Below are 144,179 nucleotides of genomic sequence, written 5' to 3'. Positions count from 1 at the left end.
CATCATTTTGGCATAATGGTGTGATTAAGCAGCCTCAGAGGCATCCATGCATACTGCCCCTGCTGTTTCCTGTCCATTTCCATGGTGTTTACATCATTTTCTGAGGTTTCCAGGTGTTTGGCCAAGCTTCCCTGTGCAGACCCTTGGTCCCCTTGAAAAATGCTCGAGTCTCCCATTGACTTCAATGGGGTTTGTAATTTGAGTCGAGCACTCGAGCAGGGGCGAACTGGGAATTTAAAATGGCCCTAAAAAAACTGTAAAAGCGGACCCATTTTATGGGCGGAGTCAAGACAAGTGGGTGTGGTCGGACAATGTGGGTGGAGTTATCATCGACAAATTGATGGTACATATAGAATAACTCATTTAATCCTGCCTTCTATATACAAAATAAAACTACTAAAATACTTTCTCTCATATACAAGCTAACTTCTATAATCCTACCCCCTACAGGAATATAGATACTATAATACTGCCTCCTATGTACCAGAATATAACTACTATAATACTGCCCCCTATGTACAAGAATATAACTACTATCATACTGCCCCCTATGTACAAGAATATAACTACTATCATACTGCCCCCTGTGTACAAGAATATAACTACTATAATACTGCCCCCTATGTACAAGAATATAACTACTATAATACTGCCCCCTGTGTACAAGAATATAACTACTATAATACTGCCCCCTATGTACAAGAATATAACTACTATAATACTGCCCCTTGTGTACAAGAATATAACTACTATAATACTGCCCCCTGTGTACAAGAATATAACTACTATAATACTGCCCCCTGTGTACAAGAATATAACTACTATAATACTGCCCGCTGTGTACATGAATATAATTACTATAATACTGCCCCCTGTGTATAGGAATATAACTACTATAATACTGCCCCCTATGTACAAGAATATAACTACTGTAATACTGCCCCCTTTGTACAGGAATATAGCTACTATCATACTGCCCCCTATGTACAAGAATATAGATACTATAATACTGCCTCCTATGTACCAGAATATAACTACTATAATACTGCCCCCTATGTACAAGAATATAACTACTATCATACTGCCCCCTATGTACAAGAATATAACTACTATAATACTGCCCCTTATGTACAAGAATATAACTACTATAATACTGCCCCCTATGTACAAGAATATAACTACTATAATACTGCCCCCTGTGTACAAGAATATAACTACTATAATACTGCCCCCTGTGTACAAGAATATAACTACTATAATACTGCCCCCTATGTACAAGAATATAACTACTATAATACTGCCCCCTGTTTACAAGAATATAACTACTATAATACTGCCCCCTGTGTACAAGAAGATAACTACTATAATACTGCCCCCTGTGTACAAGAATATAACTACTATAATACTGCCCCCTATGTACAAGAATATAACTACTACAATACTGCCCCCTGTGTACAAGAATATAACTACTATAATACTGCCCCCTATGTACAAGAATATAACTACTATAATACTGCCCCCTATGTACAAGAATATAACTACTATAATACTTCCCCCTGTGTACAAGAATATAACTACTATAATACTGCCCCCTGTGTACAAGAATATAACTACTATAATACTGCCCCCTATGTACAAGAATATAACTACTATCATACTGCCCCCTGTTTACAAGAATATAACTACTATAATACTGCCCCCTGTGTACAAGAAGATAACTACTATAATACTGCCCCCTGTGTACAAGAATATAACTACTATAATACTGCCCCCTATGTACAAGAATATAAACTACTACAATACTGCCCCCTGTGTACAAGAATATAACTACTATAATACTGCCCCCTATGTACAAGAATACAACTATTATAATACTGCCCCCTATGTACAAGAATATAACTACTATAATACTGCCCCCTGTGTACAAGAATATAACTACTATAATACTGCCCCCTGTGTACGAGAATATAACTACTATAATCCTGCCCCATATGTACAAGATAATAACTACTATAATACTGCCCCCTATGTACAAGAATATAACTACAATAATCCTGCCCCCTATGTACAAGAATATAACTACTATAATACTGCCCCTATGTATAGGAATATAACTACTATAATACTGCCCCCTATGTACAGGAATATAACTACCATAATACTGCCCCCTATGTACAGGAATACAACTACTATAATACTGCCCCCTATGTACAGGAATATAACTACTATAATACTGCCCCCTATGTACAAGAATATAATTACTATAATACCACCCCCTATGTACAGGAATATAACTACTATAATACTGCCCCTATGTACAGGAATATAACTACTATCATACTGCCCCCTATGTACAAGAATATAACTTCTATAATACTACATATATACACAGAAGCGAAAATGAAAAAAATCTGTATTTATCATATACAGCTACAGAAAACACATGAGATCCTCACCTATTGCATCCAGTGACATCAGGTGACGTCTCCTCGGATTGTTCTCGTTCCTCATCTTCTCCATTAGTTCCACCATCACCTTGTCGCTTCCTCCAGGTACACAGCGTTCTTGCAGAGTTTATCACACAGACGTCTTATGTTCTGCACTTTCCTATTGTCCCTTAACTGTCCCTTCTTCGGCTACCACCAATACTGTGCCCCAAATAACGTAATAGAGCCCCCTGATATATTGCTCCATAATGTAAGATACTGTAATGGTAATGGCCCCTGCCCACCTCGGACATGCAATTAGTAGACCCAGCCCGCCCCGGACATGCAATTAGTAGCCCCAGCCCGCCACGGACATGTAATTAGTAGCCCCAGCCCGCCCCGGACATGCAATTAATAGCCCCAGCCCGCCCCGGACATGCAATTAATAGCCCCAGCCCGCCCCGGACATGCAATTAATAGCCCAAGCCCGCCCCGGACATGCAATTAATAGCCCCAGCCCGCCCGGACATACAATTAATAGCCCCAGCCCGCCCTAGATATACAATTAATAGCCCAAGCCCGCCCCAGATATACAATTAATAGCCCCAGTCCGCCCCAGATATACAATTAATAGCTCCAGCCCGTCCTAGCAATAAAATGAATGCCCACAGTCATGAAGTGAATGCCCCTAGCCTGCCCAGATATAGAAATAATGTCCCCAGCTTGTCTTGTTTATATAATCACTTCCCCATTTATACAATGAATGCCTCCAGCCTATAATTTAAAAAAAATCATAATACTCACCTCCTGTTCTTCGGAGGAGGCTTCTTCCTGTCCCCGGTCTTCGATGGCTTGGTGTAGAGGCGCAGGATAGTGACGTTACTATCCTGCGCCTCTTATAACCAGCAAGCCGCGGAGCTGCAGGTGGCCGGGGGAGCTGACGGCTGACACAGTACGTGTCAGCGCTCCTCCCTGCTACACAGGTCGCGCAATGACGTCAGTTGCGTGACCTATGTAGCTGCATACAGGTAACACACAGACGCAGAAGCAGCGGTGCTGCGCTGCGTCTGTGTACTAATCAATAGTACCTGCATCTTATGATCGTATGATGCAGGCACAATAGATTATGTTCAAATCTGTAGGGAGGGAGTGCGGACCGGCCCCAGACCGGCCCAGGACCAACCGGCCCACCGGGAAAATTCCCGGTGGGTACAATGGCCAGTCCGCCCCTGCACTCGAGCATCGGGAAAAGTTCGTCCCGAATAACGAGCACCCGAGCATTTTAGTGATCGCACATCTCTAGTTATAAATAAACATTAATACAACCACCATTAGTATCATTTATGCTAAACTGTGACAATAAAATGAACCATATAAAAAAGGGGAGGGGGAGAAAAGGGAAAGGGGTGCGGCCAGTGAGGGAGTGTTCAAGAATGGAAGGTATAAATAACCACAATATAAATGAAAATAGATGTACCAGAGTATTAGTACATAAGATATAAATCACTGAATTTTGAAATAACGCACAAATTGACACAACTAATTGTGTAGGGGTCAAGATACATATACGTCCACATAGGACATACCTGGGAAAACGTCCGATGGTTGCGTTCAAGTTGGATTTGTGTAGGATTAAGTGAATATATAATCCATAACTATCATATGGGTCCTGTCCTGTATAAAGTCTGTATTGGTAGCTGGTTAGAAATAATACCTGTCAAGAAATTAAAACATAAGTTAAAAGCCAAATTAAACTATACGAAAAGTATGAATGATATCGGAGGCCAAAAAGAATGGCCCCATGAATGACGCAAAGATAGCAATGCGGGAAAACAGCATGACACAGAGAATGAATAAAATCACAGGTATGAAGAGAAACTCAAGTGTTCGTTTAAACCCTTCGGCTGCAGGGTGTCTAGAACCTATATCCATCGAGCTTCATATTGTGCGAGGATCTGCATCATGTTGCTCTCTAAAGTGTTGTGCAACATGCACTTATTAACCCCTTAATGACCGCCCCAACCGGGATTCTACGTCGGTCATTAAGGGTACTTCTTCTGACGCGACGTCTTTCTACGGCGCCGCGTCAGAAGAAGATTTCGGGACATCGGGTCAGTATAGTGCCGGTGTCGGGCTGTGATATCACAGCCCAGACCCGGCACTAACACCCGGGAGCGGAAAAACTCTGATCCCGGGTGTTTAACCCCCTATCGGGATTCTACGTCGGTCATTAAGGGTACTTCTTCTGACGCGACGCCTTTCTACGGCGCCGTGTCAGAAGAAGATTTCGGGACATCGGGTCAGTATAGTGCCGGTGTCGGGTGTTTAACCCCTTACACGCAAGCAAGTGTGTCCCCCGTGGATCGGACCCCCCCCCCGGTGTGCTTACCGGGGGATCCGATCCCTCCTGCCGCTGCCCCGGGTCCCGACGAGTGACCCGAGGCTGTCGGCTCCTCTTCTCGCCGGGTCCTGCCTTCCATGCTCAGTTACTTACACTATACACTGCAATACAAGTGTATTGCAGTGTAAAGGCTTGAATAAGCGATCGGATGATCGCTTATTCAAGCCAAAAAGTAGAAAATGTAAAAAAGTTAAAAAAAAAAAATTAAATCTTTTTATAATATAATTAAATAAATAAATAAAATAAAAGTCCCATAATCTCCCCAGTTACACATAAAATGCAAATACGGTAAATAAAACACAAAAACATACATATTTGGTATCACCGCGTCCGTATTAATCTGTACAATAAATCTAAATCAATATTGAACCCGCTCGGTGAACGATGAAAAAAAAAACTACGAAAAACTTCCTGTAATATACAATTTTTCAAACACCATCACAAAAAATGTTCTAAAAAGTGATCAAAAAAAGCTACGTTCCCTAATATGATACGACTGAAAAGAACAACTCTTTTCGCAAAAATTAAGCCCTCAACCAGGTCTGACAACATAAAAATACAGAAGTTATGGCAATAAAAATTGTCAATAGTAAAAACAATGCGATATTCTCCAATATTGGTTTTGCTCAGGAAAATTGAGCAAAGATAAGAAAAACTATATAAATGAGGTATCACCGCAATCGTAGTGAACGAGAGAATAAAGATTAAATATAATTTTTACATTACGGTGAGCGGGGGGAAAAAAATGCTAAAAATCCAAAATAAAAATTGATGATTTTGTTTGTGTCCCCCTTGAATAAGCTATAGACCCCCCTAAATGAATTATCTATACATTGTATCTCATTCCGTAAAAAATAAGCCCTCATATGTTTGCATTACCAAAAAAAATAAAAATGTAAAGGTAGTACAATATGACAATACAAATCTGCAGTGAATGGAGCCTCCATTCATTCTATACTTGGCCGTGCGCCTGTACAGAAGTTTACCACCACATAGGTGGTATCAGTACACTCTGGAGGAATTGGGCATCAAACGTTGCAGTGCGTTTCATCATTTAATTTATTCTGAAACTGTCAGTTTGGCCTAAATGAATGTATTTTCCAAAAAAATTCCATAGTTTCTAAATCGCAGGTCCATATTGTTTTAACCCATGTGAAACACTTAAAGGGTTAATGGACTTAATAGAAGTTGTTTTACATACGTTGAGGGGTGAAGTTTCTATAGTGGGGTAATTTATGGGGTTTTACTATTATTTAGGCCTTACAAAGTCACTTGGAAGCTGAGTTTTCCCTCAAAATGTGAGTTTTGGCAATTTTCATGAAAATGAGAAAAATTGCACCTAAAGTTCTGCACCTCATAACATCCTAGAAAAGTGAGAGGATGCATAAAATATCATCCCAACATAAAGCAGACATTCCGTAAATGTAATTTATCAAGCTTTTTGGGTAGTTTTACTTCCTATCTGGAAAGCAGAACATTTCAAACTTGAAAAATGAAGAATTTTTACAAACTTTTGCCAAATTTTCACTTTTTTTCAGAACGAATCGCAAAACGTATCACTTAAATTTTATAACTAACACGAAGTACAATGTGTCACGAGAAAACATTCTCAAAATCACCGGGATATATTAAAGCGTTCCGAAGTTATAACCAATTATCGTGAGACATGTCAGATTTGAAAAATCGAGTCTGGTCATTGAGCTGAAAACTAGTGTCGGTGATAAGGGGTTAAAGAACTAAGCCAATTTAAACATACCAATAGGTAAAATAAATTGTATTTTTATTGAAATCACATACAAACAAAAATACAAAAAATAGATCAGCAGGTTCACATGGGAATGGTAGTAGGATCCATCACATAGGAATATTACATTTTCCCTGGGCAATTTAATATAGGGGCTAGGGGCAGGTGAATCTCAAGTGTGAAATCACAAAATATGTATAAAAATTAACTGCCAGAATACATTAAATTCTTATGCACAGTTTTGAATACAGCAACAAATTACACTGGGAAATAATATAAAGAGCCTGTGCAGTGATAGTCTGTTCAAACCATCAACCAGAGTACATAAAGTGCTGGTGCATATTATATGCAGACGATGTTGATATACCTAGATAATGGTGGGGAAGGTATAATAGAGATTATTACATTAATAAAAAATATGGTAATTTATCAGGCATTTGTATTAACTGGAGCAAATCTGCGTGTCTTTCTCTGAACTCAGTCAGCTCACTCGGCAAAACGATAGACCAACTCCCTGTAGTCGAGAACATGAGGTATCTGGGGGTAATAGTAAGTAAAAACCTAGATGACTACATCTCTCTTAATATCAATCCCTTGATCCATAAAATAAGACAGAAAGTACTAGTATGGAGAAAAATGAATTTACCCATGGCAGCCAGATTAGTTTTATTTAAGATGATTATTTTGCGCCAAATCCTTTTTAAGTACCAAAATAGTCCAGTAGTCATACCAAATAGTAAATAATGAATGCATTGTTAAGGGAACTTTTATGGGATGGGAACAGAGCACGTATAGCTTTAGAGAAATTATATTCACAAACAGATAAAGGAGGACTTGCTCTTCTGGACCTATCATCTTATTTTATAGCAGCACAGTGGCAAAATTTATTAGATAACAATATTTACTTGATAAAACACATAATAGTGAAGAATCACCAAATTTTGGAGATTTACGATATAAGGTCACTGTTAGAAACGGGTTTTTTTTGGAATAAAGAACTTAAATCACTATATCCTATGTTTAGGTTAATACAATGGGTATGGGAAAGAACTAAGGATAAGATGCACTATAAGGGTTATTTGGACATATCACCTCTGTGGGGTTTCACAAATAGAAATTTAAAACCAGAAGAGTATGCCAAGTTTTGGATTGGGAAAGGGGTATGGTTCCATAGTCAAGTACTGAAGCAAAGAGTATTAAAATCTTTTGAAGACCTGGCTGTAGAGTTTAATCTAAATACAAGGGATTGGTATGCTTACACACAACTTAGAAGTGCATACAAAGAATTTGTTAAAAGGGAAAAATTTACCTTAGAAGATCACCCATTAAAGTCCCTCTTAAATTGCGAAGTAACTAGAAAAGGTTTAATGGCACGTGTATACAAATTACTTGTGGAAAATCGAGCATCGCCCCCGGTCAAAGAGAGATATACACAATGGAAAAAAGAGATCCCAGAGTTATCTATAGAAACATGGGTTGACGCTCTTGCAATGGTTAAATGCAGCACTAAAAATATGTCTCATATAATTTCCCAGTTATTCATATTACATGGTGTCCATTACACGCCGAAACGGCTGAATCAATTAAAAAAAAATAAAGATTGATTGATGCAGATTTGATACATATGCTCTGGCGTTGCCCAAAGTTACATATATATTGGGGTGAAGTTATAAGGAGGTTAGAGATAACATTTAATTGTAACATCCCAATAATCGAAAGTGTCTGTATCTTGGGATCAAAAATGGGAGTGATAGGCTCCTCGGACGCGGTGATGTACGTAATGAAGGGCTTATTACTAGCAAGAAACGTAATTCTATTCAAATGGAAAGGCAAAGGAGCTCTGAAACTGCAGGAGTGGGAAGGTAGAATGGACTTATTACTATATGCAGAACAACAGGAGGGAATAGGTAAAGGCATTGAGGCCGAAAAGATAAGGAAAGTCTGGTTTGAAAGACCAGGTCCAAAATAAAATAATTGAAAATAATGTTTGTGTTATAAGAAATGGCAAAATCTAGGGTTTAGAAGTATATTAACCATTATACTGAAGATTCTTAATTTTACATGTTCCTTCCAGGCAGCTCATCGTCAACCGCTTGGGGTTGGGGAGGATAGGGGCGGGTATTTATAAAGAAAAATATTAAGCTACTCATGATTGCAACTGTAAATTACGTAAATTGTTAACCATGTAAATGGCGACCTTTTTGTATGTGATTGCATATTGTATGTGAAGATATCTATGTAAAATAAAAAAAAATAAAAAAAATAAATAAAAATTATACTGGGAAATAATATAAAGAGCCTGTGCAGTGATAGTCTGTTCAAACCATCAACCAGAGTACATAAAGTGCTGGTGCATAAAAACAAATTCATCACATCCCTCCTTAATGCAGCATTTTTCATGACAATTCATAAGTACATCACTTACCCCTAATAGTTTGTAGTACCCTTAGTGCACCACGGACAGAAACTCCCCAACATGCGTTTCACTGCTAGCCTTCGTCTGGGGGGATGTGTCTACCAGGCAGGATTGGGTTTATATGTAACCTGTGACCAATAGCTTACATGGACGCTCACCTGTTGTATATATTTAAAGTGGTCCTCACGGCAATATCAGGCGTACGCCGCATAGAAGGCCGCCACCTACCACCCGAGGTCTGTCCCCCCTCACATGTACCCGCCATGTGACGCTGACCTCACTGCAGGATAGCGAGCTGGGACGGACTGTCAGGTCGGAGGCAGGCGTGCCCAACCACACGCGTGCGTACACCCCAAGAGAGGGCATATCGCTGGTGAATAGGGCACCAGAAGGTCACCAGAAGTTAAAGGAAACCTACCAGTTCAAATTGCCGGTGTAAGCTGTAAATACCGAGCACCAGCTCAGTGTGAGCTGGTGCCGGAGCTTACTTTCGTTATAAACCGCTGCATCCTGGTTTAAACACTTTTTAATGCTTATAGCTGAAGCTGCTTCGGCGCTTGGAGTGCCGAAGCAGCTTCAGCTATAAACATTAAAAAGTGTTTAAAACAGGATGCAGCGGTTTATAACACTAACGAAAGTAAGCACCGGCAGCAGCTCACCCTGAGCTGGTGCTCGGTATTAACAGCTTACACCGGCAATTTGAACTGGTAGGTTTCCTTTAAGGACTATATCTAAAATTTTCATTTTTTGGTACATATAAATATTTATGTATCTCCGAGACCATCAAACCAAAGAAAGATGCTAAACAAAGAGATTACTATACAGATGCAGTTATTACAGTACGGATGGTATGTCTATTGCATTACCAACTATCCTAATAACATTGATCAATATAAATGTAACATCAGATGTTCTTGATGACATTAATCGTTGTAAATGTAACATATTATACCCACGATGATCAATGCTAGTAAATGGTATGGGGTTGGTGATTCATCTTTATGTTACTAAGTAGCTACCTAGTGTTGACTGTCTTCCTATCACTCCGACTAGCTAAAACCATTTTCAATGTAGTTATCAAAATTTCCTAATGTCCTATACATTTATAACATTATGTCAAAAATTCAAAGTTACAAACCAAATATCAATCAGTTCCTTATCTTATCATCCAAATCTTTTCTCATATACCCTGAGTATATACTATTATAACTATTACATATTCTATAAATTATATATTAAAGTGCAAAAGTGCCCATTTGTAAACACATCTATAGTTATAAATATGATGTGCTCGTTTAATATATTAATTTCTCTGTACGTGTACAACCATGTGTACATGGTGTGAATATGTGTTAGTGTTAATATGTGTTGGTGTATGCATATATTAATTTTTACGACCATACACTGGTCAGTACTAAGTGATGTAAACAATCGTTATTCAAACTCACTCTCCATCCATGTATATAAACTTACCCTGAATAAAGTGCAAACATTAGCCCATAAGGAGCTGTATTAGGAACTAATATACAAAAATCACAAAAATGTGTACACCTATAAAATTTAGCAAAAATGAAACTCTCAACTGACAATTATAATTACTCTATTTGTGACATAATGCATTTTAAATTATAATACATCATAACCATATACAAGATACTTTAGACATGGGTTCAGTTCTCTTAACTGGTATCAGCCATAAGGAGTAGATTGTATACTTTTTTTCATTATATAGTTACAGTATTCTCTTCAAAGTAAATAGTCCAAAAAGTACATTGATAGTGGTCTTCATAAAATATCACTGCCCGCTACAACATTCATTAGGAGAATCTAAAGAACATAAATACAAACAAAAACACAGAGTAAAAATAAAAATGAAGTTAAATCATTGTATTAAAAATATTAAAAACCCAGTCATACCCGGGTGCAGAGGTCAGAGGAATGGTACATAACTCAGAGTCTCGTTGAGTCCAAGTGGACTCAGCATCTGTAGGGTCCATATCCATTTAGTCTCGCATTGTGCCAGTTTCTGTGCTACTGGTCCTCCTCTGATCTCACTGATGATATGGTCAATGCCGCATACACATAAGGACTTAGTTTTACACTCATGAAAATTTTGTGTGTCGAGCAACAGGTAGGCCCTCAGTATTAAATTTTTGATCTTTTGCCTCTCGTATGTCTCGGACGTGTTCAAAAACCCTTGAGACTTTTTTCGGATGCATTGAGGAACTCTTTCTAATGCTCTTCTTGAAGTTCCTCCAGAATTCTCACAGCATCTACTACTTCAGTGGTATCAAAAATTTTATTAGGGTCTACAGTGTGAAATAATTTTTAGAAAATCAGATCCCTCCCAAAGAGATGAATGTCCTTGATGGCCATGAATCAACTTTACTGCACAGGGAAAAAGTTAAACCCCTCTCTAATACACTTATGTCACGGGTGGACCCGCGACCCACATCGCGGGTTGCGGGCTCACCCGTGCCTCTCGCTCCCCGCAGGCGCCGCGCCAGCGTGTCTCACCTCTCCCCACTCCCGAGTCCCGGCCTCGCTCCGTGTGCGCGCGGTCATGCGCCTTAGGTCCCGCGGCACTTCTAGGAAATTTAAAGGGCCAGCGCGTCATTGATTGGCGCTGGTCATTTCCCATGAGGCTATTTATATCTGCCTCTCCTAACTAACCCTGCCGGATCTTTGTGCCTCACAGCCTTAGAGAAAGCTCTGTTGTGATTTGCCTGTGTTCCAGTGTCTCCTGCGTTCCAGTGTCTCCTGCGTGCCTGACTCCCTCCGTGTTCCTGTGTTGCCTGACAACCTCCGTGTTCCCGTGTTCCAGTGTCCCTCCAAATTGCTGTCGTGAGTTCTGTGTTCCCGTACCCTTCTGCTTGGACCTCCTGTTGCTGACCCCGGTTTGGATTCTGACGTTGCATCTCTGCCGCCTGCCCTGGCCCGGTGCCTGGACTGTGACCACGAGCTTGACTGCTGTTTCTGTACCTCAACCATGGCGGCCACTGCAGACAAGTCACGCCTGAGGAACGACCTGGTGGTACCACGCCGCAGCTTGTCTAACCCGCTTTGCGGCGGGCTCTGGTGAAAACCGGGTACCACTTAGACTCCGGTCCCGGGTAGTGGCTTGAGTCATCGTCTGCAGTGGTCCAGCGGATCCACATCCCGCGAGCCTGACAGTAAGATCCGGCCATGGATCCCGCCGAGGTTCCGTCTCCTAGCAAGCCTGACCTCGCTACTATTGTGATCCATCAATCCCGGCAGATTGCTGCGCAGCGTGATCAGGTCACCGCCATGTTGCAGCAACTATTAGCCAACCAACAACCGCAACAGGTTCCGGAAGCTGCTCTAGCGACTTCTACAGCTCCGACTCCTCTCCCAGCTGTTGAACACAGGATGTGCTTGTCCATGCCCAGCAAATACGATGGTGATCCTAAGATGTGCAGAAGTTTTTTAACTCAGTGCTCCCTGCATATTGAGCTTATGCCAACCCAGTTTATTTCGGAACGATCGAAGGTGGCATTTTTAATCAGCCTACTCTCTGGGAAAGCTCTGGCCTGGGCTACACCCCTGTGGGACAGAAGCGACCCGGTTACGGCTTCTCTCACAGCCTTTGTGTCCGAATTTAGGGCCGTGTTTGAGGAACCAGCTCGGGCCTCCTCCGCCGAGTCTGCCTTATTGAACTTGCGCCAGGGAAATTCCTCCGTGGGAGAGTATGCGGTCCAGTTCCGTACTTTGGCGTCAGAACTTGCCTGGAATGACGCCGCCTTGTCTGCCGCTTTCAAGAAGGGTCTTGCCTCTCATGTGAAAGACGCTCTTGCCGCTCGTGATCTGCCGTCTACTCTGAGTGGTTTCATGGCCTTGGCCACCCGGATAGACGTGCGATTTAGAGAGTGTGCTGAGGAATCACGCTTCGAGCAACCTCAAGTCCGTCCTCGACGCCTTCCCCGCCTGGCCCCGGTCTTCCAAAGACCACTCCAGCCTCAGGTCATACCACCCGCAGAGGAGCCTATGGAGGTGGACAGAGCTAGACTCTCCTCCCAGGAACGCATCAGAAGGCGCCAGGGTAACCTTTGCCTTTATTGTGCTAGTCGAGAGCACTTCATCGGGTCCTGTCCTATCCGTCCTCAGCGTCCGGGAAGCGCCAGCACCTAGGGTTCTTGGGAGAAGCGTCCATAGGTGTCTGCCAAGCTTCTCCACGTCTGTTGATTCCGGTGCTTCTCAGCGTTGGCGCCAGTCCCCAGATCCAAGTCTCTGCGTTCTTGGACTCCGGCTCTGCAGGGAATTTCGTGGATGCTGCTCTGGTCTCCCAGCATCACATCCCAGTGGTTCGCCTTGAGAAGCCGTTGGTCATCTCATCCGTAAGTGGCCAGATCCTCTCTGACCCGGTCCTGTACCGCACCAAGCCTCTGTCCTTGCAAGTCGGAGTGTTGCACAAGGAGAAACTGTCCTTTTACGTGCTACCTCGCTCCACGTCCTCTATCCTGTTGGGTCTTCAGTGGCTGCAGCTCCATGCTCCTGTTCTCAATTGGATGACAGGGGAGATCCTTCATTGGGGTCCTGAGTGCCGGCCCTGCTGTATGGGGGCTTCCTTGCCTGTACCTGTATTGGCCTTCTCTCTGTCTACGAAGCCTTTGGAGGGTTTACCCACGTGCTACCAGGACTTCTCTGACGTCTTCTCTAATAAGCAGGCTGAGACTTTGCCACCGCATCGACCCTACGATTGCCCTATTGAGTTATTGCCGGGCACTTCTCCTCCCAGAGGCCGGGTGTATCCACTCTCCGTTCCTGAGACCACAGCCATGTCAGAGTATATCCAGGAGAACTTGCAAAGAGGTTTCATACGGATGTCCTCCTCTCCTGCGGGTGCAGGATTCTTCTTTGTTACTAAGAAGGACGGCTCCTTGCGTCCTTGTATTGATTATCGTGGACTTAATAAAATCACGGTTAAAAACCGCTACCCTCTGCCACTGATCACAGAACTGTTTGATCGCCTGCGGGGTTCCAAGATTTTCTCTAAGTTGGATCTTCGCGGGGCCTACAACCTTATTCGTATCCGCAAGGGAGACGAATGGAAGACAGCATTTAACACCCGAGATGGTCACTTCGAATACCTTGTGATGCCTTTTGGATTATGCAATGCTCCAGCTTTCTTCCAGGAGTTTGTCAATGACATCTTCAGGGACCATCTGTATACGTGTGTAGTGGTCTACCTAGATGACATCTTGGTGTTCTCTCCAGATCTCAAGACTCATCAATCTCATGTACAGCAAGTCCTAGGCCGCCTTCAAGCCAATTGTCTCTACGCTAAGCTCAAGAAATGTCTCTTCCATCAACGGAGTCTACCTTTTCTTGGTTACATCATCTCCTACAGGGGTCTCCAGATGGATCCTACCAAGCTGTCTGCCGTTCTTCAGTGGCCACGTCCAGAGGGTTTTCGCGCCATTCAGAGATTCCTGGGCTTCGCAAACTACTACCGTCAGTTCATTCCTCATTTCTCTACTCTTGTTGCTCCCATCGTGGCACTCACCAGGTAGGGCGCTAATCCACGCCTTTGGCCTTCAGCAGCTGAAGAGGCCTTTGCAAAGTTAAAATCCGCCTTTGCTAAAGCTCCGATCCTTTCTAGACCTGATACTGAGAAGCCTTTTATCTTGGAGGTGGACGCATCTTCTGTCGGTGCAGGGGCTGTGCTTACCCAGAAGGGACCCAGGGGCCGAACTCTTACGTGCGGTTTCTTTTCTAAAACTTTTTCTCCTGCAGAGAAGAACTACTCTATTGGTGACAAGGAACTTTTGGCAATCAAACTTGCCCTGGAAGAATGGCGTTATCTTTTGGAGGGTGCTCGCTATCCAGTCTGTGTTTACACGGATCATAAGAACCTTTCGTACCTCCAGACAGCCCAACGTCTTAATCCCAGGCAAGCCCATTGGTCACTATTCTTCTCCCGCTTCAATTTGATGATCCACTTCCGACCAGCAGAGAAGAATATCAAGGCTGATGCCCTTTCCCGTGCCTCAGATGTTGTTCCTCAGTATATCATCTCTCCGGAACAGTTGGTTGCAGCCGCTCCTGTGGATCTTCGGCAGCTTTCCCCTGGCAAGACGTATGTCCGACCTGCTCTGCGGAAGAGGATTTTGTTTTGGGGACATTCTTCCCGCCTGGCTGGGCACCCTGGGGTGCAACGCTCCGTGGCCCTCATCTCCCGCTACTACTGGTGGCCTGACTTGGTCAAAGATGTTCGGGACTTTGTGGGATCCTGCACCTCCTGTGCTCGAAATAAGCCTTCTCGTCTAAAACCGGCTGGTCTCTTGCTTCCGTTGCCGATACCCAATCGCCCGTGGTCACACGTGGCTATGGACTTTGTCACGGATCTTCCATCTTCTTCGGGCAATACTGTCATCTGGGTGGTGACAGACCGGTTTTCGAAGATGTCTCATTTCGTTCCTCTTCCAGGTCTACCGTCTGCTCCACGTGTTGCCAGTCTTTTCTTCCAACATATATTCCGGCTACATGGGCTTCCTCTGCACATTGTCTCTGATCGTGGAGTTCAATTTGTCTCCCGCTTCTGGCGCTCACTCTGCAGCCAACTGCAGATGAAGTTGGACTTTTCTTCAGCCTACCACCCTCAGTCCAATGGTCAAGTGGAGAGAGTCAACCAGAGTCTGGGCTGCTACCTGCGTCATTTTGTCTCTGCCTTTGTTGCCCTGGGCAGAGTTCTCCTACAACTCTCTGGATTCTGAGTCTGCTGGTGCAGCTCCATTCTTTGTTGTCTATGGAAGAATTCCACGCCCACCACTCCCTCTCTCAGTTTCCTCGGATGTTCCTGCGGTGGAAGAATTGGTGCAGGACCTCAGCTCTGTCTGGAGACAGACTCATTTATCTCTACTTCGGGCGTCTGCTCGCACTAAAATCCAGGCCGACAAGAAACGCAGACCTCCTCCCATCTTCTCTCCTGGGGACAAGGTCTGGTTATCTTCCAGGTACATCCGGCTGAAGATACCTGGGTACAAGCTCGGTCCTCGTTTCTTGGGTCCTTTTGAGGTCCTGACCCGTATCAATCCTGTATCCTACAAGTTGCGCCTTCCTCCCACCATGCGCATCCCTGACTCCCTCCGTGTTCCTGTGTTGCCTGACCACCTCCGTGTTCCCGTGTTCCAGTGTCCCTCCGTATTGCTGTTGTGAGTTCTGTGTTCCCGTACCCTTCCGCTTGGACCTCCTGTTGCTGACCCCGGTTTGGATTCGGACGTTGCATCTCTGCCGCCTGCCCTGACCCTGTGCCTGGACTGTGACCTCGAGCTTGACTGCTGTTTCTGTACCTCAACCTTGGCCGCCACTGCAGACAAGTCACGCCTGAGGAACGACCTGGTGGTACCTCGCCGCAGCTTGTCTAACCCGCTTTGCGGCGGGCTCTGGTGAAAACCGGATCCACTGGCAGTGGTCCAACGGATCCACATCCCGCAAGCCTGACAACTTATTTCATTCGGTGTAAGAATATGATCAGAAAGATTGATTTCCTTGGTTGTAATTGGTTTTCGCTCATTTTACTTATGGTGTCCGGGCGACGTTTGTTGATTGTTTGTGGATGGACTTGTTTATGTTTGGTTCCTTGATTATTGGGATTCCTTGAGTTCTCATCATAATTCCCCCAATGACACACTGGAAGATATTGATGAAGAACGACTTCGTGTACATCTGTACTAAAGGTTGTTCCCCGGACGTCTCCATCTATAGACTCCATCTATAGAAATCGTTACATTTCTTAGTTTTTATGTCACATATTTTTCTTTCCCATTAAGTGTAGTCTAATTCCATGGGCTGTCCAAAAGTTCTTTGAGTCTCTTCGGTGGAGACCGAATTTAATGCTGTGCATGCTTCCTCTATTTCCTTATCAATTTGATCAATTTTGGTTAGCATTTGTATAAATTTAAATGAACAATTTGAACAAACTTCTTCCCATTGTGTAATAAATGTCTCGTCATCCATATTGAAAGTGGGAAACACTTGTACCCTCAAGCCTCTGGGTTTTAGCTTAAAGGAAACCTACCACTTGAAGTGGCAGGTATAAGGGGAACTACAGAGCACCAGCTCAGGGTGAGCTGGTGCCGGAGCTTAGTTTTGTTAGTGTTTTAAACCGCAGTATCGCGGTTTAAAACATTTTTTAAACTTTATGGCCGAAGCTGCTTCTGCGCAGGGAGGTACGCGTTTGGCGCACCATGCGCGCGACCGTGCACGCGGCTACATAGGAAGTGAATGAGAGCCGCGGGCACGGTCGCGCGTACCTCCCTGCACCGAAGCAGCTTTGGCCATGAAGTTTAAAAAGTGTTTTAAACCGCGATACTGCGGTTTATAACACTAACAAAACTAAGCTCCGGCACCAGCTCACCCTGAGCTGGTGCTCGGTAGTTCCCCCTTATACCTGCCACTTCAAGTGGTAGGTTTCCTTTAAGTTCTAAGTACAGGCGGTCCCCTACTTAAGAACACCTGACTTACAGATGACCCCTAATTATAAACGGACCCCTCGATATTAGTAATTTACTGTACTTTAGCCCTAGGCTACAATAAACAGCTATTAAAGGTGTCTGTAATGAATCTTTATTGTTAATTCTGGTTCTTATGACAACCCAACATTTTTAAAATCCAATTGTCACAGAGACCAAAAAAATTCTGTCTGAGGCTACAATTATAAAATATACAGTCCCGACTTACATACAAATCCAACTTAAGAACAAACCTACAGAACGTATCTTGTACGTAACCCGGGGACTGCCTGTATTTCTCTCAAAAGCTGCGGAAATATGGACAAATTAAGATGAGCCAATGGAAATAAAGTGTAGTAGCTAGAGGCTACTCCCTCCCTAAGGTGGATAAAAATTCTGTAGCTAATAATAAAGTAAAGATCTTACTTGGATACCGATTATGTCTGTGTGACTCTTTCTGTGCACATAATACAGTTCATTAGTATCCATGACCTATCACTATACTGCATAACAGGCTGGTGGCAGCTTGTGGTCCTCAATCCTCTTCACTGGTTCTCTTTAAAGGGATTTTGCAGGATAAGGATAAAACTATGAATGGTTTAAGTATTGTTTATGCAGGATTTTTGCAATGTATATTCAGAGTCCTAGGGAGTTTTGAAACAAACTTAAGTTTTAACTTGTACAGATATGAAACAGGTCAATCACTAGGTGGCGCTTTGACACTGTGGACAAACAATCAACTGATGCTTTCTCCATTATTTTACATGACTATTTTTCAGTATATCCATTTAGGACATATGCATTTTCATTGTCTTTTGCAAAGAATGGCTACAATTCTGGTGGACCGAAAGACTGTCATAGCTCTGATAAAACTAAAATGTCCTTTTTGGGTAACACCATATTGTAGCCAGACAACAACTGCTAAAATGTAAAAATATATATATATATATTTTTTACAATTTTTCATTTTTGAGGTGTCACAAATTTATTGCACATAAATTATTTTTTTATGATCTTGCATTTCTCCAGAAAGAAAAGCACATGACTGGCCGATAAATATAAAAAATGTTATAGCTTGAGCCATTAAAAGAACATGCAAAAAACTGACAAAATAGTGGAGATTCATTATGCATTCTCCATCAGTTTTCTGGCAGAGAAAACACATGAACATGCTAGTTTTCGGGCTTTTCTGACCTGCACACCACCATGAGCACTGGACCAACAGCAGGGGGAACTTCAAGACTAGCATTCAAAATGTCAGTTTTAATGAATTCCCCCCCATTGTGTCTGATCCAGAGTACGGCCGTATTCACACTGCCATATTGGGGACGTATATACGCCGATGTACACTCACCGGCCACTTTATTAGGTACACCTGTCCAACTGCTCGTTAACACTTAATTTCTAATCAGCCAATCACATGGCGGCAACTCAGTGCATTTAGGAATGTAGACATGGTCAAGACAATCTCCTGCAGTTCAAACCGAGCATCAGTATGGGGAAGATAGGTGATTTGAGTGCCTTGAACGTGGCATGGTTGTTGGTGCCAGAAGGGCTGGTCTGAGTATTTCAGAAACTGCTGATCTATTGGGATTTTCACGCACAACCATCTCTAGGGTTTACAGAGAATGGTCCGAAAAAGAAAAAACATCCAGTGAGCGGCAGTTCTGTGGGCAGAAATGCCTTGTTGATGCCAGAGGTCAGAGGAGAATGATCAGACTGGTTCGAACTGATAGAAAGGCAACAGAGACTCAAATCGCCACCCGTTACAACCAAGGTAGGCAGAAGAGCATCTCTGAGCGCACAGTACGTTGAACTTTGAGGCAGATGGGCTACAGCAGCAGAAGACCACACCGGGTGCCACTCCTTTCAGCTAAGAACAGGAAACTGAGGCTACAAATTTGCACAAGCTCATCGAAATTGGACAGTAGAAGATTGGAAAAACGTTGCCTGCTCTGATGAGTCTCGATTTCTGCTGCAACATTCAGATGGTAGGGTCAGAATTTGGTGTTAACAACATGAAAGCATGGATCCATTCTGCCTTGTATCAATGGTTCAGGCTGGTGGTGGTGGTGTCATGGTGTGGGGAATATTTTCTTGGCACTCTTTGGGCCCCTTGGTACCAATTGAGCATCGTTGCAACGCCACAGCCTACCTGAGTATTGTTGCTGACCATGTCCATCGCTTTATGACCACAATGTACCCAACATCTGATAGCTACTTTCAGCAGGATAATGCGCCATGTCATAAAGCTGGAATCATCTCAGACTGGTTTCTTGAACATGACAATGAGTTCATGTACTCAAATGGCCTCCACAGTCACCAGATCTCAATCCAATAGAGCATCTTTGGGATGTGGTGGAACGGGAGATTCGCATCATGGATGTGCAGCCGACAAATCTGCGGCAACTGTGTGATGCCATCATGTCAATATGGACCAAAATCTCTGAGGAATGCTTCCAGCACCTTGCTGAATCTATGCCACGAAGAATTGAGGCAGTTCTGAAGGCAAAAGGGGGTCCAACCCGTTACTAGCATGGTGTACCTAATAAAGTGGCCGGTGAGTGTATATATGGTATATATACGTCCCCCATAGATGGCAATGGGCACACAGTGCCGGGAGAAAGATAGGACATGTCCGCCATAGGCCATATATCACTAAGGAGAGGGGCAGGGGTGAGCAGCACTCACGCCCTCTTCATCTTCCCGGCGCCAATGTGTGCCCACCTTACCACGGTACGGCGGGCACACGTTAATGTGAAAGTAGCCTAAGTGAGTATACTAGGTTTATTATTTTCATAGTCCCTAGGGCCCATAGTTAAATAAAAGGATTAATCCCAGGAAAGCTGGCAATTGCATGTGATGCCACTATGAGGCACTATTGTACTTCCAAAAGCTAAACATGTGCTATAGGGATTGGCTTCAGCATGATTGCACTTAGTTAGACTTCCAGACTTTTTTTTAGTATGAAAAAGGAACATAAAACAGAGGGAAAAAATATCTTTATTTTATGGGCTCTCAGGTTCCCTTTTATTTGGTTCCCTCAGATTCCCTTCACCTGCATTTGTTTGATATCTCACTATACCGTCACCCACAAGTGCCAACAATATACTGCACATTAAAGCCTAAACTCTTTTGGATAAATTTTAGCTTTATCACACACATATCCATTCTCCCCAATATTTTATTTATTTATATTTACTTGGTTTTATTGTATTGGCTGATACCAAATTATGACTGTAGTCCAGATCAGCATTACTCCCAGCCCTCCATCCTATGTATTGGGTTAGTGGGGCTCTTAGTAAACAGTAGCTTCTCTAAACAGTGGGATTTGTTATGCTCACCGCAGGGTCAGGGCTGATGTGAAGAGGAAGGTAGAGTTGTAGTCCCAGCAGGGGTAGGAGGATGCCCTGCTGAGAGGACACAGGTACAGAACAAACAGGGAAGCCACAGGAAGACACAGACAGATCCCTGCTGTGACCAGGGATCTCACCCTGCCATGGGAAATGCATGTCATCACTGCTTCAAAGGCTTCAGAGCACCCATATCTGGTAGAAACTAACTAAAAGTAATTTTTCTCTTGATGAGAGGAGGTCATCATGTGTTTTAATTACATGGTATTGCTTAAAATTATGCTTTTTTCTGCTTCTTCCATTTATTTTCAATTCTCTCGCCTACATATTATCTCTAAATGTCATCCAGATACACATGGAGACAGGACCATCTAGATCAAAATATCTGTCACCTCTAATGTCCTAGGCAGTCAACATAGTTTGTAACCATGTAATAAAGTAAAATATATAATAACGCATGTACTTTTATCAGAATATGGTCCAAAAAAATGTCCTGTATTATGCAATGGTGTAGAAGTAAGTGGTGTGGGCACACATTTATACAACATTTTAGTAATATGGCTGCTATATATCATCTTATCAAGACAAAGTGTTGTATAAACCCATGGATACACTACTCAATTGATTCCCCAGAAGATCCTCCAAGTTTTCATAAACAAGACCCTTGAGTTATAATAGACCTACCTACAAACAGCAACAGTTTGGCAGGGGTGACAGGGGAGACACGTTTTGAGAGGTAGTAAATAGGGCAGCAATTTTAAGTCCTTTGATATCCTCATAAATGTCTAATTGACTTTAATACATTTACAGACCTGTCAGAGAGGTGCTACTTTAGCACTTGGCTCTTTAATTCTTTTTATATCTGCCATGATATTAGAAGAAGTTATTAAAACCTTAATCTTAACTGACTTTTGGATGTTCTAGCGTAAATTTCCTAAGGATATTCCCATGGCCTGCAATTCTCTTCTTGTGCCTGTGAATGGTGTTGTACAACTAGCCGGATCATGTCTTTCAGCAACTTCTGGATCCTGAATTTTAGCTATTTTAACCATCCTTTAGCATGTTTCTTCCTGTCTGTGCGATGACACCATTGATAAGAAACTATTGTCACCTTACCAACCTCAATGTCTCCTTCAGGCCTCCCCAGTGTGCAGCACCCGGGGTTTATGACACGTTGATGCCATACTTGATACTGCATCAAACAAGGCCCCACAACAGCAGGACACTGCAAGGAGAACCAAACCTCCATATCCCAACTTCTAAGAGTAGAGTGCAAGTGAAAATAGAAAGTGTCACCTCTGACGAGTCAGACTCCGAAACACAGATGGAAGTCCATTTAATGAAAGTCTTTTTGGAAAAGTTAGTTTTTAAAAGGGTTACTTACTCTATTAATACTTTCATTATTAGATTTTGGGGTCATGTTGACCCTTGGAGTCTATAAGACTTGTGAAAGCACTGTAGCTCCTACAATGTTTAAATGGTTAATGCTTGCAAATAGTCAACTTTCAGTAGCACAAGTGTTAGGTCCTGCAACACTGTCCCATGAAAATTAACAAAACAATACTGCAATGCTGTGCTCTTCTGTAACAAAATATGAGCCAGCCTTCTACAGGTTTTCACAGTGTCACATAAACCTATGATAATAAAGAGTCTTTAGTTAAATAGAACAATGAGATATTTCCCCGGGGGGGGGGGGGGGGGGGGACAGTATACAGACAAATTAGGCTGATAATTGAATGTATTCAGATGGACACAAAGCTCAAGTGCAAAATCTTGGATCAGCATGTACCAGCAGAATACCTACCATCAGGTGAATCACCTACCTGTCTCAGGCCCGTTTCCAGCCAGCCTCTTTTATTATCTTAAAACAACAGATTTTTGTCAAAATTCTAATTTTAACAATATGCAAATCAGCTCTGCAGAGCACCTCGAGGCTCTGCCACAAACTAAATTAGGTGTGCCTTGGTGCCTCCTCTCACCGCTTATGGACTGATATAACGGTTGCTGACGTCACCAGCTCTCTCTCAAAACCTTACAACACCTCTTGACAGATGAGAACTGCACCTGCACAAGGGGTCAGAGGAGGAAAAAGAGCCAGCCGCAGTTCTCATTAGTTGGCAGCGAAAGGAGAGCGCAAGATTCTGAGAGAGAGCTAGTGACGTCAGCAGCTCTCATAGCGGTCTGTAGGTGGCGCCAGGAGATACCAAACCGTGCATAATTTAATTTGCGGTGGAGCTCTGCAGAGCACCTCGAGCTGATTTGCATATTGTTAAAACTATAATTTTGGCAAAAATTAGCAGTTTTAAGATATAATAAAAGAAGCTTGCTGGAAATGGACAAAGGACAGAGTGGTGAGTGATATACATCTACCATCAGGTAATCTGATGCTAGATGTCCTTTAAAATATCATTTATACTTGTGGTCATTTTACAAGGGGTAGAGGAACTTTTGAACCCCCTCTGGTGCTGGGATACGCATGCAACAGTTACAAAAACAATGTTATGTATATTAATCATACTGCATATGCAGGGCCTGGACAAGGCATTGTGGTGCCCTAGGCAGACACAATGTGCACAAGATTGTAGCAAAAATGAAGCAGAATCAAGGCCAATCCTAAGGAGGGGGTGGAATAAATTCTCCCCACTCCACATTAAAAATCATAAGAATTAAATCTAAGAGGCCAACTACTATGGGAACATTTAAAATGAGGCCTACCAGCAGTAAATATAGCACAAATAGAAATATATGTCCCTTCAACAAAATGCTACACATATTTGTTTATATACCCCAGATATAAATATATACCTGCAATAAATATATAAAACACATGGATACCAATGACTACACCGCACATATAAATATTTACCAGCAATTAATAAACAGCACACATAAAAATATCTTACACATATATACCAGCAATAAATGTACTGCACAACCACACTGCCTTCAGATATCTCTTACTGTTTGAATTACCATATATACTGGAGTATAAGCCTTGTTTTTCAGCATAAAAAAATGTGCTGAAAACTCAAACTCGGCTTATACTAGGTTTTACCAGGTTTTTGTGGTAAAATTTGGGGCCTCGGCGGTTCATGTTGGCGTGGTCCATCCCAACTTCTCCTAGGCATGACTTATCACTGCAGAATTTGCCACCCTGGTGACTGGAGAACCCAGAGAACATATACACACCCAGAAAACATCTCCACATTCAAAATCAAAGTTAATATAATGTCCCAGCTATGTTCTCCTCACAATTACCACAATGTGCCCACTCAATATATTATAATAGACACTATGGGGCATATTTGGGGCCCATTATGGGGCTCTGAAATAGTTGCAAATGCTAGCCTATTGCTAGCACTTGCGGCTATTTAGCACTCTCCGCCACCTTCACCCCAGTGAAGACGTCAGTGTATGATAAATGTTCCCCTATGTATACTATGTATTATAATATATACTACCATATAGTTTCCCTCATTAATTCATAATTAACACCAGCACCTCCTCAATAATTTAAGTAGCACAGCATCTTCAGTATATATGTAGCCCAGCACATGCCCCCTGTATATAGGTAGCCCATCACAAGCCCTCCTATATATAGGTAGCCCCACCACATGCCCTTGTATATAGGAAGCCTAGGCACATGCCCCCTTTATATAGGTAGCACAGGAAAATGCTCCATGTATATAGGTAGCACAGGCACATATCTCCCTGTACATAAATATCCAGTACATTATCCCCTGTATATGGGTAGCCCAGGCACATGCCCCCTTTGTATATAGGTAGCCTAGCCATATGACCCCTCTATATAGGTATCCCATGCAATGCTTCTTGGTATATAGGTAGCCAAGGCACATGCTCCCTGTATGTAGGTAGCCCAGGTACATGCCCCCTGTATATAGGTAGCCCAGGCACATGCTCTCTGTATATAGGTAGCCCATGCACATTACCTTCTGTACATAGGTAGGCCAGCACATGCCCCCTGTATATAGTTATCCCAGGATATCCCCCCTATATAGGTAGCCTATGCACATGCCCCCTGTTTATAGGTAGCTCAGGCACATGCACCCTTTATATATGCAGCACAGCAAAAAATGAAAATAAATTATTAGCTACCTGGGATTTCTGCAGCTGCCTCCTCCTCACTCCTGTGTGCTTCACTTCCTGGGATTTGGCGAATTTCGTCTTCCTCTCAATGACTCAAACAGTACTGTGGCCTTAGCAACAACGTTGTTGGTGCCACCTGGGTCACACAGAGGGAGCAGGCAGTGGTGACAGCTCTGATTGCTATTGAGGACTAGGTTGGTGCCCCCAAACCTCTCACCTACCACTTGTTCGGGCCTCGCATATATGTATGTAAGTAAATCTTCAGCATAGAATCAGTTTTCCAGCTGTCCTTTATTTCCCAATTTTCTGATTGTCAATCTCAAACCAGCCTGACATTACAAGCACAATTCATCCTTAAAGTTGTAAAGTTATGGTCTAGAGGCCCCTATGCACCATTTTACATAAATGTTATATTGTAAGATTTGTGAGCATTAGAAAATAAAGTTCTAAAGGCTAATAGAAAATTGGTAGTATGTATTTTATCTAATATTAGAAAAGTAAAATTACTCAATTACTGGAATAATTAATTTGTAAAACACTGATCCAACTAAAATGCCAATATCAATTCATATATGAAGTTCGTTGTACTTTCTACACATGGATTCAACAATAGCTTTTTGGGCACACAAAGGAGATTTCGTTTCTTCTAGCTAAATGCTATTGTTGACAAAAGGCATCCAAAGATAGTCATAAAATATCACCTCTGTTGGCACTGAAGAGGTTAACCCTTTGATCTGTCCTGTGACTTACTGTGTGACATATGGGTATCAGTCTAAATTCCTACTATACATTTCCTGACTGCATTGACCTGGGGCAGATTTGAAAACAAGGGGCAATAAAGTTCCTCCTTCATTATTGGGATTTACAGTTAATGATAGAGCGTACAGATGGGAAGAGAACAGACCGGAGTCAGACAATGGCGGACAGGATGCAACCAAACGTCATAAAAATGTCACATTGTTTCCTCTCGGTGATGGATATTATCTTTTATTACAACGTATATCTAGAGCCGTGAGACTTCTGGAGCTGTTAAGGCTACAGATTTTCAAGGAAGACACTGGGCCTTTTATTTATAAGTTACTTTATTGTCTTTAATATCCTCTACTTTCTATATATCTTAATGCAGCTATAAATGATTTAGTTGTACTAGAGCTGCACCCTACTTTAACCACCACTGGAACTTAGAAGAAGGCCAAAGTCAAACTCTATAACAGCCAATGATAGCTTCATGCATTACCATTTCTAGGACTAGTCACATCACATATACTGATGACAAAAACCACAAATGTTATTTGTAGTGGCCACATAGAAATGAAAGAAACATGGGTCAGGTCAGGTCTCAAAATAAGCTTATAGAACTGAAACTTAAAATGAATTGTGTTCATGTTTTGTAAGAATCTAATGTTTCATAATCGTGCTGTAGGTACAAAAAAAATACCACGTTGTCCCTACAAATTATGGGAAATGATTAACAGTACAACACATTACATGCAATCAAAAATGTGAACATTTGACAAAGATATGATAAATGTCTAAGAAAACATTCCCCCCACCACCACCATATTGCTGTAGTCTACTATCTGCGACAGACACATAAACTTCAGAATTCTCATCCACAATGAAGTAAGGAGGAATGTAAGGCATGGACTAGAGCTTCTAATTGCAGATTTTAATGGACATTAAATGGAACATTAAAGAAAATCTACCCTCAAAGTCAATTACTAATAGATCCAGGCACAATGACTGTGGTAATCTTCTTATATTTGTTATCCATGGCCATCTTCCTTCTAAACTTTTATAATTATGGTAATGAGTCTTAAGGCTCTGGGGGCATTACCAGAGCCCCTCAGTGCTGTATCTTCACATGCTGTTACAATGAGCAGAACATGTCTTGCAGAAAATGCAGGGGGAGGAGGGGAAACCTGCTCTGCTCATTGTAACAACCAGTGAAAGGATATCATGGAGGGGCTCATTAGCATCATTTTAAAAGTTGAATTAGAAGGTAGGATAACAAATATAAGAAGTCACTGTGCCTGTATCTATAAATAAGTGTCCTTGGTTTATCATGCATCATTTTACTAATTTTTTGTAGATTTTCAAGTGGGCTTTGTCAATTTGAGTGAATTTGAGTTTCCTATCTGTTTAATGAAGATACACATAAGGAGCTAGTTACTGCTCTCAGGTAGGTGGGAAAAGACAAAAGAGAAATACATCCCTATATGAGATATGGTGACAGACAATACAGTAGATGCCCTCACTTGGTGCAAGAGTGAATGCATATTAAAAGAAAAATTCTTGCTTTAGCAGCCGAAATCTTTCGGGTCACTCCCCAGAGTATTCAAAGTGTATAAAGATACACTATCTAGAATAATTCCAGATAGATGAGGATTTTGGTGCTTGGTGTTCGGGAATAAGTGATGAATACAGTGTATAAGGAGAAAAGAAATTAGAATTTTATTTTCTACATGTTTCAGCCTGGTACACACACCCTTGTTTGGCATCATAAAGACCAAGGTACCAGGCTGAAATGTTTAGCAATGAGTATACCAGTGTATTCATCACTTATCAATGAGTGCCGAGCACCTTAATGCTCATCTATCTGTAATTAAACCCATGGCCTAATATGTCTGTATTTGGTTTACCAGTGACACTTTTAAGATCTAGTAGTACTTTATGTTATGGTGAGTTTCCATTGGAAGTCATAATTATTTGATTCGCTTACATTCACCTGTTCGACAGTCACTCTTTCCGACTGTTGCAACCTTGGAAGACCTATTTCGTTGACTTAAATTGTCACGTCTGTCCAGTGTCTGGGAGAGTAAAGACCCTACAATGCTCCCAGGTTGAATTGTTATGCACATCAGGGTGTATTGAATTTGAGGGGTGGTTCCTCTTCCTTCATTGTAAAGCCCATAGAAGCCCTGTTTCCTCTCTTGGGTCGCCACAAGGTCATGACTGGTCTGAGAAGGTTATAGGAAGGCCTGCTACAGCTATAGTTTAATTACCCCTCTTTCACCAGCCTGGCTGGCTACACTGCAGACTACTACAAAACTAAAGACTGGCAGGGGGCAATGAAGGAATCCATTGCAATGGTGGCAGCGTGTCTTTGAAGTGGATTACCCTCAAACAACTCTGTGACCTTGAAAAAACACTTTTCTCTGGCAGACCCCAATGAACCTAGAGCATAATTAAAATGTTATAGCTTCTAATAATGTATGATAATGATTGCTGATATTAATGGGCAGACGCCTATTATTATCATTAGCTCTACTTAGATATCTTCAGAGAAGAAGGAGAAGATGGTGTTGCACATTCTTACACAATTTCTATGTACCCTTAATATTCAAATGATTTAATTGATCACATCAATGGAGTTAGATTGCACTTTTTCTTACGATATATGGTCATCGTAAGAGAAATTTTAGGATACCCTCTATGGGCTGCAACCATCCTTGCTTTACATAGAAAGTCCTTTATATGCACAAATATCTCTCTAGTCTTAAACTGTAAAGTAATTGTTTTCCCAAAAATTAAATACACAGAAAAGTAATGAGGGCTATTCAAAAAGTAATGTGGGCTGATAATTTTTCACAGATCCTCATAATGTATAGTATATGAGTGATCTTTTTAAAATGCTTTGGAATAGGAAACCCTCAACTTGTAACTGGATTGGTCGCATGGTTCATTTAAATAACATTCAGGGTCTAAGTATTGCATTTAGTGTAGCTGTGTGCTGTTCAAAAAACAGACATAACATAACTGATTTTACCGGTCATGGTCATCTGTCCTAAGACCAAGAGAGGCCTTTTACCCTCTCCATGTAGAGAGCACATGCGCACTTAGCTTACTGTCCATGTGCCATTAACTGAAAGCAGTTTGTGATCACTTAAAGGAATAGTGTCATCCAGTTTTCATCCAAACCATTTCAAGCATTACATCAATAGGGAGGTTATATTTATTTTCCAATGTAAAATACTAAAATGAGAGAGTGTGACCAGATTATTTCTTGCATATATGACACATGCTGTGATATTAGCTTAGTTCATAAGGTTTCCATATACAAGAAAAAGTATGAAAAACCTTTGCATTTTTCATTGATGTTGTAATGAACAGTACCATTTGTTTAGTAATTTAAGAAATTATTTCAGGATTTGTAATGATTCATTGGACACCTACTATTGTCACAAATGCAATGTATATGCAGACCCTAAATAATGTGGTAGTGAGGTGTGTTCACAGATACAGATGTTTGTTTCTTCTGTATTCAATAATCTGAAGGTATTACAGGACAATGTTCTCAAGAACTTAGAAGGACCATCAGGTTGTGGTGACCACACAAAGAGTAGACTTCAAGGCAGCCAACCATGTTTTGTTTGTTGACCTGCTGCTTGTAATCTGTAGAAATGGTACAAACGCAAATCAGATAACAAGTATAAACATTCTAGAACATTTCCTAAATGCTTACCATATGTGTAGCCTTTAATACATGTTACCGAGTCACTGTCACTTAAGATATGCTATTGAACAAAGTAAAATCATACATTGTAAAACTGGATGGTTGAGACATTGCTTTTTTCCTTAGTCTGCTGCAGAAATTTAATACTTTTAGCTTTGTGTTGCAAAGGGTGGAATCCAAATTAAAAAACTTCAACACATCTAATTCACTGTGATATCAGTAGATCACCCACTGGCAAGAACATTTTGCGGGCACCATTCTATAAACTAGAATGGAGGATGATTCCCTTTACCTGCATTCAATCTGTGGTTTCAGGACCTCTGTAGGACATTTAAAGGTCTTGAAATGCTCTTGTGTATATGTAACGTCTGTGCCTGAACGTCGATCTATCCGCAGTTGGCGGAATACATGGCGTTTATTTGTGTGTGTGAACTGTGGCTTAATTCTTGTGTTTGGATTGACTGAGCCACACACTGCTCTCTTGCTGTGTTTCTATCTCTCTTGTATATCTGATTTCTGGTTTCTGAATTCTTGCCTGTTTATTGACTAGTCTAATTTGGATTGTGATTTGGTTGTTGTTATTTCCCACTGTTGCCGACCCGGATTGTTTACCTCACCTTATTGTGTTTGTTTGTCTGTATTGTTACATGTTCACACCTTACCCAGGGAGGGAACGCCGCCCAGTTATTGGCCTCTGTTTAGGGGGGACCCAATAAGTAGGTAGGGACAGATTTGGGGTCTCAGTGTCAGGGCTCACTGTCCTTGTTTGTGTCCTGCCATTACAGTACATGTGTATTTGAGCAAGAACAGGTGTACAGGGATGTCATGGATTAAGGTCCTTCTGAGTATAATATTTGGTGGGTTGTTTAAGTGGCCATGGACCCCTAGATGGCTTGGGCCCTGGGTTACTGCCCCCACCTCCTATATTATAATCCACTATTGAACCTAGTACCCAGTGCTGTAAGGCAACAAGGGACATAGACTCAAACTGTCTATATCAATAAGTATCCAGTAGTATCAATTAATGAAGACTGTATCAAAAATTAAGTTATAATTAAACCTCCCAACTTATCCCAACAGAAAACATTAGACAATATATTTCTGTCAGGCTCAGGGGTAGTGGATCCTCTGAACCACTGCGGACGATGACACAAGCCACTACCTGGGAGCGGAGTCTAAGTGCCACCCGGTTTTCACCAGAGCCCGCCGCAAAGCAGGTTGGACATGTAGCGGCGTGGTACCACCAGGTCGTCCACAGTGGCAGCCAAGGTCGAGGTACAGAAACAATACAATTTCCTCGATGGATGCCCAAAGGAACAAAAGGACTTACCGCGGTGCAAACCGAAGAGTTAAAGCTGTATAGCTCAAAAATTATTACTTTTAATGATGCGACTGAAGTTAAAAGGCATATAAAAAGTAGATTATAAAATGATAAAACAGGACAATGCGTTTCATGCCAGCTACTGGGCGCTTCATCAGGTCACTGCACAGAATAACCATTTGTATTGGTTTTATAGTAAATATCAGGAAGTGACATCATAATTCTCAGGGGAAAAAAATAACTTAATTTATGAACATACAATAAACACTGACACCAATACATGCCCCCTTACTAGTTCACAAGTTCCTATGAATTCGTTATCCCCGCAAGCAATAAAAACTAGGAAAATTGATTCTTTTTTCCAGCCATCACACCAACAAAGAAAAAGAAAAAAAACAAACGGGGAACACGAGGGGGAATAAGAAAAAGAAGCCCATTAGAAATATCATCCAGGCTGAAACCCCTGAACAAAATAGTACAGTGAAAATCTTTAATCTAACCAATTACAAACTAACACCTGACAAGATATCATTATTATCTAAGTGATTATCCTTCTTTCCAAATAGATTGCCAAACGGTTTTGAGCTATTTCTGGATATCAACTTATTCATTAGAAAGTTGACCATCAAACGTCATTTTGCTTTTATTTATCCAGTTTCCTATTATGTTTTACTTTTATTTTCTTATAAAACTACACAAGAATGAGGAAAAACCGCCCGGTCTCCCAATTATATCAGCTATCGGTTCCATCACCACTAATATATCTCACTATGTGGATTTATATTTACAATCGTATGTCATAAAACTCCCGAGCTTCCTTAAAGACTCAGATCAGTTATTAGTCTGAATAGTCTATATCTCCCCACCTCATATTCCTTCTTGACACTAGTTGTGAACACGCTTTACTCGAATATACAGCATGAAAGGGTATTGGAATGCGTTAATGATTATTACTTTAAGAATACGATGACATGTCAATCCAGTTATATCACATATCTGATCAAGTGCCCCTGTGGCCTACAGTATATCAATAGGAACAAAAAGCAATTGCATGAACGAATTACAGGCCATAGAGGGAACATTAAGAAAAGGCTACCTAAAGCATGGACTCTCTAAGCATTTTGCCTTTAAACATCAAAAGAATGAAAAACTTATGATGATTAGGCCAATAGATCAGATCAACTAAACTATCACCAATAGATATCAGACCCTATGTAGAAGAGAGGTGTACTGAATCTATAAATTAAATATTGTATATACTTGAGTATAAGCTGACCCGAGTATAAGCCGAGACCCCTAATTTTACCACCAAAAACTGGGAAAACCTATTGACTCGAGTATAAGCCGAGGGTGTAGTATACAGCCAGCCCCAAGTGGTATACAGCCTGCCCCCTCATGTATACAGCCAGCCTGCCCCCCTCATGTATACAGCCAGCCTGCCCCCTCATGTATACAGCCAGCCTGCCCCTTACGTATACAGCCAGCCTGCCCCTTACGTATACAGCCAGCCTGCCCCTCATGTATACAGCCAGCCTGCCCCTCATGTATACAGCCAGCCTTCCCCTCATGTATACAGCCAGCCTGCCCCTCATGTATACAGCCAGCCTGCCCCTCTGCGGTGAGAGGTGTCTCTCGATCCCCGGCAGCGTCTTCTGTCTTCTCTTGCCGGCGGAGGCGCATCCATGCGATCTCCCCTGCGGCGCTCACTATGATGCGGCGGTGTCGCCGCTGATGACGTCACACCGCCGCATCATAGTAAGCGCCGGCGGGGAGATCGCATGGACGCGACTCCGCCGGCAAAAGAAGAGAGAAGACAGCCGCAGCCGTGGATCGAGAGCCACCAACGAGGATCGGAAGCCGGCGCCGTGGATCGGTGGTGAGTATCGCCGGAAGGTGAGAACTAAGTTTATTTATTTAATGTGCTGAACTTCGGGAGCCGCCGCGGGGTATCGGGAGCCGCCGCCGGTGGATCCGGGCACCGGAGGGTGAGTATTAAATTTTTTTTTTTAATTGACTTGTGTATAAGCCGATGTGAGGTTTTTCAGCACATTTTTTGTGCTGAAAAACTCGGCTTATACATGAGTATATACGGTACCCTTAGTCTGGAAGGCCTTAATGAGGCATCGGAAGTGGTAGTATAAGTTCAATCTCCTGTTCATGGTCCAGCGAATGTAGATCCACCTCGTGATGCTATGGCATTCACAGCCTTATGTCCAGTCTCATCCACCCCACCAGCGTGCCATTCACTACTTCTTTTCACGATCATGTCCTGATAGCTGCAGTAGCGATCTGCGTACTTCAGCAGTAAAGAGATACTTCAATAATTTAATATGATGTATATTTTTACTCTATATGTATTGGTTAATATATTAAAAATATCTATTATACTAATGATCTAGAATTCATCCGTTGATGTGAATTTTGTTTTTATTGTCTTTTGTTTTTTGTATGTTCCACAATTAAGTTATTGAAACTTTTTTTGTGTGTTTATTGTATGTTCATCAATTAAGTTATTGAAACTTTTTTTTGTGCTGATTGCATGTTCATCAATGAAGTTATTGAAACTTTTTTCGTGTGTTTATTGTATGTTCATCAATTAAGTTATTGAAACTTTTTTTCCCCCTGAGAATTATGACGTCACTTCCTGTTATTTACAATAAAACAATACAAATGTTTGTTCTGTGCAGTGACCTGATGAAGCACCCAGTAGCTGGCGAGAAACGCATTGTCCTGTTTTATAATTTTATTATCTACTTTTTATGTGCCTTTTAACTTCAGTCGCATCATTAAAAGTAATAATTTGTGAGCTATACAACTTCAACTCTTCGGTTTGCGCCGCGGCAAGTCCCTTAGTTCCTTTTGGCATCAATCGAGGAAATTGTATTCCACTATCTTTGGGTCCATTCCTTGCTAATTTTTTCACAACTTGAAATATTTCACCGGCAAGGACAAGGCAGCATCCCATACACGATCCAACAGTTTTGTGCCTGCCCGCACAACTACGGAAGGTGAGCAGAATATGCAAATAATATGCAATTATTTTAAAAACCACATTTATTTGCAATAGGAAGCGCCTGTGTCTTTTTTTAATTTTGCTCCCGAGGTACAGAAACGGCAGGCAATCTCGTAGTCGGGACAGGCAGGAGTTCAGCACGGGCTGCACAGGATCAAAGGCCGAGACGTAGCAACAGGTCAGGGCATTCGGCAAAGGAGCGAAGACAGAAACGGAACCGTGGTCACAACAGAAAATGACAGAAATAGCGCAAGGCATCAAACACAGCTTTCTCTATGGCACGAAGATCTGGCAGGGCTTGCAGGAAGAGCCAAATCTAAATAGTTTTCCAGGAATTGGTCAGTGCCAATTAACAGTGCACTGGCCCTTTAAATTTTCTGAAGCCGGCGTGCACGCATTCTCAGAAGATTTGAAGAGCCAGTTCACCGTTAATTGGCGCTGGCCATTTCCTGGAAAACTATTTAAATTTGCTTCTTCCTGCAAGCCCTACCGGATCTTCGTGCCTTGTGCCTTAGAGAAAGTTAGAGAAAGAGGAGCCGAGAACGCGCACACACGGACAAGGAGGATGGAGCCGGAAACGGTAAGAAGCCCTGGCGCCGCGCTAACGGGGGGAGAGGAGCACGGGTGAGCCTGCGACGGGAGCACCCGTGACAATTTCCATCAGTCTTCCAGCAAATTACCCTCTTGCTCCGTGGGTTATCATGTACATTTTCCCTTCATACTGTATAATTATGATTTGTTCAATTACATAACCAATATTTATAGATGGGTTTAAAAATTATTCCAGCCCTTAAGTCAACAGAAAATGGCAGGACCAGTCTGTCAGATCATATGTACAAAAAAACAAAAGCAATGAAAACAGATACGTGTAAATGCAGGAAAATACTAAAAGAAAAACCATTGATCTGTTCTTGGAATTTGGAAACATTTGACACCTTGGTATATTATGTTTACAATTCATTGTTCTGTGTCTTCTAGTAAACCCATGGGACATTCACTTGGAAGTGACAGAATAAACACTTTCTCAGGGAAAACTCCTATGTCCTCCAATAAAAGAAATGTAAAAGGGTTCTCAAAAAAACATTACTTCCAAAAATTACATAGAAACTGTGTAAGTTTCTCTCCAAATACATAGTACTTGAGAAATACAGCCCAGGGCGTGTTTAATTTACAGGGATCTTTACTGTGCAGAATCTGCTTCATTTTGGTGGAAGTTAAGGTTTAACTTTGATTTTATGGTTTTCAATTAATTGAATTTAACACCAATTAATTAAAATGAATCAGAATTTATTGCACATGGAATATATATGTGAACTGTTGTAAGTGTCCATTGTCATACCGTTAATACAGGACATGAATGGGTAAAATCCGCCTGCACGAACGTTTAACCCTGTTTTCTCGATAGGATGAAATAAACCTTTAAGTCCACATTTGGGCCTTACAGCCAAGCTATCAAAAAGGGTGAAACTATGTTTGACTGTACAAATATTTGTTATTTTTGTATACAGTAGGTTCCAATTGACTTAAATGGAACCTATCAGTGTGATTTGGACCAATGGTCTAGTGTCCCAAATGACCCTATATTATCTCTCTAAATGACCGCAATAAAGAAAGAAACATTTACACTTACCTTGGTCCGGAGGTCTCTCTCTGTACCTGTGCGGTTGTTCAGTGAAGCCATTATGGTAAGCCCTGGCTTCACTGTACATGTGCCAAAATATGCCCCGGCCTCACTATGCTTGATGCTTCATCTGTAAAAAATATATATATTTTTTTTAAGTGATAAAAATAAACCATATCAATACGGATATGGTATTGTTGTAAAATACTAAATGTTGTGCAAAAAACAAGCTCTCAACCAGCTCTACAGACCAAAATTAAAAGAGTTATTCCACTTTGAAAATGGACATGCAAAAATGATAGATTATTCTCACCACATTAGGTTTTATCCTACAAAATAAGTAAAACCTAAGTAAAAATATAGAAATATGGTATCACCATAATTGTACTGACCCATAGATTAAAGAGGTTATCTGTTAACAGGTATAATGGTAGACACCAAAAAAAAAAAAGAGGAAAAATCAATTACAGAATTTCATCAATAAGGCTTAGCCACTCCAAAATTTTATCACCGAAAAATGCATCTAATCCTGCAAAAAATAAGCCATCAAATGGCAACATTGACAAAAAATAATATTTTATAGTAAAAGTGTGCATATAACAAAAAACCCCCACTAAATTATGTAAGGAAAACTGGCTAAGGCATAACCCTCCTTCCTGTATGTGCCTTGCTGTGCACCCATACAAGTGACATCCACATGTGGGTGTCTCCGTACTTGGGAGAAATTGCATAAGAACATTTAAGATGGGTTTTCTCTTTTTATATTTTGTGAATGTGTAAATTTAGGGCTAAATGAAAGTATTACAGACAAAACCAGATCTAATTCTTACCTCCATTTTGTTTTAATTACCATGAAGATCTCAAAGGGTTAACAATCTTTCTAATAGTTCGAAGGGTGCCGATTTGCAAACATATGGTAACTGTTAGTTAGTAACTAATTTGGGTTGTAAAACTATCTGTCTGAAAACTGTCAGGCTTGCGGGTAGTGGATCCACTGGACCACTGCAGACGATGACTCAAGCCACTACCTGGGACCGGAGTCTAAGTGGTACCCGGTTTTCACCAGAGCCCGCCACAAAGCAGGTTAGACAAGCTGCGGCGTGGTACCACCAGGTCATTCCTCAGGCGTGACTTGTCTGCAGTGGCGGCCAAGGTTGAGGTACAAGAACGGCAATCAATCTCGTGGTCAAAGTCCAGGCACAGGGTCAGGGCAGGCGGCAGAGATGCAATGTCAGAATCCAAACCGGGGTCAGCAACAGGAGGTCCAAGCAGAAGGGTACGGGAACACAGAACTCATGACAGCAATACGGAGGGACAGTGGTACACGGGAACACGGAGGTAGTCAGGCAACACAGGAACACGGAGGGAGTCAGGCACGCAGGAGACACAGGAACACAGGAGACACTGGAACGCAAGAGACACTGGAACGCAGGCAAATCGCAACAGCGCTTTCTCTAAGGCTGTGAGGCACAAAGATCCGGCAAGAGTGTGAGGAAGGTGCAGGGTTTTTAAAGGGGAAGTGATCAGCCAGTGCACCAATTAGCGGTGCACTGGCCCTTTAAATTTCCGGAACCTGGCAGCGATTCCGGAGCGGGGAGAGGTGAGTCGCGCCGGCACCGTGCCTGCGAGGCTCGGGGGGCACGGGTGAGCCTGCGACCCGCGATATGGGTCGCGGGACCACCCGTGACAGTACCCCCCCCCCTTCGGCCTCCCCCTCTTCTTGGGTTGTAAAAATCTCTGTAGTAAATCATGGTCCAGGATGTTGTCTTCAGGCTCCCAAGATCTCTCCTCAGGCCCGAACCCCTTCCAGTCAACCAAGAAGAACCGCTTACCCTTTACGGTCTTCATGACGTGGATCTCCTTTACCACATAAATATCTGAGGAGTCAGCCACCGGAGCAGGAGGAGGTACTTGCCGGGAGAAGCGGTTCAGAATAACAGGCTTGAGTAGAGAGACATGGAAGGAGTTCGGGATGCGCATGGTGGAAGGAAGTCCATGCAGCCGAAAGATGTGGGAGAAGAACAGGCTGGCAAGACGGGGAGCAGATGGCAAACCTGGCAAGGAGACAAAATGGGACATTTTCGAGAACCGGTCGGTTACCACCCAGATGACAGTATTCCCCAAGGATGATGGCAGGTCAGTGACGAAGTCCATGGCCACATAAGTCCACGGGCGGCTGGGTATCGGCAACGGCATCAGGAGACCGGCAGGTTTGAGGCGTGATGATGTGTTTCGGGCACAGGAGATGCAGGAACCCACAAAATCCCGCACATCTTTGGCCAGGTCTGACCACCAATAATAACGGGAAATAAGGGCTATGGAACGCTGCACTCCAGGGTGTCCAGCCACACGAGAGCAATGTCCCCATATCAGGATCCTCTTACGAAGGGCAGGTCTGAACTACATCTTGCCTGGTGGAAGCTGCCTAAGGTCCACTGGAGCTGCAAGGACCAGACGTTCTGGAGGCACAATATGACTGGGCACAGGGTCTTCTCCAACCACATCCGAAGCACGGGAGAGAGCATCTGCCTACACGTTCTTCTCCGCAGGACGGAAATGGATTAAGAAATCAAATCGGGAGAAGAAAAGAGACCAACGGGCTTGACGAGGATTCAGTCGCTGAGCGGTCTGGAGGTACAGGAGGTTCTTGTGGTCAGTATAAATGTGAACCGGGTGACGAGCCCCCTCCAGGAGATAGTGCCACTCCTCCAAAGCCAGCTTTATGGCCAACAGTTCCCGATCTCCAATGGAATAATTCTTCTCGGCAGGAGAGAATGTCTTCGAGAAGAACCCGCAGGTGAAGGTACGACCCTTGGGCCCCTTCTGGGTAAGAACTGCACCAGCACCGACGGATGAAGCATCAACCTCCAACTGAAAAGGTTTCTCCGTATCTGGTCTTGTAAGTACTGCGCAGAGGCAAAGGCAGATTTTAACTTAGTAAAGGCTTCCTCAGGAGCTGGAGACCATTGTCTAGGATTGGCATTCTTCTTAGTCAATGCCACAATAGGAACCACAAGTGAAGAGAAGTGTGGAATAAACTGTCTATAGTAATTGGCGAAGCCCAGAAATCTCTGAACAGCACGCAGTCCCACTGGGCGAGGCCACTGAAGTACGGCTGCCAATTTAGAAGGATCCATCTGGAGTCCCTGGCCAGAAATGACGTATCCCAAAAACGGAAGACTGCTCTGGTGGAATTGACACTTCTCGAGTTTGGGTATAAATGATTAGTCCTTAAGCGTCTGAGAACCTGCCGGACGTGGTTTTGGTGAGAGGGAAGATCTGAAGCATACACCAAAATGTCGTCCAAGTAGACTATAACACAGGAGTAGAGCAGGTCTCTAAAAATATCATTAACAAACTCCTGGAATACCGCTGGAGCATTGCAGAGACCAAAGGGCATTACCAAATACTCAAAATGCCCGTCTCGAGTATTGAAAGCTGTCTTACACTCATCGCCCTCCCGAATTCGGATGAGGTTATATGCTCCACGCAGATCCAGCTTGGTAAACACTTTGGCACCTCGTAGACGGTCAAAGAGTTCGGTGATGAGAGGCAAAGGATAGCGGTTCTTCACCGTAACCTTGTTGAGACCGCGATAGTCTATGCAGGGTCGGAGGGAACCATCCTTTTTAGAGACAAAGAAAAATCCAGCTCCAGCGGGGGAGGAAGACTTGCGGATGAACCCCTTTTGCAAATTTTCCTTTATGTAAGCGGACATGGCTTCAGTCTCGGGCACGGATAACGGATAAACCCGACCTTGTGGAGGAGACGTACACGGCAGCAAATCAATGGGACAGTCATAGGGGCGATGAGGAGGCAGAACCTCTGCTTGCTTCTCAGAGAAAACGTCAGCGAAGTCTCGGTAGCAAACCGGAAGGTCCTTGGCAACTACGGAAGTTAGCATGAGAGGCACAGGGTGAAGAGCATCCAAGCAACGAGAATGGCAGTCAGGACCCCAAAGTAGAACCTCCCCCATCCTTCAATCAAGGACTCGTGAATGGAACTGCAACCACGGAAGACCTAGCAGGAGGGGCGAGGTTGAGCGTGGCAGAACCAGGAAGGACAGAGTCTCCTTATGCAGAGCACCAACTTGCTTGATTATCGGCTCCGTGCGGTACCGTACTGGGTCCGAGAGAATTTGTCCACCCGAAGAAATAACAAGCGGTTTGTCAAGAAGAATCACTGGAATGTGGTACTGGGAAACCAATGCAGCATCCATGAAGTTCCCAGTGGAGCCGGAGTCCAGGAAGGCAGATACTTGGGTTTGATTGCCGGAACCAACGCTGAGCAGCACCGGAATCAACAGGCGTGGAGAAGCACTGTTCACACCTAGGGACGCTTCTCCCAATAACCCTAGGTGCTGGCGTTTCCCGGGAGTTGGGGTCGGATAGGACAAGATGCAAGGAAATGCTCAGGACTACCGCAATAGAGGCAAAGGTTTCCTTGGCGTCTTCTGATACACTCCTGAGGAGACAATTTTGCTCTATCCACCTCCATAGACTCCTCTGCAGGTGGTACGACTGGAGACTGGAACGGTCTTTGGAAGACAGGAGCTAGTCGAGGAAGGCGTCGTGGTCGGACTGGATTCTGCTCGAAACGTGACTCTTCGGCACGCTCCCTGAAGCGCACATCAATCCGGGTGGCAACGGAGATGAGCCCACTCAGAGAAGATGGTAGGTCATGAGCAACCGAGAGCGTCATTAACCTGTGAGGACAGACCTTTCTTAAAAGCTGCAGACAAGGCCGCGTCGTTCCAGGAAAGTTCCAACGCTAAAGTACGGAACTGGACCGCATACTCTCCCACGGAGCAATTCCCCTGACGTAAATTCAATAAAGCTGACTCTGCGGAGGAGGCCCGAGCCGGTTCTTCAAATACTGACCGGAATTCAGACAAAAAGGCTGCAAGAGAAGCCGTAACTGGGTCATTCCTATCCCAAAGGGGAGTAGCCCAGGCTAAGGCTTTCCCCGAGAGAAGGCTGACTATAAATGCCACCTTAGATCGCTCCGTGATGAATTGGGTCGGCATAAGTTCTATGTGCAGGGAGCATTGGGTAATAAAACTCCGGCACATCTTGGGATCGCCGTCGTACTTGCTAGGCATAGACAACCGCATTCTAGGTTCAAGAGCAGGCAGACTAGTCGGAGCAGTAGGGGTCACAAGAGCAGCCTCAGGTACCTGTTGCTGTTGCTGGTTAGCTAACAGTTGCTGAAGCATGGCGGTGACTTGCTCCAGTTGATCTCGCTGAGCAGCAATCTGCCGAGACTGGTGGATCACAATAGTGGCAAGATCTGGCTTGCTGGGAGACGGAACCTCGGCGGGATCCATGGCCGGATCTTACTGTCAGGCTTGCGGGTAGTGGATCCACTGGACCACTGCAGACGATGACTCAAGCCACTACCTGGGACCGGAGTCTAAGTGGTACCCGGTTTTCACCAGAGCCCGCCACAAAGCGGGTTAGACAAGCTGCGGCGTGGTACCACCAGGCCGTTCCTCAGGCGTGACTTGTCTGCAGTGGCGGCCAAGGTTGAGGTACAAGAACGGCAATCAATCTCGTGGTCAAAGTCCAGGCACAGGGTCAGGGCAGACGGCAGAGATGCAATGTCAAAATCCAAACCGGGGTCAGCAACAGGAGGTCCAAGCAGAAGGGTACGGGAATACAGAACTCACGACAGCAATACGGAGGGACACTGGTACACGGGAACACGGAGGTAGTCAGGCAACACAGGAACACGGAGGGAGTCAGGCACGAAGGAGACACAGGAACGCAGGAGACACTGGAACACAGGCAAATCGCAACAGAGCTTTCTCTAAGGCAGTGAGGCACAAAGATCCGGCAAGAGTGTGAGGAAGGTGCAGGGATTTTAAAGGGGAAGTGATCAGCCAGTGCACCAATTAGCGGTGCACTGGCCTTTTAAATTTCCTGAAGATACCGCGCGCGCGCCCTAGGAGGCGGGGACACGTGCGGCCGGAACCTGGCAGCGATTCCGGAGCGGGGAGAGGTGAGTCACGCCGGCACCGCACCTGCAAGGCTCGGGGGGCACGGGTGAGCCTGCGACCCGCGATATGGGTCGCGGGACCACCCGAGACAAAAACTAGATAATTTCTCATTTCAAAAATGGTGAATTTTCATGTGACGAAAAACAATCTCCAAATCACTTAAAGTTATGACCATATGTAGAGACGCACGTCAGATTACAAAAAAATGGGGCCATGCCTTAAGTAAATGGCTGGGGAAAGTTGGGGAAGGTCTAATAGCCTGAAAATTACTCAAGATAGACCACAAAATACATACTGTTGGATGGAATATGGGTTTTATTTCACATACATCTATATAGATGGTTTGAATAAACAGCAAGACATATAAAGCATGTAGTATAAATGCGCAGATCACAGACGACTCCATCCTTACAACAATTTGTGGTGGTCTAACGTACCATTACCTCCCATTCTCTGTAAACATAGTGGATCCCTGTCATTACATGTAATCCGTTTATACTATAAACGACACCATGATCACTTTAAGAGCATTAGGCCTATGTGGTATACAGACTGCGGAGAGGCATGAGTCAGGAAGGGTGCCCCTAGGAAGTAGTAGGCAGGTGGGTTGCTACTGATATGAAACACAATACAGTATTGGTGTCACTTCCTGTTTGTTTGTGGAAGGTCTATAAACTTGCCCCTCAGCCTAAGGCCAAAGGTTGTCTTATTTTGTGATGGTCTCACCTTCCAGCAGTCGGCAAGACTGCTTCTAACTGTTCTCAAACTTTTTTTTTAGCCCTGGCCTTTTATGACAGCAGGACACTGAAAGGTGCCATTAACATAACAACATGGAGAAGAAGACATCTTTTGAAATCCAAATGATAGTGTGAATGGGGTGATAGTTTGAGGAGGGACAGAGGAAGAGGAGGGAGTGTACTGCAGATGAGGTGGCTGCCTGTCTGGCTGGGTAATCATGTATCTTTGTGTAAGTAGATGGATTTATTCTGAAAGTGACTGGACTTTCCAGTCCTTTATCTGATGTGCTGGTGCTTTGATCTCAGTGGGGACTAACTGCTAGCTACACAAAGTATCACAATTAAAGACAGATAAATCTACACAAACCCTGCTTGAAAAACAAACTAAAAACATTCAAATTGCAAAGATCAAGCAACAGGACCTTGAAGGAGTAAACTGAGGAATGAACATACAGGGGCAAATTTACTTACCCGGTCCATTCGCGTTCCAGCGGCGGCTTCTCCGCTCTGGATTCGGGTCCGGCCGGGATTTAATAAGGTAGTTCTTCCGCCGTCCACCAGGTGGCGCTGCTGCGCTGAAAGTAAACTCATCGCGCCGGAATGCACCGAGCTGGACCAGGTGAAGGTAAGCGGTCCTTATGCGACACATTTTCGGTTTTTAAATGCGGCGGTTTTTCCGAATACGTCGGGTTTTCGTTCGGCCACGCCCCCCGATTTCCGTCGCGCGCATGCCAGCGCCGATGCGCCACAATCCGATCGCGTGCGCCAAAATCCCGGGGCAATTTAAGTACAAGCGGCGCAAAACGGAAATATTCGGGTAACACGTCGGGAAAACGCGAATCGGGCCCTTAATAAATGACCCCCACAGAATCAGGGACGGACTATGTCCACACTTGCCATTTTATTCCTCCCCTCAAGTATCATCTAAAACTCTATAATAAAAGTTCTTCATACCATTGTACCATTATAAAAGTTATTATGTATAGAATTATTTCTGATGTAAACAACACCAATACAAAAAACATTTTCAGAATATGTAAATGTATGTTGGACCAACTATAACTATGGATTGAGACACCACTGTTTTTTTAACATTAGTTTTTATTAATTTTTGTACAAGAATAAAATGAAATTCCAGAATTAAAGTTACATGTCAATTAAACCAAAACGGTCTGATCATTGTCTTCATTGTAGGTAATAGGAATTAGGGAAAAGGATAATGGGAAGTGGGGGGACATGAGGTAAGAGGAGGTTGGGGTAAGGAAGTGGGGGGGAGCAGGGCGTGACTTTAGGGGGTGCAGAGGTTGCGATCGCACCTGGGCCCAAGAGGTTTAGGGGGCCCTTATGGTGTCACTTTTCCATACCAGTTATATCCATAACAATAGAAATGAAACCTTTTGCTTCCTGGTTGTTCTTTGGATTACATGTTTCTGTTGTAGTTGTTTTAATATCTGAATTGTCATTTTTCTCCAAATAACAAAAAAAAAACATGATCCTAACAAACAGTAGGACTTGTTTCCAACCACTTACCAAAAGGTAAGTACTTTCTGCAAGCCAGAAAACCATCTATTGCCAAGACTTATGGCTGGACCATTATACAATCTCTTATACCTCTTGTGTCGCTCCCTCATCCTCATAGACTGTGACCTTTTGGGGGCAGGGCCCTCGTTCCTTTTGTTTCACATGACTGTTGTTACTCTGTAATGTCTTATTTTATTGCATGTTCCCCAAAATGTGTAAATCGCTACGGAATTTGATGGTGCTATATAAATAAATATTATTATTTCTTAGGGTGGCTGTGTTTGTGTCATTTTAATTGCCAAGTGCAGGTTCTTAACTATAGCGGAAAATGCCATTAGGACCCCCTGTAGGGTCTTCTCTCACTTCCTTTCCTTTTCTCTTTGTACTGCTTCCTCCTCTTCCTTCCCCATTATTCTACCACACAGAAGGGCTGACACTGCTCGGCTGGCCTATAGTGGTGACATCATTTTTCAAAAGTTGTTTCTGCTGCTACGATTTTTGAGGGCAGATTTACTCATTGAAACCCCAAAAGATTCTGGTGATTTGGGAAAAAGACCGGTGTATGTACATCCAGTGGCGTAACTAGGAGAAGCGGGGCCCCACAGCAGTCTTCTCCATGGGGGCCCCCTTCCCACTTAAAAAATATACATATTTGGATACTAACCCCTGCAAGTTACAATGACACTTTATACACTCAAGCACACACATATAAAGAATATACACACAAATACAGTACCATATACAAACATACAACATCTGTACACACACACATATAGTATATACAGACACCATACACTGTATACACATACAGCAAATATACATGACAGATACAGCATCCAAACATCACATATATGTTATATACATATTATGCTGTACAGGCGGTCCCCTACTTAAGGACACCCGACTTACAGACAACCCATAGTTACAGACGGACCTCTCTGCCTACTGTGACTTCTGGTGAAGCTCTCTGGATGCTTTACTATAGTCCCAGACTGCAATAATCAGCTGTAAGATGTCTGTAATGAAGCTTTATTGATAATCCTTGGTCCAATTACAGCAAAAAATTTGAAACTCCAATTGTCGCTGGGACAAAAGAAAAAAATTTGTCTAGAACTTCCATTATAAAATATACAGTTTCAACTTACATACAAATTCAACTTAAGAACAAACCTCCAGACCCTATCTTGTACGTAACCCGGGGACTGCCTGTATAGGGTGCAGCGTAATATGAATATAATTGTGCACATCCTCCACTCTTTAGTGTGTCGTCAGATGATGGGGCCCCTTGACACTGCAGGCCCCATAGCGGCTGCTATGGCTGCTGCCACTGTAGTTACGCCCCTGCGTACATCTGCATTTTATTTGCCATGTGTAGATGTCTATGGGAGTCTCAAACAAGCGCAGGAATAGGACCTGCTCTGAGTTTTCTACAGGTTCCACACAGCTCCATAAAAATACCTTCATGTGCATGGGCCCATTGGAATAAATGTGTCAGTGTGCCATCAGTTAAAAAGACAGATGAAACACAGATGAAAACACTGTTTGTGTGCATGTAGCCTAAGGACTGTCTATGGTCAAAAAATAAAGACAAAAATAATTAACGTAGACCAGTGCATTTTGTACTAAACAAGGTTTCTCTACAACAGATACAAAAAAGCAGATGAAAGAAGACCTTTGACTATGCTACACCTGTAGGTATTGTACAAACAAGTGCAACAAAAATAATGTTCAGGGCGTTAATGTGTTAATATGGACTATACAATCCTTAAAGTGTTTGCACTTAAATTTATGTGACCAATAAAAGTGTAACAGTGCCCCTTGTCTCTTCTAGTGTACTGACTGCTTGTTAACAAGGGCAGATGTGTTTCTGCCATTCCACTGCCCACTGGGAATTGATGTGGAATTTTATGACTTCCAGTAATAATGATAAGACATGACACACGCGCTGCTCATCTGTGGACAGGACAAGCGCAGAAGGACAACCATTAACAGCTATTCAGCAATTAAACTGTGAAGTAGGAGATTTTATGTGCTAATGGATTGCATGGTAAAAAAAAAGATTACTCACTGTAACACTGAGCCACATGAAAGACCCAAGGGAGCAGTCCCAGTTAACCAAGGCAGAACCGGTATTAGAAATGATTGGCTTGTCTCCAGCTGATTAGCTAATAAAAAGGGAAAGCATGTGCTGGCTTTGTAGGGATTCCAGAGAAAAAGAAAGTATGAGACTGGATAATAATAATAATAATTCTTTATTTATATACTGCACACAGATTACACAGATTACACAGCGCTGCACAGAGACTGCCAAATCGGTCCCTGTCCCCATGAGGCTCACAATCTAATCACCCTACCAGTATGTTTTGGAGTCTGGGAGGAAACCCCCGCAAACACAGAGAGAACATACAAACTCTTTGCAGATGTTGACCCTAGGACTTGAGCCCAGGTCCCCAGTGCTGCAGGGCTGTAGTGCTAACCACTAGGCCACCGTGCCCCCCCCCCTGTATGAAAATAAAACCTATACAGTCCACCCTGATTGGACAATTTAAAGAAAGTTTACCATCAAAATCCATCATGATAAACCAGGGACATTTACTGATAGATCCAGGCAATTTGACAGTTGTAATTTTCTTATATGTTATCCATAACCTCTTTCCCTCTAAAATCAACTTTTAAAATTATGCTAATAAGTCAGAAGGGCTCCTGGGGGCATTACCAGTGATGTCTTTACACTCGTTGTTACAATGAACAGGACCCTCCCACTGGTGTGTGCTTCCTCATTGTGTAGCGGGAGCAGCCAGTACAGAGGGAGGGGAGACTTGCCCTGCTCATTGAAACTGCATGTGAAAGTACGGCAGTGAGGGGCTCTGGAAACACCCACCAAAGCCCTTCTGGCTCATTAGCATAATTTAAGAAGTTAAATTTAGAAGGAAGGAGGCCATTGAAAACAAATATGAGTAATTGCCCCTGGGTTTTCATACATGATTTTGATGGTAGATTTCTTTTACGTCCCCCTCAACTGGTAACAGCCATTTGGCATTTTACTTTTAAATTTCTGGGAGAAACAACATAGAGTTATAAGGGAAGTTCATGCAGAATATTAATATACAAGGACAAGTGTCATACTTTTTCTTTGTAACGGATAGCTCACTAACTGTTAATGTCCATCTTTCACAGGTAAGAATTAGCTTGGGTGTGGGCATTTAGCCTTAAATGTTTGTACTGAAAGTGGGCCACCAACTTAAACCAACTACAATTCCATATGGACCTGTTGTTTAGGGTCCCAAATTGATCTTTTTGAAGTTTTCACATAGAAAAACTTTTTAAAAATGAACTTTTATATTAAACTAGGTATATTAATATCAGAAGATGCGCGCCTCATCTCAAGAAGCAGGAAGTGAATTGGGTACAATATCCAGGCTTCACTGCACATGCACTGTATCTAGAGAGCTTGCACAGTGAAGCCAGGGTGTACTATGAGGGATTGGGGACCAGGTGAGTATCAAGTTTGTTTTTTTGCCCCAACATTCACAAAGGGCAATTTGGGACACTAAACCACTGGTCCATGAGGACCTGTGGGTGGTTTAGTGTCCCAAATGGCCACGACAGGTTCCCTTTAAATTGTGAAGACACTAATTTGTACAACACTACAGAATATTTTTGTACAATATAAGAATTTTTTAAATTTAAAAAAATTATCAATATAGACCATGGAGATGTTAGTACCTACTGTAAGTTTACTTTTCAAAGGAGCAAGTTTGATCCAGTTTTGATCCAGATAAATTTCTTTGGCCAGAAATCAATATAAAATATAGTTGTGTAAAACACTGCTGGTAGCATTCCATGGGGTTTCATTAGCAGGTGTAAGCGTAACAGGATTAAATGTTGTTCCATTAATGCAGTTAATTGGCTCTTTCACCTCCATAAAGTACAGCTAATTCCTTACTACACCTTTATTAGGGGAAGGTGAGAGTACAGCACATCATTAGCATTTAGTTTGCAAGTCATTATCACTAAACGCATGTTGATACAACAGACTATTTGACCTTAGGTGTGTGTGATGACTTAAATAAGATGTTAGCTATAATTCCTCTTAAAGAGAACCTGTCAGGTCTATTTGAGACTCTAAACCAACTGCAGGTCTATATGGACCTGTCGTCTAGGGTCCCAAATCGACCTGTATGACAGCTGTCTGTGGGCGCAATGTAATAAAAACAAACATTTATACTCATACTCATGTGAGTCCAGTGAAGCACATCACACATCTGAAGATCTTGGTGCTGACGCCTCGTCTCACGGTGCTTCAATGAAGCCCAGTGTCATTGTGCCATTTCGATTGCACTTGAGCAGTGAAGCCGGGGTGTACTAGACTGGATAAACTCGCCACAATGCGCAGGTGCAGAGAGCTCCGAAATGAGGTAAGTATAAATATTTGTTTTTATGTAACAAGTGAGAACACTCATATAAGGCGATTTGAAATACTAAACAACCCATGACCTGTGGGTGGTTTAGTGTCCCAAATCAACAGGATCTTTGATCCTGCATTCACCCTTAGTACCTGGACTCCAACTCTCATTTACATAGATTTATAGATACATAACATTATTTCCACTCATTCTTGGTGACCAAAACCACAGATATGAACTCGAGGATATTTTCTATTCTTCTTCTCAGAAGGCTGCTACATGTCACCTTCATTCTGACAAATCTATTTGTTATGTATGACTATAGTGGCAGACACTTATGTTTCTACTGTATCTATTTGTTTCCATTTTTGGATAAAGAAAGATTTATATATTAAATATATTTAAATACATCCTCAGGGCAATCCACTATTCAGCATACATTTAAAATCTGATTAATCCACTGAAATATAATATACAGTATACATGTTAAAGAAGAAAATATGGTAAATCATGCATTAATGTGGAATATCTAAATAACTGCTCCTTTTTAAATAATTTTACCTCTTTTCATCTAGATGCAATACTGCACATGTCCACTAGGTGGAAATCTTGCTCATCTCCAGTGATCAGCAAGAGCCCATAACAGCTTACAGAGTCATTCAAGTCATAGGGATCTCGGACCATAAAGTAAAATAATTCTGTCAAATCAAAGTAACCTGAGATATTTAAGCAGTTTAGGTTGCAGCCAATTATGTCTCTCAGAACACAGCGATTTGTTACATTCTAAAAAGCATTTTCCTTGTGGTAGCTTGTCGAGGCCTTGTTTTTTGCAAGATGAGATGTATATGTACGGTGTCATTTTGGGATGTCTGTTACTTGTTTACAGTATTGTATTGAAGATATTTTAAAGATGTATTACCAGTTTTGTTGCACTCCAAGCAACAAGAAAAAAAATGTTACACTCTAACTGTAGTGGAATAAAACAGGAATGATATACTTTTGGTTTCTTGTTTTGCTAACTTTTTTAAACAAATTATTAGTTTAATATCACCATCTTCCAGCTTTTTAAAATCTTCCATCATTATTGTTAGTTGCATGCAGGATGAGCTTTTCTTTTTCATTAGTACTGTTTTCTAGAACATTTTTATAGATTTTTATTTCATTTTTTGAAGTCTAGAAAATATATAACAGCATTTATGTCATTATATACTTGGGTCTAACGTCTATTGCCCACAACCTAGCCAATGCAATTTACTCGCATTACACTAGTATCGTAAGGTTGCCTGAATGTCTGTCCCAAGCAGTTACAGGAGCGTTCGGGATGGATGATGGGGCAAGCTTAAGATGCGAGAGCGATGCAAGTAAATTGCATCATAGTTGCTTGTGTTTAGTAGGCCTAACAGATAGAAACCTCTTAGAAGTTTCTAAGCGATTGAACAGTACAATGTAACTGTATGTTTTAGGGAACGTAGTAACTATACAGAACAATATACAGGTATGTTCTAGAATTTGTACACTATCAGTGTGTTCAGCTCCCAACGTATATAATAAACATGTCCAAAAACATATACTGGGAGTAGGAGGCCTCTTTTTTTTACTCTGTCTATACATTGCGTCCAACAGGAAACACTGGAGGAAAAAGTATTGAGGTCTCCTCCTATTTTTCATCCTGCTTCTGTCAGAGAATTGTATACGCTCAACAGAGGACATACTAGTCTATGGGGACTGACGGTATAATGTGGGTGTTGCTCCAATGACATAGCTGTCTAGATATGGAACCTGCCTACTGCCGATGTTCACTTCTCCTCCTGGTTTCAGGTAGGAGTAGCTGTACTGGAGGATGTATCCCCCCGTATGAGCATACAGTAGGATAAGGAGGATTCTTCCTGATTAGGGAAAAATTAGATATGAACATAGCCTATGTAAATCCATTGCCATAGATAATTGGTTGTTTGAAGAGTCATTGGATCATATAAACCTATGGAAAACCTGTTAGTTGTCTGCCAGAAACAGGACCACTTATGTCCACTGGATCCTTAAGTTTTAATACACCTGAAATCAATATAGAACATAAGCTATTGACTCATGGGGAGCTGTTTCTTAAAATAAAGCAGCCATGTTTGTCTTGTTACAATTTAATTAGCTTATTATTGGACAAAAATGGATCTTCAGGATAGGGCAATGTGCTGACCTTTATCATACATGTCACACTGCAATTGACGCCAAATATTTGTGAATGTTGCGGCGCATTAATTGAGAAAGGATTTGTACCGACTGGTCACAACAATTGCCATTACATTCATCATTTGACATGTAGTAGTAGTGCAATCTGATGATCTCATAGTATGCAAGTACATGCTGCTGTGTAGCTATGGCCTTGCATTTAAGAAAAGCCTCCTGGGAGTCAGGGCAGGTGTAGGCTGGCAGTGGCATCAGAGGTGCTGGTGCTTATGAATTCATAAATAAATTGGAAGTATAAACTCACATCATCACGAGTGTGGGATTAATTATTATTAATCATATGACTAATAATGAGGACCATGTGGGCTTAATTCTAACTTATCTCTACTTTTCAGAATACAGTATGTCCACAATCTCTTACACCATGTACAGGCATACTGATTGTTTCCACTGCAATGCAGGGCATCAGACAGGGGCATTGCTAGGGGGATAGATCCAGTAATGGCTCTTACAGTAATGCCCCCTCCTGTACATAACTCCCTCACATGTGGTTGAGCCAATAACAACGGTCTATACAGCTACAGAAACCACAGGAAAAATTCCTACTTTTTCCCTCCAGGGACATGTCCTCCATCTTCTTCATTAGGCCCAGCATCACCACATCTTATGTTCCTCATTGTCCCTAAATCTTGGTTCCCTGGCAGTTTTATCCTGCTGCTGCCCCTAACAAACTCCCCCAAATACTGTAAGTCTGTGTTCACACGTTTGTCTTGTACTTAAACAGCACCAGGTGCTTGTTACCGATCACATGTGCCCATTACCCCCAGTAATGTCCCCCACACAGCCCCCCAGTAAGTAATGTGCCCACACAGCCCCCCCCCCCAGTAGGTAATGTGCCAAGCAGCCCCCCAGTAAGTAACGTCCTCACACAGCCCCCCGAGTAAGTAATGTGCCCACACAACCCCCCAGTAAGAAATGTGCCCACACAGCCCTCCAGTAAGCAATGTGCCCACACAGCCCCCCAGTAAGTAATGTGCCAACACAGCCAGCCAGTAAGTAATGTCCTCACACAGCCCCCTATGCTGTGTGCACTGCTTTCCCCGGCAGGTCATGTGACCATGACATCATCAAAGGTCCTTAAGCCTCTGGAAGTATTTATTCTCCCAGAGGCTGCAGCCACTGCTGGGGAAAGTAATGCACTCTTCCCGTCACGATCTGTGTCCTGAGGACACAGATCGTGATGAGAGAAGGGAGGATGCCTGGGCACCGGCCAAAAGCGACGCCCCTGGCATCAGCAAAGGTCACTTTGGGGAAATTTAGGTAGAGAGAAATTTCATAGCCTGGTAGCCAGCACTGCAGGTTTAACCCTTTCAGGACCTGGCCCTTTTTTGTTTTTTCATTTTCATTTTTTACTCCCCATGATCAAAAATCCATAACTTTTTTATTTTTCCATGTACAGAGCTGTGTGACAGCTTATTTTCTGCGTGACAAATTGCACTTCGTAGTGATGGTATTGAATATTCCATGCCGTGTACTAGGAAGCGGGAAAAAAATTCCAAATGCAGTGAAATTGGTAAAAAAACGCATTTGTGCCGTCTTCTTGTGGGCTTGGATCTTACGGATTTCACTGTGCGCCCCAAATGACATGTCTACTTTATTCTTTGGGTCTGTGCGATTAGGGGGATACCAAATTTGTATAGGTTTTATAATGTTTTCATACATTTAAAAAAATTAAAACCTCCTGTACAAAAATGTTTGGGGGGATTTTGCCATCTTCTGGCGCTAATAACTTTTTTATACTTTGGTGTACTGAGCTGTGGGTGGTGTAGTTTTTGCGGATTTTGATGACGTTTACAATGTTATCAATTTTAGGACAGTTCGACCTTGTGATCACTTTTTATAGAATTTTTAAATTTTTTTAAATGACAAAAAAAGTGCCATTTTCGACTTTAGGCGCGATTTTCCGTTACGGTATTAAACGCACTGAAAAACCGTTATCATATTTTGATAGATCGGGCATTTTCGGACGCGGCGATACCTAATGTGTTTATGATTTTTACTGTTAATTTATATTTATATCAGTTCTAGGGAAAGGGGGGTGATTTGAGTTTTTAGGGTTTTTTATTATAATTTTTTTTTTAGTACTTTTCAGACTCCCTAGGGTACTTTAACCCTAGGGTGTCTGCACGATCCCATCATATACTGCCATACTACGGTATGGCAGTATATGGGGATTTTACTACTCATACATTACAATGTGCTGATTGTAATGCACATTGTAATGCATGGGTTAACTCGAAGTAGCCTCGGGTCTTTGTGAGACCCGAGGTTACCATGGCGACGGATCGCCGCTCCCCGATGACGTCACGGGGAGCGGCGATCCTCGAAAAGATGGCGGCGCCCGCACGCCGCCATCCTTTTGAAGCCGCCGGCAGCATTGCCGGCGGCGATCGAGGTGAAAACACCCGCGGTGTTACCGGTAAGCCTTTGCTGCAATATATAATTTTTTATAACTTGGATTTATGATTTTTATAATTACGTATAATAAAACTAAGTTAGAAATAAAAAAATCTAACATAGTGCCTCAATTGTTTGTACAGCCCCTTATAATTTATTAAAGTGGTTGTCTATGTTATATAGTAGTCCATAGCAGTCTCATGCTGAATCATGGCTCCCATCAGTACTGCCAGTAATAACTGCAGTAACTGCAGTCACGGATGTCACATGGTGTAGACACAGACAAAAATTTGCTACACAGACGTATACACACAGCACCATACTCATGTACTATATATAAAGATACACTATTTATGTATATATGTACTGTCCAGCAGCCTTCCCTCACTAATTTAATGTCCAGCAACCTCCCTTATTAATTAAATATCCAACAGCCTCTCCTCATTCAGGAAATGTCCAGTAGTCCCTCATTGATAAAATGCCCAGCAGCCTCCTCTTATTAATGAATGTCTATCAGTCTCTCTTTATTTATGAAATGTCCAGCAGCCTTCTCTTATTAATTAAATGTCCAGCACTTTCCTTGCATTAATTAAATTCAGCAGCTAATTAAATGATCAGCAGTAGCCTATCTTCAGTAATGAAATGTCCAGGAGCCTTCCCTCAGTCATGACATGTGCAGCAACCTCCCCTCAATCGTGAAATGTCCAGGAGCCTCCCCTCAACCATGAAATGTGTAGCAGCAACAAGGCAAAAATGCAAAAAATTGCTTGATAATTAAAGCAATTGGTGTTGTCCCAAGGATTTTAGTTATCCCATATTTACAGGACTGGGGACTATCAGTGGTTTGGGTCTGACTGCTGGGAGCACCACAATCACAAGAATGTAACCCCCATTCTCATTAATGGGTGCAGTGGAAGAACAATCATGTGCCCTGCCACTCCATTCAATTTCATGGAATGACCGAAATAGCCAAGCACTGTGCTAGACTATCGCCAGCACTCACATGGTCTGTGAATGGAGTCGCAGGGCATATGCCCATACTGCCACTCCACTCGTTAGCTGGAGAGCTGGGGTCCCATTCTTGTGATAATGGGAGTCCCAGAAGCTCTCCGGCTAATTATCGGCTTTCCTGTTGACAGCGGTAACTTAATTATTTGTGACATTCCCTTTAAGACAGAAAATAGTCTATCATTAAAGAGATCTGGTACATTAGTTGTAACAATAAGTCGGTGTACTTGAAGCCTTCATCAGTCGTCACTCGCTACTCCTGTGTTAGTCCACTATCCTAGTAGTGTCAAATGTTGCACCTTCTAAGTCATCACTTCTTAACATACACATTATGTCATGGAATTCACACTTCCTTTGTACTACAGAAGTAGATCAGTCACCATGTGGTATGATGGTTAACATTCCTTTCTTCAAAAGTTGCTACACAGGGCATACAAGCTTGTCTATACAAAGACCACCTGTAATGAATGGGCTAGAACTTACATAGACTGTATTCTCTGCACAGATGTTTAAGGGGTAGATAAGTGTGTCTGCATTTAGATTTTTGTCAAAAACTGTTGTCCACAGGCTCTGCTTGGTATTGCAGCACAACACAGTCAAAATGAAAAGGAATGAATTTGTCTTCTGGTTATTTCTCAAACAAAATGTCTTCTACTCATCATCAAAGAATACTTACCATCAGGATCAAGGATTGCAAATCAAGCACACTGACATACTAGTGTGTGCCCCCTCTTTCCCTCTTATGCCCTTGTTTTTTAAGAGAAAAAAGGCTTTAAAAATTATGCAAATCAGTCTGAGGAACTCCAGTCTCCAATAACAGCTATGGAGCCCGGAGCAACTCAGACTCGTTTGCATAATTTTAGATATTTTGGTAAAAATCAGGGCATAAGAAGATGAAGATCCTGCCAGATAAGGCACATAAGGATTGTGTGCTTGGCCTACAATCCTTCATCCTGGTGGTTCTTTAAAGGGTGGTGGCCCATGTTTAAATGTTTTTTCCTATCCACTTGAATACCCAGAAATGGGTCCTATTGCCGTGAATGGAGTTATGGGTCACATAGACATATTGCTGCTATATCACTTTTATCACTATATAGGACTGCCAAAAATCCCTTTCAAACTTGGATGGATCCCATTCTGTGTTGCTGTCAGAGGCCTCCATTTGTACAACCTATAGGGGTTTGGACATCAGACAGTTCAGGACCCTTCACAACTCTTACACATAAACTCAAAAATGCATCTGCCTCGGCCATGGAGAAAAAAGGAGCAGGTGCCGATTCACTGGAGAAGTGGTTATAATTGATGTAGATTTACTGTATCACCACTGTAGACGCTGTGGATGATAAAACACTTGGATAACACTATGGGGCACATTTACTTACCCAGGCCAGTCGCGATCCCGCGGCGCGTTGGCGATTCGGGTCTGCCAGGATTCACTAAGGTCGTGCGCCCGGTATCCAGCAGGTGTTGCTGCTGCACTGAGGCCCGCTGGAGTTCACCTTCTTCTTCCTGCTGCATGTAAGTTTTTTAAATTCCGCGGTTTTTCCGAATTCGTCGGGTTGTCCGACGGCCAAGCCCCCCGATTTCTGTCGCATGACAGCCGGCGCCCCACAATCCGATTGCGTGCGCCAAAATCCTGGGGCAATTCGGCGCAAAACGGAAATATTCGGGAAATCCGACGAAAGTGCAGCGCTCGGACCCTTATCAGCCCCTATCTATATGTCTTTCTTGGGTAAATAGTACACAGGGGAGTAACCGTGGGATTTTAGGTGCAGAATGTATTCTCATAGAGCAATGGTGGCGAACCTTTAGTATGGGTGCCAGAGGTGGCACTCAGAGCCCTCTCTGTGGGCACCCAAACCATTACCGAGCTGCTCTCAGTGCTACACATAATTGTCTACTTGGGACTGCAGGAATAGTGAGAGCTGTGTAAAGGGCTGCATTACTTTTGGAGGTCCTAGTGCTGGCCCCATATTTCTTCTTTGTACAGGGGGACCCTGAAGAGAAGCTACAATGATAGTCCAAATTTGCCTTTCTTCTTTCAACTGTATTGGTGTCGTCAAGAGGCCGAAACGATTGAAATTTGTGGCAGAACAGCTCGTGATAACTTATTTCTCAAACTTTTTTGATGGCACTTTGTGATAAATAATTGGTTGAAATTAGGGCACTCGGTCTATAGAAGGTTCGCCGTCTGTACTACCTCAAAAATCAATAACATTGACGCCTTTATAGTGACACAAGCGTGCTGTGCTGCACCACTCTGCAGGTGGTGTCTCTGCCAGTGGGAGAAGAGTAGGGAGCAGCAGATGAACGCCCGTGAGGGAGCACAAAGGTGAGTACAAGATTTTTTTTTGGGGAGGGTGTCATGGCTGTGTTTACAGGGGAGGATGTGTATACAAGAAGGAGGCTGTGTATATACTGGAGGAAGGCTGTATTTACATTGGGGGCCTGTGTACTACTGGGGGAGGCTGTGTATACAGGGGAGGCTGTGTATACTGGGGGAGGTTGTGTATACTGGGGGAGGTTGTGTATACTGGGGGAGGTTGTGTACTACTGGGGGGAGGCTGTGTATACAGGGGGAGACTTTGTTTACAGGAGGAGGCTGTGTACTACTGGAGGAGGATATGTACCAGTGGCGGGGCTGTTTAGTAGTGAGGGAGGCTGTGTATTAGGATAATATATGAGGATAATATATATTAGGAACACACTCCATTATACTGTAAGTGACTGTAGTATTTTTAAGGGCGCAGCGTGGAGTTGTGCTGCATAGAGCGGAAGACGTTTGACTCTGAATTCAGTACAGAAATACCATGGCCTAGAGAGATTGTAAAGAAATCCTCTTCCTGATGGAGCGTAGCAGGGGAGTCGCTAGGTCAAGAGATCCGGGGCCCGTGCCCCGGATCTTTTAACCTGTGCCCCGAATGCCCCAGGCAATTTTCCTCACTATCATCGCTATCTATGTCCTCAGGACATAGATAGCGATGAGGAGTGAAGAGCGTATGAACGGAGCCGGCGGCACCGATGAGCACTGTAGTGGGAGTCACACAGCGTCTCCTGCTCCAAGCAGCTCACTAAAGACGCCGGGTGATGACGTCACCGCGCCTCATCGCTACAGTGAAAGGTGAGAAGCCGGAAGAGAGACTGAGGTGAGAATAAGTGTTTTTTTTTATTATTATGCAAGGGGGAGGGGGTACATTTAGGGGACTTGTCATTACAGATGGCTATGGGAAACATAACATTACAGGGGGCTTTGTTGGATATTACTGGGGGCTGTGGAGACATTACTGGGGGCTGTGGGGAATATTACAGGGAGTTGTGGGCACATTACTTGGAGCAGTAAAGACATTGGGGGTGTGCAGTAGAGGACATTGCAGGGGGCTATAAAGACATTGGAGGGAGCTGTGGGGGACATTTTACAGGGGACTCTAGGGGACATTATAGGGGGCTGTGAAGACATTGAGGGTGGCTGTTGGAGATCATTACTGGGGGCTGTGGGGGATTTCTTAGTGGGGCGTTGAGGATGTTGGGGGGGCTGTGAGGGACATTACTGGGGCTGTAGGGGACTTCTAGGTGGGGCTGTGACAACACTGGGGGGCTGTAGGGGATTTTACTGGGGCTGTAGGGGACTTCTAGGTGGGGCTGTGACAACATTGGGGGGCTGTAGGGGATATTACTGGGGATGTAGAGGACTTCTAGGTGGGGCTGTGACAACACTGGGGGTCTGTAGGGGATATTACTGGGGATGTAGGGGACTTCTAGGTGGGGCTGTGACAACATTGGGGGGCTGTAGGGGATATTACTGGGGCTGTAGGGGACTTCTAGGTGGGGCTGTGACAACATTGGGGGGCTGTAGGGGATATTACTGGGGCTGTAGGGGACTTTTTTTTAGTGTGGCTGTGGGGGACATTGGGGCTGTGACAACATTGGGGGGCTGTGGGGGATTTTGCTGGGGCTGTAGGGGACTTTTCAGTGGGGCTGTGGGGGGCATTAGGGGCTGCGACAACTATTAGGTGAGTTGATTCTTTATGTGGGCACGATTAGGCTCGGCATTATTTAGTTTAGGGTCACATTGAAAGCTTATTAGTGGGGGGCCAAAGTTATTAAGTGTAGATTGCATTCTTACTTGTTAGTTCACGATTAGGGAACATTATTAGGTGGGCTGGCACAATGAGGAGGTGTAATGTAATTTATGGGGCTTTATTATAAAACCAGATTGTATGTATGTGTATATATATGTGTTTATATATGATTTATAGGTAATATAGGTTTTAATATGTTATGTTAGGAAGCATTTATTATTTTTGTATTAACAGTATTTTCAGGAGGACTTTCTGTGTATCTTTATTAGGGTCCCTTTCATATGGTCGTCCATATGCTATCTGTACAAACAGCGGCTAGCATACGGAACGGCCCTGCTGCAGGACTTCTTATGAAGAGGGGAGGAGTGAAGAGCTGTCACCCTTCCAACTCCCCAGTCAAGCAGTCCTGGCCTACGAAAGGGGCCTTACAGTAGAGGTAGCAGAGTGTTAGGGGTAGCAGCAGGATAACACCATTAGGGGACCAAGATGATGGGGACAATAAAGAACATAAGATGTCTGTTTGGTGAACTCCACAGGGAGGACTCGTGGCTGAAGAGGAGACGTGGTGGTGCTGGGCCTAACAGAGAAGATAGAGGACAACTACACTTCACCTCCTGACACCTCCTGATCTGTATGTGTTGTGTATAGGTTGTGTAAAGTCTGATACATATGCATTGGGGCCCGTGCCCCGGATCTTTTTCCACCCTAGCAACGCCCCTGGAGCGTAGCATCAACTGTAACGTACTACATTCTAGATGTCACTAATGTCTGTGTCACTGACTACAAATGTGTAAGGTAGCATCACCGGACGCATGGGGGGGGAGCAAAGGCTTGAATTGAATTGAGTGTATGGAATACTATTTTGTTTGTTTTGTTTTTTTTTTTGGCTAAAAAGAAAATCAAGAAAAGAGTGGTGTTAATAGTGATTTCTGGCAACGTGAACCCTGCCAATGCAAGAAGGATTCTTTCATAACTTCATGACACACTACTATGAAATCCTTGTATCAAGTTAGATACAAGATTGTTTATTGGTGCCACAAATCTACATGTTTTGAGACTGTGCTACTTTTTCATCAGGATACACTCTTTTTGTCTGCTATAATGCACAATAATCCTAGTTATAGGGTGAAATAGAAATATACCTTGATTTCTTGTTTATATTTATATACAGATAGATACAGATAGAAAGGATGTGGAAACTCCTGGTTTGATTATACAAAGGGGTGAGTCTAAATATCAATCTCTTATGAACTGAACTTCCTGTCCTCTATGTGGTGTTGCTAATACAAGTGGTACTGGTTCTATGTTTTGCCAGTACCAATCAATATACAGTGTCCCACCCTGTAATTTTATGCAGTACAGATCTGCTAAGCAACAATAAGCCTAATTATACCTTTTCCTAGACAGAGCTGCTTATTGCTATATGCAGAATTGCCCCTGGGATTGTCATCATTGCCATCGCCTGGCCACTATTTTCTAAGGTATGAGGCAACCCTGGTTCTTTTTTTATATTTTATTTGCTTATTGTTGATAACCACATTTGGCTGGGGAGTCGGACCTTCATGTATTTCGTTCAATGTTATTGAAAAAATTTACCTGCGTGAAAAAAATTCTTTAAATGTAGCTGTAAAGAACCTGAAACCTGTAGCTGTAAGACTGGGTAAGTGGTTGCGAACTCATCCATATGATGTCTATGTGTCTCTGCTGCAAATAAGACCCACTATCAGGAACCTAATTAATGGTCCCTGAGTGACCCTACTAGATGACAAGGAAGACGTCTGACAGCTGGATGGTGGAGCGGTCAGGTAACAGGAATAATGTTCACACTAGTCTGCAGAAAAGTGCCAAGCAAGAACCAAACAAACCTGGGATAGGGGAAGCAGGGGAAAACACAGATACAGACGAATACGCGAGTCAGACAGAACCAAGATGGAGGTACAGAATCATATAGCAATATAATGGTTGGTAAGTGTAGCAAAGGTCAAATACACAAAATAGCAAACTACAGAATAGCAAAAGCACTAAAGCAGAGATAAGACTGAATAACCAGGTGGTCTGATGGGAGTAGGCAGGTATATGAGGCAGATCCAGGAAATGCCTCCAGCAGCAGCCGTCCATCAGTAACCTTTGCAGGACAAGGTTGCACTGCAGAGAGCAGCTGCTCAATAAATCCTAACAAAGGAGAAACCTAAACCACAGTTCACACATAAGAAATACAAACAAATTAACGCCACCTATTCCACCAACTGCGAATAGAGGGGCGTTTTGGCACCGACTTTACAGTAGACATGTTGTCCCTTAGAAACAAAATAGTTATCCTTGGATACGACCACCCCACACTGGCAACAGTGGTCAGGCATTCTCTATTGAGGCCAATCTGACCATCTTGATTCAGCTTTCATTACCATGGAACGGCTGTGGGAGTAGCAGTAGCTCCTGGGCATTTCATATGCAAAAAATATTTGTTTATTTGTGCAAAAAAAATACAAAATATGTTCCTGTATCCAAGGATAGCTGTCCCTTGTTACTAAGGGAACATATGGACACATTTATGAACATCCAGTTGAAAAAATGTATGTATATGGTAGATGAATTAAATCAAATGTCAATGCCTGGATGAGAATAACCCTTTAAGTGTATGTCAGTGGAATGTACACAAGGAAAACACTGTTTCTTTCATCATATGATCTATAATTAAAATTTTTCGAAAGCACACATCAGCAATCAGCATCCATATTTTAGAGTTACTGTGTAATTTGACGTTTCAGTCTCTGTCTTTCAAGCAAAAGGGAATTCAGCAGCAATTTTCAAATTCAAAGTAAGAGTAGATAAAGAAGGAAGAAGACCGATAATATGCAAAAAATGTGAACAAGCAGACACTCTGCTCTGCTCTATATTACTAAGTTTTATTCATGCAATTTTTATTTACTGAGGGTCCTAGGACGCACTTTCGTCGGGAATATTTAACAGGGGATTGTGTCTCACGCGATTGGATTGTGGCACAGCTGGACTGGCTTTCATGTGACAAAAATCGGAGCCTTGCCATGGGACGATTCAACCGATTTGGAATGAGCGTGGGATTTACCTTTCAAATCGTGTTGAAAGATTAAGCACTTACATGCATCAGGAAGAAGAAGGTGAACCCTGTCGGACCTGAATGGGGAAGTGACACTTGCAGGATATCGGGCTCACAATCTTAGTGAATTGCGGCACAGTGCAAGATCGTGCGCACAATATCATGAATGTGTCGGTTCCCCGCTCGGGTCCAAGAGAGTTCACCATCTTTTTAGTGGTGCATCTAAGTTCTTGGGCTTGCGACCCAAATTGAAAGTAAAATCCCACGCTCAGTCTGAATCAGTCGGACTGTCTGACGAAACTCCCCCTAAATTGTGTCACATGGAAGCCAGCACCAAAAAAAAGGGTTGCGTGCAAAACAATTGCAATGCACCCGCTACTTATATATCTGTGCAAGCCATTAGGGCACAATCCGAAAAAAGTGAGTCGCAAAGCGGCACAGAGCCTAAATAAATGTGCCCCAAATTTTAATTTGTAATAAAGTTGTTAGTTAGTTGTACTTTTTTAAAATTTTTGTTGCACCACAAATGGTAAGTATGAAGGTATGCCACGAACTCTGGTATTTGCTTGCTGATCACTAGAGATGGGCGATTTTTGCACCCCCCAGAAAACTACAGGCTTGTGCTGAACCAAGGTGAATAGTTCCAAAAAAGGCAGTACCAGCCCTTCACAAATATGTAGAACAGAAGGTGGGCCAGTCCTTGAACGTATCCGTGCATGGCAGCACGGACGTGTGGAGCTGTAACTGTGGTCAGGGCCAGTACATGTCCTTAACGGCCCACTGGGTGAATGTGCTTCCCGCCCAGCCACACCAACAACTTGAACAGGAGACGCCGCTTTTTCCTCCACGTTGTCAAACTGCTGCTCCTGCGCCAATGTCCTCCTCCTTCACCACCTTAGCCTACGCAAGTCTAAATGCTGCTCCATCATACCACATGTGCAGGGCACAGCGGTGTCACTCAGTTCTACACCTGGTTTGCCTGGGAAAACAAAGTCACACAGGGGAGGAACTGTTCCGCGTCATGCAAGAAGAAATCAATGTGTGGCTTTCTCTGCGACAACTGCAAATCAGAACCATGGTGACAGACAATGGGAGGAACATGGTATTCGCGCTGCACCGAGGACGCGTGGTCCATGCGCCCTGCATGGTGCATGTTTTCAATCTGGTTGTCAACAGGTTCCTAAAGTCTCCTACCCATCTGCAAGACATTCTAAAAATGGCCAGTAAACTGTGCACACACTTCAGACATTCTTACAAAGCCAAGCACACCCTCCTCGAGCAGCAGCAGCAGAACCGCCTCCCCCAACATAGGCTGATATGCGATGTTTCCACCCATTGGAATTCCAGCCTCCATATGTTAGACAGCCAGTATCACCTGTGTAACTTTGATGTCAGGCACTGGCAGCTCATGCGTGACGTCTGCCGTTTGCTCAGGCCCTTTGAAGAGGCCACGTTATTTGTCAGTTGCCAGGACTACGGGATGAATAACATCATTCCACTGCTTCATGTCCTAGAACTGATGCTGCAAAGTCTGTCTGGTCAGGGCACTGGAGGAGTGGCGACTACATGTTATGGCCACATAGAAGACGAGGCAGATGACCCAGAAGCACAGTGTATACAGTGAAGATGGAGGCCGGGAGTCCCTCAGAGTCACTTTGCGCAGATGGCCTCAGCATGCTGCTTTGCCTTACTAGTGACAGCCGAATAGTCAACATCGGCATAGGGAAGACTTTTGGCTCTCCACCCTCTTAAGCCCTCGCTACTGGTCCAAAATGGGTGACTTTTTTCCAGCTGCCGAGAGGGAGGAACAACTGGCGTACTATAGAGAAATACTGAGCAGACAGTTAGCTGCTGCCTATGTGCGCCATTGTCCATCCTCTGTCAGGTCTGACCAGGGGATTCCTGGCAGTCATCGCTCACGTACTACTGCCAAAGCTGCTGTGGGGAGATGGGGGGGGGGGGGTAGGTATAGTAGCAGCTCCATCAGCAGCAGCTTAAGTCTGGAGTCCTTAATGAGCAGCTTCCTTCACCCACCTAGTGAGGAGGGTAGCTGACAGCAGCAGGACATGGAGCAGATCTTGCACCAGCAGGTGGTGGCCTACTCGGACAGCACTCTACAACCCCAGGTAGAGGATCCCCTGAACTACTGGGCAGCCAAACTTATTGCGTGGCCGCAACTTGCAGAGTGTTCGGTGCAGTGGGGGCAATCGTTACCCCAAGTAGAACCCGCTTGTCCACCTGTAATGTCAAGAGACTGACCTTTGTCAAGATGAATCAGGCATGAATCGGCCAGGATATCAACACAGCAATGCCATCAGATTAGCTCAGCCATGACGCCTCTACCAAACATTGAGAAATGAGTCTGGATTCTAATTACCTGCCTCAGCCACTATTCTGATACTGCCACCCACCTAATGTCACACATCTGCTGCCAGTTGCTCCATCTTTACCAGGGTCTTGAATTGTCATTCATCTCCACTTCACATTGTGCCACTTTCTGACCTCCTTTCTACTTGCACCTTCACACTTTGTCATTGTGCCACTATGTGGCCTCATGCTGCTGCTGCTCCTGCTGCCACCTCCAGAATATGTCATTGTGCCACTCTCTGACCTCATGCTGCTGCTGCCACCTCCACACTTTGTCATTATCATAGTATCATAGTATATAAGGCTGGAAGGAGACGCAAGTCCATCAAGTCCAACCTTTAAGAATTAAATAAATGTTTTATCCCCATAACCCGTGATATTTTTTCTCTCCAGAAAGTCATCCAGGCCTCTCTTGAACATGTACATAGAGTCCGCCATAACAACCTCCTGCGGCAGAGAGTTCCACAGTCTCACTGCTCTTACAGTAAAGAACCTTTGTCTATGTTGATGGTAAAATCGCCTCTCCTCTAGGCGTAGAGGATGCCCCCTTGACCTGGTCACAGGCCGAGGTATAAAAAGATCTTTGGAGAGATCCTTGCACTGTCCGTTCAGGTATTTGTACATTGTAATGAGGTCTCCCCTCAGTCGTCTTTTTTCTAAACTGAATAATCCCAAATTTTTAAATCTGTCAGTGTATTCTAGTTCCCCCATTCCCCTAATAATCCTGGTTGCTCTCCTCTGCACCCGTTCCAGCTCTACTATATCCTTTTTATACACTGGTGCCCAAAACTGTACACAATATTCCATGTGTGGTCTGACCAGGGATTTGTATAAGGGCAAAACTATGTCTTTATCATGAGAATCTATTCCTCTCTTGATACATCCCATTATTTTATTTGCTTTAGCAGCAGCCGCCTGGCTCTGGTCACTAAAATTAAGCTTACCATCCACCAATACCCCCAAGTCCTTTTCAGCTTCAGTTTTACTAAGTAATTGACCGTTAAGAACATAATTATACTATTTGTTTCCATGGCCCAAGTGCATAACTTTACATTTATCCACATTAAACCTCATCAACCATTTCTCTGCCCATCCCTTCGAGCTTCCACAAATCCCTCTGAAATGCTAAACTATCGACCTCAGTATTTATTACTTTACACAGCTTAGTATCATCTGCAAATATTGAAACTTGACTGTGTAAACCCACTACAAGGTCATTAATAAAAATATTAAAAAGAAGTGGCCCCAATACTGACCCCTGTGGCACTCCACTGGTAACATCAACCCAATCTGAGAATGTGCCATTAATGACGACCCTCTGTTTTCTATCACTAAGCCAATTACTTACCCAAATACACAGATTTTCTCCTATTCCCAGCAGTCTCATTTTATATACCAACCTTTTATGTGGCACGGTGTCAAATGCTATTGAAAAGTCCAGATATACAACATCTACAGCGTCCCCCAGATTCAGTCTTGAGCTTACCTCCTCGTAGAAACCAATCAGATTAGTCTGACAGGACCGATCTCTCATAAACCCATGCTGACGCTGGGTTATAAGGTTGTTCACAGTGAGATACTCCAGGATAGCATCTCTAATAAACCCCTCAAATATTTTCCCCACCACAGCAGTTAGACTCACAGGTCTGTAGTTTCCAGGATCGCTATTTGATCCTTTTTTGTATATTGGTACCACATTTGCTATGCGCCATTCCTGTAGAACATAACCAGTCCTCAGTGAATCTTCAAATATTAAAAATAACGGTTTGTCTATCACCGTACATAATTCATGCAGAAACCGGGGGTGTATGCCATCTGGCCCAGGTGATTTATCTATCTTAGTGGTTGCGAGGCGGCGCCGTACCTCTTCCTGGGTTAAACTGTTGACATTATAAAAAGAATTAACATTATTCCTCATTGTGTCTTCCACCAGGGGATTTTCCTGGGTAAAGACAGTTGAGAAGGCGACATTCAGTAGATTGGCCCTTTCCTCTTCCTCATTGTGCCACTATGTGGCCTCATGCTGCTGCTTCCACCTCCACCTATCATTATGCCACTCTGTGGCTTACCATGTTGCTGCCACCTAAAAAAATTCATCATTGTGCCACTCCCAGACCTGATGCTGCTGCTGCTGCCACCTTTGCAGTTCTTTTTTGGCAAACACATAATATTTTCAGGGAAATTGTAATGAAGGATGCATGTGGCATCTCTAATCTTCGAATTCAAATTAAAAATTTGAAAATTCTAATTAATTTCAAACGTTGTCATTGTGTCACACTGTGGCCTACCATGTTGCTGCCACCTAAAGAATTTGTCATCGTGTCACTCTCTGACCTAATGCTGCTGCTGCCACCTCCACTCTTTATCACTGTGCCACTCTATGGCCTACCAGGTTGCTGCCACCTCCACACTCTGTCATTGTGACACTCTGTGGCCTCCTGCTTCTGCTGCCACCTCCATAATTTGTCATTGTGCCAGTCTGCAGCCTACTCATGCTGCTGCCAACTGACCGCTTCTCCCTAGAACGGCCTGTCATTTCCATAATGCTGTTTTCACCCTCCACCACTCTATGACGTTGCCACTATATTTGGTTTATCTCTTCATTTCATCTGTCAGAAAGAATGAAAAGCTTCAGGATTGATAGCCAAAAGCAGGAGTGGATACAGAACACAGAGGACATGCAAATATCCAATTTACTGGTCATCTCTGTTTTGGATCAATTCGTGTTTGTTTTTATCTTCAGCAATACTGATGGTTTATTGACCGATTGAAAGCGGACACGGATGGATGAAAAGAAGGACAAAATGAAGGCAATCAGTGACGTCAATTCAAAATTTCTACCGACACCCTCTCCACTCTTTTGGGGGGTTTCTACATGTATCCGCGATTAACAGAACAGGTTCTGTCATAATCTAAGGAATCATCTGATGTCAGTGTAAAAAGAGTGCACTCTTTGATATTATAGTGGGATCTTGGCCCTCAGCTCGGTCCTTTCTAGCTGGCATAGACATTAACTTGTCGGGCTGCGCTCCCGCTTCACTTATTTGGTCAAATTGGCCTCTGTAAGTGCCTCTGTAAGTTCTGTCAGGTGCATGTCATACTAAAACACAGCATTGTTTGAAGACCAAACCACGCTCCCTATGCATATTTAAGCACGGCACAATATTCTACAACACCCTACAGGGTCTCTGCAGTCAGGAAATACCTGTTTTATTTAACGTGATTCAACATGATTCGATTCGGGCCGAATTTAATTTTTTCGAAAAATTCGGCGAACCTGGTTGAGTCGAATTTTGACAAATTCGTCCATCTCTACTGATTACCTATTCATGTCCCCCACCCCCTATGTATAAGGATGACAACAGGACCTGTTTATTCCATCTTAAGATGCATTAATGAAATATATTTGAAAAGCGAGAAGCATGTGTAGGTTTACACCACCCATAAAGGAAAGTAATGGGTTTAACCTGTCTAGCACCCTCTATGCTCATATTGGTGTCACTATTAAATTCAACTAAAACAGTGGATGAGGTAGACATCACCTTCAGTAAGATCCGAATGTATAATCCATGAATCACCTAAATTTATGACTTCCAGTGCTGAATGTCTATTCATCTGTTTACATTTTGACTGTTTCTAGGGCAACAGGTATTATATTATAAATCTGGATGACACAATACAATTGCAGTGGCGCCTCCTAAATATCGCCATTACTACATATTTAATGATGTTAAGGAAAATGGCACAGATCATATTGTCTATAATGCGGTTATAATAGAAGTCAGGATTTTCCTTTACACCTGAGAGTAACGCTGCCTGTCTCTGTATCGTGCAATGCCTTTTTTTCCTACTATTAACAAGCAGATACATGATGAAGGCAGGATAAGATATTACATAATTCTTATGGTATTAAAGGCTATGTTGTATCCATCCTTGTCTCCAATTTCAGTTTGAGCTCCTTGATGTTTTAAGGTACATCTTTTTTGATATAATAAGAAATACTGGGTGAATGGGTAAATAGAAGCTGGGCGAGGGGTGGGGGGTATTGTTAAGGTGAATACAACTTTTTTTTAATGTTTTATACCATTCTAAATCATACAATTTAATTGTTTTGGCTTGAGAATCTCTGTAATACCACTTCTATATCTTCCTTAAAGAAACAAATGGACTGTTGAGTTTCTGCAGTGTTGCGTATATGGTAGAGATGAGGTTCAGACTTAGGCTGCATTCACACACATGTATGGGGGGCGTATATACGGCCGATATACGTCCCCCATATACTTCTATGGGCTCACGGCATGGTACGGTGCAGCACCGTACCGCTCCGTAGCCCGGGAAAAGATAGGACATGTCCTATCTTTTCCCGTATTACGGTGCCGTGGCCTATATATTCCTATGGAGAGGGGCGGTGGTGAGCAGAGCTCACCTCCTCCTCCTCCTCTCCCTGCGCGCTGCGTGTGCCCGCCGTGCTACGGTGCGGCGGGCAATGGCAGTGTGCATGTAGCCTTATGCTAAGTTTACGTCACGTTTTTTGTATATACTCCTCGTATATCAGGAAAGCACCTAATGTATACATAGACATACACAGATGGTGGGATGCTTTTTGTCTTCATCTACTCAGCATACTCTGTATACTCTGGAAAGCACAGAAAAGAAAAATGCTACAAACTACATCTTTACATCCTGCTCCCTTTCGCAGAGCAATGTATATGTTAAGCGGAGGCCATTGGTCTCCCTTGAGCATACCCTCAGGTGGGTCCCCGATGTCGACACTGAGGGAAACACCCTGAACATCGGCAGCAGTCAATCACTGACTGCTGCTGATATGACCTCTTCCTCCATGAAGGGGAGGAGCAGGACAAAGTATCCCATTGTGTGTGCATACAGTACAGAGATTCTGTGCCCTCTGTTGTAAGTACAAGCCTGAAATCTGTCCAATGTATCCTTACAACGGAGGATAAAAATATGTTGTGAACCTCTCTGACTTTCTCTCAATGTAACACTTTCATTCAAGCTGTAGTGATAAATTGCTTTAAATTTCAGTCTTACACATTTAAAGAATGAATAACAATGCACTCTATTCAATTTGGTTGCATTCTGTGCCAATCCAGTAAGGTGTTATGGCATCTTGGCACTGCAGCCATCGTTGTGGACTTTGCACCAGCACAATAATATTGCCACTATCACTGAAAGTTGTCAAACGTGTTCTTATGAGTAATTGCTTTAGTAGGTTTCTTGAGCAAGTTAATATACACTGGAGATCTAAATTAGAGAATAATACACAATTTCGTGAATGGTAGGACATCTACCATCAGGCTGAAGGACTGGATGCAAATGAGCCTGAGGGGCTCCAGGCTCCACTAACACCTATGGAGCCGAGGGCCTCTCAGGCTCATTTTCATACACTCTTTCATCTTGGTGGTAGATGTCCTTTAAGGTCATTGTGTAGTGCAATGTTAATATATTTACAGTTAAAGTTAAATAGCAGTATTTTATTCTAATTGTATAAAAATGATAAATAGATAATTGTTAAAGAAAACTGATCAAAATTTTAGAACACTTTTAGATACAGTACATGCAAGTTATTGGTGTTAATTTTCTATTGGTGTTAATGGGCAGCCTACATTTCCGGTTTGCAATGATTTGTGTAAGGCCAAAGGAGTGACCCTATCAGCCATGGCAAGAGAAGTTGGTTGTTCCATGTCTGCAATTTCTTATAATATAGCATATTTACATCACAAACTCATTCAAGAAAGCAGGTCGCCTTCGAAAAGACAGATGCAAGAAAGGACAGAATCCCCATGGGATATTGTTTCTATACAGATTCTCGATTGGATTCAGGTCTGGACTGTGACCTGGCCATGCTAACTCCTCGATATGTTTATTTGTAAATCTTCCATTGTATATTTTGCTTTATGTTTGGGATCATTGTCTTGTTAGGAGATAAATCTCTGTACCAGTCTCAGGTCTTTTGTAGACTCCAATGGGTATTTTTCCTGAATAGTCCTGTATTTGGCTCCATCCATCTTCTCATCAATTTTAACCAACTTCCCTGTCCCTGCTGAAGAAAAGCCCAAACCATGATGCTGCCACCCCCATGTATGACAGTGGGGATGGTGTGCTCTGGGTGATGACCTGTGTTTCTTTTACGCCAAACATATTGTTTGGCATTGTGGACAAAAGATTTTCGATTTTGGTTTCATCTGACCACCGGTTTGTGGCAAACTGTAAATGAGATGTTTTATGGATATCTTTGAGAATTGGCTTTCTTCTTACCACTCTTCCATAAAGGCCAGATTTGTGCAGTGTATGACTGATTGTTGTCTTATGGACAGACTCTCCCACCTCAGCTGTACAGTCATGGCCATAAGTTTTGAGAATGACACAAATATTATATTTTCACATGATCTGTTGCCCTCTGGTTTTTATGTGCGTTTGTCAGATATTTTTATCACATACAGAAATACAAGTGCAATCATATTATGAGTAACAAAAGCTTTTATTGACAGAATGAGTTAATGCAGCAAGTCAATATTTGCAAAGTTGACCCTTCTTCTTCAGGACCTCTGCAATTCTCCCTGGCGGCTCTCAATCAACTTCTGGACCAAATCCTGACTGATAGCAGTCCATTCTTGCAAAATCAATGCTTGCCTTTGGACCCAAAAATCTCTATTTTTTTGTTCCCTCAGCCATTTAGTTATCACCTTTGCTTTATGGCAAGGTGCTCCATCATGCTGGAAAAGGCATTGTTGATCACCAAACTGCTCTTGGACGGTTGGGAGAAGTTGCTCTTGGAGGACATTCTGGTACCATTCTTTATTCATGGATGTGTTTTTAGGTAAGACTGTGAGAGAGCGATTCCCTTGGCTGAGAAGCAACCCCACACATGAATGGTTGCAGGATGCTTTACAGTTGGCATGAGACAAGACTGATGGTATCGCTCACCTTGTCTTCTCCGAACAAGCTGTTTTCCAGATGTTCCAAACAATCAGAAACGGGATTCATCAGAGAAAATGACTTTACCCCAGTCCTCAGCAGTCCACTCCCTGTACCTTTTGCAGAATATCAGTCCCTTCTTGACACTAGGCCTTGCTCGAAGAGTCTCTGCCTCACAGTGCGTGCAGATGCACTCACACCTGCCTGATGCCATTCCTGAGCAAGCTCTGCACTGCTGGTAACCTAATCCCGAAGCTGAAACACTTTTAAGAGATGGTCCTGGCATTTGCTGGTCCTTCTTGGGTGCCCTGGAGCCTTTTTGGCAACAATGGAACCTCTCTTCTTGAATTCCTTGATGATGCGATAGATTGTTGACTAAGGTGCAATCTTTCTAGCTGCGATACTCTTCCCTGTTAGGCCAGTTTTGTGCAGTGCAATGATGACTTTAGAGATAACCATGGTTAACAGAAGAGAAACACTGATGCCAAGCATCAGCCTCTTATAGGGTCCACTGGTGTGATTCTTACTTAATCATGACAGATTGATCTCCATCCCTGTCCTCATCAACACCCACACCTGTGTTAATGGAGCAATCACTGAAATGATATTAGCTGCTCCTTTTAACGCAGACCTGCAATTAAGTTGAAATGTGTTTTGGGGGAAAAGGTTCATTTTCCAGGCAAATATTGACTTTGCAATTAATTGCTGTTAAGCTGATCACTTTTTATAACATTCTGGAGTACATGCAAATTGCCATTGTAAAACCTGATGCAGTAGGATTTGTAAACATTAACATTTGTATCATTCTCAAAACTTTTGGCCATGACTGTAGATCGCTGCAGTTCATCATGAGCCGCTTGGCTGCTTCTCTGACCAGTCTTCTCTTTGTTTGATCTGGGTCCAACGGTAGGTGCTCTCCTTATGGAGAGATTGACAATTAAGGCCACCTTAACCCCTTCCCGTCGCAGCCCTTTTTCATTTTTGCGTTTTCATTTTTCACTCCCCACATTAAAAAATCTGTAACTTTTTTATTTTTCCATGTACAGAGCTGTGTGACGGCTTATTTTCTGCGTAACAAATTACACTTCAAAATGGTGGTATTTAATATTCCATGCCATGTACTGGGAAGCGGGAAAAAAATTCCAAATGCAGTGAAATTGGTAAAAAAAAACGCATTTGTGCCGTATTCTTGTGGGCTTGGATTTTACGGATTTCACTGTGCACCCCAAATGACATGTCTACTTTATTCTTTGGGTCGGTACGATTCCGCGGATACCAAATTTGTATAGGTTTTATAATGTTTTCATACATTTAAAAAAATTAAAACCTCCTGTACAAAATTTTTTGGGGGGGATTTTGCCATCTTCTGGCGCTAATAACTTTTTCATACTTTGGTGTATGGAGCTGTGGGTGGTGCCGTTTTTTTGCGGATTTTGATGACGTTTGCAATGTTATCATTTTTAGGACTGTACGACCTTTTGATCACTTTTTATAGAATGTACCGGGACCCGACATGTGACGTACTATTATGTCACATGTCGGGAAGGGGTTAAGGGGGTGTGGAGACTTAAAGCCATAGATGATCCACTAGGGAATTCTGGGAAGTATGCAAATACGTTTTCCAAGGTGTTAAATGGAAAACAATGCCTCCTTTTGCCACCTTGAAAGGCAGCCCACTTAACACCATGTATGACCTACAAGAAGTCTAAAAACATGATGTGGGATTAAGCCAATCAAGTATATCTATTCCAGAAGGAACAGGCTCCCAACTGTACAGAGACTTGATTAAAACCAGGTGGATTATAAGTATCAGCGTCGGTCATTTAGGAAAACATTAGATCATTCAGAGATCCTCACTGAACTTCTAGAGTGAGTTTGCTGCACTGAAAGTATAGGGGCCGATTAATATTGCGCGCCTCACTTTTCAGTTTATAATTTTTCACAAAAACTTAAAATATCCAATAAATTTCATTCCACAATTGTCTCTCACTTGTTGATTATTCACCAAAAAATACAACTTTATATATTTATGCTTGAAGCCTGACACATGACCGCGGTATGTCTGCGGGGAACATGCTGCTTACCGGGTGATCTGATCCTCTTCGGGGCAGCCTGAGGTCTAGACAATTGTAAAAGTTGGTTCCTAAGGTGAGAGAGATTCAATGGAGGAGCAATTAGACAGAGCATACTCTCACCTGTGCTCACAAATACATACAAAAAAGGGAAAAGTCAAATGCTTCACTCCTCATTGGAAAGATACAGTTCCGTCCTGTTATAAGTCTCTCTCACCACTCCACCATAGTCAGGAATAGAAAACCCTTAGCAATCCATCAATGATAGTCCTCCCCACACAACCTCTGTGTCAAAAACCATTCATGAATCCTACAGGGAAAAGGATGTACACCTTCATGCAGATAACCCATAGGTATAAAATGTTTTTTTAATGGTAAACTAGTTTAAAACTGAGCATATGAGTTTTAAAGTCTATAAAAACATCAAGACACCTCGCCGACTTCAGGTTTCGCCTCTTGAGGCTTCTTCCGGGCCCAGAGGTCTGCCAAGTGCCCATGGCTGCCCGATGAATGCAGCAGTCAAACCCCTTCTGGGTCTGATTGTAAACTCTCTTTTTAAAGTTAAAAAAAAAAAAAAGTTTAAAACATTAAGATAAAAAATAAATACATAAAATATGAGCCCCTAAAATAACAAATTCTTATACCAACACTTAATAAAGTATAAAAACCACATACAAAAAAACACCCACATATTTGGCATTGTTGCGTCCTTAACAATCTGTATAATAAAACAGTATCGTTATTGGACCCACACGGTGAAAGCTGTAAGAAAAACGTTTAGAAAAAAGATACTTTATATTAATACCCTTAAAAAATTATAACATGATAAAAAAAAAAAGTTACGTGCTCCAAAATACGACCGCTAAAAAGAACAAAAAAACCCTTAACCAGATTTGCCTTTCGAATAAAAAAAGCCTCTGAAATGGTGGTGATGCTAAAATTAACAGTATTTTCTCCAAATTAGTTTTAATTTAGTAAAATTGGGAAAAAAAAAATATATATATATATATCTCTTAACACTGTACTAATTTTCCGATGCACCCCCAACCCCAAACCCCCCGCAGGTCCTCTTCTTGCTTTGGGGGCTCTGGGTCTGTCTTCGGGTCCCCTAGTTCCTCTTCGGTGTGTCTGGCTCATTTTAGGGTTCCTCCGGTTCCTCTTCAGGTCCCTACGCGATGGCAGTGGCGCACACAAGAAGGTCAGCAATCATCTGACATCATTGTGTGTGGTGGGTGCAACCCAAAGAGGAGTCGGAGGAATCCGAAGAGGAGCCGGAGGAACCCGAAGACTAGCTAGAAGAGAACCTCCGGGGCGACGGAAAGGCGTTTTATAACGGACTGCTTAGGGTGATGGCACACGTTCAGTTTTTCAGATGCAGTTTTTGAAGCCAAAAGCAGGTGTGGATCATAATGGGTGAGACAAATAATAGAAAGGTGCTGCTCCTTCTCCTACTTTTACTTCATTCCTGGTTTGGGCATCAAAAACTGCATCTGAAAATCTGAACGTGTGACATCACCCTAAAAAACGAGCCAAAAATGCGTTCAAAACGCCACGTGTCCAATTACCCTTAGATACATTTCCAGAGGTAATTGAGGTCTTGTGTAGATGTGTTATATACAGCATATTCATACTAATACATAATAAGGCTCTTTCTGTAATCTATGTGCTAGGTATGAACTGTGTCTGAGACAAGAAGAGGAACAGTGGCTCATAACATCCAACCAGAATCTACCTACAATTACCTACTGTTGTGTGAAATATGAAATGAGTGCGGTGATTGGCTACTCTGCACAGGTGTATGTATTGTACAGCGCACAGGTACAGTCCATAGACTACACATGAGGTAGTGAGTGGGGAGGACGCCATTGCTGTGTCAGTGCAGCTCCGTGTATCCAGCATAGCTGAGGCTTCTCCTGTGTCAGGTTACTGCCCCCTCCCTCCTTCCCTCAGTGTGAGTCACTTCCCCCTCCACCCAGGTGAGACTCACGGAACTTTCCCGGCTGCAGCAGATGTCGCACCAGGTGAGCTCTCTATTATATGTGGCGGCCCCGGCTGTGAGGGGCAATGCTGTGACACCCACTACTGGGGGCATAGCGGGAGGTCTACCCCACAGCACACAGGAAGCGGAGGCACTACAGTCTAGGTGTGGTCATGGGGCCCTGCCATGCTGTGACCTGTAGTCCCCCTGCATAGCTGCACTTCTATATGTGTGTGATTAATCTATACTTATTACCTGCCATAATGGGGTTATCACCGCACCCACACATATGGTCTGATAGGTGTATGAGGACAGGTTCCCCCAGTACTGTGCAAACAGTGATCTTTCTATTTCCTAACATAAGACTGGGACGTGTACAGACAACAATTTAGAAACCCAACACAAACCCAGCGGGTTTATATGCAACATGTGAAAAGTACATGCCCCTCTCTTTTTAGTTTAGTTGCATTTAAAAATGTGTAAACGCAGCGGAAGCTTCTCCCAATCGCAGATGCTTTTAGACCTAAGTGCTTGCAATGTGTTTGACTACTTCCCAAACGCAAACATTTAGGTCTAAAGGCATCCGTGATCGAGAGAGGCTCCTCCCCTTACGGCACTTGAATTGCGTTTCAGTCATTATGAGTCTTTAGGCCGGTTACGCAGGAGCAAAGCTCATGCCACGTCCCACAGTTACTAAGGACGTGTGTGCTTACATTGCGTTTTGAAATGCAATGCAACAGAGTGAGGAAATTTGCATAATTACATTGTGTTATTTACAGTAATGTTGATGCATGTGCTAACAATGCGTTAACAAAATGGACTTGTTAACACAACATTCATGTTGTGTTATGTAAATGCAAATGTTAACAGCAATTTAACCCCTTCCCTTTCTGCGTCCGATATATCGGATGCTGAGTGCAGTGACTTAGGGCTCAGCATCCGATATATCGGACGCAGAGCCGATGCCGGTTCAGCTCAAGATCTGAGCCGAACCGCCATCGGGACACACTGGGTGCCGGTTGTAACATGTAGCCGGCACCCCAGTGTAACACTCGCGATCAGAGTGGGCTCCGATCGGGGGTGCTTAACCCGTTAAATGCCGCTGTCAGCGCCACCATGGCATCTATCATGCCTCTAGGGGATCTTTCCCCCACGATCGGCCCCCCAAACCGATCTGGACCCCAGTGTTGCCTGAAAGAACTGCCGGTAAGATGGCGTCTATGATGTCATGTTACTGGCACAGTGCCAGCCTATGCATGTGCATAGGCTGACACTGCTAATACCCTGCAATACATAAGTATTGCAGAGTATTATCATGAACAAGCAATCAGATGATTGCTTGTTCATGTCCCATGCTGGAAAAAGTGAAAAAGTAAAAAAAATAAGTTATTCAATAAAAAATAAGTAATAAATCAATAAAAATGCACAAAAGCCCCAAAACATATAAAGAGACATATAACGCAAAAAAAAGTCTAAATCATAACACAAACCCCACATATATAGTATCACCGCGTCCGTAACAACCCGTAGAATAACAGTAAATAACTATTAAACCCACACGATAACGCCGTAAAATATATAAAACTGCAAATAAATTATCCAGACATTTAAAAAATTATGAAAATGTAAAATAGGCAAATGGGAAATGTTGTTCAGCAACTTATTTAGGCGGTAAATCTATCTGCCTGAAAACTCAATGATTTTGAATTTCGAAAATGGCAAATTTTTCAAAACATTCACAATTTTTTCTTGTTTTTTTGTAAATAAATGCAAAATTTATCAGCCAAAATTTACCACTAAAATGAAGTACAACATGTGGGGAAAAAACTTTCTCAGAATCGCATAGATAAGTGACAGAGTTCAAAAGTTATAACCATATAAAGCGACGCAAGTCAGAATCCAAAAAATCGGGCTGAGCCTTAAGCTACAAAATGGCTGCATCCTTTAGGGGTTAATTAGGCAAATCTCCACCCCATAGCTGTTGTATTGCGTTTCAATGCCGTATGTGAACCCAGCCTCAGGTACATTTGCCAAAAATAATAAGTTGTTTTTAAAAGCTTCTGGCTGTATGGTTTCCAAGGCTCAAAAAGCTCAATATCTTTTTGCATGTTAAAAGAAGAAGAAATTGAAGTAGAAAAATACTGTGAGCATCAATTTATAGAAAGACAAGAGGAAAAAAAAGCAACAGTGAACAGTTAGGCTGCATTCACGATTTGCGTTTACATTGCATTTTGAAACCCATTGCAACAGCTGAGGAGAGATGATTTGCCTAATTGCATTACTGTTAACATTTGTATTTACAAATGCATGCATTAAAGTTGAGTTAATGAAACATGTAAACATACCATTAACAATTGTGTTTACATTGCGTTTTGTTAACACAAACGTTAATAGTAATGTAATTACTGCTCACCCCCTCCTCCTCTCTTATGCGTAGATTTTTGCACAGAATTCATAGGAAGAGAGCAGTTATGTGCAAAGAGCTTACATTGTACCTGTACCAAGTCTGGGTATATTGCTGCAGATTTTAATGTCCGTTTATGTGCTGGAGCTTTCTGCTACGTGTTCACAGTAACTTTATACTTGTACTGGCACATTTTTATAATTTCTGGTGTGTGGTCCTTTTACAATGAAGCAAATGAAGTCATACTAATTTTAAAATTGTCTTAAAACAGTCTATATATAAATCTTATTAATTGTGTCAATTATAATAGACTTCTGTCGTAAGTGATTGATAAGTGTGCCCCGACTGTGAGATCTATCATGCTATGAGTTGTTTATGTTGGCATTTGTCTATTTCTGTAGAACTAAGTTTATTGTGACTCTTAGAAGTGTGCACATCCAGTAAATCTGACATGTGGCCTGTGATTTTATTTTTATACCTGTTCTTGTTGTGCAACACTTGCCTGAAACTCTTATGAAGGTCACGTGTTTCCCGCCTGGCACACCCAGTACTCTAGCACTTTTCTAAAAGCAAAGGTGATGAGACATCATTGAGACGTACCCTCTGTATACCAGGGTCTGTTTCTAGGGTCTGCTGAGAATTGTATTTCTGAATAGCCACATAATGTGGAACGCTGTGAGATCGGACTGAAAGGCCCACACGTATGGTAGGTGTATTATGGTTTCATATAACTCAGATTTTGGTTTTGTAGATTAATAAATATCTTTGGGAGTAAAAGCTGTAGGAAAGCTGGATATTGGAATTTGTGGGAGAATGTTAGATTTAGTAAAAAGCCTGGACGAGTGCCCAAATTACAACCAAACCCACTTATTTAATTGCAAAGTGCCAATATGGCAGCTTTTAATTGTATCTGTGTCTTAAGGACACCAATACAGTTGAACAAAATAGGACAAATTCCGATTATCATTGTAGCTTCCTTCCAGGGGCCCCTGAACAGGAAGAATTTTGGGGTCCAGAGCAGGAGCTCTTGCAGGAAGAGCAGGAGCTCCAATAATAACCCAGCCTTGTCTGCACCTCTTGCTCCTCCACTAGTCCCAGGCAGCTAAGGATCTGTAGCTTTAAAATAGCACTGATCACAGTGCATCCTGGGTGGCTAGGGACAGCAGGAGGAGGTGCTGGGGTGATGGTCTGGGTGTCCCCACTGAGTGCTTTGAGTGCCATAGGTTCGCCACCACTGCTCTATTAGAAGTCTAATTTACTGGTCTGTAAGGGGGTGGTTTAGTGACCCAAAAAAGTATGTTACTAAGTAGACAATATGCAGCAAGATGATTTTAACCTGTTGCTTACAAGCTAGTTTGGTCTGACAACTGTGCTACATACGTTTGCGGAGCTTACCATACCTAACCTAGAATCGCTGAACTAATATGCTGAGTACAGTAAACGTGTGAAGGACCGATATCCAGGCAGATGTCGATCCCCATGTAAGCCTATGGCGTTCAACCGCAGTATGGTGAGCACTATGGGTGTCGCCACACTATACCGCCCACAGGAAAAAGATAGAGCTTGCTATATCTTTTCCCGTGTTTACGGCCGGTAACAATGCCTTGATATGAAGAGAGGAGGGGTGAGCAACCCAGCTGAGCCAACCGGAGTAGGGGAGGGGATTTTCCTTATCCAATGACATGGTTGTGATGGGTCATAAACCCCACATTTTCTGCCTGTAAATAATGTACGTGGTGCTTGTTACTGATCACCTGCATTTCATTTGAAACGCAAATCCGCATTTACGCATTTGAGTCCTGATTATTGTGTTTGTCATATATGAAGCACAGTCCAAGGATTTTCTTTTCCATGTAATGACTCCACATGAAAAGCACTTGGCAGCAATTCCTATAAATGTAGTGTTCTTTTATCTCCGTCAACCTAATGCTGACAGATTTAGAGCTGGCACTTAGCAATTATTGGATTATTTGCAGTGTTTACACCTCTGCGACAAGTTTTGCAGCAAGTGCACAGTACGCAGCGTAGGCTTACACTATAAGAGGAATATATATACATTTGTACAGATTGGCGTGTAAGCTATTGCCAGGGCGTAGTGCATGGAACTATTTTTAATTTGTCTTCCTTCCAATAATGTGTTTTTGGTGTGTCCTTCAAACCCTTCATTTCCAGAGAAAAACAAACTGTTCCAACTTGCAGGTACCGTGCAGGTATTCATGGATTTGTATCACACACGTCGTAAATCCGTCATCTTATCCTGGAGATTGTCTGTCTGAGATTCTCTCTCTTTTTTTTCTTCTTCTTCCAAGAACAACTGACTAATATAATAAAGCTTACATCGTAATTAATTGGTCATAATTAAACTTGCTGCATTTTTGGCTTCAGCCAGACAATGCAGCAAATGAACATGGCCTCATCTGTTTAGAAATTAATGGAGCTTAGGTGCAAAACCACACACTGCCCATGGTCAGATGTGATGCTGTTTCTGAAAGAAAGCAGCAACCATGTTTCTCAAAACATCGGACAGCCCCTTTAATTCACCTCTCAGTTTTTGAAGCAGTATCCCCTTTTTTAATGGCTGCAGGAACCCCCCTACATTCGGTTTTTTTTCTACGGTTGAAAACCTAGGGTACATTCACGCGCGGTTTTTTACAAACGTCCTACACGACACAGGCGTCGGGGATCGGCTCCTTTGATCTGTATACATACTTTCATACTACACTCTTGCTCAGCCCTGTTTGACTTTGTCTATCTAGTAGCATTTCTGCTGATATATGCTAGGGCAGTGGCGGCGAACCTATGGCACGGGTGCCAGAGGTGGCACTCAGAGGCATTTCTGTCAGCATTCAGACCATCGCCCCAGGACAGAGTTCACCACATAGGACCAAATCCACCAAATGTTCCTGTAGTCCCAGGCAAGAGATGCTGCTCTCAACGCTATTTTAAAGCTGTTTGGAGTCTGAATTTGTTCTTCTTTTTTCAATTGTATTGGTTTCCTCAGGGGGCTCATACGATTGAAAGATTGGAAGAACAGGTAGCAATAAGTTGCTGCTTAAAGTGTCTGTTGGCACTTCACAGTAAATACGGTAAGTGGATTTGTGTTGCAGTTTGGGTACTCTGTCACCAAAAGATTCGCCATCACTGTGCTACGGGATCTGGCTTTTCTTCTATTGGCTTTTTCTGTACATTTATGCAGGTATGATGAAAAGTACGGTACCTACCTTTTCATGAATTAGGGCAGAAGGTCAGATATTTGCACAGTTCTGTATGTATGAAGGAATGTTTAAAGCCATAGGGCGTTATAGTTTATCAATAAGCTCACAGTTTAGCATTGCATAACATGTTCATCAATGTAAATCTTGCTGTCTTGTTGGATGTTACCTTCAAATTAAAAAGCCTTATTAAAATATTATCTTGCATTCATTTCAAGTGTTACCTAGAACACTTGCTACGTGTGTGGTGTCATGCATTATCGTTAGATGTAATAGAATAGATGTTCATGGGTACAAATTTTGGTTTAACCAAGAGTTTCTCGTCTCCCATCATGGGCAGATTCAGATGACCATAGTTGGTGTGTGTATCATAGATCTTGCAGTGTCCTCTTACACGGACTGACAACAGTGCAGAGGACATGCTGCGGCTACAATCATCATTACAGGTCATAGCTGCTGTTCCTTTAGAGAAGAAGGGACTTGCTGTATCATGTATGACACTATGATGCATTACATTGTGATCAGGCCGTGAAACAAGATACCAGATGGTCCATGATTCACTGATCAACCATGGCTGTCTGAATGAGACATAGACAGTATTACCTGAACCCTGGACAACCCCTTTAATCACCAACCATAGGCTGCTCCAGCCAAGTTATGCCACATGCACAATGGGATGTACTTTTTTTTTTTTTTTTTTGGGCACGTGATTATTGTCATCCTATATACAGTCGGTCCACATTTTCACCTGTACAGTGAAATAAATCCTTTGCCCGCAAAAGGGATATAACCCACTCTGCACAGACGAGTTCTAATGTGTCAGCCTAAAGGTAAAACTTGGCACAAGATCCTTTAATATTCAGTGGCTGATAGCATGTAATGATCTTGTGATATTGTTATAGAACTCTGAAGAAATAACTCTGACACCATTAGGGCATTATAAGTGGTCGCCCAGGGCATGCTGCTCATGCTGGGCCCATGGCCGCCCATACTCTTCCAGTCTGCCAGCGTTCCGTTAGAAGCCGTCCATTTGTAAACTGTGGAGGGGGAAGGAAGCAGACACAAGTGTTGCCCTGTGACCTCTCTCATATGTATGTGTATGTACGCATATAGTACAGTATACCTTTTATAATGAGGTGTAATTATGTGTTTGTGTGAACATAGGAGTAACTGTTCCCCGAACACATATTCATTACCAGTACGCTTAGGATCAGGAATATTCAACACAGGTTTTGCATTGTTTACAAGCAAAACGCATCTGGAGTTGCGGGATGTCAGCGGTTATCTACCGCTGACATCCCCGGTTAACACCCGTGGTCGGAGTGGGCTCCGATCACGGGTGTTTAACCTGTTAAATGCCGCGGTCAGTGCGACCGCTGCATTTAACATGCCTTTAGGGGTCTTTCCCCCATCGTTGCTATGGCATCTCTGGGGTCTGATCCGGAGTGATGCCTGAAGGCAGTGCCATTAAGATGGTGTCTTTTTGGGCACTCGGCCGCTAAAAGGTTCGCCGCCACTGCTGTAGGGGACCATGCGATGGCCGCATTTCAAGGCCCAAACACTTTGTCATGCAGGGAATTTCTAAACTTTAACATGGTTATATTTCTAAACTTTATTCCTGTTTTTAGTCCCACACTTATATTCTGTTTAGAAACTAAAACTCTATGTATCGTTTATAGCTATGATTATTGGAGTTCGGTCCATGAAATCTGCCCCCCATGCACTTTGTGATTAACAGTCTGTTTGCATGCAGTTAGGGCCCATAGCAGACCTTGTATTGACTTGAGTAGGAGCTGCACCTGCAGCATACAGAGTATTTTCTATCTAGTGAGTGTCCTAAATTGTGTTTTATACTATAGAGCCAGGATGGCTTCTTTTCTCTGCGCTCCTTGTACTGTAGACTTTTTAGGCGTTAGTCATTGGTGAGCTGACTTGTTTCCTAGAGGAGCAGGTCACTATGTACACGTAGCAGGCAGTGAATAGGCAGCTTTGTGCTGCGCACACTGAGCACTTTATCTCGGCTCCAGGGCTTTGAACTGCTAGGAGTTAGAATTTCCTGCGGTGGGGCAGCTTGCTGGAGCTTTGTCGGGGTCAGCATTGGTAATACAAGGCCGTCTTTATAAGTGTAATAGACAGGCCAGTACCTTGCCTTTCCAGTAACAACAATTTTGTTTCATTTTATTTTTTAGTACATCTTGCCTTCCTGTCTTGTTCATGAATTTATTTCTGACCATCCAAAAAAGACAAATAATATTAGACTATAATATTTACTGCTCTTCTCTTCTTACATCGATTGTTCAGCCAAAGCAATACTGTGTCCATTTGTGTATAAATGTCTTCTATTCAGATATTGTCTTATACCATGCCTGATGACAAGACCTAAGTAGTCTCATAAGTTTGCAACTATACTCATCTTTTTTATTTAGTAGTTGCCTTTGTAAGGCATTAAAGGAAACCTACTACTTGAAGTGGCAGGTTTCCGATGGCAATACCGAGCACCAGCTCAGGATGAGCTGGTGCCGGAGCTTATTTTAGTTAGTGTTTTAAACCACGGTATCGTGGTTTAAAACACTTTTTAAACTTTATAGCCGGCGCAGGCAGGTACGCGCTCGGCGCTTACCGTGCGCGCGGCTACATAGGAAGTGAATGAGAGCCGCGTGCACGGTAAGCGCCGAGCGCGTACCTGCCTGCGCCGGCTATAAAGTTTAAAAAGTGTTTTAAACCGCGATACCGCGGTTTAAAACACTAACTAAAATAAGCTCCGGCACCAGCTCACCCTGAGCTGGTGCCCGGTATTTCCATCAGAAACCTGCCACTTCAAGTGGTAGGTTTCCTTTAACAACTGAGGACTCAACTTTTATCCATGTAACCACTGGCTAACCCGGTAGCAAGAATTGTTTGCCTTGTGCTTTTCTTTAGTATTTTTTTTACATTTGACAAAATAATTGCATTTTATATTTCAATTTTCCACTTTATTATGGGATATTCAAGAACTTTTGATACTTAAGCAGCGTATATGCAATACCCTTGAACTCTTTGCTTTTGTTTATACATTATTTTGATCAAACTTCAATGATAGAAGTTGGGAAAGAGAAGCATTGGACATGTTTAATTTTATCATTTCTGATGCTTTTGTTCTCATAACAATGCATGGTCAGCTGACCATGTATATGGGGTTTGGGAGAGATGCCTGTCAGCCTGCTGCCTATCTGGCAGACAAGTTTTATGTGTGTTTTGGCAGCCTGTGGCCGTGTTCACACATGGCTTCTCAATTACATTTTTAGATGCAATTTAAAGGCTCCACTCCAGATCACACTTTGCATTATCATTGTTTCCTGCACTTGAAAAGCAACAGCAACTCAGCGTTGGATGCTTTCAACACAACTTTTCCCACAAAGACAAGTTAGGCTCTATCCAAGTCATTGCTGAGACCTCTGCAGATCGGGAAAACTAGGACTAATGGAGCAGGCAGCTGTGCATGACCATTCTGCTCCGTTAATTTCTATGTTAGAGATTTAGGCCCTATCCCGTGGATGGTAAACCCCTTTAACCATCAACAAAAATTAATACTTCACTCTGTTTGTAATGACTCTACATAATTGTTCCCCTTTTGAATTGAAATACTGAAAAAAATAACATTTAACTGATGTTCTAATTTATTGAGAAACACTTGCATGTGTTCCCTGTGAATAGATGGAAGGCTGTGAATACACTGAAAATAAAGTTAATGATTACCCATTCAGCATATACCCAAAAGACACACTTTTGATAGTGGTTCCCTTTTGACCTATGGGTTGATTGAAGAATACTTCCAAAAAAGCAAAATATGAGATATGCTGTTTGTCTAGCTGTTGCATACATGTTTAAGGAACCAGGTACTTGATCTTATCACATATATTGGTGAATAATTTAATGTGTGTCCACAAGTGATTGGTAGAAGTCCCCAATATGTGCTGTAGAGGAGTTGGATCATGACCATAGTGTCATGTATGGAATGTGTAGGGAGACAACATTAAGCAGCGCCGGGTTATGTTAAACATTGCTGCTGCATGGAATGAAACTTGGACTGTAGTGAAATGCTTTTAACATTTTATACATGGGAGGTCTTGCACGGAGATGGCTGACGGGACAAGTACAGTTTAGTCTGCACATTTCATAGTGCTGATGTTACTGATCGTAATTTTCTAGTGTATCCTAGGTATCATACACTACACACAGATATTTTATGAATAAAAGTGCCTCATAAACCGATTTCTGAACCTGTTGTAGGCTGGCATAGCATTACAGCACTGTGGTAGTATTCAAGTTTACCCAGGTACTGGTTCCATTGCAGAAATTCATAGCTCGGCAATCTCCGTCAGCTCCATGAAGATGAATGGATTAGAATGAACAGGCTTGGCCGTCTGCTCCATTCATCTCAGGGAGTGACAAGGGGTCCGACAGAGGTACCTCTGACCCCATCTGACCCCCGTTATCGTGATGGGGTCCATCTATGGGGGTCTCGTCACTGAGCTCTGAATTACTCCGTAATCAGTGGGGGTCTCAGCCGAGAGACCTTTACTGATCAGCTTTGTATCCCTATCCTGTGTTTGGTACAACCCCTTTAACAAATATAATTCTTTGCCTTCTTAGGAAGCATTGTATGTGACATTTGTCTATATATTTCGTTTATAACTGTTTATACTCGAGTATAAACAGAGTTTTTCAGCACAAAAAAAATGTTCTGAAAAACCCTAACTTGGCTTGGGGGGAAAAAAACAAAAAGTGTACTCACCTTCTAATGCCCCTTCGGCAGGTCCTCCTATATCCATCGCGGCTACGGCATTGGCTCAGTGTCCGCTCACGGTCCGTTGCAGGCACCATGGCGTCAGCCGCTCGCTGACGTTCTAATGTGTGCGCTGGCTTCTGCAGACACTATGATGTCAGCAAGCTGCCCACGACGAACCACGCGCCGACACGGAGCAGATACTGGGCTGCGATTGATAGAAGAGGACTTGCCGGCGGGGTTGGCGTGTCGGAAGGTGACTACACTTTTTGTTTTTTTCCTACAGGCATTATATTGGGGCTAAGGGGCTGGGCAGGCTATGTACTAGGGGCCTGTAACCAATGCATTTCCGACCCTCGGCTTATACTCGAGTCAATAGGTTTTTCCAGTATTTTGTGTTATAATTCGTATGATACAATATTATAATAAACACAATATTAGAATAAACTTTGCTTATACTCCAGTATATAAGGTATGTTTGTTGGAGCTATATGTCCAGTGTTCACATTGGATATTTTTGTGAAATACTTTCTGCAGGAATATCACTTTTACTACAATAGATAACTTGTAGATATGTAGAAAAAAAGATCAGAACCTGCAGTGAACAAGGCTGTCTATGCCATGCGTCACCTACCTATCACCAGTTCATGGCTCTCACTTCTATTATTATCCCTCCCCTCCTGCAGACACCAGGTGATGCTATAAGGGGAATCCCTATTGTCTGGATTCAGGTGTTTGACCTCCAGGCGAGATGGCTCATCCTAGCGTGCTTAGCATATTCTGTAAAATCTTGTTCTCAGTTGTCTATTCTACTTTATATAGTAACGTAATTTTATTTTTTGTTTACACTTAAAACTGATTTATTGCATTGTTTTAGACAAAACAACATTTTTTAAATAAATATCCAACAGAACTTGTATGTGTATATACACTCACCGGCCACTTTATTAGGTACACCTGTCCAACTGCTCGTTAACACTTAATTTCTAATCAGCCAATCACATGGCGGCAACTCAGTGCATTTAGGCATGTAGACATGGTCAAGACAATCTCCTGCAGTTCAAACCGAGCATCAGTATGGGGAAGAAAGGTGATTTGAGTGCCTTTGAACGTGGCATGGTTGTTGGTGCCAGAGGGGCTGGTCTGAGTATTTCAGAAACTGCTGATCTACTGGGATTTTCACGCACACCATCTCTAGGGTTTACAGAGAATGGTCCAAAAAAGAAAAAACATCCAGTGAGCGGCAGTTCTGTGGGCGGAAATGCCTTGTTGATGTCAGAGGAGAATGGGCAGACTGGTTCGAGCTGATAGAAAGGCAACAGTGACTCAAATCACCACCGTTTACAACCAAGGTAGGCAGAAGAGCATCTCTGAACGCACAGTAAGTCGAACTTTGAGGCAGATGGGCTACAGCAGCAGAAGACCACACCGGGTGCCACTCCTTTCAGCTAAGAACAGGAAACTGAGGCTACAATTTGCACAAGCTCATCGAAATTGGACAGTAGAAGATTGGAAAAACGTTGCCTGGTCTCATGAGTCTCGATTTCTGCTGCGACATTCGGATGGTAGGGTCAGAATTTGGCGTCAACAACATGAAAGCATGGATCCATCCTGCCTTGTATCAACAGTTCAGGCTGGTGGTGGTGGTGTCATGGTGTGGGGAATATTTTCTTGGCGCTCTTTGGGGCCCTTGGTACCAATTGAGCATCGTTGCAACGCCACAGCCTACCTGAGTATTGTTGCTGACCATGTCCATCCCTTTCTGACCACACTGTACCCAACATCTGATGGCTACTTTCAGCAGGATAATGCCCCATGTAATAAAGCTGGAATCATCTCAGACTGGTTTCCTGTACATGACAATGAGTTCACTGTACTCAAATGGCCTCCACAGTCACCAGATCTCAATCCAATAGAGCATCTTTGGGATGTGGTGGAACGGGAGATTCACATCATGGATGTGCAGCCGACAAATCTGCGGCAACTGTGTGATGCCATCATGTCAATATGGACCAAAATATCTGAGGAATACTTCAGCACCTTGTTGAATCTATGCCACGAAGAATTGAGGCAGTTCTGAAGGCAAAAGGGGGTCCAACCCGTTACTAACATGGTGTACCTAATAAAGTGGCTGGTGAGTGTATATATGTATGTATGTATATTAGAAATGGTTAACTCCTGTACCCTAAAGTGCAGCATTTTTTCATAACCTACAAGAAGAGCTTAGTGTCAGGCACTTTTCAGGAAAGTGAAGATCACTCTACCTCCGTGGTTCCTTACTACTCCCCCCTACACAACTCCTCCCCGCTCATTAATAAGATGGAAATTCCTGGCATGTCACAGGAGTCCGGATAGTTTTGGCACACAGGAGTTTTCTCAGATGCTTTCTCACCTACTTTCAGGCCAAAGTATTAAACCTCTGCAAAACAGAATAGAGTTGCCAGTACAGAAGAACCAGACAGTAGTGTTCCTCACAGAACCAATGGATTAAGTGGAGAGAAGACTGGGAAGACGGGGGTATGTACTGGTGTCTTTTTACTAGTGAGTAACAATGCGGTGAGTAATGACAGCTTTCTGTGCTATAGTCAACAAAATGTCATTGTAACTTGCACCAATAATAGGAAATGTTGAATTTGCCTGGAAGTTCTGCTTAATAATGTCTTGCAGTTTTTGTCTTTTAGTGACGTGAGGGTTTGTATATTGAGGTTGGGCTCAAAGTGAAAAAGTCAGTTTTGCATATCCAGCTTACTTGTTTGCACAGACAGGGTTGTATCATACTGTATCATTTACAGAACATGTTATTTGTCCGGACCAGGTACTGGCTCCTCTGCCAAATGCTTCTTCATGGCGCTTTGTTATAGTTTGTACAAACGGACACAAAATAAAACCCTTAAAATAATCATATGAAAGTGGCAAAAAGTATCTATCACAAGCCTGTTAGATATAACACTGTCCCCTATATAAAATGGTACACACAAAAATAGTGATAGTGTTTTAGAGGATCAGAGGAGGGTTACTTTTACGATACTTATGGACGATACTTTTAACCATTTACATTGCAGTTGTTCACACCGGACCATATACAAGCCGTTTAAAAATATAGCGCATGTCATATTTTCTCCCGGATTTCAGTTCCAAACCCTCCTAAAAGTCTATGGGGACGTATAAATAAGGGTCAAATACGCGCTGCATACGGATGAAAAACATCCGATATATACAGTCTCATAAGGCATAGAAATACGGGACTGGAGAAATCACATTCATCTGAATGCAGCCTTAGCAAAGGGAATCTTAGATGATTTGCTCATCTCTAGTCACTATAAAATATAGCTAAAATAATCCTTGTTTGGCAAATCTGATAAAATATAGTAACCAGACACCTTTGTGCCAAACATCTTGTGCTTTCTGATAAATTGTAACATACTTACTGTCTAATTGTCTGCCCATCTGTGTCTTGTGACCATAGATTGATAACTTTCGTCTCCTGAAATGTTAGCAGGGTTTGTTAGTGATTTGATGAGCAGTTCTGACATATTTGGAGTTTTGCCACAAAAAATCGATACAGCAATGGGAATGTGACCTCAAAACATGTTCAATACTGCAGAGAGAAGAATGCCGGACATATGGAAATGTGTGTGCGGTCATCACCTGGCCTCCAGCAATGTGATGTGTCTGATGACATGGCTGATACCTGCCCTAGATAAGATGATAATGCAGGACTACATTAGTTAGTACAGAACTTTTCAGAGGAAGAATGAGACATGCATTTGACACAAAAATGTCAAAATGGCACATGCTGAATGATATATTTGGCACAAACTGTGACATACAAGACACAGGACCTGCAGTGCAGTGCACGTATGTGAGTAGATGCAACCCGATTAAAAATAACAATATCTCTGGAATCGCCTACCTAACAAATAGCCGGGTTTTGGTGATCTGCATCTGTCTCTTCATGTGGGTAAACCTATAAGTGACTTCAGTTTTTCTGTTTAGTTATTGGATACCATTATTTTTGTGCAGGGTATAATATCTGTGTTTCATGTCTTCGGTGTTATATTTCCATAGGTAAGTAGTATCTATCTAGATCATTTCTCCCTGTATTGTTAGGGAAAGCTGATGGGTAACTCTAGGAATCAGATGTGGAAGTATCTTAACCACTAAATAAGTTTTATTTAAAAAAAAAAAAATCAAATCTGTACTATATATAGACTAAATAGACAATGTGCTCAACTTTGTTCTTCAGACAAGGAATCCACATAAAAGGTGATTAGTTGTACTGGTTTTAGGTTGTAGAAAATGCTTAGGCTGTCTTCACATTATGCTTTGACCTATAGGCGCTTTATTCCTGAAGAAAAAAATGTAATGTGCAGAAAACTAATCATTCTTGAAGTATTTTGAAGTATTCTGTCTCCTTAGAATCTGCTCTAATAATCAATTTTTGGATTAAGTCGAGCACTGACTATAGTTATGCCACTTACTGGTAACACCCCAATGGCACCTTCCTTAGTCCTTTAGAGTTGACATAAGGGAAGGTACAGTACAACACTGAGGAAAGAGATGCTCTGGAATTATCACAAGTGACTGGCCCTTTAAAAGGGGATTTCTAACAAATTACACTTATCTCCTATCCAATGTATCTTACTGCTGTGCCCCCTGAGAGACCCATGTGAATAGAGAAGTGGTGCACATATGTGACTTATCCTTATGTCCATAAAAGGAGATGTCATTTGAGCATACAAAAATGCTGGAAGGTATTATCCCTGGAGAACTGTGTATGCTTTAGTAACAGTTGTATGTGGTGAAAGCCTTTATATTTCAGGATTGTAGCTGGACTTACTGAATATCCCTTTACTGCACACTGCCAACTCCCTGAGTGACTGTAGCTGCTGCAGTAGGGTATGGGGCTGTGCATTATTACTGTGAATCCAGCTTCCACCCTGGAATATAAACACATGTTTTACACTCCTACTGCTATTAACAACATACACAAAGATATGGTTACCCTGATCTCCTGGGCCAACGCTTGACTCTATCTCCAGCTTTGTATGGTCAAAACTGATAGATTCCCTTTAAGGTTCCACTATACATTAGTAGTAAGTAGTTTCAACAAAGAAACCATCATCAGGTGAAAAATCATTTCTGAAATGCAGCCATTAAAACTGTAGTCCAGTGGTGGCGAACCTATGGCACGGGTGCCAGAGGCGGCACTCCGAGCTCTTTCTGTGGGCACCCGGGCCATCCCCCCAGCAGACCAGACAACACTCCTGTAGTTCCAGGCAACTTAAAAGATGCTGCTTTCAGTGATATTTTAAAGTGACTTACCGTATATACTCGTGTATAAGCCGAGTTTTTCAGCACAAAAAATGTGTGAAAAGCGTCCCCTCGGCTTATACACGAGAATATAACAAAAAAAATTACCCACTTAAATACTCACCCTCCGATGTGAGCACGGCTCCCCGATGTCGGCGCGGCTTATCGATGTCCCCGATGTCAGCGCGTCCCGTCTTCTTTCTTCTCCGCGGCTCCTCTTCTCTTTTCCGGCATGGACGCGGCCATGTTTTCTTCTAGCATGCGCATACTATGACGCGGCCGCTGCTGACGTCATAGTATGCGCATGCTAGAAGAAAACATGGCCGCGTCCATGCCGGAAGAGAGAAGAGGAGCCGCGGAGAAGAAAGAAGACGGGACGCGCTGACATCGGGGACATTGGTAAGTCGCGCCGACATCGGGGAGCCACGCTGACATCGGAGGGTGAGTATATAAGTTTATTTTTTTAAGGGCCGTGGGGGCAGGCTGGCTGTATACTACTAGGGGCTTGCTGTATACTACTAGGGGCTTGCTGTATACTACTAGGGGGCTTGCTGTATACTACTAGGGGGCTTGCTGTATACTACTAGGGGGCTTGCTGTATACTACTAGGGGGCTGCTGTATACTACTAGGGGCTTGCTTTATACTACTGGGGGCTGGCAGGCTGTATACTACTGGGGGGGTTTGACCAATGCATTTCCCACTCTCGGCTTATACTCGAGTCAGTCGTTTTTCCCAGTTTTTGGTGGTAAAATTAGGGGTCTCGGCTTATACTCGGGTCGGCTTATACTCAAGTATATACGGTACTTGGCTACTTGGGACTGTAAGAAGAGGTAGAATGTGTAGACAGGGCCTAATTATCTCTGAAGGACTTCCTACTGGCCCCATGATTTTCTGTGTACAGAGGGACACTGGAAAGAAGCTACTAGGTTGCAAATCTTCCCTCCTTTCTTTCTACTGCGTTGGTGTCCTCAGGAGGCCTTTAAGATTGAACGTTGTTGAAGAACAGGGAGCAATAAGATACTGCTCTACTTTTGGTTGGCACCTCGCAATAAATGAAGGGGATTTGGGTTTGCAGTTTGGGCACTTGGTCGCTAAAAGATTCGCCATCACTGTTCTATACCATATTCCTAGAACCCACAGGCTGAATTACCGTTCATTTTAGTTGCTTGGATTATATCTCATGGTAATAATATAAATGTTTCCATTTTGAGTAATTAAGTAAATTGGGTTTTTCCCCATATTGTTCTGTCAGTGTGATCATCTGTCAGAGATGTGAATTGCTGTAGTTATATACTTAGCAGTTATGTACTTAAGATACTTTCTGAACAATGTCCCGGTCTCCTATAGTGGTCATAAATACTATATTTTCCAGTGTTTGGCATGTTAAATTGAAGGGATTATGGGTTATATAATTGCTGTTGTGACACACCTTTAACCGTCTCAATAGACCTACACATATTACTGTTCAATTACGGCTTGGGTCTTCAAAATATCATATCCATTCAGGAGACTTTCCGGTTTTATGGAAAAATGTTACTATGATAGACAATGCATAGAAAATCGAATTGGTTCCCTTCCTTTAACTTCGTGCAATTGGTCCTTCAATTCTCAGTTTCTTCTTAAATACAGTAGTTACCAAGAAAGACACAAGTCCCTCAAGTCCAACCTATATTTCTACAGTGCAGATCCAGAGGAAGGCCCTATAGGGTGGGTATCAATGGTACCATAGAAATCCAAACAATTTATTCCGGACCCAAATGTGACAATGAGAATTATCCATTGATCATCCTTGGAGCTCCTGAAGCCAGCTTTTTGCCTTCTTTCCCCTTGGTTACTGAGACCAGCACTGATAAGGGGGTGACTGAGGGAACTTTCTCAAGCTTCGCTTTGTCAGTGGGATATCTTTGTTCTTTAGTAAGATGTGGAGAGCACATGAGGTGGGTATCAGTGGTTATACCAGTGTCATACCAGTGTCCCTGTGTTTAGTATACAAGACTCGGCCTCTCCAGGAGTTAGAAGATTACAGAGAATTATTGTCTGCTTTCTTTTTCTGTTCTTAATGTATTATCTGGCTGCCTGGCACGTTATTTAGTATGCATGGGGTTTTGTGCCTTATTCTGTAGGTTGCTGAGCACGACCAATGCATCTTAACTCACTAGCAAAAACTCCAGATCATAGTCGCACATTGTTTACTAGAGGAAAATTTTTACCCTTCCTGAAGACAAATTTTAACAAATTATTCAGAAGCAGCTCCTTTATTGTCTTTATTCCCGTTTAATCTTTTATTCATTGTGATTCTAATTTAGAATCTTCCTCCCTTTTTTGATTGGTGGTGTTGGATACAGACCCTTTCCCTTTCATATTCTCTTTCAGGGTCCAGTCACACGTGACGTTTCCGTTTTGAAATGCATTGGAGAAATGCATGTGTTTTACGTGTTGCTTTGTGGTAAACATTGCACAAAATAGGAGTTTTCACTTTTTAGCATTTGACGATTACCAACATGCAGTTGTAATCCAGCACCATAGGACAGTCCTTTATATTTTCCATTCCTTCTTCTTTTTTAAAACTAGCTACAAGTGTACTAGCCATTGTTTCAATGCTAGCCGGGTATGAACAGACTCCCTGAGCCACAAATTTTAGAGCAGGTCCTAATCCAGTTCCTATAAATGCGTTCTAGCACATGTGGCTGAGCTGATCATCAGCCTCTCATCCAGGGACGTAACTACAGCGATAGCAGCTGCAATGGGGCCCACAGACCCCAGGGGGCCCCAGCATCTGACCTGCCACTCTAAAGAATGGAGGCTGTGCACCATTATATACATATAATTCACATTGTACAGCATAATATGTATATAACAATGAACATATCTTCTACAGTACACAGCATGAATCAGCAGCTCAGAACAGAAATGTTGGGGGGAGAGGTAACAGTACAAATGTATATATGTGTATGTAAGTGCAAGTGTATAAATGTGTATATATGTGCTTAAAGAGAACCCGTCATGCAAAATAACCCCCCCCTAAACAAAATATATTTTCATAAACTGCCATTAGAGAGCATTTCCTCTATCCATTCATTGTCCCTCTACATGCCTGTAAACTTAAGCAATGAGGTCCTAAAGCTGTATGCAAATGACCTGTGAAATGTCCAATGAGTCATTAGCATATTCAAGCTGTCCAGCTTATTAATGAGTGGGAGGTACAGCCATACCCTCAGTGCATGACTGACCGCTGCTCCATGTAATGGCTACTCCATGTGCTTGCTGGTGGCCACGCCCCCTGCAGCCTGTGTGTGTGTATAGGATAGCTACAACAGCTCCAGGCTGCAGCCATGTTATAGCAGAACATGACAGGTACTTGTGTAGCTGATGTCTGTGTCTCTGTGTATTAGGAGGATGCAGCATGTCAGCAGATACACTAACTATGCTTTACTATATATTACACACAGACATAAGCAGGAGGAGGAGAGGGGAGGGGTAACAGGGGTGACATCACTACCTCTGACCATGTGATCAGGCTCATTTACATAATAAAGAATAGATGATTTTATAATGATTAATATATGAATTGACTAGATAAATGCTGGGATGGGATCCTTGTGAGCTGCTCCAACAGGTAGTAGTGACAGAGACCTGATGACAGGTGTCCTTTAAAGGGGTTTTCCCACTAGAACGAGGGGACCGATGTACCCCAGTCGGACTCATCGTCGCTCCCCAAGATGAGCGGAGCAGCAGGATGCGCATGCCTGGGCTGCCCCTCACATCTCTTTTAGAGCTGACGAAGAATGGCAAGTATGACGCTCTGCAATCTCTGCCAACTCCGTAGAGATGAATGGGGCAGCCCAGCCATGCGTGGCCGGTTGCTGCGCTCATCTTGGGAAGAGACAATGGGTCTGAATGGGGTACATGAGACCTCCACAGATCACCAGAACGAGGGGTCTAATCACGGAGACCCCCACTGATCATAAAGTTAAGCCCTGTACTGTGCCAAATTCAGAAGTCTGCTATGGGGCCAATACTTTCCTAGTTACGCCCTTGCTTTGATGTATGTAACCTACACTTCATGTGCCTCTATTATTGTGGTATTTGGAATGTGCAAATGACTAACATGAAATGGAAACCTAGAGCAGCCCTTGTTATATCTGTGGTTTACATTTGTTTCATTGTAAGGCCCGTGTTTTCATAACAGAATCAGGAATGAGATGGGTTTCTGATTCTACAAGTACAGACTGTAAATAATCAGTGATCCCAAGTTACAGCCTGTATTGGATGACGTTCACACTGCCGTTGTCTGTCCATTATTCTTACCAGAAAGTTTACTTTCTTAACTGCTACAATGCAAAGAACATTTGTATACATCCAGATTTGGTGTTAGAAGTAAATTTCTGTTCAATTTTATCATGTTTTTCTTGATAGATTATAATGCAAATTGCATTAGTTATTTTTTTTCTATGTTTAATGGGAAAACAAAAGAAGGTATTTTCTGCTTTACTTTAAATACATAATATGGATCTAAAGTAAATTCTCCTGTTTGTATTCATTTAAATGCAATTTGTACATTTAAATATGTATCCATTAAAATATACAGCTGCATTCTCATTTCTGTAAATCTTAGAGCTAAAATCTAGCCTTTTTTATGGGCCCAATTTCTGGTGAGATGCTAGTCTAATAAACATTGAGGTGGGTAGGGTGGTTGACCAAGAATCACCAGCAATCTATGATCTATAAGCCCCTGCATACTTTGTGATGGATCACTATGACCAATTAATTCACCTAATAATATCAGGGTTTGTCCAACACCCTGTTTATTTGGGTCCTGTCCAGCTATAAATAGTGGATGTGCGGCTGGCTATAATGGAGACTGTATAGGGTGTGTGTGTAATATATATATATATCTCTATCATACTCTTAATGATTACACAATTAAATGTACCTAGACAGTCCGAGTTTAACATATTGCTATTATCTATCAGCACCAGATATCTTGTGAGAACGGACTGTATGTTCCTTCTAATGGGAAATCAGTGAAAATGATATTTTTGGCTATTAACTATATCAGTGCTGGAGTTGTTGTGGTTTTCCTTACCATATTGCATAACCATTGCTGTAAACGGCTCATTATCTTCCTTGGAAATTACTTATTGACACAAATATTTTCCTTTACATATCATCCCACACAAAAGTGTGAATCTGTCCTTATTGTTCTGGCTTCCTTCACTGATGTGTGGGAGTGTAAAATATGTCACCCAGGCCTCTGGCACCGACTGTTCTGTGCTATAAAAAGACGTAGCTAGTAAATATACAGTATACAAGCCAATGCTAGAGGAAAGATGCAGGGAATCTCCCTTATATTGATAATATAGAACTCAACATTGCAAAGGATGAAATCTGCAGCATAAATAGGTTTACTTAAGAATAAATTCCATACATAGATTAATCTTTTTCTAAACCAGCCATTGATGGAACCATAATCTGTCAAGAAATCTAGTTCTGATAAAGACCTTATTGATATATAGTTGTGGATGGTCATATCAGAGAGGTTTCATGTGTTGCGCATATTATATGGAAGCTGGTACAGCATCGTGCCACATGTATACCCCTCCATGGTGCATGGTACAAGCTGATCGGCTATGAAAGGGTTGTGACTTGTGACACACCTACAGGATTGCTGGGTTTCCTCTGTTTGTTCTTGTGCTGCAAACAATCATAAAACAATAGATTCCTTGACTGAAGACAAAGCATTGCTGGTCTACGTGAGTAGCCTGTGGCCCGGTTCTGGACTGAACAGCTCGGCCTGTAAGACTGAGTGTCCCATCATGTCTGAGGCACTTACACCTGTATAGTCTGGACATTGCAGGTTTTGAGGATATTACAGATCATTGGTTTCCTCCCTCATTCTGCTGCTCTATGTACAGTCTTGGCATACATTGCATTGTGATCCGGGCAAAGCTGCTGCATACGGTTTCAGGGCCTAGATGTTTGACTTTCAGTGAGTCAGTGAATGTTGGGCAGGACCTGGCATTGTGTGCGCTGCCAGGGTTATGCAGATGAGTTGGTGTTTGTTGTGTTTTCCTTTGTATCTGTCATGCAGATCTACTGCACCTATTACATTGCTATGGGTAACTTTAGCGCATGTAATTGGTTGGCAGAGCCACCTTCTGATTTCCAGGACACTGCTGGACGCCTCTGGCTTTTACACACATCTGATTTGCAAGCTAGAAGAGAAACTAGTGCTAGGATTTCCTTGTGACCTGATTTTTTTTTTTCTTAGTATGTGACAATAACACTTCTTTTTTTTCATATGGCATTAACATTTCCCTATTAGTCTACATCTCTGCTGTGTGAAAATAACCCATGTAGCCGTCTCTGCTTTCTTTCTCCTTCTAATTGTGTTTTATGTTTTATCCCTTAGAGAGCCATGCTGTAGATATTTGGATTGTAAGCCTGGCAGCACATAGCTGAGGAGAGGCTCTGGCAATGGCTGACCCCTTGGATGTTACCTCCACTGCCCTTGAGCTGTGCCGTGACTGCGGACAGGCTCACGTGTCATCTGAAAACCACATCTACAACTTCCAGGATGATGTGGACGACGAGCTGGTCTGCCACATCTGTCTGCAGCCACTGCTGCAACCTATGGACACTCCATGTGGTCACACTTACTGCTACAAGTGCCTGAAGAATTTCCTACATGAGAAGGACTTCTGTCCTATGGACCGCAAGAAATTATGTTTTCAGGACTGTCACAAATCTAGTCTTTTGGTGAGAAATCTGTTGGATAAGTTGGTTGTCATCTGCCCATTCTTGGTTGACTGTAAGCAGGTGATGCAGCGATGCGAGCTGGAGCCCCATCTACGTAACAGGTATCTATGACAGCAGCAGATTTTCGTGTTTGATAAAAATATATTTTTAAAATTTATATTAAGGTAAATATTCGGTTCAATTGCACATATATTGGGACATCTATGAAGCTTTCTGGAAGTCTACCATCAAAATTAAGCATTATAAACACAGAATAAATACTGATAGATTCAGGCACAGTAACTGTGGTGATTTTCTTATAATTGTTATCCATAGCCTCCATCTAAATTATGATTATGAGGGATCTGGCTTTACAGACTGTTACACTTTCTCAAATATCAACAAATATAAAGAAGATTACCACAGATCTCCCTGCATGTCTCTGCTTTGCCTCTACAGTACATACAGTTACTATGTCCAGGCCGTATGACGGACCATGCCAGTGACCTGTTTTGTGGGCTGAGCACAGTGCACATGATGGGAATCTGTGCATTATAGTTATACGTGATACAGTGCTATCACCATGATGTAAGAAGTCCTGTCCCCTGCACTGTGGTTGGTCCGTAATGCAGGACACTATGACTGTGTGAATGGGCTCTAAGGCTCATGTACTCTGTGTGAGCAACTTAATTAAAATATTTCTTACAATGCTGTAGGTAAACAACGGCTTTCAGCCGTTGCATTACTACAATAGAAGGAAATGTTGTAATCTTATATTTGTTATAATTGTCCTCCTTCGCACAAAAATAAATGTTTTAAATTAGGAGTCTAAAGGGCTCCTGGGAGTGTTACCAGAGCCACTTCGTGCTGCAGATTCACAGGCTCTTACATTGTGCAAGGAGTTCTCCCCCCTCCCACTGTGTGCTTAAACTTCTTCTGCTCATGTGAGATTACATTAGGCAGAAAGAGGGGGAAGTGCTGGGAAAGCTGGGAGGGAGGGAAGACTATGTTCCCGTCTGTGATCCTACAGCTGGGAGGGGCGCTGGTAACACCCTCCCCACAGCCATTCAAGCTCATTAGCATCATTTTTAAATTAGATTTTAGACAGAAGGATAACAAATATAAGAAGATAGCCACAGTACCTGGATCTATGAGTAAGGCACGCTGGTTTATCATGATGGATTTTGATGGTAGATTTTTTTTTAAAGGCCACAAGTGAATCCTGCAGGAACAATCATCATCCTGCCGGCTCAGAGCTCATTGACACCAACTGATTTAACGCTGCTTCAGGGGCTGGAGTCAAGGCCACTTAGTTATACATGATGTAAGGAGTCCCTACATTTCTGTCTGACCACTGCACTATAATGTAATCATATTGTCACCATGGCACGGTTGTCCCACAGGATGCAGGGACTCCTTACATCATGTATAACTGGGGAGTCCTGTCCCAGGGCAGTGTTCAATACTTGAGATGCGGTCACAGATCAAGTTTGTGTGAATGAGTCGTTAAATGGGGTTGTTCAGCCTTTAAAGGAATTCAACCACTCCGAAACCACTGTTCCTCTTCACCTTGATCTCAGCGATGTTCGTTGCTAGTCTTCACACACTGGGATCCCATAGAAAACACATTTCTAATTAGTTGGCCAGAGTGCAGGGAGAAGATGTCCGGCGCTCTGGGCTGCTAATTATGCTGGGAGCATGTGAGAGAAAGGTGATGTCACGCGAGCCTCCAGCCTGTGGCCTGATATATCCAATTCAGCTTCTGAACCACATGAGTATGAAACCCAACTTTAACACCTACAGGACAGGTCACTTTATAAATAATTTCAAGAACCAATTGTTTCCCAATGGGAGACTGGTGCAATCATAAAACCGCACTGTCCAAGGTGACTCCTCACTAACAACAGAGTGGCACCAGCCTAATAATAAGCACAGATTTAGAGTGTATACAGTGCTACCTGTGGTCTTAAGGGTTAAATGGGTGGGCCAGGTTGTTGGATATGTAGAGGAGTTCTGCCTGGAGTCTTGTTTTATAACTTTGCCATGAACTTTAACGCCAGTGTTACATGTGTCTAGACTGACCTTCTGTGGAGCCTGGGGATGTAAAGACAAGTATAGGAAGCGTATGTTCCCTTACATTGAGCTAGGCATGTATACAGAGATCAAGGGCACAAGCTATAACCCTGGTCTATGGTTAATGGTTACACAGTCCAGGCACAGGGACTGCTCTGTAAACATTACACGGCTTTACTGTCCCAATGTTCTCAGGATGACGCTTGTTGTTGACTTGTACCCTGTTAACTTGGAGACGGCAGAGTTCATGTGTGGAGCCTAATAATTTACACGTTAAATTGGTGTCTGTGTATATAGTGAGGGAATAGCAGAAGATTACAGAATATTCTCAATACTTGAAGTACGTACAAGGAGATATTTCTGGCATCTGTAAACTTTGTTCTATTAACAATGTGGATTTTCTTGTTCCTTTGCAATGTACATTGCAGTTTGGAGATGGCAAAAATCTGATAATCTGATATGACGTATGATTAGACCACCAGGATCACTAGAACCAAGTGTAGTAATGAGTTGAGCCCTGTGTGCTTAAGGGGTTACTATGTTTTCTTGCTTGGATAGTGTTCTGCCTGTTATAGTACTGCACGCTTCTGAAGAACCACATGTGAGGGTAAATTTGGGCATTTCTGTTAAAATGGGTTTAGTGTAACTGAAGGAGACCAGGTCCAGACATGGTAGATTTATTATGGATTTGCAGCCTGGATTCCAACAGCAGTTTACAGCTACATAAGGTGTACAAAATCTACATGTGCCACAACCATTCTGCATGGAAATTGGTGGACACTGCATTTTTTTTTTTAATCCGCAATGGAGTTGTATTGTAGAATTACATTAGGAGTTTCACAATTTGCTGTCCGGAATGTGAAAACCAACACAAAATCCATAACAAATCCATACATGTGTGACGTAGGTGGATCTTGCCATGGATTTGGTGATCCATGACGGAAATTTGATGTGATGGTAAGACTTGCATTGGGTATAGAAGGAGCACAGAATTGAAGTTCCCATGTTACCTTATGTACAGTCTATATATCAGATATATGTTTGGGGACCACACACGTGTGTCATTGTACCTTGAAAGAGAAAAAGATAGAGCACTCTTTATCATTTCCCATATGTACGGCCAGCACCATCCCTCTGCCTCTCCAGTGCTTGGCTGTATGAATAAGTATACAGAGACATACATCGCTCATGGCGCTCGGCTGTATGATGAGAAAGCAGAGGTGAAATAGGCCTAAACAGAAGCCTACAGCATATACCACTGAATAGGGATACAGCGACATACATTGCTCATTGACTCCTTTTACTGGTGTTCATTATTCACTGTCTATTCTTCTTCTGTATTGCATATCAGATGCGCAGGTTTCAGAAAATACAGGTCCGAAAGAGAGAAAAATATAGCCCCAACCAAGGATTCACACACTGATACCCCCCAAGCAAGTGGCATTGCCAATGTCCTAGCAGAATCTTCTTTGGCTGCAGTAGTAGCACTTAGTACATCTGAGCCCGGTCTGGTGAATCCAGCATTTGATGAACATGATGACGGTAAGTGCCAAGTACTGTAAGAGTTCAGAAAAGAGATGTCTGTGTTGCCTACGAAGGAGTCTAATGGTTTCTTGTTTTTAACTTCTAGATCAGCCTCATAGGACAAGTCTTGTGGCAGAGACAAGTACGATCGAGATTCATCGTGATGACCCTGAAGAAGAACTGGGCATGCGAATTGTAGGGGGCAGAGACACTCCTCTGGGAAATATTGTAATACAAGAAGTGCTCAAAGATACCTCGGTTGTAGCAGATGGTAGACTTATGCCAGGAGACCACATTTTGGAGGTAGATCTTCCTTGCTGATGTACATGTCTTTGATATTAAAAAACTGGTAACATTAATTGATGAATTCCCAGCGGGAGATATATAGACATACCTAAACTAGATCTGGATCACACAAATGTTTATCCCTTGAATGCTGGAATAGCTTTCTTGTATTCGTTGACCACAAGTGGACACTAGTTCCACGAACCCCTTAGGTTACATGCACAAGAAAGTTTGCCGATTGCCTTACCTGCCAAAGTCTTTTCTTCTGTCATGGGATCATGAGCGGACCTTACACACTGATGACAAACGCCCGCAACAGACAATGGGCCCATGATTTTGCACACATTTATATATGTTGGGCTACCTGAGTTATTTTACCCAATTTTTTTTCCATATATTGTGCCATTTCTTTATACCTTTTTTTACAGTAAAATATGAATGATGCGAAGAGAAATAGAATATTCGGATGCTATATTGGCAGACAAGGCTGACGTGGCTGGTGGGGTTATCTATAACATTTTTATTTTAGCAACATTTTAAATCATGTTTGTATATATTTTGTTAGTGGACATAAACTATACGTAAACATTCACTTGTTTATACTTCTTTTTAATATGTTTCAAACTGAGACAACACACCAGCTTTATTGATTTGTGGCACTATAAGATCTAACTTTACACCACCTATTAGTTGGAACAATTTTCTCTCTCATGGAATTATCTGCAGTAACCTGATTTGACCACTATACTGAGATTGGAGCTGTCTGTTCTCTATTTCTTTAACAGTGTATCAGCTGCTGAGAACAGATGCCTGTGCTAGGTGTTGGACCCCCAGCAATCTGATATTGAGGACACATTCTTTGGATATGTTGTCAATGTTTTTAGTCAAAAAAGCAATAGGTCAATATTAAGTGTGTTTCTCTAACTGCCAGCTCGCAATCTGAATGTCGTGCTCTGAAAACCGTATTTTCCTTAAAAAACACACCATGTGTGATACCCTACTTGTGATTACCTTTCTTTTAAGCTGACAGCTCCTTATGAAATAATAAGATATGGTGCATTGTGTGACTATAATTCCCTGTGCCGGGCCTTAAGACAGACACACGAGCATAGCTTATATCTGACTTAAGCGTCCACAACCTTCATCAGCTCCATTTATGGGATGGGTGTAGCAACAAAAACCCCCTCTGGCATTATTGAGGTGAGGTTTGAGATATTAACAGTAATGAAATTCATTCCTCCAGCAAGGTATAATTGTATATTTTACTAATCCATTATGATGTAAGATACTTCTTAGAAATACACATGTGTATAGCAAGGGGAGAGATGTGTGGATGGCATACATTTGACTATATTATCATACAGAGTAATTTAATGTCTGAGAGAGGCGTTTGGCACCAGTGTAGTGTCTTGGGGGGGGTGAGTAAACAGGTTACACAATGATTTAGAAATTATTCTAACTATGTCCTCACAAGAAGAGTTAATCAACAACATGTCACCTGGTGTAGCTGGTTACAGTAGCCCTCTTCCAAGTGGGTACAACTTAAAGAGAACCTGTGAACACATTTTCACAAATACAGCTAGTGACAGGTTCCCATAGAGCCCTATTATTTAAATGACACCCTTCTAATCTAAAAATTGTTTCCCTCACATCCCCATAAAAACAACTTTATGTAGTTATATTACCTGGCATCAGAGGGGGCGTGTATTCTGCTTGGCCATATCTACCCCATGTTTGTATTTATCACATGAAATCACAGCAGATAAATACATGGGGTAAACATGGCACATTTAAGGGGGAAAACTACCTTAAATTACATCACCCTGGTCACATGACATGAATCTAGCACAAGGCCTTGTGTAATAAATTTGACACAATGGGGCACATATACTAAGGGTTCGCGGACCGCATTACTGTTGCAGGGACCAGGTAAGTAAATGTACCCCAATATTTCCTAGAAGTAAACTGAGCTTCACATGTCCATAGTTGAATATTGTCAGACGGTCCCCATGTACTAGTTCCATACAGCAGCATGTCCGGTCAATCAAGAACATGGTGGCAGGCCAATGACTGACATTTGAAGACTCAGAGCTGTCGGTCAAAATAAGGAGGCATGGTTCACTGGCAGTCTGGGAAAAACCAAGAGTCATATCCAGGATAAAATAGTCAAGTATGCTAATTTGCATATCCGAAAAGGAATTATGAAGTGTCTGCTTACAGAGTCCCCATCACTGAGTTAACAGCAATAAAACTGAGTAAAATTGTAAAGTAAGGGGTTAAAATTATCTTTATTGTGTAAACTTCAATGGGGGATTCAAATTTGAGAACTTTCCTTCATGGGAAACCCCTTTTAATGATCAATGCCTTTCTGGCAGCTAACTTTAAGTGATGTGGGGAGTACTTGTAACCATTTACCAGCAGGCATTGTTGGTTTGGGGTGGGGGTGGGGGGATTCTGGTGACAGACCTTCTTTAAAAGGATAGCCTTTCTTGTACATATTGCCATTTATAGATAACTTTTCATTGCCCAAATTAATTAAATCAATTAATTTAATTAAGAGAAGGAGGTATTCGCTCTGTAGTTCATGCGAATAAAATCTCTTTATTTTCCTTGTACTATTTCTCTAATTGTCAGAAATTGTCACAATGAAAGATTGTGTGTAGCTTGTATATGTCCATAGCTGATAATTTCTTTATACATTGCAATTTTCAGATTAATGGAATGAATATTAGCAATGTGTCCCATAGCCAAGCCATTGCCTTGCTCCGGCAGCCTTCTCCTGTCATATGTCTCACAGTCCTACAAGAGAGAGGTTTTTCCCAAAGGTCTCAGCGAACAGAAGGACCCCCCGCAGCTAGTACCTGCAAAGAAGTGGTGCAAGTCAATCTACTGAAGCGGGATCGGTCAGAGCCCCTCGGGATCAAGCTGGTTAGAAAGACAGAAGAGCCAGGAGTGTTTGTGTTGGATTTATTAGACGGTGGCCTGGCAGCGAAAGATGGAAGACTTAAGTGTAATGATAAGGTCTTATCTATTAATGGTCATGATCTCCGACACGGGACTCCAGAGACGGCTGCACAGATTATCCAGGTAACGTATCTTACATCATTACAGGACAGATTTGCTTATCCTAAAACAAGACCGGATGAAGCTTACATTTATTCCTTCTTTAGACACCTTTGTCTAACTTTAAACTATTAGTTGGTTATATTCTGTTTTTCAGTGACACTCTAAGGCTGCATTCACACGTCTGTCGGAGAGACGTGTATGTGGTTGCAAGTTTGCAGCATGCATACGTCCCCCACATTCGCCAATGGCCACAAGGAGCAGCACCGTACCGCTCCGTACACGGGGGAAAAAGTAGGACATGCCTTATCTTTCTCCGTGTTATGGCGCCGTGTGCCATGCATTGCTCCTCCTCCTTTCCATCGCGGCGAATGTATGTAGCCCGGTGGGGAAACGTTCGTGTGAATGCAGCCTTAAACCTTAAGTCACATTCAAGTTCTATCACATCGCAGCTGTGATCTTTGTGAAGGAGCAGGAGTGAGGGGCCGAGAGCTGAGGAGTCTGCAGCACAGACTAGTCACGTGTTGTTTTTTGAAATGCATCCAAACCAAAGACCAACCCCTTGGGACTATACAGAGGACTCTGTCAGGGTGCAAGTTAGGTTATAACACACAATTCTATTGTAATGCAAATGTTTGGAGAAAGCAGAAAGACATATTTGCAATCCAGCTGTAATAGTTTTCGGGAACCTGTCTCTAGTGAAAATGAGGTCCTTGAGGACAGGTTCCCTTTATAGGAAATCAACCACCTAGAAAACATAAAAAAAAAACTATTAATACTCACCCCTGCTCCTCTTCACCTTGATCACGGCACTGTCTGTTGCTAATCTTGACACCCTGGGATCACCTAGAAAAGAAAGTTAAAATTAGCAGTACAGAGTGTGGGGATGATATGTCTGGCACTCCTGGCTGCTAATTATGCACGTCCCTGTGTGAATTCACGCCTCTCATGTGACATCACCTCACTCTTCCATGCTCCCAGCATGGGAGAGGAAGGTACATGGCCGTGTATAATTAGCAGCCCGGGGTGCTGGGCTGCACTTTCGTATCTGCCAGTCTTAAATCGATCAAATAGGATATGTAATAAATTTTGTGAATCTGGAAAACCCCTTTAAACATATACCATTATGAAGCCATACTTGGTGGTGAAATGACACCATTGAATTTTGTTCTTTAGTCACATAGCTAGTTGTATCATTTGTTGTTAGCTTAAAAAGGGTCCTGAAATGCAACCTATTGGCCCATATTTATTAAAGCTGCACCATTTTTTTTTTTGTCTGACTTTGCACCTTCTTTTTAATACACTATGCTTACACATATATTTATAAAGTGTGTCGCGGCTGCACTTTTGGTGCTTTTGGCGTTTTGGTGCACAGTCTGACAGTGTGCCTCATTTATCATGCAGTGTCCTACAGAATTGTGTTTAAAGGTGCACCAAATAAAAAAAAAATGTTGTACTCTGTCGGAGCAGGTCAGGGTGGGCCAGATTCTTGAAGAACGGGCGCCACAATTCAGGAATCTGGCGCAACCTGCATCTGTTTTTGATGAACGTGCGTAAGTGAGTTCCAATTGTCATGGAGTGGAGAGGATTTTCTTGTATTACACTTCATAGTAGATATAAGGAATGTAGCAGCCATAAGTATACAAAGCTATGGGGTTTAAATGGTTATTTAATGTGGAAAGTCACAATGATCTTGTTCTGTGTGTCATTTTTTTAGATGAGCGAGGCCCGGGTTAACTTTGTGGTCCTTAGGCAAAGCACTTTGCAGCCAATGGAAGTCAATGAAGATGGAAGTTCATCTGGAAGCAGCAGCAGCAGTAGTAATGGAGAAAGTCCTGTCCGTGCACGCAAGAGACCAAGTGTGCACCCATGTAGAAGAAGGTCCACACAGAGGGCGAGTTATTTATTCCTATATGATTCGTTTTAGTAGAAGCAGCGGGTGACTTGCCACATTTTACTGGCTTCAAAGAAATGTAACATGAGCTGAACGTCACATTACCCACACAGGAAGATGAGAGAAGCTGGGGTCTAGATTGTAATGGGAGACGTATATACCTGCTCTCTATAGCCTTATAAACAGCTTTTAGTAGTTATGTATGTATCTCGTCTGTCCTAGCTGCTCTAATGCATATATAAGACACATCCTTGAAAAGGAAATGGGTGATATAATGCTGCTTTGACATTGATCTTATGGTTGGTATTGTTTGTAAGAGACAAATGCTTTATATTTTGTATGTCAGAACATGTATTATATAACCAAAACTCAATACGCTGTTCTGTCATTTGTACTAAATATAGGACCAGCCTCAGGCGAACCCATCAATGGAGAAAGGCGTCACTCTGAAGAAAGAGCCTAGAGAATCTTTGGGGATTACCATAGGAGGAGGGCGAGATCATAAAAACAAACTCCCCATCTATGTCTCCAGTGTTCAGCCAGTAGGGTGTCTCTACAGAGATGGCAGGATAAAGAAAGGTAAGACATATTCCTATATGGTGCAATGAAGTACCTGTGCATTATGCAGGTTTATGTTCTATAGTCATCAATTATATCTAAATATAGAATAGAAATTCTGCAAAAACTTGTGAAATGCAAATATATGGGATTATTTCTGGTACCAAGTTCTCTCAGACTGAAACTGTGTATATGGGTGTCTACATTTGTATTATGTAATTATTTTGAGCAATATAGGCCATTATTACCTGTTAATATCTGGACTGTGGAGTCGGTAAGCCAAACCTTCGACTCTTCAATTTCCCAAACTTAGGACTGTGGAGTTGGAGTAAGTTTTCCAGGTCACTCTTGCGGTGCTTGAGATAAATGTGGGCATTCCTTCCCAGTACCTTCCCCTCTGATTTATTGCAGAGGAACTTCACTCCTGAGCATGTACATAAAGTGCATCCACGTTCTTCTCAACTAAAAGGGTGCACAAGCCGCGCCACTAACAGGCCACATGCAGCCTATCAAGCCATGAGTTGTGTTCTGCATGGCAGTCCAATGAGCACTTCCATTGCTGATGTAACACAACTGATGGCAGATCATTGGTGCATGAGGCCGGATAGCGGTGAGTGTAGCCGAGAAGTTCTCACTGCTCCCGGGTTCTCTCCTGCCGCTCCATTCTATATCCTGACACTGGTTGTATGTGTTGTATGAGTGGTACAAGGAGGAGACAAGAAGCGGCATTGTGGTGAAGGGAGAAGAGCCAGGAAAGGAGAGTATTTATTTTCTTGTCTGCTCTGGAGTATTATTAGTTTTATGCTTTAGGGATCTCAGTTATTATTGTCTTCTATGGGGACTCCAGTATTATCTTCTCTGAATGCAGTATTTTTTGCTGGGGTTTTATTTATTGCTCTATTGTTGCATTTATAACTTCTGGGTTGGCTTTTTGTGCTGTACGGTGGATGTTGATGCATCTAGGGTGCTGGTTACTGATGCAGGCCCGTTGTTGCTCACTGCTGGCCTTAATCCTTAGAGCAAGACTAGAACACACATTTTTAAAGGAAATTTCAACATTTTTATAGGTTATTATATGTTTGTGGCATCGCAGTCGGTCCATTTCATCACAACTTCACCAGAATTATCAGCGACTCCACAGCCCTGATTAATACCTGACAAATTATGTATGTAAAGTAATGGGAACGGGTGTATGAGTGTTTTACATCTGACTTCATACCCAAAATATGCCTGTAATCATCTGATATTCTTCTATTAGATGATCTCTACTACATTAGGCATGGGCAATTGATGGATGGACTGCTTGGTCCAACCATACATGCCCCAGGTGTGGGAATGGTGAATTCCATATCTATAGTTTGGACTGTGGGGATGTAATTGTAAAGCGCTATGGAATTTGATGGTGCTATATAACTAAAGATTATTATAATTATTGTGTAATGTACATGACTGCATCATCAACTACTTTAGTACTGAAAGTGTTCAGCACATCTGGGCATACAGTACAATATACTGTATCTGAATATTTTTAGCGCTGACACATGAGTACAAGTGGAGACAATCATGTGATAGGTTCTCTTTAAAATAGTGGCTGACAGCAGTTTTTACACCACTAAACTATCTGATCCGTCAGGTAAGTTATCCTAAATTAATCTCCTTTCTAGCAATCTTATATTAAAAACATTTCTATAGCACCTAAATTCTGGTGTCATTTAAAGATGAGAATCAAGGTTTTGTGTGCTATAGAACCAAATATATACTGTACATACTGGAGTATTAGCCGAGTTTTTCAGCACAAAAAATTTGCTGAAAAATCCTATCTCGGCTTATACGCGAGTCAATGAAAAAAAACCTCTGTATTCACCTTTCCAATACCGTCTTCAGTTTCGTCTTCGGGTTCTTGCAGCTGTGTCGCACATTCCATGACATCAGCCGCTTGCCGACATCATAGTGTGTGCACCGCCATCGGCACACACTATGATGTCTGCAAGCGGCTGATGTCAGGGTGTAAGCGATGGGACCTTGCAGGGAGCCAAAAATAGAAAAGGACCTGTGGGCAGCGTCAAAAAGGAGAGTACAGAGGGGTTTTTTTTAGGCTGGGGAGAATGGGGGGTGCAGGCTCTGGCTACATACCGGGGGGGGGGCATGTGACCAATGCATTTCCCATTTCATGGCTCACAGAACCACAAACCTGATGCATTTAGAAATGTGAGATTCTCATCCAAAAAGCCCCTCTCCCCTCTCAGCCTGACCCTTTTAACTTTGGAGGTCATTTTATGTAAACATAAAGAAGGAGTGTGAGGAAAATATGGTGTAAAAAGATGGTGACAGTGTCCCTTGTAGTCCCGTGGCCACCAGCATCCACCATAGTCAGTTTCTGGCTGGTGCTGGGGCGCTGTGGTAACTAACTGGTGGTAAAAAAAGATCTTCCTTCCACCTGTCAATTCTAAGCCTATTGCCCACAATGGAGTTTGGCTGACAAGATTGCACCGTGCGCTTTCAGGATTTACCAAACTGAACTTAAATTAATTAGGTGAATACATCATGTTCATCAGTTGCCTAGTAAATCCCTAAAGCTCATGGAGCGAGTTTTTGACCAAACTCGTTCGTTGGCAACAGGGCCGTAGTGTGTTCATCAGACAGTGACCATCTCCTTTTAAAGAAGGAGCACGTATGCAGTATTCTCAATAAACCCATAAACCGAAAGTAAACTGGAAAGCGGCTGACATTTTATTACATCTTTTTTCCTGCCCTTCACAAATGATTATAGAATCTGATGCATTGGTAGATAAATTTTAATATGCTTCTCCTTACAGGCGACGTGCTCCTGAGCATCAATGGGGTTGACTTGACTTCTCTGAGTTATATGGATGCCGTGGCGGCACTTAAGTCCAATGCTGCATCACACACTGTGGTCCTGAAAACCCTGGAGTTACCAGTAACAGAAAGACATGGAGAAACTACAGAAGGAGGGGTTGAAGTCACAAGGGACCCTGGGGGCATTTGGTCTCCTCTTTGGGTGTACTGGTTTAGTCTTCCTAGGTATGTAGTACTCATTTCAGATATACAGTGACTTATAATTGTCTCCTTTTAGCAGCTAACCCTCATTTGTTTAAAGTGGCAATAAAGTGGGTGGTACTGAAGCAAATCTCATCCTTGCTACATAAGAACGCTTCAGTGTGTCAATTCATGCTTCATAGTATTAATGCAGATTTATGTCTGTAGAATGTGAAGGTTTTGGGCCAAAATCACTTTATAGAGATTACAGTTTGGCACTGCTGATTGGCAGGGAAGAAGAGACTCCTTGCACCATATACACTCACCGGCCACTCTATTAGGTACACCATGCTAGTAACGGGTTGGACCCCCTTTTGCCTTCAGAACTGCCTCAATTCTTCGTGGCATAGATACAACAAGGCGCTGGAAGCATTCCTCAGAGATTTTGGTCCATATTGACATGATGGCATCACACAGTTGCCGCAGATTTGTCGGCTGCACATCCATGATGCGAATCTCCCGTTCCACCACATCCCAAAGATGCTCTATTGGATTGAGATCTGGTGACTGTGGAGGCCATTTGAGTACAGTGAACTCATTGTCATGTTCAAGAAACCAGTCTGAGATGATTCCAGCTTTATGACATGGCGCATTATCCTGCTGAAAGTAGCCATCAGATGTTGGGTACATTGTGGTCATAAAGGGATGGACATGGTCAGCAACAATACTCAGGTAGGCTGTGGCGTTGCAACGATGCTCAATTGGTACCAAGGGGCCCAAGAAAATATTCCCCACACCATGACACCACCACCACCACCACCACCCTGAACCGTTGATACAAGGCAGGATGGATCCATGCTTTCATGTTGTTGACGCCAAATTCTGACCCTACCATCCGAATGTCGCAGCAGAAATCGAGACTCATCAGACCAGGCAACGTTTTTCCAATCTTCTACTGTCCAATTTCCATGAGCTTGTGCAAATTGTAGCCTCAGTTTCCTGTTCTTAGCTGAAAGGAGTGGCACCCGGTGTGGTCTTCTGCTGCTGTAGCCCATCTGCCTCAAAGTTCGACGTACTGTGCGTTCAGAGATGCTCTTCTGCCTACCTTGGTTGTAACGGGTGGCGATTTGAGTCACTATTGCCTTTCTATCAGCTCGAACCAGTCTGCCCATTCTCCTCTGGCATCAACAAGGCATTTCCGCCCACAGAACTGCTGCTCACTGGATGTTTTTTCTTTTTCGGACCATTCTCTGTAAACCCTAGAGATGGTTGTGCGTGAAAATCCCAGTAGATCAGCAGTTTCTGAAATACTCAGACCAGCCCTTCTGGCACCAACAACCATGCCACGTTCAAAGGCACTCAAATCACCTTTCTTCCCCATACTGATGCTCGGTGCGAACTGCAGGAGATTGTCTTGACCATGTCTACATGCCTAAATGCACTGAGTTGCCGCCATGTGATTGGCTGATTAGAAATTAAGTGTTAACGAGCAGTTGGACAGGTGTACCTAATGAAGTGGCCGGTGAGTGTATATCACTATGATGCTCAGAGTCCTGTTTTCAGAACTGTTTTTGGTCTATGAAATCCAGCCACAGCTGACCTAGGTTGTGTGACACTGTCCTAAGGTCTCAGAAGATTTAGGACACAATAACCAGCTGATTCTGCTGTGGAAAACCCTGAGGGTTGTCTCTTATTATGGGCTTTCATGCAGTGTATGTGCCTTAATCAGCTCATGGTCAGGGAGTGCCTGCTTCCCTAAGCTGCATAATTAAAACCCATTACCCACAAGCTCTGTAGACAAACCTGGGGACCATCTATCATGGAAACTCCAAGTATATGATGGATGTATGGGAGACTAAACAGAAAGCACTTTCCTAGTGTAATAGTCCAGATTGCTCTCTGATGCACCTGTGTGACCATGGTCAGATTTCTGTCCACTGGAAGCTTTCTATTGAATGACGGCAAACAGAGATCTAGAAAACTGTGCAAAATTGATAGAGAAAGTATATTGGAAATATGCATAACTTTTCATCATGCAAAAAATAACCGTAATTTGCCAAAATGAGAATAGCGCTTTTAAGTCACATCTCACCACTCCAGTGTGTAGTCAGGAACAAAGGTGGGGGGGGGGAGAAAATTGTGCCAGAACCCCCTCTGCATCAGAAATCCAACGCTAAAAGTGATCCACTTCCGTTTTCAAATGGCCACAGTGGCTCCGATTAACAATCAGACACACACACATAGCATTTTGGGTTGATAAAATTATTTATGTACTCACAAAAAAGTATCCATAAAAGCGTGCATGTAGAATCAACTGTGTATCAGTGTCAGACGCCAAACACTTTGCTCAACCCAGGTATTGCCTCCTCCAGCCTCATTTGGGGCAAGGTGTTGGTATGTTTCTGTACTCTTTAACCCCTTAGCGCTCTGCACCGTAGCTGTACTGCGCTGAGTCCTGCGACTACAGCTACTGCGCAGAGACTATGCCGGTTCAGTTCTGCACAGGAGCCGGACCGGCAACAGGGGTGGCGGGATGTCAGCAGTAATCTACCGCTGACATCCCCGGCTACCACCCGCGGTCGGATCGGCACCCCCACAGCGATCCAGAGATGCCTGTCGACAATGCCTTTAAGATGGTGTCTGTGACGTCATCTTAAAGGCAGTGTCAGCCTATGCATGTGCATAGGCTGACACTGCTAATACCCTACAATACATAAGTATTGCAGAGTATTAGCATGAACAAGCAATCAGATGATCAAAAAATGTTTTTCAATAAAAAATAACTTTATAAATCACTAAAAATGCCCATAAGTCCCAAAACGTATAGAGACATAGAACCCTCAAAAAGTCTAAATCATAACACAAACCACACATATATAGTATCATCGCATCCGTAACAATCCGTAGAATAAAACTAAATAACTATTGAACCCGTACAATGAACGCTGTAAAAAAAATAAATAAATAAAAAATCCGCCAATGATTCTGATTCTAAGAATTCCAAAATCTATAGGCGATATTCACTTTACACTTTTGAGGACATAACCTATTTTCAGTAGCTTCTTCTGGAACTATAACTTATGAATCAGCTTGTGTGATAAAGATGCTGTATATATCCCTCTAATGATGGTGGCTGTGCCTATTATAAAGTAATCTTCCATTATCTTTCAGCTCCCTGCACTGGTGTCGGCACATTTCATTACGGAAGAGTACCTTTGAGAGCTGGGGCTTCAGTATAGTTGGTGGTTATGAAGAGACTAAGGGGAACCAACCTTTCTTCATCAAAACCATAGTGCCTGCTACACCCGCTTTTTTTGATGGACGGTTAAAGTAGGTCAAATTTTTTTATAGCATGTGACATACAATGGAAAAAGCTACAGGACTTGTGGCTGAGAGGTCTAGGATAGAGAATACTAGAGGACAGTTAAATTCTTTTTTTTTTAGTTTCTAGCAGTAAGTTTATAGTCTTGTCTTTAAAAAAAAAAAAAACAGGTACTATGAGAGATCTATTTTCTTCCATTCCCTCATACATACAAAAGCTGCAGAGCAAAGTCTCTTTTTGCCGAAGATGAGTCCATAGAGAAGCTGGAGAGGCTGACACTTCAGAGACACAAAACTTGGTCCTTGGTGCCATTTGGTCCATGTTTTGAGACATTTTAAAAAGAAAAGAATCTCAGATATTTGTGGTTTTATGTCAAGACACAGAGATTCAGGCAATAACTGACATTACCAACTTTGTCTAACAGCCATCCTCAAAATACATGGTTCTAGGTGCTTTACAGTCCAACATAGTGGTATGTCTGAAGTGACCCTTCCCAATTTGCATATATATGGATTTTGGGCAAAATTAAACCTAAAGTGGAATTCAAGAAAGGAGATTTACACCACTAAATTACCACTGTCCTCAAGTAGGGTTTGAAAAGTTGGTGACTGTGTCCCAGTATACTCACATTGGTTATTTGGAATTTTATATAACACTAACTCTAAAAGTTCTACAATTTTCTAATATGAGAATAGCCAGAGCCTTTTTTTCAAAAAATAATCTATGTTAACACAGGCTCCAAGGTTCTACCTGTGAAGGTTTTCACTACCCTCTGGCTACAGAGCCCCGGAACTGACTGATACACTTTTTCTGTTCCTCATCAGAGAACACGCTCGCCTCCATTCAGAACCTAGATCCAAATGTATTCAGTTGAGGCAATGCTCTCTGAGGTGAACACCCAATGGGCTTTTGATCTCTTTTACCTTATGACCCACAGCTGGCTCTAGAACCAGGAAAGTATTTAAAAAGAGAAAGGGGAGCATTATTCTTTATATATACCGTAAATGAAATAAATATTATTAAAGACTAATGCACCCCTTTCTCTTTTTAAATACTTTCCTGTTCTAAAGCCAGAATTAAAAGTTAATCCTGGGTCATTAATCCAGTGGCCATACTATACCTCTAATTTTATAGACTTCTCTAGTACATACTAATCCATGACTGTGCTTTTTGTCTAGGTGCGGAGATGAAATAGTCGAAGTCAATGGAGTGTCAGCTGTTGGTATGAGCAATGCAGAACTGATCCCCATGTTAAAAGAGCAGAAGAACAGAGTAACCCTGACTGTAGTCTCCTGGCCTGGGAGTCTAGTGTGACGGCTAGAATATATACTTCTTCATGATTGTAAAATCTAATACTTTTGCACATCTTTCAGCTGGAATCTTTGCCTTATTTCCTTTTGTGTGTGAAACTCTTACAACTTTCTAGTCCTGCAGCTACAACAAATGTAGCTATTGTACCATAATCCTGGTTGATTGGATTCTATTGCTTCTCTAATCAACTCCAATCACAATTTCCACCAATGATGATGTAGTATATAAAATGGGTTAGCCAGGATTAGATATAAGGAGAGACTATGTTTCCACTAGTGTTTGTCCCGCGCAACCTGGGCATACGGCCAACAGAACAGCCAATGTGGCAGGTTTAGCTGTTCAGCCAGCAATATGCAGGCCAATCCTATATGAAAATCATCATGTCCCCTCCCTTACTAACATCCCAAGGTGATTTTGCACTTCAATTACACTTGCAATCACATGATCTTGCTTACTGTTACTGATAAATCAGTCTTTAACAGTTACTAAGGTAATTTGAGGAGTTATTTCATATGGGCACATAAAATATTTACTATGTGACCCGGTAGCATCTGATTCTACCGTATGTTGTGTAAACGTGCACCTTAATCACCTCCTTAAAGAGCATCTACCACCAGGATCATGGACTGTATGCAGATGAGCCTGAGGGGCTACAGGCTCCATAGGAGTTAATGGATCCTGGACCCCCTCAGGCTCATTTGCATACAATCCTTCATCCTGGTGGTAGATTCCCTTTAAGTCTGTCTTAGAGGTTGGAAACCTTTTCATTGCAACTGTATGTAAAGGTAATGACTGTCATTTGTATGTCCTTGTAAATCTTTGAATGTTGTCATGAACACATGGTAGGAAACAGGTCCCAGGAGTCACAATGCAGGATGTATAAAGTGCCCTACCACAAGTGCCTCGGTAGATTCACCCTGGCAAATTTTTTCACATCATTTTTCGCTGAAGCCATTTCAGCATATGGACACATAAGATTGGTTTTCTCTTTCCGGCTTCAGTAATTTTATTAATGAACCATTAATGTGTTTTTTCCCACTAATCCAATGTTGTTTGAACAAAAAAAACAGCTTTTAAATATTTTTCTACTGGCCAGTGAAAAAAATGCCAGTGTGAATATGCCCTAAATGTGTTTCCCTAGATTTCTTAATAACTCGTTCATAGTATAGGTGATTAGGATCATATTGTCCTGAATCCCTCACCAGTCAGCTGTTTGAAGAGACTACTTCAAAGTCTACAAATCACTGCGCTGTACAGTGGCTGTGTTTGGTATTGCAGCTCAATTGCATTTGCTTTAATATATAAATGGGTCATGTGACTAATGCAAGTTTACAGGCCTGGGAATCTGTAGACAGCAGATGGCACCATGTGTTGTTCTGCCACCAATCTGATATTAATCACCTAAAAGGAAATCTACCACCAGGATGAAGGATTGTAAACCAAGCACACAAGGACATACTGGTGACAGGATCCAGTCTTAATGCTTCCTATGCCCTTGTTTTATGGGGGGAAATTTTTTTTATGCAAATTAGTCTGAGGGGCACCTTCAGGCTTATTTGCTTTTTTGCAAATACCAGGACATAAAAAAGCTAGAAGAGTGAATTCTACCAGAGTGGGCACACACCAGTATGACCGTGTGCATGGGTCACAATCCTTCATCCTGGTGCTAGATGTCCTTTTAATGATTGGTGATCTAAAGGAACAATTTGGTGCTTCCATTCACATGCAGCCATTTGTTGAACCAGTTTTCAACCAATTCAACTTGGCTAATTTGGGTAGTTTCTGGTCCTATTAAAATAAACTGGTCCTAAAAGAAATGTATGTTTTAGATATGACTAATATGATCAGTTCTGCACAATTAAGCAATGACATTGTGTGTTATGGTGATTCTATATTAAGCCATCGCTAGAGACTTTTTGTGTAAGTGATAGGTTTCCATCAGAGCCGAGATATAAATTATTCTTAGACTATTTTGTAAAAGGTGCAAATGTTTTCACATAGCGGCATCTGAGGATATACATTAAACAGATTGTAAATTATTCACCTAATTATAGATGAAGGTGTATTTATACCTGCTAGTTTTATAGAGGGTTTTTTTTCCTGTAATTTATATTAAAAAATTGTATTGAAAATGTTGAACTTGCACAATTGCAGCCGTTTTGCATTACTTTGTGCAAATCGTGTTACAAAAAAACAAAATAACTTTTCAAATACATGAAAATACACATTTAAAAACTGGTCCTGATTCACAATTATTCAACTCAGGAAGATTAAATAATGAGAATTTTTTTCATTGTCAAATAAAAGTTTGGATACAAATTTTTCTAAATCTTGATGTACGCTTTGATTGGTTCTGCTATTGCCATGTACTTGTCTCATTCTTGTGGGGTCTGATGTAATTATTACTGTAGAAGACATTACAGAAAAGACTTTTTTGTGAATTTAAAGAAAACTGAATGGAAAAAAAAATCATTTAACAATTGTTCACTTTTAAGTAGCCCAATGTGTTATTTTTGTGTAGTGCACTAAAAATAAAGTTATGGCCCTTCAACTACTGCAGCTGCAAATTTGTTAAAAATGCCAGTCATTAAAGAAAATCTTCCATCATTTCAAGCATGGTAAACCAGGGACACTTACTCATAGATCCAGACTGTGATAATCTTTTTACGTTTATCAATGGCCTGCGTTCTTCTAAAAATCAACTTGATGCTAATGAGCCCAAAAGGCTATTGCGGAGGTTACCATAGCCCCTCCATGTTTCAGCTTCACAGGCTATTACACTTTGGTTGCCCCCCCCCCCCCCCCTTCCTGTGCTGCAATGAGTTTACAGACAGCCTTTCTGAAGCATTAGCATAATTTGAAAAGTTCAATTTAGACTGAAGGAAGGACATGTATAACACTGTGCCGGGATTTATGAGGAATTTCCCCTGCTTTACCATGCTTGATACTTAAAGGTAAATTTCCTTTAAGGGGTTAAATAATTCACACTGTCCATTCATGTTTTTTGTAAGCCCTGTTGAAACAAACTCTAGAAGTGTCTGCTTCATGTGACTATACCCTGATGATCACAGACTTGGAGCTTATTCACATGCCCCTGCGCCCATCCTTGAGATAACATTTAGATGAGTGAAATTGGACAGAATGGCCATTATTTCTTTTTACAAATTCTTTTTTTTTTCAGTAAGAAACATTTGGTAAACAGTTTTACACATTAAGCCCAACATACAAAGTGTCATAAATAAGACATAATAAATAGATATAAAAACCCAAATGGTGATTTTAAAGCAGCTGCCCTTCCGCCACACTGGTGATCTTCTTGGTCATGTCATATGTGTAGGAAAGTTTTCAGTGTAATAGTGTTTAAGAGATTTCCCAGTATGTGGGCAGTGTGTATACATTGGGGGATATTTATCAGGACTTGTACAAGCTCTCAAATAGCATTTCCCCCTGTATGCCGAGCTATTGCCTGAATGGGGGCAGGTTAAAGCATAATTCGACACCTGGAACAGAATTGCCCCTGGGTGCAGCCACGCACTACTGTATGTTAAATAACCTCCATCGTATGCAGTCCCAGTATGGACAGACGAGGACAAGACTAATGCTGTGGATAATCACCAGTACTCACTGGCCAATATTACTGCCAGCAGCTGTGGTCCCTGCTGGTGTGAGATACAACTATACTAAGTCTCTTCTTTCAGACACTACCTAGCCCTGAAGCAGATGTTGATTTCTCTCGGAGGTCATGCCGGCTTCCTCTTGGAGCTGGGTCGTCATCCACACTCTTATCTTTGGAGCGCTTGCTCTTCTTGCGCTTGTGTCTTCGATGAGATTCTCGTTCTTCACTATCCTGCTTCCTGAAATCCAGTTTGAACACTTAGTATGATACAACACTGATCACATTCCAGTAGCTCATGAGTATTGACATGCAAAGGGAACGTATGGTCAGAAAATGAGCTACTGTGTAACTCAAACGTTTCTGAAAATGTAAGAATACATTTTACTTTTCACACTTCCAAATAGCCAAACAAAGGTTATAACATGTAGAGGCTTGCTAAGCTTAAAGGGAACCTGTCACCACATTTTCACAAATACAGCTAGTGCCAGGTACTAGGGACAATAGTCACTATTGGCTCACTTGACTATGTATATATACACTTCACATTTTGCACTGTGTGATTTGCTTGAGAAAGACTGCAGACCTCAGGAGTCGGAAAGTTGCAGTGGTCACTTGAATAAAAGTAGACAATTTTGAATGGAATCTTCAAGTGCTGCCATTTTTCTCTGTTATATAGCAGATGAATTAAGTGTGAATGCCCAAAAGAGAATACCCCTCAGTGAGTAGGTGTCACAACATTGACCTCTGTAAATAGAAGCGTACCTCCGGGAAGATTTATGCTTGGAGCTCTCCTCCCTGTCTCTTTGTCTATGCTCTCCATGGATCTTTTCTTCCTTCTCCCAGCTGCACTCACGATTGCGCCGATACTTGCAGTCATAGTCATAGCTTCTCACACGGCTGTAATTCACAGGTCGTTCACTTTCCCTGGTAAAGTCAAACAAATGATTCTACTGTAGCGAGCTGTACTCATATGGTCTACCCAAACTAAGCCAGACAATACTGACACCCGACCATGCAACAATCAGATGTTCCAGCATCCTGCTCCACTAGGGAATTCTGGGAAGTATGCAAATACATTTTCCAAGGTGTTAAATGGAAAACAATGCCTCATTTTGCTACCTTGAAAGGCAGACCTCTTAATACCAAGAATGACCTACAAGAAGTCTAAGAAATGATGTGGGATTAAGCCAAACAGTTTATCTATTCCAGAAGGGACAGACTCCCAACTGTAGACAGCACTGTTTCATGCTTGTTGGGTCTCCTCAGTACAGTGTAGGGAACTGGTTTGGCTGTGTGAGAGGCTATTGAGTAGGATCAGACAGTCTGTGTTCTCCTTATGGAGAGATTAGCAATTGAGGCCACCTTAAAGGCATGTGGAGACTTAAAGCCATAGATGCTACACTAAATTGGTTTGGCTTAATCCAACATCATCTTATTCTCTTGTAGGTCATACTTGGTATTAAGGGGTCTGCCTTTCAAGGTGGAAAAAGTAGGCATTGTTTTCCATTTAACACATTGGAAAATGTATTTGCATACTTCCCAGACTGTACTGCAGATAGAGACAGAAAGGCAAGCACAACGCCAATAGTTGAAGAAGCGCTTTGCGGGTAAACCCTTTCTCATAACATTCAAGACCCAAAATGCATCACCTTGTAAAAAGTCATGCAAAATTCTGCAACTAATAAGTTCTATGGATGTTAATGGGATGGTTTCTGCATGTACGTCTATATAATTATAAAACAGAACATTTTGAACTCCTCCACTATGAAAGTCATTGGACTCACGGTTTGTAGTGAATAAAGTGTTGGCTTCTCGTGTTATTCATATCACGTTCTTGACGATTTCTTGGTGTCCACTCACGTCTTCCCGGGCTGCTTGTACTTTTGTCCACAGTGGTTACCCAAGAAGTCGGAGCAGTGGAGACTGCAGTATAGGTCATTGCACCGGGACCTACAAGGAGTAACAAACCTTGACATTTAATATCATACCCCTCACTCCTACAACACTTTGCCTTGGCTTTCTGGTATCTAACCCTCTCTCTACCTATATGTAACAAAAGGAATTAACAATATCCTGATGAAACCAACGCAGCAGCATCCTTTGTGGTGAACGGAGGACCAGAATAACACCACTTCAATGTAAACATCTTATCCATTAGATTCCCATCATACACAGAATCCTTATTTTGTGATTGTCACCTTCCTCTCCACTTCATACAAGACTTGTGTTATGCCTACCCTCTCTTCTGGAGTTTCCTCAGTTATTACATTATTTTAATACATTAAACTACAGGGGGCTATTAATTATTATGGCTGCTATTCTACCTTTGTGTAAAATACACAAAGGTGTCCTAGGCATAGCGCCCTCCAGAGGTCTCAAATAATTCCAGATACGCACATTTATTGCATCACTAGGCCCACTCCCACCTACCCCATTTGAAAACATATCTGTCTACCACATCTCAGTCTCAAACAATCTCCTTGTTCAGCGCCATGTTGAATCGGAATGGAACAGGGGAGAGACTGCCTCTTTTTATGGGAATGTAATCTCTATAAATCTTTCTCTCCTGAACAATGGCAAAAAGTGTTTTTCCTGACTCATAAAGCCAAAGTTTCCAGTACACAATATTATCGCAATGGTATAGGACCCCATCCAGGAAGCATCAGATGTTCCCTGAGGTCTGTTCCACTTGCTGGCACTCTGGAAGGAGGTGTTTCAACTTTACGCCAATATATGTCCCCTATATGGCTATGCTATCACTGTATACATCATTTTCTCATGGCTAGGTGGCAGATTGTACCCCGGCTGTGGAGATCCCTAGGCCCTCCAACTAAAACGCAATGGGTGGAAGCCCTTAATCAAAACCTACATATGAAGTAGTTGAGGGCTAGTGATCTTGTACCTCGCCTGCCAGGAGCACATGGTTGACTGTGGGCTGCACTGAGCCCAGCTCTGTCATTAAGGCTTAAGTTGTACTATCCCCTACGTATTTTGCTTATCCCCCCCATCCCTTACCCTCTTAATCCCGGTCTCTGTCTTGTTGCCCTCCTTGTCTTAATCTTTCTAGTGTTATACTCGTCAGTGGCCTGTTAAGGCTCACTCAGCTTGACCTTGTTTCTCCTTGTTATTTCTTTACTGGTCTCTCTTTTTCATTGTTTGGGTTTCATTTGTCATCATTATGAACTTAAAGAAGACCTGTCACCCATAACAAGGCACTAGGAGCTGCTTACTAAACTAAGCAGCTCACTGCCGGGCTGTACAATAGAAACGCTGAACCGCGTACAAAACGGTTGGGCGTATTCATGAGGGGCGGGACAAGGATGCGGTGACTGCCGCATGAAGCTTGGCAGTCACCGCCAGCCTATGGAGTGAAAGGGCGATCCGGGGGAGAAGCAGCTCACCTGAATACGCCTGACCGTTCACAGCGCGGCAGTGTCTGCTAGCGTTATCGGAGGGTGTAACACTACTACATCTGTTGTAGCACTAGGGGCTGCTTAATATAGTACCTTATCTGTCTGGATATCTTTCTGTATGTTGGTTGCCATGATAATCAGAAGCTTGATGGAGGAGAGAGGAGGCTGGGAGGAGGGGTTACTAGCACATGCACTCTCAGGATCAGTAAAAGCTCTCAGCAGCTGCAGGACCTGCCGTGATGTCATAAGCAAGTGACTGATCACATGCTTTAGTTCATCCAATTACATACAAGGGATAGTATGTAGCAGAGATGTTTGTGTTTGAAAGTTTGCATATAGTAAAAATGTGTATTATGAAAGTGTGAATGCACAAATAAAGCCAGAGCTTACGCTCCCCATCAGGTATAATGACTGGCATCAGATCCTGCACACACAGCACAGTGTATATACAGGGAAACCTCTTTGCACAGGAAATTGGTGGTCTGCAGCTTCCATAGAGTATAATGGCAAAAAAGTAAAAATCAGTTAGTGAATTTAAAAAAAAGTCTTTTAGGGAGGGGGTCCTCTCAGAGAGGTGGTCTTCTGGAGATGTTTCACTGTGTGTGTGTATATATGTACACATACTGTGATGATGCAGTGTGGTTATCTTTTTATTCCTATGTAAGTGTTTTATAGTGCAGTTGGACATATTTTAGGGTGCGTTCACACGCTATGTTAAAATATGTAAATAAATTGTTAACACACATTGACACCTGAGTTTGTTACCACAATGGCAATGCCATGTTTACAAAATGTGTGTGTTAACACAATGATAACAACTATGTAATCAGGCAAATCTCCTCTTCTCAGCTGTACTTATGTGTTTCAAAATGCATGTGTTAATGCCACATGGAATACATCCTATTTTTCTTTGATTTGGTAGATTACTGTGATGCAGAGCTCCAGTGCTCCGTGTCCTCCCTGCCTTGCTCTGCACGAGATCTCTGTACCATCAGTAACATAGATTCTGTATCCTGATTGGCTGAGCTGTTTGTGATGCCCTGGGTGCTTTTGGCATCATTGCCCATAGCTCATGTCACAGCCAGGAAGTCCCGCCCACTTCAGGAAAAGCTGAGAGTATATTATAGATACCCTCATATATCTATTAGCTAGTGATGGGAAGTTCGGCTCTTCTTAGTGAGCTGGATCATTAGGCTCCGCTCACTAAGAAGAGCCGACTCAGTCAGTTGCTCCGCACCACTCCACTTTTAACATGATATTATCGAGTTAAAGGGGCGTGAGCCATTTACGGGCAGTGGTTAAGTGAGTCTTCAGCTCACTGCATGGAGCCGACTCCCGTTGTTCGCGAACGACCCATCACTACTATTAGCCCTATATCTCCGGATAGGAAGAAGCCAGAACCACGATGCAGATATCATTGGAATTGTTGTCTTGCTCCAGCTGCGCTAAAAAAAATTTGTCAGTAATAAACTCCCTGTTTATTCTGCAATGGATTTTTAGCACATAAATAGTATTTCATAGATATGATGCTATAAATTAGCCATGCAACGAAAGAACAAGATCACAGTCACATATTTTTTCAGTATCCTGAATATAGATTTGTTATTACTAGTTAAATCTGACCTAATACAAACTTGTATTACTCACCATTTGAGAAGTATACTGGTTGAGGAGGTGGTCTGTTGTTGTATGTGACTGGGGGGCTTTAAAAAAAAATACACATATACTTAATTAAGAGAACAGATTTAGACATTTTATATATTTCATATAATTGAGTGTATGCGTTTCTCCTTAGCAACGCTCTAGGCAAAATCACACACAGGATGACGAGCTTACCCGCTGGGAGGTGGAATGTGTACAGCAGGGGGATGAACAAGTGGTGGTGGTGGTGGTAGTAGAAGTGCTACAATAAGATGAAAACACAATGAAGCTTCTAAAGGGGTGACAGTATGTACAAATACTATTTATACTAATATTGCATTTTAGGTGTTTCTATATGGTAAACATCATGTATAATTTTCTATGACTTAATTTAACATAAAAGCAGCATTCTGTATCTCACACATACAATCACCTGGAGGGTGCAGGGGTGGAGGAGCTGGAGAAGCTGGAGGAGGACGCTGGAAAAAAAGAGGAGGTGGAGGAAGTCCATTGAATGGTGGAGGATTATGGACAATGGATGGTGGAGGGAGAAGAGGTGGAGGAGGTTGCTGATGTTGCATAAGAGGATGAGATTTGTATCCCTGGGTCTCAACCACCTTTAGATTTAGAGATACATTAGATCATCAATTTTTATACACAGATGATGTTGCTTAAAGACTGAAGTATACTAAACCTCGACCAAAGACTGCAAGTTTTACAAGTTATTCTACGACGTCCATGATATTTATTATTGAATCTGTTTATCTCATACGTAAGATGCAGTACACATTATATTTTCATGAGGTCAGGAGACAGTATAAAACAAAGTCATGTCCAAAGTAGATCTAAATATAGACAATGACATGAAAGAAGTTACCTGTGTGGGAATGTCATCTGAGTCCTGAATCTCCCATCTCCTGCCTTCTACCCGGGTGATGCTGCAAATTTCACCGCCAATGACATCAATTGCTTTAGCTTGCTCTCTAATGGAAACATATAGATATCTTTCAGAGGCTCCATATACACTGGATACAAGAGTGCACACAATTTATTGAATGCTTCCATTGTAAAGATTCTTATCTGCAATTGATTTAGAGGAGGAAGGCTGTGTGGTACAGGATCACTGTCTAGAGCTGCATTGCAACCATTGCCTGCCTTTTCCAATGTCACACAACCCCTTTAAAACTTAATGCATCCCCTTTTTAGGTTCTGCGCAGTATTTTGATTTGTATCTGTATACAGAAAAAGTTTACTCATCATTGTACACTAAACATAACAAAAAACATATGTTTTGTTATTAATCATCTACTGAATTAAATTAATTGAAAACGCTGTCATATAAGCTCCGTCACTGAAAATGGGCTGGGTTCACACTACGTTTTGTGTTATACGTTGTAAGGACACCTCAGGGGCATTCCGACGTGTCCTCGCAACCTATGGCACAGACATATCCCACTGTATGCCTATACACTATATGACTATACGGTAGGATACGTCGCCTGGGGACCCCCTCCCCCTGAATGTGGGGGGAGGAGTGTACATCGGCAGCAGCTGGCTATTGGCTGCAGCAGATGAACATCACAAAGTCCTCCCTCCTCCTGAGTGACGTATGTGCTTAGTGTGGCTGTGGGGAGAGGTGCAATACACTGCATCCGCTCCCCATAGTCGTCCGTTGCCTCTGCTGAGCACATACATCACGGAAGCTGCATGATGAAAAGACATAGCTTGCTATGCTTTCCAATCTTGCTTTTTTGGGCCGAAAGGATGTGTAGTGCCCAGGTCGGAGGCAACAACTATTCCTCCGTCTGCAACTATTTGCCAATGTATACGCCAAGCTTTACTGACGTATACATAAAACGTGGTGTGAACCCAGTCTAAGCATGATCTGTACATAAACTTATATTTACCCATTTTGTTTGGCATTAATTAACCGTTTTCCTTCATCAATATTTAAATTCAGGTCACTATTATCAAACAAATGGTCTCCTTTACTGGTATGGGCCGCCCGGCCTTGCTGCACCTGTTTTAGAACATTAGAACGCAACATTTTCAGCACAATTATAAACAATTTACAAGTATTGGAACAAAGTTATTAAAGGATACATTTGGCATATTTTAAGGGGGTTATACCAAGTGGGATTTTTTCCCACCTACCATAATTTCTGCCACTCTTATAGCATTGAATGGAGTGACAGGACACATGGGCGACCAGCCAGATTGTTTTCCCCTATCATAATTGGTACAAGTCCTTTAAGACTGTCGAACCATAAGCCTATTTGATGTTTTGTACAATTTTTTTTTTTACAACTTTTGGTGCACAGGTTGTAAAAGCATCTAAAAACTTTCATTAAACTCTTGTGGAACAAGGCATATAGTGGGGAAGGGGGGGGGGGGTGGATTAACAGTACCAGCATCATTTTAAATGGAATGTATAGTCTAGTCTAAGTTTCATATTTTTTATAAAAGACAACAAACTTTTGGTACATTTGCACACTTTTGCCGCACACCCTAGTTCCCTGATCCTGCAGATCTGTTACTGCACTGCAATATTAGGGCTTCTTTCACACTACCTTTTCTACTGGTGTTTTTTTTCCTCAACAAAAATGTCTAAATAATGGCAGCATTTCTTATTGATTTATGGAGTTTTCGAACCTTACACAACCGGCAAAACCACATGTATTAAAGCTGCCTAGACTATATATACCATGGAGGAGAAATAGGATGGGGAATCCTTGCTAAGTTCTAATCTTCATATAACCTCAAAAAACCACATGAGTGATATCTAGTCCATAAACAATTCATCACACCATTTATTATAAAATATATATCATCTTATTAACAATTACAATCTAAAAACAACAATATGACAATATGACTTTGAAGTACAATGCAAAGTGAATTGTTCCTGGGAGTTCAACTAATGCATCCCCATATCACAATCGCAATCAGCGAGCAGATGCTTTATACCAGAATGTATTGCAATGTAAGGCAACTGAAGATCCACTGTAAAGTGCCAGTGCAACAGTCAATCAAATCTAGCCCAACATGATTCTGTATCATCCTGTAAATGTTGACCCGCGAAACGCGCGTCGGGGGTACCAGCATCTACACACCACATAGCATGGGTAAGCTGACCTTACAACTGCATTTATTGTAGGAGAATGGCACATACAGGATGATACAGGATCATGTTGGGCTAGATTTAGTTGACTGTTGCACTGGCACTTTATAGTGGATCTTCAATAGCCTTACATTGCAATACATTCTGGTATAAAGCATCTGCTCGCGGATTGCGATTGTGATATGGGGATGCATTAGTTGAACTCCCGGGAACAATTCACTTTGCATCGTACTTCAAAGTCATATTGTCATATTGTTGTTTTTAGATTGTAATTGTGCCTGGTCTGCTAATTGGGAGGAGGGATTAGTGTTCACACCTGATAAATTAAGGTCTAGCATCTCACTTTTGAGCTTGCTCAGTTTTGGCTTGTGATTTCAAGTGGCTAGTGAACTTAAGTGGAGTTGAAAAAAGCGGAGTTGAAAAAAGAGAAGTCCACAGAACTGTAAGTAACCTACATATCTCTTGATTTATATTCTTATCACTGTTTTGTTACTAGGATATGGCTAGCAAGATTGGTGGTATGCTCCAGTGCACACTCTGACGCATGTATACACTGCTGGAGCAGGAGTTCGAGGGTGAATACCGCTGTGACAGATGTGCCCATATTTTTCTACTAGAAGCTCGTGTTAGAGATCTGGAGGAAGATATTGCACGGCTGCGAGCAATTGACAATCTTGAGAGGAGTATGCTGCTCACTGAGCAAGCAATAAGCGGGGTAGAAGTGGAGGGTGGAGAGGAAAGCCAGCAGGGCCAGGTGGGTAGCTGGGTTACTGTAAATAGAGGGGGTCAAAGAAAAGGAAGGCCAACTCTGACTCTGAACATCCAATAAAAATTGCAAAATTGTGCAATGATGTAAGGACGTCAGTGTCAAAAATGGCAGCCCTAGCGGATCCTGCTCTCCCTTACAGCCGGGGGAGCAGACCAGCTAGTAGTAGGGTGGATGAGAGTGCAGGTAAGCCAAGGCAGCTAGAGGTTGTAGGGGACTCTATAATAAGGAAGACGGATAGAATAATTTGTCTAAGAAGCTTTTCCCTCTGCATCAACGTCTTTCAGGTATTCAATGTAGATGTGGGACAGTACCTTAAATCTGGTAAGCGATGTAATAACAAGGTAAGATCATCAGGTTCTCCATGTGTCACTGGCTCTGCGATGTTCACGTGGAACCCATGTTTCCACTTGCGGTGTGCAGCGGGCGGCTGTGTGAGTTACTATTTCCTCCAGATGGAAACTCGATCGCAGCCCTTTTGGTTCAGTGTTCCATGTGGTCTCAGACACTAGTCTGAGACCACATGAAAGACATTGATGCAGAGGGAAAAGCTTCTTAGACAATTTGTGAATATAAGGAATACTGGACTCCCATTCCTTCCCTTCTCTCATTGCGCCGTCATTTCTGAACAACTAGCCTGATCTTTAGTTTCCAAAATCTTGTTTTATATTTCTGTTTATTGTGGATAGAATAATTTGTCGCCAAGACCGCCTCAACCGAATGGTTTGCTGTCTCCCTGGTGCCAGGGTTCGGCATGTGGTGGAAAGGGTGGATAAATTACTGGGAGGGGCTGGGGATGACCCATCTGTCGTGGTCCATGTTGGTACCAATGACAGAATAGATGGTAGGTGGAGGAGCCTGAAGAATAATTTTAAAGAATTAGGTTCAAAGCTTAAGGAAAGGACCTCCAAGGTAGTATTCTCCGGAATTCTACCTGTGCCATGCGCTACACAGAGCAGACAGCGGGAGCTCAGTTAAATGCATGGCTCAGATCCTGGTGTAGAGCAGAGGGATTTGGGTGCAACCTGTTTTCCGCAGATAACTTGCACCTAAATGGAAGGGGGGCTGCTGTGCTGGGGGAGAAGATCCTAGCAGGGGTGGCGGAGTAATTAAACTAGGATCGGGGGAGGAGGAAAAGGAAGACACTGAAGGGGTAGACAGGTCAGAGAGGGAGCAGGTTATGTTGGTGGGTGGTGATGTGAGCGGTGTATGGGGGCCTAAGGCAGTGGATAAGGAGATCCACAAGTTTCAGAACAGTGGTGAGGATGTATGTGCCAGTAAAATTACTTTAAATCAGACAAATAACTGTGGAAAATTAAATTGTATGTTCACAAATGCCAGAAGTATCACAGGCAAAATGGGCGAGCTTGAGGCTCTGATATTAGAGGAACAGTTAGATGTTGTTGGTGTAACAGAGACATGGCTTGATGCATCGCATGCTTGGGGTGTTAATATTCAAGGTTTTACACTCTTTCGGAAAGACAGGGCAAATAGGAGGGGAGGTGGTGTATGTCTGTGTGTCAGAAATGACTTAAAAGCGATTGTGAATGAGTCAGTGGTCTCAGAAGAGTATGAGGAGGCTGAAACTTTGTGGGTTGAAATTCAAAGCCAAGAGAGCTTTGAGAAAATTATTTTTGGTGTAATTTATAGACCCCCTAACATCTCTGAGGAAATAGAGGGTCACCTATATAAACAGATGGAGCGGGCTGCACAGGAGGGGACCGTAGTGATAATGGGAGACTTTAACTTTCCAAATATAAATTGGGGTCAGGGCTCGTCTTCATCTGTGAAGGGGAGGCATTTTATGAACATTCTTCAGGATAATTTTATGGTGCAGCTGGTAGAAGATCCCACAAGAGGTGACGCATTGTTGGACCTCGTGATTTCTAACAATGCGGAGATCGTCCAAAATGTCAGTATCCGGGAACCCCTTGGGAACAACGATCATAATATAATTATTTTCCTCTTAAACTTTAAAAAGCAGAAACAGGTGGGAAAATCGAAAACTTTGAATTTTAAGAGGGCTAATTTCCAAAAATTCAGGGCTACAATACAGGATATAGACTGGGATCAGATACTGTCACATGGTGATACTAATGTTAAATGGGAGAAATTCAAATCTATCCTGGGTTTTTATACTTCAAAATTTATTCCAATAGGTAACAAGTATAGACGGGCGAGATTACACCCCTCGTGGCTTACAGCTACAGTTAAAAGGGCAATTAATAAGAAAAAAAGGGCATTTAAAAAATATAAATCTGACGGGTCACCTGAGGCTTTCAATACTTACAAAAAACTTACCAAAATCTGTAAAAAGGAAATCAAATCAGCCAAAATACAAAATGAAAGACAGGTGGCTAAAGATAGCAAAACAAATCCCAAGAAATTTTTTAGGTATATCAATGCAAAAAATAAATGGGTCACAACAGGTTGGACCCCTTTATTCTGAAAATGGGGCATTGGTGACTGGAGACCAAGAGAAGGCGGAGATACTTAATAGGTTTTTTAGCTCCGTTTATACAATAGAAGAGAGAACTTCTGACTTGGGTGGTGCCAGTGCGGGTCATGCACCCTGTAATATAGTAGACTGGCTGAATGTAGACATGATCCAATCTAAGTTCAATAAAATCAATGTGTACAAAGCTCCTGGATCAGATGGGTTACACCCCAGAGTTCTTAAAGAACTCAGTTCTGTTATTGCTGTACCACTGTCTAAAATCTTTAGGGATTCCGTAATGTCTGGTGTGGTGCCAAGTGACTGGCGCAAGGCAAATGTGGTGCCAATATATAAAAAGGGCTCTAGAACTTCGCCAGGCAATTACAGGCCTGTAAGCTTAACTTCCATTGTGGGGAAAGTGTTGGAAGGGTTAGTAAAAGACTACATACTGGAGTATGTGACATCAAATAGAATAATAAGTGATAGCCAGCATGGGTTTACTAAGAATAGAAGTTGTCAAACTAACCTTATCTGCTTCTATGAAGAGGTGAGCAGGTGCCTGGATGGAGGAGCAGCTGTGGATATTGTGTTCTTGGACTTTGCAAAGGCATTTGACACTGTCCCTCATAGACCCCTGATGGGTAAAATTAAGGCTATTGGTTTGGCAGAAATCATTTGCAATTGGATTGAAAACTGGCTAAAGGATCGTATCCAGAGAGTTGTGGTCAATGATTCCTACTCGGAATGGTCACCAGTTATGAGTGGTGTACCTCAGGGTTCTGTGCTTGGCCCACTACTATTTAATATATTTATTAATGATATAGAGGTAGGAATTAATAGCACTGTGTCTATTTTTGCAGATGACACCAAACTGTGTAGTGTAATACAGTCTATGGAGGATGTTCATAGGCTGCAGGGTGACTAGGACAAACTGAATGTTTGGTCATCCACTTGGCAAATGAGGTTTAATGTGGATAAATGTAATGTTATGCACCTGGGGGCCAATAATCCAAAGGCAAAATATGTCCTTGGGGGAGTAAATCTGGGAGAGTCCCTTGTTGAGAAGGACCTGGGGGTACTAGTAGATCATAAATTATATAACAGCGTGCAATGTCAATCAGCTGCCTCTAAAGCTAGTAGGATCATGTCATGTATCAAAAGTGGAATGGACTCTCGTGATAGGGATGTAATATTACCACTATACAAGGCAACGGTTCGGCCACACCTGGAACATGCTGTCCAGTTCTGGGCACCGGTCCATAAAAAGGATGCCCTGGAGCTGGAGAGGGTTCAACGTAGAGCCACAAAACTGATAAGGGGTATGGAGGGTCTTAGTTATGAGGAAAGATTAAAACAACTAGATTTATTTAGTCTGGAAAAGAGACGACTACGAGGGGACATGATTAATTTATATAAATATATGAATGGTCCATACAAAAAATGGTGGTAAGTTGTTCCAGATTAAATCAAATCAAAAGATGAGGGGGCACTGTCTCCGTTTGAAGAAACCAAGGTTTAATCACCGGAGGCGACAGGGCTTTTTTACTATGAGAACTGTCAATCTGTGGAATAGCCTGCCTCAGGCGCTGGTCACAGCGGGGACAGCAGAGAGCTTCAAGAAGGGCCTAGATGCCTTTTTACACTTAAATAACATTGATTGTTATGCTATATAGAATTGTTTCCCCTTAGTCCCTTCCTCATCCAATCCCTACCCTTCCTTGGTTGAACTTGATGGACAAGTGTCTTTTTTCAACCGTATAAACTATGAATAAGATGAGATATATTTTATAATAAATGGTGTGATGAATTGTTGGACCAGATATCACTCATGTGGTTTTTTGAGGTTATATTGAGTTATAAATAGAGTGGGTTCGCATAAGGAAGATTTACAGACAAATGTTATTCTTTCATTTTGTGCTAATTATTTGGTTTGGTAAGTTCTAAACTTGCCACAGTTTCAGCTATTTTACAAAGAGGAAGTCTAGAATAATTGCCATCATTGCTAAAACATGGACCTGCGGCATATAATCATCATAAACCACATGGTTTACTTTACAGTTATTTTGTTCTCTTTGCTGTGTGGATTGGCGCTGTCCAGTCCCAGCTGCAGCCTCCTCTGCTTCTCACAATACACTTTCCACGTTGCTTCATTAAATCCATAGTTGAAATAGTCGGAAAGATCAGCACCTAAATGTAAAAAATACAGCAATATATAGAGATTACAGAGAGAGCAAGAACAGCAGTACTGTGCTGTGTAAGATGAAAGTCACATGGAAAACCATGAGCAATGTTTCTAATTTTTGCAAATCCATCACACAAACAGCTGTAACCAGACATTTAATACTGACAACAAATATGTGACAGTGGCAGGAGACGGTGTCCACCGAGCCACAAAGATTTGAGGATAGTAATAAACACATAATTTCATCTTCTACCTGGTTTCCTCCATGGCTTTTCCTCAAATGAATCCAGATCCACCTCCAGGACAGGGAGGCCATTAATGTTCCCCGGGGCAGAGAAATCTATCCCTTTTGGTGGAAGTTTACCTTTAATGAAAATGTTATTGGTTATATTTTATATCTTAGGCTTGTTTGATTTCAGTCCTTCATCCTGGTGATAGAAGCCCATTAAGATAATTGGCAAATGCACCAATAAAAACTTTGTGGTGTCCTCCCTCCGTTCATGCCACAAATATGTGTTGATCTTGCTTGTTGAAGAGAACACTACTGTATTTTAAGGAATGGTCCCAAGTTTAAGTTATCCCAATTCAGAGGGAGTTACATGATTACCAATGGGATTGGGCATTCTCCCTGCTGTGCCATTCCACTGAGGACTGGCAATACAGTGGAAAGTGTAAGGAGGTCCTATACAGAAAGCATGAAATGGACCCCCACTCATGATGAGTGGACGTCCCTGCAGTTGACCACCACCAATCTTAATGTTCTAGTTAATCCTATGGATAACATTAACGCTAGGGATAGGCCCTTTCAGGTTTGTATACTTCGCACACTTCTGAAAAGTAAAGTCCAGTAAAGCCTCACAGTTTAAGTTGAACGTTATATTATACACAGTGGTCTCCTGTACCAGCACTGTATCAGGCGCGGGTACATGGTATGGGTGGGTGTGCCAGGATACCTGGAGGCTGTTGGAGCTGAGCTTTGTGCCCCTGTAAACTAACGGGGGCACGGATATGACGGACCATGCAACAGGAGCACCAGAGCAGGAGAATCCCCTCCCCAGCCCACTGATACATTTTGATAACAGTCAGGCAACTACTTTAAAGGAAATCAACCATCAAAATCCATCATAATAAACCAGGGACACGTACTCCTAGATCCAGGCACTGTGACTGTTATAATGTTCTTATATTTGTTATCCATGGCCTCCTTTCTATAATCTAAAATTATGCTATAAATCCTGGGGTGCCAACCAAGTCCCTCTGTAATCTTGCTCTACAGAATGCTAAACAGTCGCATTCTCCCTCTGCTCCCTCAGCAGGAAGTGCTCACTGCACAAGTGATGAGGAGGTAGGGGAGAGGGAGTGTGAGACAGTGTAACAGTCTGTAAAGCCAGATCACAGGGGGGCTAGTGTAGCCCAACAGCATCATTAGAATAATTTGAAAGTTAATTTTACAAGGAAGGAGGCCATGGATAACAAATACTTGTAGATCCATAGATCTTCTTATAAGTGTCCCTGATTTATCATAACTGATTTTGATGGTAGATTTTCTTTAACATCTGGCAATTATTTGCTCTTTTCTTAAAGGGGTTTTCGCATGAAGCAAACTTAGGCCCTACTTGCTGATCAGTGGGGGTCTCAGTGATGAGACCCTCGCCGATCGATAGAACGAGGGGTACGTCATGGCGTTCGGCAACATTCCATCAGCTCCATAGAGATTAATGGAGCAGAATGGTCATACGCGGCCATCTTCCCCATTAATCTGACAGAGCAACGAGGGGGCCGATGTACCCCTCGTTCTCACGATCCGCGGTGTTCTAAGCACTGATCAGCAAGTTAGGCCCTATCCCTTGGATAGAGCCTAACTTTGCTTTGTGGGAAAACCCCTTTAAATTCACTTGTCAAGAATATTAAAATCCCCCAAAAGCTGATGGTATGTATATTAACCCCTTAACGCTCTGCGCCGTAGCTCTAGGGCGCAGAGGTATAAGCGATGTATGAAGAGGGCTCACGGGCTGAGTCCTCTTCATACAAAGGTGGGGTTTTTTGCATTTTGCAGAAAACCCCCACCGCTAATAACCGCGGTCGGTGCTTGCTGATCGCGGTAACTGATTGCGGCTATTAACCATGTTTAAAAAACGGCGGCACGCGGGCGCTGCCATCTTTATTGCGATCGCCGCGCCCCTGAACGTCATCGGGGGGCGGCGATCGGTTGCCATGGTAGCCTCGGGTCTTCTTTTGACACAAGGCTACATGGCTTCCGCAGTTTCGTTACAATGAGCCGGTGGCTCATTGTAATGAATGTGCTGCAAAAATGCCATGTATTGCAATACAGAAGTATTGCAGTATATGGTAGGAGTTTCAAAAAATAAAAAAAAATAATAAAATATAAAAAATTCAAATCACCCCCCTTTCCCTAGAACGGATATAAAACATAATAAACAGTAAAAATCACAAACATATTAGGTATCGCCGCGTCCCAAAATGCCCGATCTATCAAAATATAAAAACGGTTACGGGCGGCGGTGACCTCCGAGGCGGGAAATGGCGCCCGAATGTCCGAAATGCGACTTTTACACCTTTTTACATAACATAAAAAATGAAATAAAAAATGATCAAAATGTCGCACAGACCTCAAAATGGTAGCAATGAAAACGTCGCCTCATTTCGCAAAAAATGACCCCTCACACATCTCCGTGCACCAAAGTATGAAAAAGTTATTAGCGTCAGAAGATGGCAAAACATTTTTTTTTCTTTTTTGTACACATTCGTTTAATTTTTGAAAATGTATTAAAACACAATAAAACCTATATAAATTTGGTATCACCGCGATCGCTCCGAACCAAAGAATACAGCTGAGGTGTTATTTTGAGTGCACAGTCAAAGTCGAAAAAACTGAGCCCACAAGAAAGTGACGTGCGTTTTTTTTTCAATTTTTCCACATTTGGAATTTTTTTTCAGCTTCGCAGTACACGGCATGTTAAAATAAATAACATTACGCGAAAGTAAAATTTCTTATACACAAAATAAGCCCTCACACAGGTCTGTACACGTAAAAATGAAAAAGTTATGGATTTTTGAAGTTGGAGAGCGAGAAATGAGCCGAAAAACCCTGCGTCCTTAAGGGGTTAATTCAGATATAATAATATGTAGAACCCATAACTTATTCAGAAGAAACATTTACCGGCTGCACTGTAGCCTCTACCGCCTTTCATACTCTGATTTGCTGTTGGTCCCCTGGTAGGAAAAAAAAAATATATATATATATAAAAAAAAAACATAAAATTCTGAAAAAAAAAAAATTACAGAACTTGACTTTTTTAATGCTAATGACTACATGTAGATCTCTGATTCAGATAATATTTAGTTTGCTAGATGCATGTATTATAGATCACAGTATGTCTGGATTGGGAACCTGCCCACATTATACAAATAGTAAAGAAACAGCAATATCGATTGAATCTCCCTAAAGGTGTCCCCCCAATGCACATTAGATGGAAATTGGAAGTTTCGGTTGTTTTGGATGACCATCTAATGTGTAGGGGTCACCTTTGATGGTAAATTTTGGGAGAATCATAGGAGGTCAAGGGAGACTCGGGAAGCAGCTTTCTCCATTCATTACATATGCACTTATGCAAGATGACTTATGTAAGATTAGTCAGATGACATAATTGTGTGAGGTCCTTTAGGCTAAAGTCACACAGGTGGAAATTTATCAAGCACTGGCAGATCGTGCACCAGCACTTCATATTCCCCCAACTCGGCAGGACATATGCTAAGAGTAAAGCAGCAGCTCTGAACCATATTGATGCCTTTCAGGTCTGGAGAGTGCTGCCTATTGCAAATATCTGCAACAAGCTACTTTTATATTAAAATATTACATATGAATTTATTATCCCTTGAAAAGAAGAAATGCTGCAAGACGCTATACGTTTATGACAAAAGAGAGTATTTAAAAAATTGTTATCATCGCATGAAAATTGACATACCTTGAACTTCTGCATTGCATTGAACACAACAATGCTAGTGGTGTCTGTTAGTCTATATTATTATTATTATTATTATTATTTAATATTAGTCTAATATTGTTATTTTGTGCAATAGAATAACGGACACCTTCTGTTTCCAGTGACTTCAAGTTTACCTACCTTTACAAATTCGTTATAAATAACAGCAGAATTAGCGGTATGCATTAGTAGCATTAGGGATCAAGTACAGTGGGCAGCACTAAGGGTGGTGTGAACTTAGCCTTAGTGATAGTATATACCAGGGAATGTAACATAAAAGCTAGGGGAACTATACAGAGCCATTTTGCTCTATGCGGAGGCTCCTGTTGACGGACATCATATTCAATCGTTGGAATTGACTATGGTAGTAGAGAAAAAACAAACATACGTACATGCAGGTTGGAGCTCCTGTTCGTATGTCACCAATCGTAACCCTGACATCATCGCTGTCTGTGTCGCTGTCATCGTCACTGCAGCTTTGTGCGATCTGTGTGAAAAGCACAGATTTGGACATGTCAGAAGTACAACAACCAAGCCTGCCATTGCCTCATGTAGCATAGCAGGCACCACGAAAAAAAAAAATGTTCTCCAATGTTATTAATTAAGTCAAATTTGTAGTAAAGCAAAATCGGTTAGATAATTGATGGCCTTATGTAGAAAGCGAAGAAAATACATAAAAAAAGGGGATACTTGTGAACCGTCCCCAAGTGCGGTTATAGGGAGGTAATCCTACCCAAGACTTCAACGTAAACATAGAAAATTCTAATTAACTCTAAGATTAAAACCAGTTTATTTTCTGAAGGTATATTTCATTGAAAGAAGATTAGAATTACCTGAAGTGAGTTGTCTTTGTGCTCTGCGCTGCCACTAGAAGTATCTTGTAACTTATCACATGAATTTGTATGACTACAGATTGAAAAGACAAAACTTAGTACAAGAATAAATTGTAATAAAACTTATTTTAAACAAACTACAAATAAAAGGTCTCAGAAAATCCCTGTGGGCATTCAGATTAAGGCTATATTCACACTGCCGTTGCCCGCCCGTACCATACTGTAGCGGGCAACGGCAGTGCACGGGGAGAGGAGGAGGTGGTGAGCGCAGCTATTACGGGAAAAGATAGGACAGGTCCTATCTTTTTCCCGGGTACGGAGCGGTACGGTGCCGCACCGTACCGCTCCCGTAGGGCGCCGTGCGCCCATTGCCGTCTATGGAGGACGTATATTGGCCGTATATACATCCTCCATACGGCAGTGTGAATGTAGCCTTAGTCATTTATGGTCAGTATAAGGCCGCTGTCACACGTACCGCATGCGATTGATAAGCCGAACGCATGCGTTTCCCTGGAAACGCATGTGGGTTTAGGCCGAGGACCTCCCCCTGTGCGCTAGCGTTGCGTTATGAACGGACGCCTAGCGGTACGTGTGACCGCGGCCTAAGAGAACCCAAGGAAAAAGATGACTGAGGGGAGACCTCATTACAAAATGAATAGACAGTACAAGGACAGGGGGCATCCTCTACGCATAGAGGAGAGGTGGTTCCACCATCACCATAGATGGGGGGCATCCTCTACACCTAGAGGAGAGGCGATTTTACCATCACCATAGATGGGGATTCTTTACTGTAAGAGCAGTGAGACTATGGAACTCTCTGCCGCAGGAGGTTGTTATGGCGGACTCTATGTACATGTTCAAGAGAGGCCTGGATGCCTTTCTGGAGAGCAAAAATATCTCATTGTACGGGAATAAAACTTTTTGTCAGTCGTTTCTGTTGATCCACTGAGTTATTCTGAACACCATATAAGGGGTCGGCCTTGGAGAGTTTTTGCCTTCTTAGGCCGGCGCCACACGTAGCGCTTTGTCTGCGCTTGCAAACGCATTTAATTTAACGCGAAACACCGGCGGCTCGTTCCCGATCGCAGGCGTTTCCATAGAAACGCCGATGCGATCGGGCCGAGGCCCGCCCCGGTGGGCGCGACTTTGTCTGCATTTGCAAGCGCAGACAAAGCGCTACGTGTGGCGCCGGCCTTATAGATTAACAAGGTATAATTTAATAGGTTGACCTTCATGGACGGATACATTTTTCTAACCTTATTGAGGGTGATACCAAACACTGCGTTTTCAGTCAGTTTAAAAACGCATGCGTTTTAGACCGTTTACCATGCATTTGGCAGCTTACAACCTGTTTATCTATTAAGAAAATTAGGAAACTGTCAAAAACGCATGTGTGGCATCACCCTCACTATAATAAGGTGGGATGAAATAAAGTACAGCTTGTTAATGGGCTGTGTCTGCTATTCTAGCAGATCTATTTCAAGCACTAACCTGACCTGCAATACAAGGGAACTAATTATATTTCCCAGTATATAAATGGAGCAGAGGATTTGCAGAAAGAATACAATGATATACAGCAGTAAAGTTTGGGAGAAATTACCCAGGACTTGATGCATTCTCGTCATCATGGTTGAGATTAGGAGAATCTGAAAACATAAACATATAGATGTGTCATATAGTTAAATTCTGGAAGACAATGTAATGCCTGGTGTCCATGAATCTTGGTTGGGCTTTTGTTGCACAGTCCATTACTTCACCAGATAGAAAAGCCCTGCACCTGAACTTAGCATGTAGGTAGGTGACTCCTTTCACTCTGGAGAAGTGGACTTGAGTCTGCAGCAAATAGCAGAACTGGCACTCTTGCTGGGCCTTGAAGGGTTAATCAGAGCTGCTGGGTCTGATCTGACATCATCCCCCACAGGCTGCGTTCACACATTGCATTTTGATTGCACTAAAACACATCACAGCCTAGAAGAGGAGAAATTATCAATTGTTGCAAAAAGCAATTGTTAAAGCAACGTTAACATATATGTTAACAGACGTGTTAATGCATACGTAAACACATGCATTTTGTAAAATCCATGTTGACGACAAATCTCCTCTTCTCAGCTGTTGTGATGCATTTGAAAACACAAGTGTTTATGCCACGTGAGGGTCGTTTCCCCACTGGAACGGGTTCTTATAGCTTGGGAAAAGATGAACGGATAACATAAATTTTAAAAAAGTGAAAACATCCCCCAATAGTCTTTTATGACCCCACTGGAAACATATTGAATAAAACAAACACACACACACCTTTTAACAAATATACATTAAATAAGTCCCAATAAAATACACTGAAAAACATTTTCAACGTTCACCCAAAAAAGGTCTCACTTTTTTGTAACCCCCCCCCCCTCCCAAAAAAAAAAAAAAAAGGAAGAAAAGGGTTTATTAACTTGTCACGAGCCCCATGTGTCAAGGAAAAACACAATCAAAAATTTTTAAAATAGCACAAAAAAAAAAAAAGGGAGAAGTTATGACTTTTAAACCACTAAGTACAAAATTTTTCTAAAAACGCCCTGGTCATTAAAGCAATGGGTGCGGCCGCCTGACCTGGACTTATTACCGGCCAAACAGCACAAAAAGGGCCCAAAACCACATTCAAAACGCCACGTGTGGCATCGCCCAAACCCAACCACGGCTTTTATAGTTTTTTCAGGCTTTGTCATTATGGGGTTAAATGTAGTTCAACTCAGGGGTTAAATGTGATGATGCAAGAAGCTTGAACCCTAGAAATGGAGGTTTAACCCTTTCCAGTCACCTGAGAGTCCGTGTAATGACTAATGTCACTAATGTCTGGGAATTGCAGACCCTGAGGGAATAGCACAGATAGGAGGGAGAAGCGGCATCACCTGTGTACACTATGGAGGACAGAGCGGGGATTATACACCCCTGCCTCATACAACATTAGGGTTGTAAGGTGGGGAGGTGGTCGTAAAGGATGCATCATACAATGAATATCGTGCGACTGCATGCGAGGTCAGAGAGTGGCGGAGCTCAGGACTGGTGACACACCTGAGCAGCAGCACCTACCTGCCCCGTACAGCCAGAGCTCCTCCTCCAGAAGCCCCCCGCCAGCCCCCGGGACCCCCGCGTCCTCGCCAGGAGGGTTCCCGGGCAGCGGAGGTGATGGCGGCTCCGGTGTACTCATACCCGAGCGCTGCAGGTAATGGAGAGCCCCGGGCACAGGAGCAGCGGAGCAGGGCGCCAGGTGCAGCCATCTCCAGGGGCCACAGCGCCTCCCGCCCCGTCCTAGCGCCGCCGGTTACTCGTCACTACAGCTGCAGGCTCTAATTCTACACACAATCCGGATACCTCATGTGCTATAGCCAAGCACCGCACTGCTGTCCTCTCATACACATCATCAGGAAAATCTCTGCAGAAAACGCATCAGAAACCAGCCATATCGCTACGTGTGCACTTAGCCTTATTATTTGTCATGTCAATGCATTCGGCCATGGGTTCAATACAGTTAGGTTAGGGACACATGGTCCATACAGGGGCGGATTTGGGGAATGGAGGATGCTTCCGATCTGTCTGCTTTAAATCTGTGGTTTCAGGACCTTTGGAGTACCTTCAAAGGTCCTGAAATGGCTCCTCTTTATCTGTGTATTGTGAGCAGGAACAGATGTATGAGGATTTAAAAATAGGGTGGATGGTCATGGGCCCTGCCGAAACCGCCTATAATATAATCCTCTACCGGTTCCATAATGGCTTTATCTGGTGGCATTTTCACTGTGAGGGAGCATTCACACGATGCGTTGCGTCACGTTTTTTTATGCATTTTGGACGCATTCCAAAGGCTTCAGCCTTGAATACACGCTTAAGTAACATTTCATTTTAGTAAATGCAATGTTACCTCAGCATGTGATCCAGGCTAAAGCCTTTGAAATGCGTCAAAACCGCAACACACCTGAGGGCGCGGTCACACGGTGCGTTTTGCTTGCATTTTCATTGCGTTTAAAACGCATTACAACAGCTGATGAGAGGTGATTTGCCTAATTACATTACTGTTTAAGTTTGATAACGCAATGTAAATGCAGATGTTAACAAGACACGTGTTAACACACAAAATAACATTGCATTTATAATTCATTTTGTAAATGTTAACAGTAATGTAATCACTAGAGATGAGCGAGCACTAAAATGCTCGGGTACTCGTTATTCGAGACGAACTTTTCCCGATGCTCGAGTGCTCGTTTCGAGTAACGAACCCCATTGAAGTCAATGGGAGACTCGAGCATTTTTCAAGGGGACCAAGGCTCTGCACAGGGAAGCTTGGCCAAACACCTGGGAACCTCAGAAAAGGATGGAAACACCACGGAAATGGACAGGAAACAGCAGGGGCAGCATGCATGGATGCCTCTGAGGCTGCTTAAATGCACCATTATGCCAAAATTATGGGCAACAGCATGGCCATGACAGAGTGACCGAATGAGGCTAGATAGCATCTAAAACATGCAATAATTGACCCTGACACTATAGGGGACGGCATGCAGAGGCAGCGGCAGCAGCGGCAGGCTAGAGAGTGTCATGGCAACATACCCTAAATGGACTCAGGCTTCAAACCAATGGGTGGCAGAGAGGAACCAAAGGAGGTGAGCAAGAAGCGCTCAAATAATATCGGTATATGATAAAAGTTTGCCAGTATATTTTGTGGATTACACAGCAGGGTGGCGACAAAGTTAACATGGAAGCCATGAAAACAATCCAAAATTCTGCCTGACACAGCTCGTTTGATAAGGGGACCATGTATGGAGGCAGTGAACTAGTAGTAGATTAAAGGTGCTGCAGTTAAAACTATGTTAGTTGGATCTTGGCATGGAGCTGGCGCTCCGCTGCCAGGCGAGCTTTCGCCAATCCAAGCCCCTGTCTCTAGGCTACTCCCCAAACAGCACTTCTAAGAACCTTTTGTATAAGATCAAGTGTAGTAGCGTTCTTATAAGTTTGGGATATGGCGGGTGAGGGGAATGTAAACATCTGCGCAAGAAGCGCTGAAATAATATCCGTAAATGAAAAAAGTTTTCCAGTATATTTTGTGGCTTACACAGCACGGTGGCGACAAAGTTAACAAGTTTGATGTGGAATGCCCTGTAATAGCTCTTGGGCGGTGTGCCTTTTATCACCTAGGCTCAGCAGTTTGAGCACCGCCTGCTGTCGCTTAGCGACGGCACTGCTGCTGTGCCTAGAGCTACCGACTGATGGCGCCATGCCCACGGATGGTAATTCGGAGGAGGAGGAGGTGGAGGAGGGGTGGGAGGAGGAGGAGGCATAGTAGGCCTGAAACACCTGGACCGAGGTAGGCCCCGCAATCCTCTGCGTCGGCAGTATATGACCAGCCCCAGGGTCAGACTCGGTCCCAGCCTGCACCAAGTTAAGTGTAGTAGCGTTCTTATAAGTTTGGAATATGGCGGGTGAGGGGAATGTAAACAGATGCGCAAGAAGCGCTGAAATAATATCCGTAAATGGTAAAAGTTTGCCAGTATATTTTGAGGATTACACAGCAGGGTGGCGACAAAGTTAACAAGTTTGTTGTGGAAGCCATGAAAACAAACCAAAATTCTGCCTGACACAGCACGTTTGATAAGGCGGCCATGTATGGAGGCAGTGAACTAGTAGTAGATTAAAGGTGCTGCAGTTAAAACTATGTTAGTTGGTTCTTGGCATGGAGCTGGCGCTCCGCTGCCAGGCGAGCTTTCGCCACTCCAAGCCCCTGTCTCTAGGCTACTCCCCAAACAGCACTTCTAAGAACCTTTTGTATAAGATCAAGTGTAGTAGCGTTCTTATAAGTTTAGGATATGGCGGGTGAGGGGAATGTAAACAGATGCGCAAGAAGCGCTGAAATAATATCCGTAAATGGTAAAAGTTTGCCAGTGTATTTTGTGGATAACACAGCAGGGTGGCGACAAAGTTAACAACTTTGATGTGGAATCCATGAAAACAACCCAAATTTCGGCCTGACACACCTCGTTTGATAAAGGGACGATGTATGGAGGCAGCTATATGGACGACTTTTGGAGGTAGCAATGGAGACAACGTGTGGAGGCTGCTATGGAGACAATTCAATTTGGATAGTGCCTGTATGTGGCAGTCCAAAAAAGTTTTCAAACCAGAGGAGCAGGTAGGTGGCCCTCCAGAAAAATGGAATAGATTGAGTGCCTGTATGTGGCACTCCCAAAAATTGTTTAAAACAGAGGACCGGGTCGGTGGCCCTCCATAAAAATTAAATGCATAAAGTACTATAGCTAGAGCCAGTGGGCCCTGTCAAAAAATAGCCAGTTTCCTCTGCTTTACTGTACAAAGAGGAGGAGAAGGAGGAAAATGAGGAGGAGGAGGAGTGGATAAATTATTCAGGTTGAGCTTCCTTCACCTGGTGGAGATTGGAAATTAGGAGAAATCCAGGCTTTATTCATCTTGATAAGCGTCAGCCTGTCAGCGCTGTCAGTCGACAGGCGTGTACGCTTATCGGTGATGATGCCACCAGCTGCACTGAAAACCCGCTCGGACAAGACGCTAGCGGCAGGGCAGGCAAGAACCTCCAAGGCGTACAGCGCCAGTTCGTGCCACATGTCCAGCTTTGAAACCCAGTAGTTGTAGGGAGCTGTGTGATCATTTAGGACGATGGTATGGTCAGCTACGTACTCCCTCACCATCTTTCTGTAAAGATCAGCCCTACTGGGGGGCGTGGCCTGATGCCGACCTAGGAGGACGTGCACCGCGGAGCTCCCGGGACCTGGCACCCTATCACCCTTCCCAGGCAGCCATCCTTACCTGTACCCCCTCCAGTCTGCTCCCCGGTGCCGCGGGTACTTGCCCCCATACTCCGGTGGCGGTATCGCGGCGGTCACCGGCTCCGTGAGGTCCCCTCCAGCACTTCACCTCCTGCGGCCTTCCACGTGTCCCGCGCGGCGGCGGGACCATAGCCGCCCGGCATCGCGGCTGTATACCGGAGAGGTGCTGAATACCGGGGGAGGGAACCCCCCCCCCCCCGTGCTGTGCCGCCGACCCGCTGTGCTGCTGACCTGGGGGATCGTGGCAGCGCTCCAGCCAGCCCTGTATCCGGCCGGAGGCGCCATCTTACTGGACTCCCCTGCGCTGCCTGAGGCCTAGGCGCGCAGGGTTAACCCTGTCACTGCCGGACTGCAGCCAGGAATAAGGTAGGGAAGTAATTCCCCTGCTACTGCCCTCCTCTCACCTGGGGACCCCAAGCTGTGCAGCCCACCATACTCCCAGTGACCCCCTGCTCCTGGGTTTTGTTTTATATTAACCCTTGCAGTGCCGCTGCAATAGTCCACGTGGGTTTGGACTGTATCTCTGCTAATTACTGGACGCTAGGCTCCTCGATTGTTTATCACTGGCCCCCTCTGTCCAGACGCCATGGGTAACCGGAGGAGGACGGCTAAATTGCAAAAAGCGGCGTCCGGGGTGTCTGCGCCTCCATCGGATGATGAATCCATCCATGAAGATCCTCCATTCCAGTCCCTGGAACCCCTGGATGCGCAGGAATGCTCCACATCACAAGCCGTTCTTGCACAGATACAGTCAAACGCTGCAAAAAAATTGGGGAGATTCTCCCGCACACAGCCCTGCTCTCCTCAGGGGTCCCCAAACTCCTCTCCCTCCCTCTTTGAAGGCTCCCAGAGCCCGCCGCAGCTTGTAAGTTATGAGGAGGGCGCTGATCCGCCTGACGTGGCCACTGAACTGGACCGCAAATTTGCAGAGGTGCTGGCGGCCATTAATGGGTGCCAATCCAAACTGGTTACCAAGGTGGATGAGCTGCGACAAGACTTTGTTCTTTTAAGACACGATGTTCACAAAGCCAAAGAGCGAATAACAGAAACTGAACGCAGAATATCTGAAGTGGAGGATGTCCAGAGGCCTATGCCGACACAGATAAGAGAGCTTCAGCGCCAAATGTCTGCTTCCATCGACAGAGCTGATGACCTCGAAAACCGCCTGCGACGGAACAACGTCAGAGTGGTTGGCCTCCCCGAAAAAGTGGAGGGGTCTGACCCGGTATCCTTTTTTGAAAATTGGCTCAAAAATATGCTGCCTGCAGATACCTTCTCCCCGTTCTTCACAGTAGAAAGGGCCCATCGTGTGCCATTCCGCCCTGGCCCCCCAGGGGGCAATCCAAGACCCTTCCTGGCCCGGCTGCTGCACTTTAGGGACAGGGACTCTATCCTCAGGGCTGTCCGTACCAAGGGAGAAATTCTCTATGCCAACAGCAGAGTGTCCTTCTACCCTGATTTCTCTGCATCCGTCAGGAAACAGCGAGCACAATTCACCGAGGTCCGTGCCCGTCTCCGTGACAAGGGGTATAAATACTCCATGATGTACCCTGCCAAGCTCCGAATAGTGGATGGTCAGAAGACTCGATTCTTCACTTGCCCAACCGAAGCACTTCACTGGGCTGATGCAGCTCCACGGGCTCCAGCTGCAAGGCCCGCACCTCCTGAGTGACTGGACTCACATATCCTTTTGTCTGATGTGCAGTGACTGTGCTGGACTTGGTCCTG

At 42.7% G+C, this 144,179-nt stretch overlaps 2 protein-coding genes and 1 long non-coding RNA gene across 7 annotated transcripts; 1 reads left to right on the top strand and 2 right to left on the bottom strand.

Moving 5' to 3' along the window:
* Positions 1 to 28,917: 28,917 nt before the first annotated feature.
* On the bottom strand, positions 28,918 to 72,238 carry LOC140076625 (uncharacterized). The gene is made up of 3 exons (XR_011849629.1): positions 72,180 to 72,238; positions 35,339 to 35,459; positions 28,918 to 29,313 (listed from the first exon to the last, which is right to left on the bottom strand). It is a non-coding gene; the product is annotated as an uncharacterized lncRNA (long non-coding RNA).
* Positions 72,239 to 73,998: 1,760 nt separating this feature from the next.
* LOC140077839 (ligand of Numb protein X 2-like) lies at positions 73,999 to 116,160 on the top strand. Of its 3 annotated transcripts, none has more exons than XM_072125374.1 (10): positions 73,999 to 74,188; positions 96,253 to 96,700; positions 100,003 to 100,193; positions 100,282 to 100,478; positions 103,173 to 103,547; positions 105,241 to 105,417; positions 105,822 to 105,996; positions 108,792 to 109,017; positions 112,144 to 112,302; positions 113,473 to 116,160. In XM_072125374.1, exons 2-10 carry the CDS (start codon positions 96,318 to 96,320, stop codon positions 113,606 to 113,608), a joined length of 2,019 nt encoding a protein of 672 aa, XP_071981475.1. In that variant the 5' UTR covers positions 73,999 to 74,188; positions 96,253 to 96,317; the 3' UTR covers positions 113,609 to 116,160. The 3 variants fall into 3 exon arrangements, with proteins under 3 accessions (XP_071981475.1, XP_071981476.1, XP_071981477.1); XM_072125375.1 differs by lacking the exon at positions 73,999 to 74,188 and adding an exon at positions 86,908 to 87,043; XM_072125376.1 differs by lacking the exon at positions 73,999 to 74,188 and adding an exon at positions 96,016 to 96,110.
* A 295-nt stretch (positions 116,161 to 116,455) lies between these two features.
* Positions 116,456 to 138,954, bottom strand: LOC140077072 (uncharacterized). 3 transcript variants are annotated; one of them, XM_072123936.1, is made up of 15 exons: positions 138,694 to 138,954; positions 137,219 to 137,264; positions 135,619 to 135,691; positions 135,178 to 135,272; positions 133,963 to 134,015; positions 131,035 to 131,145; positions 130,656 to 130,786; positions 124,183 to 124,295; positions 123,153 to 123,258; positions 122,709 to 122,892; positions 122,471 to 122,537; positions 122,282 to 122,337; positions 119,006 to 119,171; positions 117,984 to 118,145; positions 116,456 to 117,459 (listed from the first exon to the last, which is right to left on the bottom strand). In XM_072123936.1, the coding sequence occupies exons 1-15, from the start codon at positions 138,809 to 138,811 to the stop codon at positions 117,300 to 117,302; spliced, it is 1,641 nt and encodes a 546-aa protein (XP_071980037.1). In that variant the 5' UTR covers positions 138,812 to 138,954; the 3' UTR covers positions 116,456 to 117,299. The 3 variants fall into 3 exon arrangements, with proteins under 3 accessions (XP_071980037.1, XP_071980038.1, XP_071980039.1); XM_072123937.1 differs by lacking the exon at positions 138,694 to 138,954 and adding an exon at positions 137,396 to 137,473 and having other exon boundaries at positions 116,457 to 117,459; XM_072123938.1 differs by having other exon boundaries at positions 116,460 to 117,459; positions 122,709 to 122,754; positions 138,694 to 138,953.
* Between the last annotated feature and the right edge of the window lie 5,225 nt (positions 138,955 to 144,179).

Source organism: Engystomops pustulosus, chromosome 9 (genome assembly GCF_040894005.1).
Source record: "Engystomops pustulosus chromosome 9, aEngPut4.maternal, whole genome shotgun sequence".
Classification (NCBI taxonomy): domain Eukaryota; kingdom Metazoa; phylum Chordata; class Amphibia; order Anura; family Leptodactylidae; genus Engystomops; species Engystomops pustulosus.
This window is presented reverse-complemented; position numbering and strand designations above follow the sequence as displayed.

Bases quoted from the DNA above. Each gene is read 5' to 3' on its own strand.
- LOC140077839 (XM_072125374.1), top strand. From the start codon at position 96,318: ATGGCTGACCCCTTGGATGTTACCTCCACTGCCCTTGAGCTGTGCCGT. The intron at 103,548-105,240 runs GTAACGTATCTT...TCATTTTTTTAG, and splicing joins CGGCTGCACAGATTATCCAG to ATGAGCGAGGCCCGGGTTAA. The intron at 105,418-105,821 runs GCGAGTTATTTA...TACTAAATATAG, and splicing joins GAAGAAGGTCCACACAGAGG to GACCAGCCTCAGGCGAACCC.
- LOC140077072 (XM_072123936.1), bottom strand. From the start codon at position 138,811: ATGAGTACACCGGAGCCGCCATCACCTCCGCTGCCCGGGAACCCTCCT. The intron at 122,893-123,152 runs GTAACTTCTTTC...CTAAATCTAAAG, and splicing joins CAGATGACATTCCCACACAG to GTGGTTGAGACCCAGGGATA. The intron at 122,538-122,708 runs GTGATTGTATGT...ATCTTATTGTAG, and splicing joins TCCACCCCTGCACCCTCCAG to CACTTCTACTACCACCACCA.